Source organism: Phacochoerus africanus, chromosome 9 (assembly GCF_016906955.1).
Source record: "Phacochoerus africanus isolate WHEZ1 chromosome 9, ROS_Pafr_v1, whole genome shotgun sequence".
Lineage (NCBI taxonomy): Eukaryota > Metazoa > Chordata > Mammalia > Artiodactyla > Suidae > Phacochoerus > Phacochoerus africanus.
The window spans coordinates 19879539-19987260 of NC_062552.1; the positions used below are offsets into that span (position 1 = coordinate 19879539).

Here is a 107722-nt window from a genome sequence, read left to right on the forward strand (position 1 = left end):
GAAGTATAATCATTAGTCTACTAATTTGCTTATACATGGGTGTTTCCTGGTGGTCTAGTAGTTAGGACGTGGTGCTTTCATTGCTGCAGCCTGGGTTTAATCCCTGGTCTGGGAATTGAGATCCCACCTCAAGCCACTTCAAGCTGTGGCAACAACAACAACAACAAAATTGCTTGTATACAAGGGAAATCAATCAACAGATTGATTTCATGTCCTCTTAACACACTGGAAACAGGATTTAGTTAACAAAAAATAGAGAAGAAAAGCCACAGTTTGGGAATAGTATATTTTGTTTTCCTTTCCAAGCTATTTTATCACCTGGCAGTAAGCAAGGAAGCCAGGTGGAGTATCCAAGCTTGGGCAGCTGGGTCATCAAAGAAAATAATGCCAGTTACTTAGTGGTCCTTCAGAATCCTTGGGAGTTTAAACCGTGAGGTGTTCAAGGCAGGAGACATCCACTGTGTCTGTTTGTGCACTTCCCTCTGCACCTCCACCTCCATTAAACCAGGTCTCAGCACTTCCCTCCCTAGACTCTCTCAGATCCTTAATGGTTATGAAAATAAAGTTGCAAATAATAAACTTTTTCAAAGGCAAGTTGGAGCATGATAAACTGATCTTAAAAATTCTGAAGATGCACAAGTATAGTCGGGAAAATTTTTTTTTGGTTTATCATTTACTGAGAAGGGTGTTTTCAAATATCTTTGTTTTGAATTTGTGTATTTCTTATTCTTTGTTTTATACCTTTTAAGGCTCTTACTGTATGCATATAAAATTAGATTTTTATGGCTTCCTGGTTACTAAAACTTTTAACATTATGTGGTGTTCTTCCTTCTCTGACACTGATTCTATACCATCTTCTTATTAGTATTTTTAGAGTATATTTTCCGTTTTTTCTTTCAAGTTTTTCAGTATACTTTTCTTCTAAGTATATGTCTCATAGACAAAGAGTGTTTTTTAAATCCAGTCTGTCAATCTGTCTTTTAATGAGGGTATTTAGCCCATTTGCATGTAATACAATTATTGATATTATATACCATCTTGATTTTTGCTTTCTCTTGTCCTATTTATTTTATATATATTTTTTCTTTCACAGATGAATATTTTTAAATTATTTCATTTTCCCTTTATGAGCTTTGTGGTTACACATTCTTTTATGAACCATAAGTGGTTACCCTACAAATTACAAAACATTGTCTTATCAAGTGTGTTTTAGTTATCAATTTATGGGCTCTCAGCTTCAAATCCACTCTTTATTGCCAGATATGCAAAAAAAGAAATGTTTCTCCTTTGCTAGCTAGTATGAAATTAAACTTTGTCTGTAGAGGGCACTGGAGGGTTGCTGGAAAAGGAAATGATTTCCTACTGACTCTCCTTAGTTTCTCCAGAGCTGGGCTTCTGAAGTAGGAGATGAGCAGTGACACCCAGCAGCTAGTGGCTTCCCTGGCACCCTCCAAAGTGGCTTTCCAATAGGATTGTGCAGCCTGCAAGTCACCTCCCCCTGAATGGCTTCCCCAGCATCTGCTCGAGGGGCTCTGAGCCAGTTTCAAAGCTTTTTGGGAACACCTATCAATAGCATAAGGAAAAACAGCCCCAACGCCCAGATCACTGTACGGGTTTCCTTTCTCTCCTGATCTTGATGGCAGTGGAGGCGGTGGAAAGTGGTTACACTCTGGGCATGTTTGAAGGTGGAGGTGACCAGCTTTGCGGATGGAGTGGATGTTAAAGCAAGGTATAAGTGGAGTTCCCACTGTGGTGCAGTGGGTTAAGGATCCAGCATTGTCTCTGTGTCAGCGTGGGTTTGATCTCCAGCCAGCACAGTGGGTTAAGGATTGGTGTTTCCACAGCTATAACGCAGGTTACAGCTGCGGATTTGATCCCTGGCCTGGGAACCTCCACATGCCATGGGCACAGCTGAAAAAGAAAACAAACAAACAAAAAAAGCAATGTATAAAGGACAATTTCATAGTTTGAGGTTTAAGTCATGGAAGTGAGATCTGAGATATGAGAGACGGGTAGAGGGAAGGTGATGTGGGGTAGAGAAAGGAAGAGGGGGTGACAGAAAACAAATCCATATTTTAAAATAATCTTTTATTGGCTCATCGCATATATTTTAACGTACTATATTTAAACTTACTATAGATTGATTATGTAAATCACAAAACATAATTCCTGAATTCCAAGCATTTTTAATGTGTGAAGTGAATCAGAACAATCAACATCCTTGGTGATCATCTTAATGAGAAGTAGATAACCAACATTTCTACTACCAAGTGAGAAGTTAGGGATTTAAGGAGATAAATTCCATCCCTGGATGCTTGTATCTTTAGAATTAAAGTGACAGCATATGTAATCAAAATCAATTTTGATATTCAGATCAATGAGTGGGTGTGCATCTGCGTGTGTGTGTGTGTGTGTGTGTGCGCGCACACTGGAAACATCAATATATAAAATAGAAATGCAGTTAACAATCACATTTTCTAGGGATAAATCTGTGTGTGTGCCAATCATGGGAATTTCATCAAAAACTATGAAACATTAGCAGCAGCAGCAGCAGAAAAACTAGTAGCCTGTTTTAACCATTGCAACAGTGTTTTCCAATGTTCAGAAGATGGTTTCCTAATTTTTTTTTAAATTTTTTTAATAATTTTTTTTATATTCCCACTGTACAGCAAGGGGGTCAGGTTATCCTTACATGTATACATTACAATTACATTTTCCCCCCCACCCTTACTTCTGTTGCAACGTGAGTATCTAAACAAAATTCTCAAAGCTATTCAGCAGGATCTCCTTGTAAATCTATTCTAAGTTGTGTCTGATCAGCCCAAGCTCCAGATCCCTCCCACTCCCTCCCCCTCCCATCAGGCAGCCACAAGTCTCTTCTCCAAGTCCATGATTTTTTTCTCTTTTTTTTATTTTTTTTTTAATTTTCCCAATGTACAGCAAGGGGGTCAGGTTATCCTTACATGTATACATTACAATTACATTTTTCCCCCACCCTTTCTTCTGTTGCAACATGAGTATCTAGACAAAGTTCTCAAAGCTATTCAGCAGGATCTCCTTGTAAATCTATTCTAAGTTGTGTCTGATAAGCCCAAACTCCCGATCCCTCCCACTCCCTCCCCCTCCCATCAGGCAGCCACAAGTCTCTTCTCCAAGTCCATGATTTTCTTTTCTGAGGAGATGTTCATTTGTGCTGGATATTAGATTCCAATTATAAGTGATATCATATGGTATTTGTCTTTGTCTTTCTGGCTCATTTCCTCAGTATGAGAGTCTCTAGTTCCATCCATGTTGCTGCAAATGGCATTATGTCATTCTTTTTTATGGCTGAGTACTATTCCATTGTGTATATATACCACATCTCCCAAATCCAATCATCTGTCGATGGACATTTGGGTTGTTTCCATGTCTTGGCTATTGTGAATAGTGCTGCAATGAACATGCGGGTGCACGTGTCTCTTTTAAGTAGAGTTTTGTCCGGATAGATGCCCAAGAGTGGGATTGCTGGGTCATATGGAAGTTCTATGTATAGATTTCTAAGGTATCTCCAAACTGTTCTCCATAGTGGCTGTACCAGTTTACATTCCCACCAAGAGTGCAGGAGGGTTCCCTTTTCTCCACAGCCCCTCCAGCACTTGTTATTTGTGGATTTATTAATGATGGCCATTCTGACTGGTATGAGGTGGTATCTCATGGTAGTTTTGATTTGCATTTCTCTTATAACCAGCAATGTTGAGCATTTTCTCATGTGTTTGTTGGCCATCTGTATATCTTCTTTAGAGAAATGTCTATTCAGGTCTTTTGCCCAGTTTTCCATTGATTGATTGGCTTTTTTGCTGTTGGGTTGTATAAGTTGTTTATATATTCTAGACATTAAGCCTTTGTCAGTTGCATCATTTGAAACTATTTTCTCCCATTCTGTAAGTTGTCTTTTTGTTTTCTTTTGGGTTTCCTTTGCTGTGCAAAAGCTTTTCAGTTTGATGAGGTCCCATGGGTTTATTTTTGCTCTAATTTCGATTGCTTTGGGAGACTGACCTGAGAAAATATTCATGATGTTGATGTCAGAGAGTGTTTTGCCTATGTTTTCTTCTAGGAGTTGGATGGTGTCCTGTCGTATATTTAAGTCTTTCAGCCATTTAGAGTTTATTTTTGTGCATGGTGTGAGGGTGTGTTCTAGTTTCAGTGCTTTGCATGCAGCTGTCCAGGTTTCCCAGAAATGCTTGCTGAATAGACTTTCTTTTTCCCATTTGATGTTCTTGCCTCCCTTGTCAAAGATTAATTGACCATAGGTGTCAGGGTTTATTTCCGGGTTCTCTATTCTGTTCCATTGGTCTGTCTGTCTGTTTTGATACCAGTACCACACTGTGTTGATGACTGTGGCTTTGTAGTATTTCTTGAAGTCTGGGAGAGTTATGCCTCCTGCTTGGTTTTTGTTTCTCAGGATTGCTTTGGCGATTCTGGGTCTTTTGTGGTTCCAAATAAATGTTTGGATTGTTCTAGTTCTGTGAAAAATGTCATGGGTCATTTGACAGGGATTGCATTGAATCTGTAGATTGCTTTGGGTAGTATGTCCATTTTTACAATATTGATTTTCCCAATCCAGGAACATGGAATATCTTTCCATTTCTTTACATCTTCTTTGATTTCTTTGATTAAAGTTTTATAGTTCTCGGCATATAGGTCCTTTACCTCCTTGGTCAGGTGTATTCCGAGGTATTTGATTTTGTGAGGTGCAATTTTAAAAGGTATTGTATTTTTGTATTCCTTTTCCAATATTTCATTGCTGGTATACAGAAATGCAACTGACTTCTGAATGTTAATCTTATATCCTGCTACTTTGCTGAATTTATGAGTCAGTTCAAGGAGTTTTGAGGTTGAGTCCTTAGGGTTTTCTATGTATAGTATCATGTCATCTGCATACAGTGACAGTTTGATCTCTTCTCTTCCTATATGGATGCCTTTGATTTCTTTTGTTTGTCTAATTGCTGTGGCTAGGACTTCCAAAACTATGTTGAAGAGCAGTGGTGAGAGTGGGCATCCCTGTCTTGTTCCAGATTGGAGTGAGAAGGCTTTCAGTTTTTCCCCATTGAGGATTATATTTGCTGTGGGTTTCTCATAAATGGCTTTGATTATATTCAGGAATGTTCCCTCTATACCCACTTTGGCGAGGGTCTTGATCATGAATGGATGTTGGACTCTGTCAAATGCTTTTTCTGCGTCTATTGAGATGATCATATGATTTTTGACTTTTTTTTGTTAATGTGGTGTATGATGCTGATTGATTTGCGTATGTTGAACCATCCTTGTGAACCTGGGATGAACCCCACCTGGTCATGGTGTATAATTTTTTTGGTATGTTGTTGGATTCGGTTGGCTAAGATTTTGTTGAGAATTTTTGCATCTATATTCATCAGTGATATTGGGCAATAGTTTTCTTTTTTGGTGGTATCTCTGTCTGGTTTTGGAATTAGGGTGATGGTGGCATCATAGAATGTCTTTGGGAGTATTCCTTCTTCTTCAACCTTTTGAAAGAGTTTAAGGAGGATGGGCACCAATTCCTCTTTATATGTTTGATAAAATTCACCTGTGAAGCCATCTGGTCCTGGACTTTTATTTGTAGGGAGTGATTTTATGACATATTCAATTTCATTTCTAGTGATCGGTCTGTTCAGTTGGTCTGTTTCTACTTGATTCAGTTTTGGCAGGCTGTAAGATTCTAGAAAATTGTCCATTTCTTCCAGATTGTCAAACTTGTTGCCGTAGAGTTGTTCATAGTATTCTCTTATGGTTTTTTGTATTTCTGCTGTATCCGTTGTGATTTCTCCTTTTTCATTTATAATTTTGGTTATTTGGGTTCTTTCTCTCCTCTTTTTAGTGAGTCTGGCCAGGGGTTTGTCAATTTTGTTTACCTTTTCAAAGAACCAGCTCTTGGTTTTATTAATTTTCTCTATTGTTTTTTGAGTCTCTATTTTATTGATTTCTTCTTTGATCTTTATAATTTCCTTCCTTCTGCTGACTTTAGGCCTTTTTTGTTCTTCTTTTTCTAATTCATTTAGGTGGAGGGTTAAGTTGTCAATTTGGGATCTTTCTTCTTTTTTGAGAAAGGCCTGTATTGCTATAAATTTCCCTCTGAGCACTGCTTTCGCAGCATCCCATAGATTTTGAGCTGTTGTGTTTTCATTATCATTTGTTTCAAGGTAGTTTTTAATTTCCTTCTTGATTTCCTCATTGACCCATTGGTTTTTTAGTAGCATGTTGTTTAGTCTCCATACAGTAGGTTTTTTCTCTTTCCTTTTCCCATGGTTGGTTTCTAATTTCATGGCATTGTGGTCAGAGAAGATACTTGAGATAATTTCTATGCTCCTAAATTTATTGAGGTTAGCTTTGTGTCCCAATATGTGGTCGATTCTTGAGAATGTTCCATGAGCATTTGAGAAGAATGTGTATTCTGCTTTTTTTTGGATGTAGTGTCCTGAAGATATCAATGAAGTCTAACTTTTCTATTGTTTCCTTTAGGATCTCTGTTGCTTTATTGGTTTTCTGTCTAGAGGATCTGTCCATTGATGTGAGGGGGGTATTAAGGTCTCCTACTATGATTGTGTTCTCATCAATATCTCCCTTTATGTCTGTTAATATTTGTTGTATGTATCTGGGTGCTCCTGTATTTGGGGCATATATGTTGACGATAGTAACATCCTCTCCTTGGATGGATCCCTTAATCATTAAGTAGTGTCCTTCTTTGTCTTTCTTTAGGTCTTTTGTTTTAAAGTCTATTTTGTCTGATATGAGCGTTGCGACTCCTGCTTTTCTGTCATGTCTATTGGTGTGAAATATTTTTCCCCACCCTTTCACTTTCAATCTATATGTATCTTTTGTCCTAAGGTGAGTTTCTTGTAGGCAGCATATTGAAGGTTTTTGCCTTTTTATCCACTCAGCCACTCTGTGTCTTTTGATTGGGGCGTTCAGTCCATTGACATTTAAGGTGATAATTGATAGATGATTATTTATTGCCATTTGAACCTCGTGTTCCAGTTGATTCTATGGTTCTCCATTCTTCCTTTCTTTTTTTTTTTTTTTTTTTGGTTGGATGGTCTCCTGTTATTATCTGCTTGAGTGTATTTTTTTTTTCATTTTTTGCAAATGCAATATTTGGTTTTGGCTTGTGGTTGCCCTGTTTTTTAAGTATGCTAACCCCTTCCCATAATTGTGTGTTTTAGCCTGATGGTCCTGTAAGTTCAAACACTTCATTACTATATTAAAATTAAGAAGAGAAACGTACAAACAAACAAAAAGGGTTATTTACTTCCTAACATCCCTTGCCCACATTTTATGGTTTTGGTGACTCTTTTTTATTTTTTTCTTTTTAATTTTATTTTGTTTGAAGCATGTTCATGATTAAATCTGTGTGCTGGCTTATTTGAGTGACTGCTCTCTGATTGCGGTTTCCTCAGTCCTAGTTCTTCCTCTTCTTCTTTTTTTTTTCTTTTCTTTTTTCTTCCCTTTCCTTCCTTTCTTTTTGGTTTAGAGAAGCCCTTTCAATATTTCCTTTAACCTGGGTTTTGTGTTACTGTATTCTTTAAGTTTTTGTTTGTTGGAAAAAATTTTTATTTCCCCTTCTATTTTAAATGATATTCTTGCTGGATAGAGTATTCTAGGTTGCATATTTTTTCCTTTTAGCACTTTAAATATCTGTTGCCATTCCCTCCTGGCCTGTAGTGTTTCTGTAGAGAAATCAGCTGATATTCTTATGGGGGTTCCCTTGTAGGTAACATTCTGTTTTTCTCTTGCTGCCTTTAGGATCCTCTCTTTATCACTAACTTTTGCCATTTTTATTATGATGTGTCTTGGTGTGGGTCTGTTTGGGTTCAGTTTGTTTGGGGCCCTCTGTGCTTCTTGTATCTTGAATCCAGTATCCTTTAGATTTGGGAAGTTTCCAGCGATAATTTCTTCAAATATATTTTCCACCCCCTTATCTTTTTCTACTCCTTCTGGAATTCCTATTGTGCGTAGATTGGCCCCCTTTATATTATCCCATAGGTCTCTTATATTGCTTTCCAGTTTTTTGATTCGGTTTTCTGTCTGTTGACCGGATTGAGTGATTTCCATTATTCTATCTTCCATATCACTGATTCGTTCTTCTGCATTATTCATTCTGGTTTTTACTGCCCTTAGTTCCGTTTGCATCTCTGCAAATGAATGTTCTAGTTTTTCTTGGCTCCTCCTTATATTTTCTAGTTCCTTTCTGAGGGTATCTGCATTACTGTTCATATCTTCTCTTAATTCCTTCAGTATTTTCACTATTTCTCTTTTGAACTCCAGGTCTGTCAGACTGCTGAGATCTGTTTCATTGTTGACTGTTTTAGGTGAGTTCTGCTGTTGGTTTGACTGGGGGTGGTTTCTCTGCTTCTTCATCTTGCTTGTTGTTTTCTTTCTCCTGAGGGAGTTGTACTCTCTGTGATCGGGCAGTGTTTGCCTTGTCACTGCCGTGGAATATTTCCTGAGGGCTGGCGTTGTTGGTCAATCTTTTTTGAGGCAGTGTGGCTTTTCTGGAGCATTGATGGGGCTAACAGTGTTTCTTTGAAGCAAAGGAGGACTTCCTGAGGGCAGACAGGACTGGGAGGTCCACACCACGATGGTAGCAGATTTCACTTGGTCATGCAGAGCCTGCTCTGGTATTTTTAGGCTGTGGGGTTCTTGCAGGGGGTTGGCGGTGTTGGGCAGCTGTTCCTCAGGAGTGCAGCACTCCCTGGGGGCTGGAGCAGCTATCTGGGTCACTGAGAACCTAAGAGGCTCTTCCCTAGGGCAGCCCAACTCAGAAGGACGGCCTGAGAGTGTAGGCGGATCTTTTCACAGTCTGGCCAAGCTTATTGCAGCTTTTCTGAGCTGCAGGGGCTCTTCCAGGGGGCTGGTGGTGCTGAGCAGCTATTCCGTGGGAGTGGGGCACCCCCTGGGGGCTTGGGCGGGTAGCAGGGCTGTTGGAAACCCAAGAGGCTCCTCCCCAGGGCAGCCCAACTCAAAAAGACCATCTGAGATCTTTTCCCAACTCGGCCAGGCTTGTTGCAGCTTTTCTGGGCTGCAGGGGGTCCTGCCTGGAGCTGGCAGTCTATGCAGCTGATCCACTAGGGCACCCCCTGAGGGCTTGGGCGGGTAGCAGGGCCATTGGAAACCCAAGAGGCTCCTCCCCGGGGCAGCCTGACTCAGAAAAACCATCCGGGAATTAGGCAGATCTATTCACTGCCTGGCTAGGCTTGTTCTAGCTTTTCTGGGCTGTAGGCCTTTTCTTGGGGGCTGGTGGTGTTTGGTGCTACTCTGCGGAAGTGTAGCCCCTCCAAAGGGCAAGTAGGCCTGTGCAGGGACAGCCCCTGCGGTGGTAGGCTTCAGGCAATTGTTGAGGCCAGCCCTCCTGGATGGCAGGCAGCCCCAGGTTCGGCGAGAGCATAGGAGGTGGCGGGGGTGGGGGGAGGGGATGCACTGGGAAGCACAGCTTTCAGCTAGCTAGCGGGCCTGTAAGCTTGCTGTGGCGTGGGGGGTATTCTATGGGGACCCACCCCTTCTTCTCTCCCCTCCCCAGCACAGGCGCAGACCAGGCTCTTCTCCCAGGTTCCCTCTGATGCGGCTTTCCACTTCCATGCCCCTAGAGTATTGCTCCCTTCCTCTGCGACAGCTTTGTTTTCTAGTCTCCCAGGCAGTATCTGCCCCGTCAAATGGTTTCTAGACCTCCCAAGCAGTTTCCGCTCTGCCCCGCCCCCCCCAGCCCGGGAACTAACCTCTGGAGCTGAGGTCTTGGTGCCCAGCCCCGACCCAGGCGTCCCCCGGCCCTTTCTCGGGGACCAACCTCTGGAGCCAAGGTCTCGGTGCTCAGCCCCCACCCAGGTGTCTCAATTTTTAGTGACTGTGCCCGTAGTTCAGACGGTCCGTTCGGTTCTTGATCGGCTTTTCCGTACTCCAACTTACTGCTACACTCTTCTCTGCATCTGGAGATTCCTCCAGTTCGTTTGATCTTTCCCCCGTGTAGGTGACTTTCCAGGGTGCAGGATCCCTTTCTCCTCCTCAGTTCCCTTTCGGGAGCACCCGTCCCACTCGGATTCACCTTCTCTCACTCTCCTCTTTTCTCCCGTTCTGCCCCGTAATGTCATGAACTTCTTGCTGTTATTGGAGTTTAGGTTCTTCTGCCAGCAATTGGTTGCTGTTCTGTGCGAGTCATTTATTCTGTAGATGTTCTTTTTTTGTTGTGTTTGTGGGAGAGGGCGAGTGTGTCCCCCTACTCCTCCGCCATCTTGTCCTCCCTCCCTAATTTTTTCAAGATATGCATCTTTATTGATTATTCTATCGATTTTGAAAGATTTTTGTCTGCAGAACTCATTTTATTACTAGTTAGTGTTTATGTTTTTATGAAGCAAAGAGATCGCTATTTGTTAGAGTTTATAATCTGCAGTAAATAACAAATTTTGTCATTGAATCAAAATAATTTCAGTCCCAGTGAAATTTTCCATTTTAGGGTGGCCTCTACAGCCTTGTTTTGCTAAGTCTATGATTTCAACAAAGCTTTTTGAAAAATTGAAAACAGCTCATGAACCCTTCCTATTTGATTATATTCATGGGCTCTATTTGAGGAATCAACCTATTAAAGAACAAAATGTCTATTTTTTACATTCTCCTTTTAAAATTCCATCTTAATTTTTTTCTCTTCCCTATATTCCCCTTATGGCCCCTCATTTGTCTATTTTTTCTATGCTTGGATTAATATCTCCTCCTGTTACCCTCGTTTTCCATAGCAATCTTGTTCCTATTGCACACGTTGATTCTGTTATGGAAAATTGTGGATTTTTTACGAAATAAGTAAAATATTGATAATCTGGCTATGCGGTGATTCATAAACAGGATATGTGCACATTTCACAAGTGCAACATGTAATTATCCATTGCTGATGTCTATAAGGCATAATCTCTGGTATAAGCTTTGATGTAGCAGCAATAAATTCTTGAATTTTTCATGTTGTTGGGCGCCCCTGTGAATAAAAGATATGGCTAATGAACAACAGTATGAACCTCGTTTTAATACTTTTTCATTTCTGTTTTGCACTGGGGTGAGTTTTAATTTTTATTCTTCAGCTCAGATTATGTAGTCTGTGATGCTTTAAGGTAGGGGAGAATCTAAAACTGGAGTGTGAGCTGGAATTGATCCTCTGCTCAACCTTTTGTGGATTCTCCCAATGACTGATTGTAGGTCACATGGCTCTCCTGTTTATTTCATGAGCTTGTTGTGGTTAACATTTATTGTTTACTTATGACATACCACTCACTCTCCTGGAAGTGTTTTAAGAACACAACAGACCCTGGAATTCCTGTCGTGGCTCAGTGGTTAACGAACCCTACTGGCATCTGTGAGGACTCGGGTTCGATCCCTGGCCTTGCTCAGCTGGTTAAGGTTCCCGTGTTGCTGTGGCTCTGGTGTAGGCTGGCAGCTACAGCTCTGATTGGACTCCTAGCCTGGGAACCTCCATATGCCGCGGGTGCAGCCCTAAAAAAAAGACGGAAAAGAGAGAATACAACAGAACTTGTGGAGAAGGTGCTATTCTTACATAATATTCTTCCCTGTCATCTCAAAAAGTCAGATGGAGTTTTTCTCTCCTCAGTATTCCCAACACTAGGTTTGTACAACAAACAGAGTGCTTATTAAGTCTGACTTAGTATCTAGTTGTATATGAATTCCTTCAGTATTCCTTTTAGCCTATAATCATCACTTCAAAGGTCTAGCTTGGAGTTCTCTGTCGTGATGCAGTGGAAATGAATCTGACTAGGAACCATTAGGTTGTAGGTTGGATCCCTGGCCTCGCTCAGTGGGTTAAGGATTCGGCGTTGCCGTGAGCTGTGGTGTAGGTTGCAGATGTGGCTTGGATCTGGCATGGCTGTGGCTGTGGTAGGCCAGTGGCTACAGCTCCGATTTGACCCCTGGCCTGGGAACTACCATATGCCATGGGTGCGGCCCTAAAAAGACAAAAGCCAAAAAAAAAAAGGTCTAGCTCAAGGCCTTACACTAGACTAGAATGTGAAACAAAGAACTTTACAATTGAAAAGAATATTCTATTTAGATCCTTTTTTAATTTTTTTTTCCTTTGGTCTTTTTAGGGTGGCACCTGGGGCATATGGAGGTTCCCAGGCTAGGGGTTGAATCCGAGCTGTAGCTGCCGACCTTCACCACAGTCATAGCAACACCAGATCTGAGCCACATCTGTGACCTACACCACAGCTCATGGCTCAATCCTTAACCCATTGAGCAAACTCGTGTTGTCGCAAGACACGTTTCTACAATATTTTCTCAGCCTCTTTGCTTCTATTTTCTATGCTGAAAACTCCCATCTTGTCCTGCCTTACTTTACCCCATGTTCCTGCTTGAAAAACAGTTGCAGTGCTGGTAAATGACTTAAGCTTAAGAACAACGACCTAAAGGCGTAAGTTATTCATGTGGTCAGCTGAATGAGTGCAGGAGAAAATGTCCCGATGAAAAGGTAGAAAGGAGAGACCCTGGCCACGCTGACTCAGCAAAGTCCAGCCAACAGCCCCAACCACCCCTTTCCCACAATCTGCTTTTGTAAACTTGTTTCCGCATCTACTACCTTGCCTGCCCTCACTCCGGTCCGACCGGCCAAGCATGGACCTGGAAGAGGTAGCCCATAAAAGCCTTGTGAAACCCTTCTTCGGGGCTCAGACTCTGGAGAGCGCGCTCCTCTGAGCCTGCCAGCGCAATGAACCTGAGTTCTCCAACTCTCTGAGTGCTCGATTGGTTTCTCGCCGGGTAAAAGAGCTGATCCACTGCAGCCACAGAGCTGCTGGAGCTGGTACACTACAGCCACAGGGCCATCACCAGAGCTGAGACACTGTGGTGCAGGGCTGCTGGGCAGCTGCTGTAACATGAGGACATAATGCGTTGGTCTAGGCACTCGGGACCTGTGCAGATTGGCACGCCATTTGCATAGCATGATATGTCCTCTAAAGAATAAGAGGTAGATGAGCCTCATGGCCCCAAGGGGTTTATGAGGGGTCGTTAGCAGGATATGCATTAGCAAGGAGAACAGAGGTGCAAACCTAGGCATGCAGGGTTGCTGCAGATAGGCATGCTGCCTGCAGAAGCACAATGGTGATTCTCTAGATGCTATGCATGGATAGCTGATGCCAAGCTTCCTCAATGCAAATACTTGTTAAATGCCTAAAGGTCAGAATAAAAGCATAATCAGCTACCGGCTATGTGACTTTTAAAATAATTTTACAAAACCTATATCCTGCACCTACAACCCCCTCCTCACTTGACCTAATCCTCCAGAGCACAATAAAAGCAGTGTGGTTTCTTGAGGCAGTGCTCTTGGTCCCTGAGACCCTGAGTCCCCTGGTTCCCACCTTTAATTAAGATAAATATTTCTGTGTCTTGTTTTATGTTAACTTTTTCCTTAAGTTTCACAGCACCCATTCTTCAGCCCTAACCTGCTGAGCTGGTCTCAGCACCGAGTCCTCATGGATACTAGTTAGGTTTATTACTGCTGAGCCACAATTTCCTACTTAGACCCTTATCTTTATGTTAAAGACATGGAAACTTTGTTTAAGAAACAAATCACACTGACAGTGGGAGACAAATTAGTTTGTTCCTTCCTTCCTTGCATATATATTTCAAATAAACTAGTGTGTGCACTGGGTGCTGGGTACTATGGTTGTTCAGGCAAGGCTGTTTACCTTTAAGAAATTCAGAGTCAGCTGACCAGAGAGATAGCAGATTGTTATAATACAGGGTGATGGGTTAGCTGTTTGTGGAATAAATGAATACATAAATAAATGCATGAGTCAAGGAATTTACTATCTTTGTAATAATATTATGTGATCTTTCCATTAAGAAATGTGTGGAAGCAGGGTTTTGTAGTTCATGAATAAAATCATACCCCAAGAAGTAGGAAGGAATATCAAATCTGTTTGGTGCCAGACACGCTGATCCCCAACAGCCTGAAAAAGGGGTGGGGTGGCGGTCTGTTGAAATGGAGAGGTGATGTTCTCTATCTCACTCTGTATTTTTTCTCTTTTCAGTTTTTATCATTGCTTTTGTGTGTGTGTGTGTGTGTGTGTATTTTTTCCTCCCAACTTTATTGCGATGTCATCAACATCTAGCACTGTCTATGTTTAAGGTATGCAGCATCATGATTTGACTTACCTACATCGTGAAATGAGGATCGCATTAAGTTTAGCAAACATCCATCACCTCATACAGACACAAAATTAGAGAAGTAGAAAAAAATGTTTTGCTCGTGATGCGAACTCTCAGGACTTTCTTTCTCAACCACTTCGATATATAACATAGAGCAACGTTAATATTTATCATGTTGTACCGTATACCCTAAGCACTTATAATTGGAAGTTTGTACCTTTTGATCACCTTCATCCAGTTTCTCCTTCTCCTACCCCCATCCTCTAGGAACCACAAATCTGATTTCTTTTTCTGTGTGTTTGTTTCTTTGTTTGTTTTTGAAGTGTAAGTGACATACGACACTATGTTCCGGTTACACACCCTAGCGATTCAATATTTCTAGACATTTCAAAATGATCACCTTGATAAATCTAGTTATGAAAGAGCACCACACAAAGATATTACAGGAGTTCCCGTCATGGCTCAGTGGCTAACGAATCCGACTAGGAACCATGAGGCTACGGGTTCCATCCCTGGCCTTGCTCAGTGAGTTAAGGATCCGGCGTTGCCGTGAGCTGTGCTGTAGGTCGCAGACGTGGTTCGGATCCTGCGTTGCTGTGACTATGGCGAAGGCTGGAGGCTGCAGCTCCGATTAGACCCCTAGCCTGGGAACCTCCATATGCCACGGGAGCAGCCTTAGAAAAGGCAAAAAAGACAAAAAAAAAAAGAGATTATAAAGTTATGGCCTGTATTCCCCACATTGCACATTTCATACTGATGACTCATTTGTTTTGCAACTGAAAGTTTTTACCTCTTAATCTCCCTCGCCCAGGTCTTTCCTGCCTCCCCTTATCTTCCCCCTGACAACCACCTGCTTGTTTTCCATAACTGTTTCAATTTGTTTGCTCATTTGTTTTGAATTTAGATTCTACCTACAAGCAAAATCATACAGTATTTGGATTTGGTTGCTGTTTTCCTTCCAGTGTTCAGGATTCAGCTCTGAACCCCCACTGACCACCTAGGATAATTTTTGTCTTGTTTGTTAACTGGCTGTATGTTTGCCACAGCCAGACCAAAGAGTCTGTGGACTTTGGGCTGGATGCATTCACTATTCATTAAAGCGACTTCTTTTTTTTTTTTTGGTCTTTTTAGGTTCCCAGCCTAGGGGTGGAATTGGAGTTACAGCTGCCGGCCTACACCATAGCCACAGCAGCACCAGATCTGAGCCATGTCTGTGGCCTACACTGCAGCTCACGGCTTCACTGGATCCTTAGCCGAGTGAGTGAGGCCAGATATTGAACCTGTGTCCTGAATGGATACTAGTAGGGTTCGTTACCACTGAGCCATGATGGGAACTCCCTTATTGCCTTATTTTTATTTTTTTAAATTTTATTTATTTATTTATTTATTTAGTCTTTTTGCCATTTCTTGGGCCGCTCCCATGGCATATGGAGGTTCCCAGGCTAGGGGTCCAATCGGAGCTGTAGCCACCAGCCTACGCCAGAGCCACAGCAACGCGGGATCCGAGCTGCGTCTGCAACCTACACCACAGCTCACGGCAACGCCAGATCCTTTAACCCACTGAGCAAGGCCAGGGACCGAACCCGCAACCTCGTGGTTCTTAGCCGGATTCGTTAACCACTGCGCCACGACGGGAACTCCTGACTTATTTTTAAACATGGACATTCTTATAATGTTAGCTTCTTTCATTCCCACAAAAGTCAGGTTTTCTGATAGGCATAGTGCCTGCTTAATTCTGATGCCGAACACAGTGTCATGGGCTAGAGAATAAGTGTCTCCCAGACCTGCAGGATGCTTTACCTGGGACAGCTCAGGTCCTCTCTACCCAGAGCACATCAGGAAGGACTTCCAGTCAGGTGGTGTGAGGGGGAGTTTTATTTGAAAATGATTCCAAAACCTGTAAAAGAGATAAAGTAGAAAAACATGTTTTGGAAACTTCCATGCCTGCTGTATTTGCCAAAATCTGTTCAGTACCTGGTACTCAGCTTTCCCTGAAAGATAGCGTTTCTGTACTGTTTCAGATGTTCATTTAACTTAGCATTTTTGATACAGAATGTAGTCCTTAAACATGACAATTGTGTCTTCCTTCTATTTTTCTGTGACATGCCTTGCTTTAAGGAATTCTTGTATGTAAAAATATAGAATCTGTATTCTGTACACAAAAACATTAGGACCTAGTATTGGTGAGAGGGCAAGTAAATGGGTTATATGTTATTTCTGAGAAGGCGAGTTGGCTTCCTGAAGATCAGTCTGGCAGAGTATAGATTATTCTAAGAAATCATTATGAATTTATCCTAAGAAATTTATCCTAAGAAATCATTATGAAAGTGTGCAAGACACACCTATGTATTTCTTTGCCAAAACATCATTTCAAATAATGAAAAGTTAGAAACTTACAGGGTAGATCAAAGACTGTTCAGTAACCATGCAGGTGTACAGACGTATGTATAGTATTATCCCATTTTCATTTTTTCAAAAAGTGCATGTGGTATATGTGCTTGTAAACAGAAAAAGAAAGATGAACTAGACACCAAAGTACAAATTGCTCTCTGGATGGTGGGATCATTTGTGGTTTAACTGTTTTTTGAATTTAAAAGTTTTTTTTTTCCAAATTTTCTGCGGTAGATCTGTTATTTTTATGATCAGAAAAATATTTAGTAAACTAAATCTCATTTTAAAAGCAACAAAGATATATTGGGCTATGACTGCTTCCCAAGATTCATCACAGGATCCTTTCACATTTATGAACTTTGCTATCAAAACAGTATATAGAAAAATAGTCTTCAGAATCAATAGCCCAGAAGTTTCCAAGATGGAATTTTTTTTTTTTAAAAAAAGTTATCTTTGAATCTTTCTCACTCAAATTTGCTCCATTTCCTTTTTTCCAGAACAGAAGTCAGGTACAAACTCTGTTGAAAATGAACAAAATGTTTTCATTTTGTTTTACAAATGAAATGGTTTCCAAATGGAATGTTTTACAGACATTAAAATATTTGAGGTTGGAGTTCCCATCATGACTCAGTGGTTAATGAACATGACTAGGATCCACGAGGATGCGTGTTCGATCCCTGGCCTCGTTCAGTGGTTAAGGATCCGGTGTTGCCATGAGCTGTGCTTGTAGGTCACAGACATGGCTCGGATCTGGCGTTGCTATGGCTATGACGTAGGCTGGTGGCTACAGCTCTGATTAGACTCCTAGCTTGGGAACCTCCATATGCTGCAGGTGTGGCCCTAGAAAGACAAAAAGACCAAAAAAACCCCAAAAACTGAGGTTGATCTGTATGTCCCAACACTAGAAATACCAAAGATATTAATGAATAAAAAATGCAAATTACAGATGTACCAGGATTACATTAAAAAAAAAAAAAAAAACCCAGGAATGATAACCTCCCCTCCTCAACTATAAGGGATGTTTTATTGAGAAAAAATACATTTCTTGAAATGCTGATATGCTCAAAAATAGGCCTGGGGTGATACAACTATGCTGTTACCAAGTGTTACCCTGGAGAGTGGGTGGAGAAAGGCAGGAAACAGGGTTTTGTGGGAGGTGTGGGGTTATTTCCTTTTTATTTTATATAATTCTACATTCTTTAAATATTTTTAAAGCAATTTCAAGATATTCAAAAAGAAATCTATAAAGAAGAAATGTCAAGACAGGCCTATGCGTGCAAGCTCATGGCAGAAGCGGGGTAGGAGGCTTGCCTGCTTCAAACTAAATTCCTGACCTTTTCAGAGGGTCAGTGGTCGTGAAAGAATGCATTCTCCCTCTTGCTGATTATTTTGCAAATACAAAAATGGCAAATGTGGCTTGCCAGCATTTCAGCACAAATATTCCAACTAAAGCCCTAAGGACATATACAGTTTTGCTATGAGAAACTTACATGGTTTTTGAAGCTTAACCAGGGAGAAACTTGGAGGATCATCCCCTTAACCAACTAGTTCACCAAATTCATGCTCAGAGTTGGGCAACATGGGAGATGAATGTCTTCCAGGATCACAACTTTGCCATATCACCCCGTCCTCATTCTTGTCAAATTAACTCTTAGTAATTTTGCAGTGTCTTCAAATAAATTCTGAGGAGTGGAGCTGCTGGATCCAAACACACCCTCTCCCTTTCATAATGTCCTTCCCTTCCCTGTACTCTAAACTACTTGTATACAGGATTGAAGCACATGGGCATGAATGTCCAAACGGTGACTCTTTAAAAGTTATCTTCCTAACCAGATTTGCCTTCAAGGTTAACAAAGAAAAAAACGGTGGAATCTCCGTGGCCATCAACACTGCAGGGCACAGTCAGTCACCGACTCTGCTTATATAGCCCTGGCATCCTCTGCAGCAGCCCAGGGCACACCCGACAGGCATTTTCGGACTTACAGATGATGGTATATATCAGGATCCCGCTGAAGCCGGGTTTGGAATCCTATGTACAAGTCATCCCAGAGCAGACCATTCTTCACCACGTGTCTGATGACATCAACCCGGCTCCGAATCTGAAACAGACGAGGAATCACGAGTTAGGCGCAACCCAGCCAGTAGAGAGTGTCAGTATGGACGCCTCGTGTCCCGGAGAGGAGCAGCTGCCTGTAAGGGCAGGGATGGAGGAGTCAAGGAGAAAAGCCTACTGAAGCAGATCTCACAGGCCGAGGGGGAGGAGGGCCCCTGAGTGCAGCAGAAATCGAGGGATGGAAACAGGAAGTGGATCAGGAGCTGGGGGTGCAGAGTGGCTGAGAGTACAGACAGAGTTGGATGGCTGGGGATGAACCCCCAATATAGCTGTGTGACCTTGGCAACCATTCTGTGCCTCAAGTTCCTCATCTATACAGTGGAGGTAATAGAACATTCCTCCTGGGGCTGTTGTGAGGATTACCTGAGCCAGTGTATTTAAAATACTGAAAACAAGGCCTGCCACAGAGCAAGAGTACCTTAATTCGGTGGTCAAGGCCCTTACCTTTAAAGAATCCCAACTCCTGACTCAGGATCTGTTGAATAGTCAGAGGTGCACAGGGTTAGGAGACAAGCAGAGATGGTTTTGAGTTTCAGCCCAGCACTTACTAATCATGTGACCTTAACCTTGCTAAGCCTCGGTCTCCTCTGTGACTGTTGTGAGAAAAAAAAAAAGAGATAATTCATAAAAAAAAAAAAAAGAGCATGAAGTAGCATGAAGGGAAGTCACTCTAAGATTGGACTGGCTTCAACATTTTATTGGTACCCATGTTCACGTTTACCAGGAGCTTTTCAGTATCTGGCATCATATTTTTTTTTTTTTTTCCCTGAGAAGTATTGTGCTAATGCCAGTAGAGGAAACTTTATCATAAATGACAGGCTATTCAATGACATAGAATGATCAGGAGTTTGGCATTAGGGATTTACTTCTTTTTCGTTCACCATTCCTATAAAACAATTACATCCACTGTGATCTAAGATCGCAACACAGGTCAAAGGCTCTCTCGTTTGGCCAGTAGAGATTTAGAAACACTGCACAGTTTGTCAGGTCGAGGACTGCCCAGCTCGGGGGCAGTATCAAGATCTATTTCCTCACAGTGGAGGGAAGATGGCCTTTCTTGACCTTTCAATATAGAGGAGAGCACGTGGAAGAACTAGGGGATGTTTTGAGCAACATTTAGGGTGTACACTGGGAAGGGCTTGGAGACTCATTAGGTTTAGGGATGGAGAAGGAAAGATTGAAGATGAAGCCCCTGTTTCTAGCTTGGCTCACTGCTGGGGGTAGGAGAGAGGCACGGATGTTGCCAATAATCAAGATGGAAAAGGAGAAAGAACAGTTGTAAGAGGATTTTGAACACGCTGAAAGTGAGATGCCAAAGGACTTAGACATCCAGGGGATGATATCTCTGGGGGGATTAGCTCTACATCTAAAGCTGGACAGTGTCGGAGAGAGGTGGGCAAAGGCTGGACAGGACCTATGGATTTTTGGAGTCTTTAGCAGAGAAGTGGTGCCAGCAGATGAGTTCACCCAGCCACAGACTTAAGAAGAAGAGTGGGTTGAGCACGGAACCCCGGGAAAAGAAGAGATTTAGGTGGTGGCTGGAGAAAGAGATATCTTGGAAGGATGCAGAGGAAGAAGAGTCAGGAAGTAAAGGAGATGAAGACTTGTCTCTGGGCTGAGAAAGGACTTCTAGTTCAAAATGATGGACCGCTCTCGTGCATAACCCATGCATGTTTTCCAGACTCAACGGAAGTGTTGACAAAACAACTGTACTGGGCTGAACTGCCTCGGAGAAGAAGAAATGAAGTGAGTCACTGACGGCAGTAGATTTGGACTAACTAATGTGAATCTGGAAAGCTGGCAGGTAAGAGGTGTCTGAGGAACAGGGCAGAGGCTGTAGAATCCCAGAGAATCTGTGGGGAGACATTCAGATGCAGGAGGAGGAGAGGTAGGTATCCTGGACGACAGCAGGGACACACAGCACAAAACGATGACATGAAACCGTGGATCCCTTCCCTATGCCTCAGCACGGCTCTGGGCCAAATGCATTCAGACAGTGCACTGAAGAAATGGGATCAATTTTGTAGGAAAAGTGTTTGAATGAGACCAGGGAGTGTGCTTGTGATGCCCCAGAGCAAGGACCTCCCCGTCTCAGTATTTAGGGGTCCCTCAGCCCAATAGCTGAGCGCTCAACTACACAGCTTAAACTGATGACCCCTTGTCCAAATACAACCTAGATCTTAGTTCATTGCCTATAGTCCCTTTAAAAAAAAAATGAATTAGCTTTCCACATCTATAAATCTGGGTGTTACACATGAAAAATCCAGATTTCTGAGTTTTCTAGAAAATTCAGAAGTTCAGCTGGAGGTCAGTAAGGGCCACTCCCTTCCCACCTGGCATTTCCTGGCCACATGACACGGTCCCCACCCAGCTCCACCCAATTATGAGATCTTTCTGTGGTCAGTTTATGAGCACTTGAGGATATGACCCCTGCCTTCCAGTAAAGCCTGCTGGATAACCACTCCAAACATATACAGAAAGCCCTACCTCAGCTTGAAAAGGTCTTTGTTGTTGTTGTTGTAGATATAGATTAATCCCTTAATTCTTAAAAGTCACCTACCGTGGAAGAAAGATCAGCCTGGGATAAGCAACACTGCATGCAACTAGAAGCCAAAGGAGCAACGCCTTCGGGTGTCCGTGGAAAGTAACAGCCACCCAGCATCATGGGCTCAGCCAAGCTATCGTGCAAGACCAGGCAGGAAAGTACCTCCAGTTTAGCTCACGTGCAAATTTTCTTCCTCAGATTCTTAAGCAGAAGGTTCCACAAAGGAGGAAAGCAAAGAAAGTGAAGCCATGGTGGGGTCTGGAAGTGGGTCAAGGATGTCTCTGGGTGGCAGGTTGGCGGCAGACCCAGAGAGGAGCCCACCCAAATTGGAGCAGGAGGATGGAGAACTCCAGGAGCCATGCGTCTAGGGAAGATGGAGACTTGTGTACTAGAAAATGTATTTATGAGTTTGAAAGGCAATTCACGCCCCTCCTCAAAAAGGGAATATGAGAAGGCTCCAGGTAGCAAGAAAAGAGCTCTTCCAAGTACCGGCATAACCTCTTTAAACAAACCTCAACAACTAGAAATCTCACAAAATTCCTGGGCAATAAAAGCACTGAGAGTCAAAGTAAAGACGACCATGTATGTGACAGGCATGATGCTTTGCCCCAGGGTGTATCAAGTCTGCAAGAGAGCTGTGGCTTACTTTATCCTACAGATGTATTATCAAAAGCTGTGGAAAAAGTGATTTACTTTCAATGAAACATTTTACAGGAACTCGTGGTTTTAAAAATTCCAAAGGTTATGGTTAACAGATAATTTAGAAGTTTTATAAATTTAAATTTGAAAGTAAAACAGTGGCTAAATACACAGACTCTGGAGATAGACTGCGTGTGGTCAAACCCCTGCACCATGATTTACTTGCTATAAGACCTCGGGAAAGTTATTTAATCTCTTGGTTAAATATGGCATTTTCCTTATCTGTAAATGGGAAGTATAGTAATATCTGTTCATAAGGTGGCTGCTGTATTAAATGACTTAATATTTATGAAGCTGAGCTTGGCAAGAGCAAGTTATCATGTATTTGGTGAACAAACCAACACATTTATGATTCTTTTTTTTTTTTTTTTTTTTTTACAGCCGAATCTGTGGCATATTCTGGGCTGTGGAAGTTTCTGGGCTAGGAGATGAATCGGAGCTGCAGTTTGTGGCAACACCAGATCCTTAACCCATCCAGCGAGGCCAGGGATCAAACCCACATCCTCACAGAGACAATGTCAGGTCCTTAACCAATTGAGGCACAACAGGAACTCCTTATCAGATGCATTTTGCTCTAAATGAGTGTTTCACACAGGGTGTTCCTGTGAGTGAAAACCCAGGGATTTTTTTTAACTCAGAAAGCTGGCAGTGGATTATTGGTTTCACTGAACTTTTGGCATAGGCTTTTCTTCAACAGCAAGTGCTAACATAAAAATACAAGTCCAATGATTAAAATGTAGTTTAGGAACACATCTATTATAGGAAGCTACATTTAAACTTCTACAATTAAGTCGCCACACATTCATGTGACACATGTAATACGCTTAAAGGTGGACTATATATCCTCCTAATTTATTTAATGATTCATTTATATAGAATTAAAAATTACAATGTATGCTCACATATATCATGTCATTTGACTGTCATAAAAAAAACTGATAAGGTGGCAAGAAGCCCAATAGAAGGGAAAAAAACAACCAAGGCTTGGACAGGGACTCAAAGCCTCATTATTGGTTATCTGAATCAGTAGGGGTGAGGCACCCTTCTTGGTCTTGACCTTGTGTCCAAAGCCCTAGTTCTTAACATCATGCCTGTCTGCCACAGGTGAGGGATTTGCTCAAAATTGGAGCTCAACAAAATATGTGTTGGTTTATGTTGACTTAACTCCCTTTGCAGAGCCACACTGGGTTTGTTTGGGGAAGGAGACACCACTGGAGAGAAGGCAAGGAGGGCAGAAATCAGTGCTTGCAGGTCTGAGAACAGCATAGGCAGGCCAGCTGTTTGGAAGGAAGCAGGTCAAGCAGCCAGTCTTTGCAAATGACTCAAAAAGAAGCAAGTACGAAGTTAACAGTAATGTTTCAGTATCAGAGTATTGGTTGTAACAAATGTACCCCAGTAAAGTAAGATATTAACAATAATTTGGAGTTCCCATTGTGGCAAAGCGGAAACGAATCCAACTAGGAACCACGAGGATGCAGGTTCAATCCCTGGCCTTGCTCAGTGAGTTAAGAATCCAGCTGTGAGCTTTGGTGTAGGTCACAGACGTGGCCCAGATCCTGCATTGCTGTGAATGTGGCACAGACTGGCAGCTGTAGCTCCAATTCAACCCCTAGCCTGGGAACCTCCATATGCCACAGGTGTGGTCATAAAAAGCAAAAAAAAAAAAAAGAAGATATAAACACTACTGTCTGTACTATCCTTGCAACTTTTCTGTAACGCTAAAGTTGTTCCAAAATAAAAAAGTTTATTCAGGAAGGAAGGAAGAAAGGGGCACTTCCACTGGTATTCCTGCTTACTTCCTCATATGGATGTTCCCGGCTTGGTCTTTCTTTCGGAAAGGATAAATCCAGAAAGTCAACCAAATAATCATATCCTCCAGGCAAAGGGCTGAAGTCCTCATCGGTCTCAATCATCTGTTCAAATGACAACATGGTAAAGGGAAGAAGCATATCAATCTGGTGGTCAAGGTCCTTAGAAAATTCTAGAATGTGCAAGATCCAAGTGCCCTTAAATGATAGCAATGAAGCAGAATTAATACAAAAACTGTCTCTCCTCTTTGCTCTCTCCCACTGCCCCATCCCTCTTCCCATCCCTCTCCCTCCCTCCCTCTCTTCTTTCTTGAACTGAATTCAAATCCTAGCCTTCTACACTAGAAAACCACTTCATAACACTAACTTAAATAAAATTTATAGAGAAAATTATCATTATCTTAGTAATGAGATATCAAATTGGCTAAAAAAATAATAAAATGTGGACTGTTTCTCATCATCACATAGTAGCTAAACATAAAAGAGTATCATTAAAAATTCCAAATGTTTTCTCTTTTTCATACTAATTGCACAACTGAAAATATCATTTAGCCCAATGTTTCTCAGGTCTTTGGATTTCAAAGACAATCTCCTAAAAAATATTTGGAAGCTAATATAAGCATCCATATTTTATTTTGCTAAGTGAAGACTTAAAAAAATTCTTCCACCTACTATCCTTTTATTTTATGAAAGAAAAGATGTTTTCACACCTCAAAAATAGAAAGGACCTAATCTTGGAATAATTACAATTCATCCAAAGGAAAGAGAGTTGACATCTTGGTGACCATACTCAGATGTGTGCTTATCCTTATTTCGTTACTGACCAGCAAAAACTTTGTCACAGACTGTCACTGACCCCCAGGTTGAATTTTAGGATTCATTGATTTTGAGGATGATAAGTGTTGCCTGGTACCCAGTATTAATGTTCAGGGGTTGAAATTTAAACTTGGAAATAGTCTTTACCCTGAAGGTAACTGATCTTTGTTCCTAAGGGTATGAATACTGTGCATTTCCTGATGCTTTCCCTAAACTTTGCTCTCCAGGCACACATTCAGGCACTAAATATAAGTAGGATAAAATATAAGTATGGCAGGGATTCCCAGGCCATTTTAGGCCTCCTCTTTCTCTTGCACCCCGCTGCCTGTTGCTACTTATTTTGCTTTTGTGGACATCCTCAGTTTCAGTGACCAGCTTATAAGCTGAACCACTTAGCTGGTGAGCTCTGTGTGTTTATGTCAGGGCTAACTTAAGTTCTAGATCTAGGCTTACTTCCCAGTTGGTGCAATTTAGTCCTTACCACAGCTGCAGATAAGAATTACCTGCTTCCAGGCTGCTACAGGACACCAGCTCTGCAGTGGAGCCACCTGTCTGTCCCACAATTTATTTAATTTTTATTTTTTTATTTTTTTGCCTCTTAAGGCCACACCTGCAGCATATGGATGTTCCCAGGCTAGGGGTTGAATCGGAGCTTCAGCTGCCAGCCTACGCCACAGCCACAGCAATGCAGGATCTGGGCTGCATCTGCGACCTACATCACAGCTCACAGCAACGCTGGATTCTTAACCCACTGAGCAAGGCCAGGGATCGAACCTACATCCTCATGGGTCCTAGCTGGGTTTGTTAACTGCTGAGCCATGAAGGGAACTCCCCGTTTCACAGTTTAAATAGCTGTCACTGCCATAACCAACACAACACAATACAACACCCACAAAAACCCAAAACAAACAAGAACCAAGACACGGTGATGGAGGAAAAAGAATCCTCCAAAAGAGAAACAGAGCTGGATCTACATTTCATTCCCTACATTTTCAACATTCCCTACATTTTCAACAAAGGGTTGTTTCAGCACATAGTCCAATACGCCCTCCGTCTGACAGTCAGTAAGGCTCAATGAATGCTTATTGAGAAACCAACTGGAATACTAAGAGGTTTTCATATAGCTCTGTAATACAAGAAAACAAAGACAAATAATAACTTCACAGCATACCCTGACTACCAGGTTATAATCCTTAAATCCAGCCCAAGTGAAGTATTCTTTTATCCAAGATGAGTGACGAAATATTTCATCTCCTATAGCAGCATTCAAGATATTCAAATATGGGCCAAAATCCCAGGAATCCTTGTAAATCTTAGTCCCTTCTGGAGGCTCTACGATGCCCTTGCTTAAAGACACAAAGGGGAGAGAACAATGAAAAAAGAAAGCAACAAATAAGGAAGGCAGAAGTTTGCACTTTTACATCAACAGTCAACTGGACGAGCAGCTCTAAAGCTGCTCAGATGATGCCCAGGGGTCCCACAGATGTGCCTCAGGGAACACTGAGGAGTAGGGCCCCACCCCAGCCTAAACCAGGTCAGCTCCTGTTAATTGCTTAGTGTGATAGCTCTCCAAGTCAGAATACATTTAAAGACGCAAGTCTGGAGTTCCCGTTGTGGCTCAGAGAGTGAAGAACATGACCTAGTGTTCATAAGGAGGTGGGTTCCATCCCTGGCCTCACTCAGTGGGTTCAGAATCTGGTGTTACCACAGCTGCGGTGTAGGTCACAGATGCAGCTCAGATCCCACCTTGCTGTGGCTGTGGTGTAGACCAGGCAGCTGCAGCTCCCATTCAACCCCTAGCCTGGGAACTTCCATATGCCGCAGGTCTGGCCGCAAAAAAGAAAAAAAAAAAAAAAAGATAAAGATCCATGTCCGGGGAAAAAAAAAGTTGGAATACCACGGATGTGGACCCTTTGGGCTCAAATAACTAAATTATGAAAATGTTGAATATAAGTGGTCTTACTGATTTTGTGGACATCCGCTTAGTCCTGCCCTGCCCCCACCTCCATTAGACTATAAGTATGATGAAAGCAGCAACCATGACAGTACACAGAAGGGGTCCCATAAATATTTGTTGTACATAGGAATGACTCTAGCCTATCTTTGAGCTACACCTAGAATTTTGTGTCTCTCATATACAGCCCTCTTATTATACTAATAATACCACAGCTGATAGACAGATGGGCTGACAGGAGACCCAGTCAGCAGTATGGACAAGAGTGTGCTTTGACATCCCTAGAACTGTCCATCCGGTGTGAAGATGGATCACCGCATGCAAGGTGGAATCTTGAGTCCTGGCAATAGAATAGGACGTGATCTGGAGAAAGGAAATATGAGGAGGGAAATAGGCATCTGTGTAGTAAAGATTTGGCAGGTAATGGTAGGTCCCTACATTCCGCTTCTCCAAACAACACGTGTAGTCCACTGTTGGCCCAAAGCCGGAGATGCACTGGTTTTGGTGATAAATTATGTGTCAGATCCTAAAATGTCTAACTTCTAAATGAATCTCATATATGCTTCTCTAAATCCTTGCTCCATCTCAGCCAGCAGCCTCACTTATCTCCTCCTGGAAAAAAGCACAGTCTCCCAGCTGACCCCCCTGACTCTAGGAGTTCTTCCCCAGGACATGGTTTTTCTAAAACACAATGCAGTAATGTTCCTTCTTTGCTTTATCGCTTTCTCAAGCTCTCCTTACTCACAGGCAGGTTCCTTGCCCTCCAGGCAAGGTCTTATAAGGCCTTTCTGACCCTGGTCCAACATGGCATCCCTGTCTCATCCTTTTCCTTTACCTTCATTTACTGAAGGGGATGAATGGCTTCATAAGGGAAGGACCTCTTCACAGCTGTTTCCCCTGTACTTAGCATGATGCCCAAAGGAGCTCAATAAATCATTTCTGGAAGAATGGCATACATCTATGCACTTATTCAAAGTAACTGTACTCACTAAGAGCATTGTAAATCAACTATATTTCAATAAAAATTTTAAAAACTCAAAGTATCTGCACTCACCAAACCTATGACATTATTTTCACCCCCTTTCTCCAGCATATCCCTCTGACCGGAACCTCAATCTCTTAATCACTCTATTGGTAACCTCCTCCTGACCTCTAAGACATAGCTCAAATGCCTAAGATTGGAGGTTGAGCATTCCCTGTCCACATCTCCTGTTCTCTCTAGCCCTCTCCCCACCTCACAAGGCAGAGCTGAGCACTCAGTCTCCTGGAATCTCTTACACTTTGTCTTACTACTGAGAACCTAACATCAACTCTCATTACCCAGAATGCTTTGGTGTGACACAATGATGCATATGCAGATTCCAGGGCTCTGCCTCAGATCTACTGAATCAGAATCTCAGGGGGTGGAGCCCAGGGAGCTGCATTTACCCAGTTTCCTTGGGTTACTCTGACGCTCACTCTAGTTTGCGAATTTCTACCATAGGATGCGTCTGGCGAACTAGAGAGGGATAATGGAGAGAGTTCAGCAAATGCCAGGTGCCAGACTCTTGAATTCCCCACTAAAATGTGAAATAATTAAAATCTTCTCTCACCTTGAACTAGAGAATGAAAACTGCCTTTATCCTAGAGGCACTGGAGAGATCCTATGGAATTTTAAACAGGGAAGGGAATGGGAAGAGTTTTGCACTTAAAAATCATTTCTTTGGCAGCAGTGCAGAGTTGGAGCTTTCAAACTTCTTGCCTAGGATCCCAGGAAGACTATATTTTACATCAGGACTCTAGGGGTCCATATGCCAAGAGTATCTGTGAAACCAGAGTTTCCTGAAATAATACTTACCCTTGCTATATGTGCTCAGGCAACATACTCAGGGTTGTTCTATACCATTTTGTTCTACTTCTTTTTATTTTATTTTATTTTTGTCTTTTTTTTTTTTTTTTTTTTTTAGGGCCACACTTGCAGCATATGGAGGCTCCCAGGATAGGGGTCTAATTGGAGCTGATGCTGCAGGCCTACGCCAGAGCCACAGCAATGCCGGATCAGAGCCACGTCTGTGACCTACAAAACAGCTCACGGCAATGCCGGATCCTTAACCCACTGAACAAGGCCAGGGATTGAACCTGCAACCTCATGGTTCCTAGGCGGATTTATTTCTGCTGCGCCACAACGGGAACGCCTATTTCCTTTTTGTAAATGCTAGTTGTGATGCCATTGATTTCCTAACCCATCAATGGATCATGACCAGCAGATTGAAAAAGGCTGGCATGGAGGATGGATCAGAGGACAGTGGGGCTGGGAGCACAGAGGCAAGTCAGGGGCCACTGCCAGAATTCTGGTTAAAAAAAAATTGTGAGAGGCTGAATCAAGGCCACAACAGAAGAGGCTGGAGGTGAGTGATGGATTTGTAAGAGATTTGTGAAGGAGAATTGACCAGATTTGAGCTGTGGCAAGTTAGTAAAAGGGTATAATCAGCTGACTGTGTCCCAGACCCCAGCTTTGCAAATGTAAGGCCAGGAGAAGGGTGTGCTTTTGGTAACCGTGTGCCCTGATCTCCAACAGAGTCACAGTCCACTTCTAAATAAGGGTGAGGAATGATGGTTCCATCTGGCTCAAGACAAGTACTAATAAAAATACAGGTCTGGGACATCCACATTAATGTTTCTGAACTGTACTCCCAGGGCACCGTTAATTGTTCAAATGTACTGTCTGGGGATTGGCAAGGAGGTAATATTTACACTGATAGGAACACTAACTCTCATGCTTATTGCCTTCTACTTGCTGAAGACAACTTATTTTTGAGCTGTAATAATGGCCCTTCATAAAAAAAACTTTCTCACTCTTTATCCTGAAGTAAGGTTCTGAGACAAGGAAAACATTTGAGTAATTATCTTATTTATTTATTTTTTTCAAGGCCACACCCACGGCATATGGAAGTTCCCAGGCTAAGGGTCTAATCAGAGCTATAGCTGCTGGCCTATGCCACAGCCACAGCAATGTGGGATCTGAGCCATGTCTGCCACCTACACCACAGCTCATGGCAATGCCAGATCCTTAACCCACTGAGGGGGGCCAGGAATCGAACCCGCATCCTCATCGATACTAGTCGGGTTTGTTATTGCTGAGCCACTACGGGAACTCCTAATTATTTTATAGGATAAGAAAATTATTATATAGGACTGTGAAAAAACTCAGTCTACCCCCCACCCCAGAGTTGAAAGATACTTATTTAATAGTTTATTTTATACAGTAAGACTCCCACTTTAAAGGGTGGTGTGTAGATCTTAATGCATGACAAGCTCAGGATGCTAGTCAAGAAAAACTTAATATTCCTACAAACAAGGACCTGCCAAGAGTCCATAGATATGCCCTTTATTTTCTCATAAACATGAAAAAATTCAGGAATCATTTTTGTTCCCTGTAAATATTCAAGTCAAACCTGTCTGTTGGGTCCTTTAGCATCCTACCCAGATCAAGAGTGGCTCCAGGTCTTGGGGTCCAGGTTACCACCTCAGAATTCTTCTTGATAAGATTGTTGAGTTCATTTGGGTCATTTTTGATGTTTGTTTCCTTAATATACCTGACAAATAAGAGCATTCCCATGTAAGGCAGTTTATTTTCAGATGACATTCTTATTTGAACAATGACAGAATTATTTTTTATTTCTTTGCATTCCTACTTCCCAATCCTTCTTTTCTTACCCCAGGAAAAATAAAGACTGTACTTGAGCTAATGTCCCTGACTAGGGAAGAGCTGTTAGTCAAAGAAGGTTGACTCTATACTTCGTTTTTTAGTATAAGCATATAGTGATTGGAATTGAAGTTAGATGAACAAGACTATTATAAATAATTGGTAATAGCACACTCCTGTATTTAATTTTTTTAATTCATACTCTCTGTTTTCAGGCTGCTTGTTAAAATAAGCTCCAGACCCCTACTAATCATTCTTTCTCATTTCATGTTGTTTCACAGCTAAATCACTCATTCAGCATATATTAACTTATGCATAAACACGTTATACAAAATATCCAGCCATACTTGTCTGATGGGTGGGATTCCACGAAATACCCAGCAAAGGGGCAGTAAATTCTGGGTTGTAGGTCCTTCACCAGCCGAGCCTTGTAGTTCAGGAGTTTCTTCCTTTCTGTTTTAATGAATTGGGCTTTCCATTCCTCTGGAATGACAGGGTTTGGATTAGTCTTCTCTGTTCAGAAATCACAGAAAAACAAAAGTTCTAGTAGATTAGAAGTCTTGCAGGAGATAAAAATTGACAGTTGAGTGATGCAAAAGTAGAACAAAGCTCCTTGTCATTACTGGCTTTATTTTGCAAAGTTGGTTACTAGGAAAATATCCCAAACTAGTCAAAGACATTGAATCCTCTCTTTGTTTACGGCAATTCATTTGGATCCAGCTGAAAACACAGGGCAGCATGCATAGTTGTACCCTGGGTGCATGCATATTTTAAGGGCACTGTCTATTAACTCTCTACTAACATGGGCATGGCTTTGTTATTTTGGTGGAATATAAAAGTAAAGTATGTTCATTACACTCTGGAGATGCACAGTGGTCAAGAGCATGGATGTTGGAGTCAGTCAAGACTTAAGATCAAAATGCAGCTCCACCACTTCAATTCTTTAAGTCTGTTTTTCTCCTCTATTGAATGGAATCATGATGCCTACCTCACATGTTGTTCATTTGTTCGTTTGCTCATTCTTTCATTTGATCGATATTTATTGAGCACCTACTATGTGCCAGACGTAGTTCTAGGCACTGAGAATACAGTGGCGAGCAAGATAAAGCAGGTCCCTGCTCTCATGGAGCATTCATTCTAGTGAAAGAAGCAAATAATGAATAAGTAAATAAGTTCATTTCAAAGAGTGATGAGCTAGGAAGAAAATAAAACAGGGCCATAGAATAGAGAATGGCTGGGGTGAGGATGAGGACGGGTGGGATGGAAGGGCATATTAGAAGGGTAGTTAGTGAAGATGACATCTAGGAATCATAGACCATAGACACAGACACAGAAGAGAAGTTGCTGACCACGTGGTGGTCAGGGGCAATAGCACTCTAAGCAGTAGAAATAGCACATACAAAGACCCAGGGCATGGAAGTACATGGCGTACTGGGTCTGAGGAACAACAAACAGGCCAGTATGGACTTATGCTTGTCAAGCAATGGGGGTATGGGCAATAAAGGAAATTGAGAAATTAGGCAGGGCCCAGAGCCTGTGTGGTACCATGTCAGGTACTCCTTCTACTATTACCGTTATGAAAATTTGATAAACACAAACAAGGATACAGGAAAAAAAAGTTACCTATAAGCTAGGTGTAACCACTATGAACATGTTGGTATATTGCAGACCTTTTAAAATGTATGTGCATGTGCACATACTCACACACATACACATACTCACATAAGAACAGAATTATGCTACCACCCTTTAGTAGGTATATTTTGCCTCCCTAGTCACACTGTTAACCCCATAAGGACAGCACCTTCCCTCTATCTCTCACATGGTGATGCATTCTGGGAGGCAATGAAATCAGACTTACAGAAGAAAGGAAGGAACTGGACAGGCTTTCTTCCTATTGCAAGTAGGGCATTTCTGACACATTACTAAACAGAGATTGCTTACTAAAAACATTAATTTATTAAGCAGACATATATTGAACACTTACAATGATAGTACTGAGCAAAGGTATGAAAAAAAAATACCACTTAACCATCCTCCCCATCCCAGCCCCAGAACCACCCTTAGACACAGAGCAGAAGAGCTTCTGCCTTGGTCCCCACATTTTTTCTAGCTTTGAGATATGACTGACATCTAGTATTACATAAGTTTAAGGTGTACGATATGGTGATTTCATGACATGCATGTATGGCTAAATGATGACCACAATAAAGTTAGTTAACACCGCCATCACCTCACATAATTACCATTTCTGTTTGTGTGCACGCGTGTGTGTGTGTGTGTGCGTGTGTGTGTGTGTGGCTAGAACATGAAAGATCTACTCTCAGCAACTTCCAAGTATATAGTACAATATGCTATCTATAGTTGCCATGCTGTTCATTATACCCCTAGAATTTATTCATCTTATAACTGGAAGTTTGTACTCTTTGACCACTATTTTCCCTACCACCCCCCCAACCTCTCGTAATCCCACACTTTAGAGGGGCTTCCTTTGCCTCATCCCTCCCCCATATGAGCTTTCCACAAGGCCAAGGGTATGTGTCCCCCTCAGGCTGCCCACACTCTGTTCTGAACCACATACAAAGAGCACTTAAGCCTGGATTACCAATGTCAGGCTCTTTCTGATCAGCTCTATGTTCTATGTCAGGAATCCATTTGATCCAAATTATTCTTGATTTTTCCTGAGATTCTCCCTAGTCTCCTTAGTGCTTCATGCTCCATCAGCATATTCTCAGCTGGAAACTTTAGTCTATATTTGTGACTTGCAAGTATGATTTCCCAATAAGACTGCACACCTCTTGTGGGGAAGAAGCATGTCCTAATTATCTTTGTATTGGTTCACACAGCATTTAGCAAAGTGCCATGCCAACTCCTTGGCATCATTTTGATATAAAGAATTACCAGTAAATTTTCCACCACTGAAAGTCATTGGAAAGCCTGAAGCTCCTCCAGCAAAATCACTCATCATTAATGCAACCTTCATAGGCAGCCTTCCTCCATTGGGTCTGGTGCAATCCACTGTATTGAGAATTTTATGACCTGTGGGAAAACAAAATGGCATCAGACTCAAGGTGAAATCTTGAACACCATAGTTTGAATTCTCAGGCCAACAAAGTCTTCCATGTAAGTCTATATAATCTGCCTCATTCAATTATCGAAGAATTGCTCATGTCCAAGGAAAAGAGAGAGTAAGATTTGAAAATTTATACTCTTGAGTGACACATTTTGAACTTTCAAGGAAATAAATTCATTCTGTCTGATTCAGTGGGTTCTGAATGAGGACACTTAGCCTGATTCCACTCCAGGATCATAAACAGACTACTTTCCTTAGCAAACTATATTCAAAGGTTAAGCTCAAAGGATGCAGAGGAAAGTAATCAGATCAACACAACTCTCTCAACCTTTTGGAAATTCTATTCGATGATTATTGGGGTAAAGTGTATGATTCTATAACATAATATTCAAGATGAAATTAAAACATTTATTCAATAATGTCAGTTTTAAAGAAATTACAATAGGTGAAATATAGGATATTTTTATCTGTTGCCTTCAAAAAAACCTTTGCACCTGTCACGGCATAGAGTACATTACTAATTGATTCTCTGTAAGATTATATGAATGACAGTCCATTTTCCTAAGACAGGGATAGAATATACTGTACTCTATGGAAAATGAAGAGGGAAGAAACAGATGAACATAGGATGACATTTTCGATAACTATTATTATCCTTTCTACCAAGAGCAATTTTCATTGCTGATGAAGGTAAGAAAATACCTTTGTATTCCACAATAATGCAAGTGTCCATCTCAGGATGAACGCCATCCATCAAGATCATGAATCGAAGATTTTTGTCTACCTGGAATTCAACAATAAAACCAACAACGATTTACATCTATTTTGCTTTTAATTCCATGTTTGAAGAAATTGTCCTCTCTTCTGGAAAGAAATACCTTTTTTTCCGAACTGGATTTGTTATCCATCAGAGTCATACCATGGATATTTGGAGAGGAAGACCACCTCTTATTTTAGCTCAAATAGAGATTTACACAGGACCATGTACAGAAAAAGTAGGCCATTGTTTCTTTAGTCTTAAAATTTCTATCTCACCTCAAATTTACCCCAGAAAGGATAACCCAAACATGTGGAAAGAACACAGACCTGCTGCCATATTCCAAATGGCACTACATTGATATTAGTCAACTGGACGCCACTCTGATTCAGATTCCAAAATACAGGCCTTTCCGTGTTTCCAACATAAATGGGAACATCTGGTTTTCTCTCAGCAAGCTTCTTCAGTGTTGGGTAACTAGGGTCAGAAGGATGGACAGGTTGAAAGGTGAAAAAAATAGAATTATCTAGTATAAGAGAAAGTGTGATCCTTACACCAACACGTTGACTGAGAAGCAAGGAACTGAAAAACTAGACTCTCCCCAGAGTCCAAAAGAAGAGCTCTTTCCTCAAGGCTGACTATAACAGTGAGGAGGATTTCCTGGGAGAGTCCGCTTTATTGTTAGAACATCCCATATACCACGGCATGTATATCAAACCAGGTGTGCAAATTCCGTCTTCCACACTGATGCTGCTTTGTGCAAGGGTAGTTCTAACAGCAAGTACAGAGTGGAGAAGTTACGCCAAAGAGGTTTCTGGTTTCATCTTGATTTTCCTCTTTTTTCTCATTCCTCAGTGCGGCCCCCTCCCAGTGAGAGAAAGGTCTCGGCCATGTATCTAAGAGAACGGATGGGTGCCCACCCTGGGGCAGTTTTTCAAACTTCGAAGGTTGATAGCCACACATGGTATACAGAATGAACTCCTTGTCCTTAAAGAGAGTCAGTCACTAACTAAGCAAGACAATAAAGTTTAGCACAGAGGAAAATGACATTTACCTCTTGTAGCAATCCCAAGTCAGTACACAATGAACCATCCAAGCATTTTTGAGTACTTACATAAGTTGCCAACTTTCATTTATTAGCATTCATTACATAAAAGGATTATATACTACTGTGTGGGTGGCAAAACATGAACAACAAACAAATAAATGGCTGTGTAGGTATATTTCAATCATAGTGTTACACATTTTCACATGTTATTGTATTTGATTCTCAACAAAAGACCCTCTCATCTTTTAGTGTGCTTTTAATAAATGAGGAAACACACCCAGAAATATATGACTAACAAATAGTAATTTGGTATTCAAATTCAGGCTTTCTGATCCTAAATTTGGTGCTTCTTCTATTGAAAGGAAATTCTGGAGTTCCTGTTCTGGCTCAGTGGGTTAAGGACCCGACGTTGTCTCTATGAGGATGCGAGTTCCATCCCTGGCTTCACTCAGTGGATCTGGCGTTGCCCTGAGCTGCAGCATAGGTTGCAGATGCAGCTCGGATCTGCTGTTACTACGGCTGTAATGTAGGGTGGCAGCTGCAGCTTGGATTCAACCCCTAGCCTGGGAACTTTCATATGTTGCAGGTGCAACTGTAAAAAAAAAAAAAAAAAAAAAGGCAATTCCAACTCTGATGAATGTGCTATCAGGTTTAAGAATCATATTTGTACATAGACTATAATGTCTGGTGATATAGGATATTTACTCATAAGAAAAATATAAACAAAATCAGCATATCAGCACTTATTAACTATACTAATATTCAAGTTCCAAAACTATATTTAATATGTAGAATCCAGGGGGGGAAAATCATTAGGTTTTCTTCTCTAAAAACAAGGGATTCAAAAAAAAATCAAGGATTCTTTGAACATGTCTTTAATCTCTGGGTTAACATCTAAATCTTCCACTTTAAAGGGCTTTGGGAGTTAGGATAAATGATTCTAACATGGATGTATTTTAATTTGTGATTTTTAAATTATTGACAATTCTTGCTGGTGTCTATTAATAACACTATCTATTATAATACTCATATATTTACATAATAAAATCACATTTCTTTGACTAAAGACAGTTTTCTAAAGCATGCTGGCCCCCTCCCCCCTTGTTTTTGTGAACCAATAAGGCATTATTCAGTAAATAAAGGTCAGACAAGAGCAATGGAGATAAATGACTCTGGTGTTTATTAGTTGAGCGGGTAAGAGTCAAAAAACTCAGGGTCAATTCTGTCAAGGAAATAAACTCAAAGGAGTGAAAACTGCAAGGTTTGGTAACTTTTCAGCCATAAGCTATCTGCAATACACTACCCAACTAAAGCATTGTGATACTACAGTTGAGAACTGGCTTTTTAATGCCTGGCAACTTTGCCCACACAAGCCCCTGAAATCAAAATGAAATTGGTTTTCAGGACAGTGGTTGGGAAATGACCAGACTAAATGCCATAAAAAGTTCTTATCCTCACTAAAATGTTGTATACTCCCATAGAATATCTGTTGCTAGGACAATGGCAATGGCATCTTGTGACAGGTACTATAAAGCAACCGCCTCCTTAAATTGACACTGTTCTCTCTAAGCAAGCTGTACAAATTGACTACCACACAACATAGTTATTACACAATGCGTGAACTCAGGGCTCTCATAATCCTGAAATTACAAGTTTGGTTCCAGAACCTTCTGTGGGACAAAGATATCATGTAGTAGACAAGGAGATTTTTAATCGTAGCACAATACTCCAGTGGGTGGTATTCGGTTTTTAAGTGTGTTACAGGTAATTTGTTACTAAAGCTGTTAATTACTTAAGTTTTTAAACCCTTTCCTTAAAAAGCGAGAGAACACACCTGTGCCTTCGAGATCTCATGGACTTTCAATAGAAAAATCCAGGGGCCAGTCAACCAGCAAACAATGTATTTTCCCTAACCATGGACATTACTATCAAAGTATATCCTTCATGTGAACTTTGTCATGTAAAGTCACAGGAAAAAAAAAAAATAAAGTTGAAATTGCTTCATTTTAGAACACCATGGGCACCGCTGGATATTGGCAACCTGGCAGTAGCAATACAAATTTCTCAATAAGGATGAACACATAGGACCCTGTAATGAAGCCAGGGGGTTGGGAATAGGAGCCTCCCTCTTCTGGTAACAGTCCATTCACAAATATTTGTGGGTTTTGTCAATGAAAGTTCCTCTTTCCCCCTCCTATTTGATCGCCTGGATTCAGGAAGTTTCCGTTTCTATCCTTAGTATCATATGGCTCTGGTTTCACTGAAGGATGTGGTGGACTCAGGGTTCAAAAGTTGAGAGCTCAGTGTTGTCGAAATGCTACAGATCAGGAGTTGGCAAAACACAGCGACCTGCTGCTGAGTGCTAGGAAGGGCTTTTACCTTTTTTTAAAGGGTTGAAAGGGAAATCAAAAGGCAATCATGTTTGGTGACACAGGAAACTGTTTGTGATATTCATACGTCATTGCCTATAAAGCTGAAGGCAATCAGGCTCCTTCAGGACCGACTATGGCTGCTTTTGTGCTATAATAGCAGAGTTAAGTAGTTGCAATGCCAACCATATGTCTTGTAAAACTCCAAACAGTTTACACTCCGGCCCTTTGTAGAAAATGTGTGCTGATTCCCACCATAAATGTTAAACTAAAAAAGGAAGTCAACTTTGATGATCCTTAAACTCAGAGTTTTACCAACTAGCCTGAGGGTAGGACGTGAGAGGGTCCAGGGTTATTAACCCCATGCTCCTTTCCACAATAGCTCTTCTCACATCTCAATGGTATAAAACAGGAAGGCACTTTAAAAAGTAGGCTATGCATGTTGCTATGGCAGTGGCGTAGGCCCGGGGCTGTAGCTCTGATTCGACCCCTAGCCTGGGAACCTCCATATGCCACAGGTTCAGCCCTGAAAAGACAAAAAAAAAAAAAAAGTTTTTTTAAAAAAGAGGCTATGCAAATGCAAGCATTTATCTAAATTAGTTCTCTTTTTATCAGCCCAAGCGAATCTACCTCAGAATGAGCAGTGATTACAAAAGAAGCTGAAAACCAACAATGCCTTTATTGCAGCATTTTCTTCTGAGTTGAGGGCTCACCCTTCCTTACCTCAGGTGGTCTGAGTGCATGTGACTGATGTAAATTAAATCTGCGCGGCTCAGCCTCTCCAGCCAATCAGATGGAGGCTCGTGTAGTAACCACCATCCTCGCGCAAAAGCAGGACCGATTAACCAAGGGTCGAACACCATCCTCTTGTCTCCCAGCTTGAGGTCCATGCAGGCGTGAGTAAGGTACGTGATCTGTTGGAAGACAGTGAGATTCAGATGATTGGATCATTACCAGCCAGAACAAGGAACTGGGCTGGTTAGCAGACAAGCCACATGGGGGACCTTTGCTCCTAAGCATGTTCAATGACACAGGACTCAAGAAAGACACAGCAGGAGCGTTTCCATAGAACACGATTCCCAGCACAGGCATTACTTTATTAGAACAGAAATGCTCATGGTGGGTTTTAGGGGTCAAACCAGTCGATTTACCCAACTCAAATCAGCTCCGAGGTATTTAATTACGCTCTGCACCACAGAATATCTTTTGTTACCAGTCTTTTAAAACACAATTTACAAAGAAAGGGAGTTACAGATGTTATGGTAGACCTCTGGGGATTTAAATGGTAGGGTGGCTGTGAATAGGTATAAGAATGACTGGTTCCAGTGGGGGGACACAGTCATGCAGCCTGGCTCCACTGGCTTCTAAGGCTTTCTCACCTAAATTACTTGCGGACTCACTCAGGATGTCAAAGTCTTCTGAGAAGGGTGAAAAACAATGACTTAGAGATAGGCAGAGACTACAGGATTCTAAATCAACACCTTACTCCCTTCCCATAGTCTGGCACGTCCACAGGAAAAATGAAAACACCAAGGAGCAGAGATAAGGTCGCAGAAATCCAAATGGGAAAAGCCAGCAAAGAAGGTAGGGAGAGGTCAAGAAATGAAATGCAGGTGATTGTGCCTCTTCTGGGTAGGTTCCCATTTGTCTCCTCAAAAAAGTAAGAGCCCATTTTTACAAGCTTCCCGAATACTCCAGAAAAATTAATTTTTGGTTGTTTACCTCTCCCAAACTACCAAAATGTTTTCTCTGGAGGAAATTCTCTCTCTCTCTCTCTTTTTTTTTTTTTTAGGGCCATACCTGAGGCATATGGAGGTTCCCAGGCTAGGGGTCCATTCTGAGCTGTAGCCGCCAGCCTACGCCTCAGCCACAGCAATGCCAAATTCTTAACCCACTGAGTGAGGCCAGGGCTCGAACCCCTGTCCTCATGGATACTAGTTGGGTTCATTAACCACTGAGCAACAACAGGAACCCCGAAATTTTCTTTTAAAAATGGAAAAATGGGAGTTCCCGTCGTGGCGCAGTGGTTAACGAATCCGACTAGGAACCATGAGGTTGCGGGTTCGGTCCCTGGCCTTGCTCAGTGGGTTAAGGAGCCGGTGTTGCCGTGAGCTGTGGTGTAGGTTGCAGACGCGGCTCGGATCCCAAGTTGCTGTGGCTCTGGCGTAGGCCAGTGGCTACAGCTCTGATTCAACCCCTAGCCTGGGAACCTCCATATGCCGCGGGAGCGGCCCAAGAAATAGCAACAACAACAACAACCAAAAGACAAAAAAAAAAAAAGGAAAAATGCACAGAAAAGTTTGTAACGATCTTAGGGCAATATGCAGAAATACGTAGCTGGCCATTTTACCTGACAGTGATCTGGTAGCAAGGGCAATTTCTGAACTTCCTCCCATAGCTGTGTATGACTCTCCTTTGGGACCTCTGCTAAAAGATTTTTTTTTTTAAATCTGGATATATTTCCTTGTAATCCTTGTCAAGTTCCTGAGGTTCCTAAATAATGCGCTCAAGAATTTAAAATAGGGAGTTTCCTGGTGGTCTAGTGGCTAGGACTTGGTGCTTTCACCACTGCGGCTCAGGTTCAGTGCCTGGTCTGGGAGCTGAGATCCACATCATGCCACTGCTCATCATGGAAAAAGAAAAAAAAAAAAGACTTCAGAATAACTTTATTATATGTCCTAACTAGCCACTTCCAAGAATATTCAAGGTAATATAAGAAGTAAAAAAAAATATATATATATATATAAATTGATATGTTAGCTTTATTTTTGTTTTTAAGAATATTATAATTTAACATTTTCTTACCTGCACTTCCGCAAAAGCCAAATCTTCAGGAGATCTGGGGTCTGAATCCCACGGGTTAGGAGGATTTAGTTCTAGAAGCAAAACTCCATTTTCTTCATCCTTTTCTACAACTAGAAGCAAAGGTGGACAAATCTGGATAATCAACCAAAAAATGACTTTTCAAAAGCACCGCTAAGACAGAAATGCATGGCTGAAGCACATGGAGTAGACAAATCAAAGCAAAATCAAAATAAAAGGCAACGCTCATTTGGGTCAAGCAACATCTGCAGAGATGAGGGCTGAAGACCAATACTGTTCATCTCTCTATTCACATTCCACTTAAGGAACTCATGAGATCGCAGATGTGTCAGAGACACAGGCACACCACCACCAACTTCATTACAATCAAATGAATGATTGATAGAGATGAGTTCAAGGTGCTGTGGGAGTGTCTCGGAAGGAAAACCTTGTTTGGTTGTAAGAGTCAAAGCTGATTTCAAATAGGAGGTAATCCTCCAGCTGAACTTGAAAGACAAAGTATTTGGGGGCTGACAAAAGAGATGTGATGATGGGCTATCTCTTTTGGATAAAAGATAAAAGGACAACATAAAAGATAAAAGAACAGCATGTGCAAAAGCATGGAGGCATGGGAGAGCTGGATGTTCACAAATGACTGGAATTTTTATGACCAAGGAGAATGGTGTCTGAACCAGGTGGGAGAGACAGGTAGGTCAGAGTGGGTCATGAAGGACCCTAGATTCCCAGCTAAGGAGGCGTTTGGATTTCATCCTGTGGCAATGAGGGGGTCAATGAAGAATGTTAAGCAATTGTGGCAGGCATGCTGGTGGCTTGCGCAAAACCTATTCTCTCCTTCTCCCTTAGTGTTAGCATCCTAATTGTGTGATGGTACACCTATTTAAAGATTTCCCAGCCCCCTGGCAGTTATGAGTGGCTATGTAGACCTAGCACTATGTGCAGTTTACATAGTTCTGGTGGGTGAGCCGTAAGCAGACGTCTACTTCAGAAGTCTCATGGGACTTGAAGGGACACATTTATTTCCCCGACAAAGAGGGACAACTCCAGAGACCAGCACTGTCTGCCCTTCATATTTCCCCCGCTTGTGTGGAATTTGACTGCCATGCTTGGAGGAGCACAAGCCATCTTGAGATGCTGAAGAATAGAGCCAGATACTATAGAGGAGGATAGAACAGGAGGTGATAGGGAATTTGGCTCCTTGATAAACGCAGAACAAACCATAATGCCCAGGATTACCTGCTTGGGATCTAAGAAAAACAACCTCCTATATGATTGAGCCACTTTTGCCTGGTTTTTCTATTACACTGGCTGAAAGCAATACCTAAGTGCTATAGCAAGGGAGAATTAAAATCAGAACTTAATTTTAGAAAGACCCGCTGTGAGGCACATGGAGAGGATCAATTGGAGGGAGGCAAGACCATGTTTGAGAGTCCTCCCTGTTGTTCTGGAAGGCTATCAGCAAACCACTAATGGACATGTGCTTGGGAGACAGATGGCCTGTTTCTAGCCCTCACTCTCCCACTTAATAGCTTATTAGCTAGAGGACCTTGAGCAACTAATTTGACTTCTCCAGTGTTTTTATCTCTAACCCTGGCTATCTCCACACACAGTTAGTCCTATTAATGCCAGCAATTTTATTCATTACTAAATGAAAGCAGATGAGGTCCCAAGCCAAAGCAAACCCTCTGCAAATGGCATTGCCACCCTGCCCTCAAAGACGAGCATTTTCCTACTTTATTCAAAGGACATTAAAAAATGTTTTGTGGGAGTTCCCACTGTAGTGCAGTGGGTTAAGAATCCAACTGCAATGGCTCAGGTAGCTGTGGAAATGCAGGTTTGATCCCTAGCCGGGCACAGTGGGTTAAAGGATCCAGCATTGCCACAGCTGCAGTGTAGAGCACAGCTGCAGCTTGGAGCCTGGATTCAACCCCTGGCCCAGAAACTTTCATATGCTGTGGGCATGGCCCTTTAAAAAATGTTTTGCTTACATTTTCCAAATGAATATTAATTATACTCACTTTAAGACAACTTCTAGTGGAAGAAACTGAAGTAAAAATTACCCATAAAATGAAAAATGGCACAAATGAAACTTTCCCCAGAAAAGAAAATCATGGACATGGAGAACAGACTTATGGTTGCCAAGAGGGAGGGGGAGGGAGTGGGATGGACTGGGAGTTTGGGGTTAATAGATGCAAACTATTGCATTTAGGGAGTTCCCATCGTGGCTCAGTGGTTAATGAATCCAACTAGGAACCATGAGGTTGCCGGTTTGATCTCTGGCCTCGCTCAGTGGGTTAAGGATCCGGTGTTGCCGTGAGCTTTGGTGTAGGTTGCAGATGAGGCTCGGATTCCGAGTTGCTGTGGCTGTGGTGTAGGCTGGCAGCTGCAGCTTCAATTTGACCCCTAGCCTGGGAACCTATCTATGCCAAGGGTGAGGCCCCAGAAAAGACAAAAAAAAAAAAGACAAAAAAACCCCAAAACCCATATACAATAGATGCAAACTATTGCATTTGGAATGGAAAATCAATGAGACCCTGCTGAATAGCAGAGGGACTATATCTAGTCACTTGTGATGGATGCATATTATCTGCATCCTGGGCTGCAATTTCCTGATCTGTCAAATAGGATTACGATACATACCTTGCAGAGTTGTTGTAGGGATTAAGTGATATAATAAATCCTAAAGTGTCACTATGCCTAGCACAGAGAAGGCACGTAATAAATGATAGTATTATTATGGCAATTATTTCACCTTCAAGGAATAAATAATTAAAAAGGAGGTTCAAAACTGAACAAACAGGAGTTACTATCATGGCTCAGTGGTTAATGAAACTGACTGGTATCCATGAGGACTCAGGTTCGATCCCTGGCCCCGCTCAGTGGGTTAAGGATCCGGCATTGCCACAAACTGTCATGTAGGTTGGACCCCGCTTTGCTGCAGTTGTTGTGTAGGCTGGCAGCTGTAGCTCCAATTTGACCCCTAGCCTGGGAACCTCCATATGCTGTGGGGGCAGCCTTAAAAAGACAAGAGACAAAAAAAAAAAAACCCCACAAAGATTCAACAAACAAAATTATATACTAGCATATAACCAGTTCAAAAATACAAGGAATTGGGAATTCCCATTGTGGCTCAGCAGAAACGAATCTGACTAGTGTCCATGAGGAGGCAGATTCGATCTCTGGCCTTGCTCAGTGGGTTAAGAATCTGGCATTACCAAGAGCTGTGGTTAGGTCGCAGATGCAGCTTGGATCCCATGTTGCTGTGGCTGTGGTGTAGGCTGGCAGCTGTAGCTCCAATTGGACCCCTAGCCTGAGAACTTCCATATGCCACAGGTGCAGCCCTAAAAGCAAAGCAAAACAAACAAACAAAACCCCAAAAAAACCAACCAACCAACAACAACAACAAAAATCCCAAGGAATTACAGGAGACTTTCAGAAAACTACATCGATATCCATGCTTAAGGATTTTCCTTCTTTAGAAGTGTTCTTTTTCAAGAAAAGCAGGAAAAACGTGAGTCTGCAGTTCTTAACTATTATTTCAAAGCCAATACCATAAAAGTTTTTATGCCCCTTGCACAAAGATAAATTGCATTTATGCACTGAAGGAAATCATGACATCTGCCAACTGCCTGCATCTATAAAGCAGGAGAATGTGGTATCCTTACTTTGACCACATAAACTAATGACATCTAGGTTATTTGGATTACGACTTAATATTTAACCAGAAGAACAAACAAATGGAATTCATTAAAATTTTTAATAGGGAAGAATAATGAAGAGGAATTATAATAAAAACATATTAGAAAACTATAATAATTAAATTATAGATAATTGGCGTAAGGACAAAGAGAGGATCCAAATTAAATAACAGTTTAATATAGTCTAAGAGAAGGATCATAAATTAGTGGAAGAGGAAGGGCTGCCTGATCCACAGTGCTGTGCAATGGTTAGTTAAGTATTCTAGATGCTTAAAGACACAAAGAAAAGCAACTAAGTGCTTAAAAAGTATGAAAAAATGGCATATCACAGGGGGGACTGCTAAGTTTAATAGCAATGGAAATAATTCCAATGGAAAATCTGAGTAGATAGAAAAGTAAAATGAAAAATTTCTACCACCTAAGAAAATGGGCAAACACATTTGGTAAATATTAGCATTGTATTTGAAAAACAAGTATAATTTAAAACAATGATGCTATTTTGGCTCAAATGAGGAAAGTCTGAAAAACTAGAATGCCCTGAGCTGTTAAGGAATGAGGAGAAAAAGCAGGCTGATTAAGTAGTTAATGGGAACAAAAATTGGTTGGTTCTAAAAAAATGGATTATAACGCAATACGCATTAAAGAATGGGTAAATGAATAGTGGACTCATTCATTCATTTAGGACCTCAAGTTAAGAGGATTATGTTAACCATATTTCTTAGTTCATGACACATTATATTCAGTCCAGGCAAAGCTGCTTACTTACTTACTCCCTTTATCTTTGTTTTCTACTCTTCTTTACTCTCCTCCCCTGTAGGCAACCATTTGAAAGTTCTTGCAAAATATTTACTACATTGTATGTGTGCATCTTTAATTTTTATAAATGGTATTGGGTTTCCAGGCTGTTTCTTACTCTTTTTCATTCAAATCTATGATTCTAAGATGCATTCATGTTGCCATGTGGACATCTCAGCTCTAACTGGAGTTTCACATACCCTGGTGCCACATTTTATTGATTCATGCTCCCAGGGGTGGACCCATAGATTCTGCCACAACAGGATTTCTTTGGTACCTAAACAGGTGTGGGATTGATGGGCCACAGTGTATTCATAAACCTGCTCTGCCTAACCACTGTCAGATTACTTTCCCACATGACTGCACCAGCCATACTCCCACCACAGGCATGATGATTTCTATATCCTTTTATCCCTAACATTTGCTATCACCTTTGTTTCTAACTTTTTATCAGTCAAAAAGATGTAAAGTAAAGCACCTCATTGCTTCAGTCTGTAGTTTTCTAATAATTAATAGGTTTGAGCATATTTTCATGTGCTTATTGACTTTTGGAGATTTTTCTTTTGTAAAATGCTAGTTCATATCCTTTCTTAATTTTTATATTGGGTTTCCTATCTTTTTCTTGTCGATTTACATTACTTCCTCCTATAAGCTGGATAATATTCCCTCATTGGTTGTAAATATTGCAAAATAATCACTCAAACCATCATATGTTCTTTAACTTTGTCCATGGGGTCTTCCAGTTCATAGAAATCTGTAGTGTATTGATGATATCCTATTCACTAGGTTTGTGTATATGTGTGTTTCTTTTTTCTTTCTTTTTTCCCTTTGGGCTGTACTTTTGAAGTGTTGTTTGAAAAGTCATCTCAGTAATCTCTAGGTCACAAAAATAGTCTACATTTCTTCCATTGCTTTCATAGTCTTACCTTCCTCATTTGAGCTATCAGTCCATATGAAGCCCATCTTTATGTTAAAGTATGAGGTGATAAAAAAAATGGGCGACTTGCTCAGTGGGTTAACGATCCGGCGCTGCCGTGAGCTGTGGTGTAGGTTGCAGACGCGGCTCGGATCCCGCGTTGCTGTGGCTCTGGCGTAGGCCGGTGGCTACAGCTCCGATTCGACCCCTAGCCTGGGAACCTCCATATGCCGCGGGAGCGGCCCAAGAAATAGCAACAGCAACAACAACAACAACTACAACAACAAAAGACAGAAAGACAAAAACAAAAACAAACAAACAAAAAAAATGGGCGAAAGCATGAGTTAGTCATATCCTTTTGCCAGTAATTCATTTGTCTCACAGAAACAACTCCAAACACAAAGCAGCTCTTAAGCACAACGATCACAGTTTCGTTTTGATGGGAAAAAAAAAATTATGAACAGTCTAAATTTCAACAACAGAGAAATGGCTAAATAAATCATGTAAGTTAATATTTAATGTAAACATACTTTATAATTGTGTATATAGGGAATCTGACCTAACATGACTAATATAATAATTTTAATAAGACAAAAAACAGGATAAAAAAGTAATATATAAAATAATTACAATTGACTGGAACAACTAGATAGAAGATGAACAAGGAAATAGAAGACTCGAACAGCACTATAAACTAACTAGACCTAACAGACAAAAAAAGTACATTCTACCAGCAGCAGAATACACATTCTTCTCAAGTACATTTGGAATATTCTCCAGCATAAACTATGTTATATAAACATTGCAATAAATTTAAAAAGATCAGTCATACAAAGTTTGTTCTCTGACCACAATGAAATGAAATTAGATACTAATAAGAGAAGAAAGTTGGAAAATTCACAAATATGTGGAAATTAAACAACATACTTCTAAATACAAACAGTTTAGGAAAGAAATCACAACAGAAATTACAAAATGCTTTGATACAAATACAAATAAAAACATAACATGCTGAAACATATGGAATGCAGCTAAAACAATGCAGTGCATAGAAGGAAATTTATATCTGTACACACCTATAATAAAAAAAGAAGAAAGATCTCAAATAAAAAAACTAAACTTCCACCTTAAGAAATTAGAAAAAGAAGAGCAAACTAAACACAAAGCAAACAGAAGGAAGGAAATAAGAAAAAAAAATAGAGCTAAATGGAATTTAGACCAGGAAAACAAGAGAAAATCAATGAAGATAAATGTTTGTTTTTTGAGGGAGTTCTCGTCATGGTGCTTCGGAAATGAATCCGACTAGGAACCATGAGGTTGCAGGTGTGATCCCTGGCCAAGCTGTGGTGTAGGTCGAAGATGCAGCTTGGATCTGGCATTGCTATGGTTGTGGTATAGGCCAGCAGCTGTAGCTCCGATTAGACCTCTAGCCTGGGAACTTCCATATGCCTCAGGTGCAGCCTTAAAAAGCAAAAAAAAAAAAAAAAAAAAAAAAAAACCACAAAAACAAACAAAACAAAAAAGATAGTTATTTGAAAAGATTAATACAATTACAAACCTTTAGCTAAACTGACCAAGAAAAAAGAGAAAAGACCCAAATTACTACAGCCAGGAATTAAAAGGGGGATATTATTATCAATCTAAATAATCCAAATGAAATGGAGAAATTCCTAGGAAGAAACAAATGAACAAAACTGACTCAAGAAGAACTAGAACGTCTGAGGAGCAGACCCATAACAAATTAAAGAGATTTAATTAGTAATCAAAAAACTTTTCACAAAGATTAGCCATGGCCCAGATGGCTTCACTGGTGAATCTGACCAAATGTTTAAAGAAGAATCAATACCAATATACTTCACAAACTCTTCCAATAAATAGAAAAGGAGGGAACACTTCCCAATTCATTCTATGAGAGCAGTAATTATTACTCTGATCCCCAAACCAGACAAAGATATCACACAAAAAGAAAACTACAGACCAATATTCCTTATGAATATGGACACAGAAATCCTTAATTGAATATTAGCAAATATAATTTAGCACTATAAAAAAGAATTATGACCATGAGCAAGTGGGGTTTATGCTAGCTTGATTCAATATAGGAACATCCATGGAGACAGAAAGTAGATTAGTGGCTGCCAGGGGCTGAGGGAAGAAGGGAATGGGAGGACTGCTAATAGTTAGAAGGTTTCTTTGGGGGATGATGTGAGTGACCTGGAATTATATAGTGGTAGTAATAGCACAACATGTGAAAATACTAAAAACCATTGAGTCAAACACTCTAAAAGGGTAAATTTTATGGTACCTGAATTGTATTTCAATTAAAAGGAGAAGGAGGAAGAAGAGGAGGCAGGGGAGAAGGGGGGAAGGGGACCAAGGTGACAACTGGCAGATACCAAAACAGTGATGGAAATGTAGGTGAGAGTCTTCTTCCTTCTACTTTCCTAACATCTACCTTTTTTAATGATGACCACACAATGCTATTTATTTAACAATAAAACCAAATAATCTCAGCTCCCATGCGATTGAGCCATCCTTTTCTTTCTTGGGATGTGGTATGAAATCACTACAGTATTGGTAGCACTGTACTGAAAAGTGGGTTCTGTTAACAAAATTTTCTACTCTCGCAACATTACCTTACTGGAGCAGAGGCTGAAAACTGCAGTGGGTCTTGTTATTTCCAGTCCTCCACTGACCATACTGACAACTCTGGCCCTGCCCTTCACCTGCCATGGCAGTGAACATCAACGCTTTGCATCATTTCCTGGCCTCAGTCTATTTTCCAGTTTACCCAACTTTCTGCTGGGTGGGAAATCCCTCCTTCCTGCTCCGCAGGACCCAGTCACAAGGCATATGGCAGACTATTTGAGTCATACATATACAAGCAAATCATTACTCTGTTGTAACAAGTTCTGAGCATTTAACAGATGTTCTTTCAACAACCCAGTAAGATCGCTACTACCAATATTATCTCCCATTGAGGAAACTAAAGAACAGAGACTAACCCACCCAAAGTCATTTAATTGCGTGTTTGAGCATCAGGATATGAACCCACGCTAGTGAGCCCCATTCACTCTTAACCATTTTGCTAAAAGGTCTCACTATAGGTCTTATCCAAAAGACTTAGCTCCCTTAAGGAGCTATAAGTTTCTGGGTTACATACTCATAAAGTAGATGGTCAATTGTCCTCTCACCTACACAAACAGTTAAAGATAGTCAAACTTTTGCTTCTTATCTCTTTTTTTTTATTAGATGAATTAAATAGTATTTGTACAGCACACGTAACCAGTTCCTGCTAACAATGTGATCTGAAGATTTCCTAGGCTAGGTCAACAAGCAAAGAGTGGGGCTTCCTGGCAAAAGAAGGAAATGGTTCAGGCATCCCTTTGAGGGGCAGGGTGAGAATCAGTCAATATTTCCAAAAGTCATTTAATTGTGTTAGATCAAATCTACTTTTTTATTTATATAACAGTCATTCTAAAACAGTGTGTAAAAGCAGTTTTAAGAATCTTCCCGAGTAACTTTTTATACTGATAAAGACATTTTTAGTCACTTAGAACAGAGACAAATTTATTCCTATGATTAAGCCCTTCTTACTCATATTTCTATAGGCTTTCTTGAGTAGGAAGAAGGAAAAAGTAGAAGTGGAGCCAGCATGAGAATCACACAGAAGCTGTAGCCTCTGACTTGTGCCAGAAAGAGTCATGGAATTTGAAGGACTTTATTTCCCAACTGTAATTGTGAGTTTCATTATAACGTCTCATTATATCATCTCATTTACGCCGACTCTATCTTATCCATCTTTGTATTTCTTAATACCTAGTGCAATGTTTACACATGGTAAGGTCTCATCAAATACTTACTGAACAAATGAATGAATGAAGGGATTTTTTACAGAAAACTTGCCTAGAATTTTCAGTGATGGTTACTTTTAAAATACCTCAGTTTAAAATCAGAATGTATCCAAGGCTTCTAATGAGATTGGAAACAAGTTGACAAGAGGGACCCCAATGACAGTAACAGCAGAAAACATTGATCAGTATTGATGGTATTTACCCAGTTCGTCTTGACAGAAGCTTCCAGGAGGATTGATATACTTCATGCTGCTCACATCTAACTTCCAGTTGTGTTTTGTGCATTTAACAGACCTGGATGGAAAATTGTACTTAGGTTTATGAAACGGTGAAAATAAATATTAATCTATTTAAGGCTTAAATGCATTATTCTGTGATCAAAGTAAACGACTGTAGTTGGTTGAACACAAAACTCATGAAAGGAAAAAAATAGCTAATATTCAAATATCCAAGGAAATATAAACTCATCATCAGTAGGTGATTTTGAAAGTGAAGATATTTTTTCCTTGTATTTGATTTTTGTCAGTTTGATTTGTATGTGACTTTGCACATTTCTCCTTGGGTTTATCCTGTATGGGACTCTTCGTGTTTCCCTGACTTGAGTAAAGTGAAGATAAACACCATGGCACAAAATAACGTGTTAGAGATCAGCAGAGCCATCAGAATAAGGTCTGCTTTGGAGTTCCAACTGTGGCTCAGCAGGTTAGGAACCTGACCAGTATCCATGAGGATGTGTGTTCAATCCCTGGCATTGTTCAATGGGTTAAGGATCCAGCATTGCTGCAAGCTGCAGTGTAGGTCACAGATGCAGCTCAGATCTGGCATTGCTGTGGCTGTGGCACAGGCTGGCAGCTGCAGCTCTAATTTGACCGCTAGCCTAGGAACTTCTATATGCTATGGGTGCAGCCCTTAAAATTTGGTCTTTTTTAAAGAATAAAGTCATCTTTAAGGATGACTCTCATACAAAAGCTAAGCTGGGTAAGATCCAAGTGGGGCCAATATAAGGAAATAATGTAGTAATAAAGATTATCTGTGATTTAATAGTCACACTATAACCCTTGGCCCCTAGTATAGTGTACTAAACCTAAGATCAACTCAAATTTTCATTTTTCTGAGAAAAAAAGACTTCCTGATTGTTTAAAGATTTCTGATCATGGTTGTCAGATAAAATACAGGAAAAATATAAATTTCAGATAAATAAAAAATAATTTTAAAATGTCTTACACAATATTGAACATATACTGCAAATTTGTTTATCTGTAATTCAAATTTAACTACTCAGCTTTGCATTTTTATTTGTTAACTCTGGCAACACTGCTTCAGAATGAGAATCAGATTAATTGTAGCAACAAAGGAGGCTTAGTAATATTTTTTCCATTTCTTACCAGAGGGTGATAGGGATGTGATAGTTGGAGGTAGGGCCTAAAAGTTCCGTTTCCTCTCCGTATTTGGTAGTCTGTCTGGCTGTCTTTCTTTCTTTCTTTTTGCTTTTTAGAGCCGCACCTTTCTTTTGCTTTTTAGGATGGCATATGGGGGTTCCCAGGATAGGGGTTGAATCGGAGCTGCAGCTGCTGGCCTACACCACAGACACAGAAACACCAGATCCGAGCCGTGTCTGCAACCTACAGCTCACGGCAACACCATATCCTTAACCCACTTAGCGAGGCCAGGCATCAAACCTGTGTCCTCACGGATGCTAGTTAGATTCATTTCTGCTGTGTCCCAGTAGGAACTCCCATATTTTGGTAGTGTTTCCAGTGAAGTTTTTTTAAACAGTTCAAGATTTTTTTTTTTTTTTTACAGACAAATATGTCTTCAACCAGAAATATCAGATTGTTTAAACTAACAATGTCTATTTTCACTTATATATCAGTAAACTATGCTGATTTTTTCCAAGCTTCATTACAATCAAGAATTTTTAATGCTCTTTTCTAGTAACAAGGCAGAAAACATATTCAAACTTCGACTTATGGAGGATATTTTGTGACACTTCCTTTTTCATCAATGAGTAACTAACAACCATCATGGCTCAGAGGTTAACGAATCTGACTCGTATCCATGAGGACGAGAGTTTGATCCCTGGCCTCAATCAGTAGGTTAAGAATCCAGTGTTGCCGTGAGCTCTGGTGTAGGTCAAAGATTGGCTCGAATTGTGCATTGCTGTGGCTGTGGTGTAGGCCAGCAGCTACAGCTCACATTGGATCCCTAGCCTGGGAACCTCCATATGCCATGGGTGTGGCCCTAAAAAAAAAAAAATGAAATAAATAAATTAACAAAAATTGAAAACATTCCAAATGCAGCTATTCAGCAGGCTGGGTCGTTAAAGGAGAAATGTGGCAGTGTCACAACTGCTCATGGGCAGTAGGCAGAAAGGAGAGAGGGGACAGCTTCATGTGCCAAGAGGCTGTGAAATTAGATTGACAAAATGAGGACCATGGCTTATGAGAGTTCCTGATCTTGATTATGTACAAAGAAGAAAAATGGCTGAGGAAGGGAAGGTGGAACAGGTAGGTCACTGCCCTTGACTGTATCGTGGAAGAGAGAGATGTTTCAGGTGAATTGCTGCACAGAGAGCCCAAGTAGAAACAGCCAAATTTGGAGAGATGGATGGGGGAGTGTACCATGTAAACTGCTCTTGGGATGGAGTTTCAGCATATAAATGCTTGGGGAGCTGTATCTGGGAGCAAAACTGGGTGAATCTGGCTCCCCACCTGCAGCAGAGCTAAGATGGTGCCATCTCCATGTTAGCCTGCCAACAGAATAGGTTGAAACTGGGATGGTTCACCCCTAAGGCTTTGGGTGAAGGAGAGGAAGCCCAGTCTGTGGCAAAGCAATTACCATATTAAGATGAGCAAGCCAGATTCAAGAACAGCCTGAATTCCTGTAAAAAACCTCTGTTCCTAAGCTACGCAAGAAGATCATGGCAGAGTAATAATAACAGCAAACGTAAGTGACATTTATTGAGCCTGTATCATATGCCAGACATTATTTTAAGTGCTTTATGTGTATGAAATCACTCCATCCTCTCAGTAGCCGGACAGAGTAGGCTTTGTCTACTTTCATTTTCACTTTATGAAGAAGAGGAGCGAGACCCAGAAAGGCTAAGAAATGTGTCCGAGGTCACAGAGCCGCTAAGTGGTGGAGCCAGGCTTCTAAACCAAGCAGTTTGCAAGGAAAGACCATGCTTTTAATCATAAAGCTGCAACACTCCCTTAAACAACTGGCTAAGACAACACTGCAGGACATGGCCCACTAAGGAGAAAAAAGGACAGAGAAAAAGCAGAGTCCCCGGGCCACAAGTCGGAAGACCTCAAGGCCTACATGTGCCTGCAGAAGCTTCTTGGTGACAGAACAACCTATGGCTGAGGTCTCCCTAACTTGAAACCACCCAGAAGATGCAAGGGACTCAAAAGCAGTCTGTCAGCAAACAACCAAGAGATTCTTCCAGAGTAGGCTGCCTACCAAAAGTATGGCCCATGCAGTGCCTGAAACATATCTAACTAAAAATATATTCATTGTTTATCTGAAATGCAAATTTGACTGGGCACCCTCTATTTGCCTAATCTAGCAACCCTATCTGCAGAGCCAAGCAAGCCACAGGTATGACAGCACTTAACCTGGGAGCTGGGCCCTGAAGCTAAGTATGCAGTGATGCAAGTCTGTGGGCCAGTGTAAGAAGATTCCAGACTTGGGTGGTAATCTTCTATACAGTTAGAGCAGGGAGCTCTTGGACAGCTACCAGTTACCTCTGAATCCATTCGCACTAAACTGCCCACAGATGACCTGAGAAATAAGATTGACGACACGACACGGTGGAAGACAAGCCTCATATGGAAACGGCTGAAACACTACGAGAGTCAAGTTAGGCTGAAGCAAAGCTTGAAAGATGGGGTCAATCCCTCCTTCATTATCAGTGGTAAGCATCCACCCAGAACTCCCCCTGGCTCTGCAAGCTGTGCTAGCTCTTTGTCAATCACTGAAAAGAAAGCCCAACCATCCCATCCTAGAATTGCTCCTGAGATGGGGAGGCAAGCGATACGCAGGTTTAATCAAGGGGCTGGGGAAAAGAGGTACCAGCACTCGTTCTTCCAAGAAATGATCAGAAGAGCCGCTGTTGAGGGCAGGTGCAGCTAGAGCTCTGCCATTTTTCGGGTTTTCATCGAAACGAGACTGTCAGGGAAAGTCTCTCTGTTCTAGGGCAGTGTTTGGACAAGCACTCACCTCACACGCACACACTTCTGAGACAGCAGGAAAGAAAATCCAAAAGAGGCTTGAGTCTTTGAATATAAAAGCTGGTAAACACACACACACACACACACACACACACACGTGCCTTAGAAGTTTCACTGTTTATCAACTAGGAATACATTTTAAACAATAGTTCTTCAGAGAGGATGGGAAATTAAGTCAAGGTCATAAGTCAAAATCAGAGAGCTGCCGTAAAGGAGCTTAAGAAAAAGTTAGGCATGTGCTGGGGGAAATAGCATGTTGATTGGGTCATTTAAAATTTCTCAATGAGCACCTTTCCTGCCAAATCTAATTGGGAGAAAGGATCGCCAGGGAGAAAGCAAAGGATTCTCAGTACCTTCCATTTAGATCCTCAATGTCTTTAATGAAGAGGCCTCCTTGGTGCTTGCACATGTTCTTACATGCCTTCAGGCGGCTCTTATTCTTAAATAAGATGTAATCCTTGCCAGTGCTCTTATTTCGAACAAAATTGATTCCTTCCTTGAGATTGGCAGCTTCGGCAGGTGAGAGGCACAACAGGATCTCCGTCGTTTGTTCGATGCTATGAAAAGGCAAATGTTTTAGCAGATTAATACTGTTAGATTTTAAGAGAGAATCCCTGAGCATTGACAGCTCCACAGGTCTTTTTTATGAAAATACGTTTGAAAGCCCTCCCTCCAAGTCCCCAAGCTTGGTGGCTACCTGCTGGGGCAAATTTCTCCCCTCCTTTCAATGTCCATCCTACCCATCAGGGGTTTATCTCCGCCTTCCCAGACAGCTAAAGCCCCCTCTCACTTGCCTGCTCATAGTCTGTCGTTGCCTCTCTCCAGGTATTAGAAAGAAAGAATGGCAGTTTTTCCTTCAGCTTCTGTGGCTCATTTGCTTCCACAAGGCATTAGACTGTGTGCAGAAAGAGGATGTGAACCCAGCTCAGTATTTCCGTTGACACAGCTTCCTCCTCTACTACCTAGCTTTTAGATGCCGAACTCTATATTCAGTTTCAATAACCCACTCTACTTTCCCCCATCTCCCAGCTTTGGCAGCTGGACCTCCTTCTGCCTGAAACACAGCTTCTCTCCTTTCCCACTGAGAGTCACCACCCTTAGGTTCAAAGCTAGCGGCAATCATCCCCTCTTTGGTTAAGCCGTCCAAGCTACCCATCCCCTACCCCCAGGTCAAAGCCAACACACTTTTTTTTTTTTTTTTTACTTTCCAGAAGACATAGAAATTTATTGTGTCTTTTTCTTTTAGTAAACATCCATCACCTCACACAGGTACGAAATTAAAGATGGGATGAGAATTCTCAGGATTTACTCCTAACGAGTTTCTTCTTTCTTTCTTTCTTTCTTTTTTTTTTTTTTGTCTTTTTGCCTTTCCTAGGGCTGCTTCCTGCGGCATATGGAGGTTTCCCAGGCTAGAGGTCTAATCGGAGCTGTAGCTGCCAGCCTACACCACAGCCACAGCAATGTCAGATCCGAGCTGTGTCTGCAACCTACGCCACAGCTCACGGCAACGCTGGATCCTTAACCCACTGAGCGAGGCCAGGGATCAAACCCACATCCTCATGGTTCTTAGTCAGATTCGTTAACCACTGTGCCACGGTGGGAACTCCTCCTAACAAGTTTCATACAAAGTGCAGCAGTGTTAGTTATGTTTATCCTGTTGTACATCACATTCCTAATACTTGTTTATAGCTGGAAGTTTGTACCTTTGGATCACCTTCATCCAATTCCCTCTCCCTTCAACCCCTACCTGTGGTAACCACAAATCTGATCTCTTTTTCTATGAGTTTGTTTTTTAAAGTATAATGGATCTACAACATTATATGAGTTCCCAGCACACAACATAGTGATTTGGCATTTCTGTACATCTTTAAGTGATCACCACGGTAAGTCTAGTTACCATAAGTTGGACACTTAATGCATATGACTATTCTGTGTAGCATTATAACCTCGTACCACAACTGTCCTGTTTACTTGCACATAGATGCTTCTAAAAACACTCTATTTTTCTCTGCCCACCACTTTGCAGATTGCCTCTTGTGTTAGGAGCTGACTACTTAAAGGATGAACCAGCTTTTCAAGAGCTGTGACCAACTCCGTGGAGCCACCCAAAGAGCCAAAGCTGTCCTTCATCTTCCACCTCCCATTGCAAACAATAAAGGCCATGCATATGATAGTTAAAAAAAAAAGAAAGAAAAAAAAGGGAGTTCCTGTCGTGGCTCAGGGGAAATGAATCTGACTGGCATCCATGGGTACTCAGGTTCTACCCCTGGCCTTGCTCAGTGGGTTAAGGATCCGGCATTGCCGTGAGCTGTGGTGTAGGTCCCAGGCGCGCTCGGATCCTGTGTTGCTATGGCTGTGGAGTAGGCTGGCAGCTGTAGCTCCAATTTGACCCCTAGCCTGGGAACCTCCACATGCCATAGGTGCGGCCCTAAAGAGACAAAAAAAAAAAAGAAAGAAAGAAAGAAACGAACCAACTGCACTCAATCTGAGTAATTTATAAAAAGCTCCAGCAGCAAATAAAGCATTGGATCTTTCATATTTTCTGGTGTTGCATTTCTCAAACCCCAATCTTAAAACAAACTCTCTTTACTATGCAACTCTGAATCATAATGGAATATCATTTTTGCCAAGAAGGGTTTCAAAATATCTTTTGGCATATTCACAGTACAAAATCTGTGTACATGTTTAATTCTACATTCCACTCCAAACCAAAAGTGGTCAAAATTCTCTTTGAGGGTTAACTCAAAATTGATTTGCAGCTCCTGGACATTGGTGGCACTTTCATTTTCATTTTTGGAAGTACTGCAAATTTCTTACACAGGACATAAAAATAATGAGAAAAGCACACCATCATAGAAAATAACAGAGAAGCTACTTCCAATTTTCAACTGATAAGGCATAGTTCTCTAATTGAATATGATCTCTTTCTTCAAAGCAGATTTTCCTTGTCACTTCTGTCCCAAATTTCTGGTAATTCTGATTACAGTAGACTTGAAATGTTTCCCAATGTATGTTTTAAATATATTTGATAGGAATCTGTGTTCGGCCTCATGAAGTTCTTTTATCTTTGTTCTTATGAGTACAAATATCTGACACCAAGACAAAGCAAGCAGTGAGGCAATTTCTGGAATAACTGTAGAAAGTGTGAAAAGAAAATCTCTCTAAATATTTTGCTTTACTTGATTGAATGAGCCAATTAGCCAAAGTTCTGTGTTAGATTCTAAGGCGTCTGTGTAAAGCAAGTTGAACTAATTACCTCTTTGTTTATCAATTCTGAGAGAACTCATATTGGAAACTAAAGCAAAATTTTAAAATGTGCACTCCTATATACATGCTTTTGTATATTTTTTAATGGTTGGTTTTCTCCAAAAGTTGATTTTAAAGCTATTATTGATGAGTTTGTTTCCATTAAAATCAGGAAAATAAAATTATAGTAAATTCTGATTTGGGTAAAATAAAATATTTAAACTAAGATGATGTCAGTTTGAATATACCTACTTTTCAATGTTTCAGTATTTTTTCAAATACTCTAATGTTCTTTAAAAATAACCATTAAAAAAATACACAAAGACATTTATATAGGGACATACACTTTTCCCCTTTGCCTCAGACTTGGTCGCATGGCACAGAAGTGTAGCTCTTTGCATCTTAAAATTTGATATTTTGTTTGTCATGGAATTTTTGCTTTAGTTTTGATTTTCATAAATATTACGTTCAGGGAGTTCTCTTGTGGTGCAGTAGTTTAAGGATCTAGCTTTGCTACTGCAGCAGCTTGGGTTGCTGCTGTGCCACGTGTTCAGTCCCTGGCCAGAGAACTTCCACATGCCATGGATGTGGTCAAAAAATATTATGTTCAAATGATATTCATCTCAGGAGTTCCTGTCATGGCTCAGTGGTTAACAAAACCAACTAGGAACCATGAGGTTGCAAGTTTGATCCCTGGCCTCACTCAGTGGGTTAAGGATCTGGCGTTGCTGTGAGCTGGGGTGTAGGCCAGTGGCTACAGCTCCGATTAGACCCCTAGCCTGGGAACCTCCATATGCTGCGGGTATGGTCATAGAAAAAGACAAAAAAAAAAATCAAATGATATTCATCTTGATTATGTTCATCTCGTAAGGCCAAAAACCCTCCAGAAGGTTAAGTTCTGAGAAAAAGGGATAGAGAAAGAAAAGGCACCCCATTCAGAATTGTCAGTCCATAAATGCATTTTACCCATAAATTCTTAATTAGATTAGTTTTGCTTTAAATGGGAAGATGTTTGATATTCTCTTTATAGGGATGTAAACTCCATGAAGGCTGAGATACAAAGTGTCATATGGTAGGTGCCCAGTACATATCTGATGAATGACAGAATAAACATACAAGAATGAATATATACCCCATAGTTCAAAAAGGGAAAATTCACCTACTGTGCCCTGTGATATTCAATGCTATGTTTGAGAATTACTGTGTAGACAAATGATGTGAAAACACTTCCAAAGGTCAACGGTCAGTGAAGGGAAAAATCTAATTAATGGCACATATAAATTTTAAAAAGCTACTTAGGGAGTTCCCGTCGTGGCGCAGTGGTTAACGAATCCGACTAGGAACCATGAGGTTGCGGGTTCAGTCCCTGCCCTTGCTCAGTGGGTTAACGATCCGGCGTTGCCGTGAGCTGTGGTGTAGGTTGCAGACGCGGCTCGGATCCCGAGTTGCTGTGGCTCTGGCGTAGGCTGGCGGCTACAGCTCCGATTGGACCCCTAGCCTGGGAACCTCTATATGCCGCGGGAGTGGTCCAAGAAATAGCAACAACAATAACAACAAAAAAGACCAAAAAAAAAAAAAAAAAAAGCTACTTAGGAGTGTTGTTGTTTTTAGTCCCGTGCAAAAGCAGAGGGTATTTCCTCATTTATTCAAATCATCTTGCTTGCTCTTTATTATGATCTTGAAAATTCACTTGTTCATAGTGGTCCTATATATGCTCAGCTAATTCTTAGATATCTTATAGCTGTTGCTCCCATTGTAATTGGTATCACTGTAATTTTACTTTCAGATCAGCTAGTTAGTTTCTTTCTTTCTTTCCTTTTTTTTTTAGGGCCGCACCTGCAGGCTAGGGCTCGAATTTGTTCACAGCAGTGCCAGAGCCAAGCTGCACCTGCAACCTACAACACAGCTCACAGCAACACTGGATCATTAACCTATTGAGCAATGCCAGGATCGAACCCACATCCTCATGGATACTAGTTGGGTTTGTTTCCACTGAGCAACAATGGGAACTCCTCAGATCAGTTTTTTTCTGATAGAGAGAAATGTAACCATTTTTTTTAAAAATTGTTTTACTACACTTAACATAAAATTTATCATCTTAACAATTTTTAAGTGTAAACTTCAGTAGTGTTAAGTAGATTCACATTGTTAAGTACAATAAAATTCCAAAATTTTTATCTTGCAGAACCAAAATCCCATACTCATTTAACAACAACTCCCCATTTCCCTTGCCCACCTAGCCCCTGGTAACTGCCATTCTATTTTCAGTTTCTATGTTGACTGCTTTAACTACTTCATGTAAGTATAATCATAGAGTCTTGGTCTTCTTGTGATTGGCTTATTTCATTTAGCATAATGTCCTCAAGATGCATTTATGTTGTAACTAACATGTGACAGGATTTCCTTCCCTTTTAAGATAGAATAACATTCCATTGTGTGTATATTGTATTTGTTTAGATAAAATAATCAAAAAGATGCTCAAAGAACTTGAAAGAAGAATAGATAAACAGAACTAGAAGTTGGAAGTTTTCAACAAAGAGTTAGAAAATATAAAGAAGAATCAAACAGCTGAAGAACACAATGACTAAAATAAAAAATACATCAGATGGAATCAACAGTGGATTGGATGACACACAGGAAATATTCAGTGAACTGGAAGACAGAGTGGTGGAAATCACTCAAGCTGAACAGAAAAAAAGAAAAAAATTGTTTAAACGAGGACAATTTAAGAGACCTGGAACAACATCAAGCATCCTAACTTTCACCTTATATGTGTCCCAAAGGAGATGAGAGAAAGGGGAAGGAAATATATTTGAAGATATAATAGCTGAAAACTTTCCTAAGCTGGGAAAAGAAACAGGTATCCAGATTCAGGAAGCATGGAATATCCCAAACAAGATCAACCCAAAGAGTACCAAGACACATTGTAATTAAAGTAGCAAAAATTAAAGATAAAGAAAGAATATTAAATCAACAAGGGTAAAGCAACTAGTTATGTACAAGGGAAATTGCATGACTGTGGGTTGACTTTTTAAAAGAAACTCTGCAGGCCAGCCAGAAGAGAGTGGCACAATGTATTTAAAGTGATGGTTGAAAAAACTTACAACCAAGAAAACTCTACCCAGCAAGTCTGTTATTCATATTTAAAGGAGAAATTAAGACTTTTACAGACAAGCAAAAGCTATGAGTTCAGCACCACCAAACCAGCTTTATAAGAAATATTAAAGAGACTTTCTTAGGCAGAAATGGAAAACCCACAACTAGAATATGAAAATTATGAAAGTAAAAATGTCATTGGTAAAGGCATAATACAATGAAGGTAGTAGATAAACAACTTATAACAATAAAGTTATAAGGAAAGTTAAAATTCTAAAGTGGTAAAACCATCTATATCCACCATATGCAATTAAGGGATATGCATAACAAGATGTAAAATGTGGTATCAAAAACATTAAACAGACATGGATGGGTTAAAAAAAAAAAGCAGGGTTTTTAAAATGCATTCTAACTTAAGAGATAGGCAACTTAAAGTAATTGACCATATGTGGAATTCCTGGCATGGCTCAGTGGAAACGAATCTGACTAGAATCCATGAGGGTGCAAGTTCAATCTTTGGCCTTGCTCAGTGGGTTAAGGATCCAGCATTGTCATGAGCTGTGGTCTTGGTCAAAGATGTGGCTCACATCCTGCATTGCTGTGGCTGTGGCATAGGCCAGCAGCTACAGTTCTGATTCAATCCCTATCCTGGGACCCTCCATATGCTGAGGGTGCAGCCCTTAAAAAAAAAGAGAGAGAGAGACAAACACACACACAAAAGTAATTGACCATATATAAAGATTGCCATATATAAACCTCATGGTAACCACAAATAAAAAACCTGTAATGAATACATACACAAAAAAGGGAAATGAACCCAAACATAACACTAAAGATAGACATCAAATCACAAGGTAAGATGGCAAAAGAATAAAGAAATGAAGTAGAACAAAAGAACAAAAACAACCAGAAAATAATTACCAAAATGGCATAAACACATACCCATCAATAATTTGTTTAAATGTAAATGGACTAAATATTCCAATCAAAGGACATAAAGTGGGCAAATAGATACAAAACAAAGACCTATATATATGCTGCATACAAGAGATTCACATCAGATCTAAAGACATGCAGAGACTGAAAATGAGAGGGATGGAAAAAGGTATTCCAAGCAAATGGAAAGAAAAAAGAAAGCCAGAGTAACAATATCAGACAAAACAGACTTTAAGAGAAAAACTGTAACAAGAGACAAAGAAGGACATTACATAATGATAAAGGGATCACTTCAGTAAAAGCTAAAACAATTGAAAATATATATGCACCCAACATAGAAGCATCTGAATATTTTAGCCAAATATTAATATTGAAGTAGAAATTAATAGTAACACAATAATAATAGGAGACTTCAACACTCCACTTACATCAATGCACAGATCATCCAAACAGAACATCAGTTAGGAAACATTGGCCTTAAAGAACACATTAGATCAGATGGACTTCATAGATATACAGAGAATATTCCATCCCATAGCAGTAGAATACACATTCTTTTCAAGTGCACATGGAATGTATTCCAGGATATATCACATGCTAGGCCACAAAACAAGTCTTAGTAAATTTAAGAAGGCTGAAATGATATCAAGTATCTTTCCTGACCACAATGCCATGAGACTAGATATCAGCTACAAGAAAAAAATTGCAAAAAAAAAATAAAGAAAAGAAAAACCCAAACACTTGGAGGCTAAACAATATACTACTAAAAGACCAATGGGTCACTGGAAAAATCAAAGTAGAAATCAAGAAATACCTGGAGGCAAATGAAAACAAAAACAAAATGATCCAAAATCTATGGAGAACAGCAAGAGCTCTTCCAAGAGGGAATTATATATTGATAAAAGTCTACCTCAGGAAATAAGAAAAATCCAAAATAAATAACCTAACTTTACGCTAAAGGAGCTAGAAAAACAACAAATAAAACCCAAATTTAGTAGAAGGAACAAAGATCATAAAGATCAGGGTAGAAATCAATAAAATAGAGGCTCAAAAAATAGAAAAGATCAATGAAACTAAGATCTGGTTATTTGAAACAATGAATAAAATGGATAAAAATAGCCAGGCTCATCAAAAAAAGAGAGGGACTAAGTAAATAAAATCAGAAATGAAAGAGAAGTTACAAACAACACCACAGAAATACAGGCACTCCCATTGTGGCTTGGTGGTAACAAACTCAACTAGTATCTGTGAGGATGTGGGTTTGACCCCTGGCCTTGGTCAGTGGGTTAAGGATCTGGTGTTGCCATGCTGTGCTGTAGGTCTCAGATGCAGCTCAGATCTAGCATTGCTGTAGCTGTGATGTAGGCCAGCAGCTGCAGCTCTGATTCAACCCCTAGCCTGGAAACTTCCATATGCTGCAGGTGCAGCCCTAAAAAGAAGAAAAAAAAAAGCCCTAGAAATAACAAAGGATCGTAAAAGATTACCTTATGAACAATTATACGCCAATAAAATGGATAATCTAAAAGAAATGGAAAAATCCCTAGAGGTGCACAATCTCCAAAGACTGAATCAGGAAGAAATAGAAAATATGAACATACTAATTACTAATGATGAAATTGAATCAATTTAAAAAAAACTCCCAATAAACAAAAGTCCAGGACCAGATGGCTTCAGAGGTAAGTTCTACTAAACATTTAAATAAGAGTTAACTCCTATGTTTTCAATCTTTTCCCAAAAAATTACAGAAGAAGGAATACTTCTGAACTCATTCTACAAGACCAGCATCATCCCAATACCAAAACCAGACAAAGATATCATTAAAAAAAAAAAGAAAATTACAGGCCAATATCACTGATGAACATAGATGCAAAAATCTTCAACAAAATATTAGCAAACTGAATCCAATAACATATTAAAAGAATCACAAAACATGGTCAAGTGGGATTTATCCCAGGGTATGGTTTATTTTCCATAAATCAATCAATGTGATACACTATATTAGCAAATCAAAGAATAAAACCATATGATCATCTTAATGAAAAAGCTTGACAAAAATTCAACATCCATTTGTGATTTAAAAAAAAAACCTCTCAACAAAGTGGGGACAGAGGGAGCATACAACATAATAAAGGCTGTAAATAACAAGCCCACAGCTAACATCATACTCAATAACAAAAAGCTGAAATCATTTCCTCTAAAAATAAAGAACAAGACAAGGATGCCTATTCTTATTTTTATTCAACGCAGTATTGAAAGTCATAGCCACAGCAATCGAGCAAATAAAATAAATAAATGGCTTCCAAATTGGAAAGAAGAAAAACTGTTACTGTTTGCACATGACATGATACTAAAATCCTGAAAATGCCACCAAAAATCTGTTTGAACTCATCACTGAATTCAATAAAGCTTTGCAGTATATAAAATGAATATACAGAAATCTATTGTGTTTATACACACTAACAATGAAGTATCAGAAAGAGAAATTAAGGAATGATTCCATTTATAGTTATGTCAAAAAAAAAAAAAACCCTCTAAATGAAGTTCCCTGATGGCTCAATGGGATAAAGATACAGAATTGTCACTTCTATGGCACTGGTTACTGCTATGGAGCAGGTTTGATTCCTGGATCCCTGACCCCTGCTTGCCACTGGCACAGCAAAACAAAACAAAACAAAATAAAACCTAGAATAAATTAAACTGAGGATGTAAAAAAAACCTGTATTCAGAAAACTATAAGACATGTGAAAAAACCTGAAGGCAACACAAACAAAAGGAAAGATAAACTGTGCTCATGGATTAGAAGAATTAACATTGTTAAAATGACCATATGGCTCAAGGCAATCTGCAGATTTATTGCAATCATTATCCAAGATACCAATGGCATTTTTTCATAGAACTTTGGTAATACATACATAAAGCTCAATAATGCCACTTCTATAAATTTATCCTAAGGAACTAGAGTGCACGTGACAAAGATAATCATTGTAGAATTATTTATAACAAAATTATATTATAACCAAAAATGAGATACAACCTAAAGTTGCAACAATAGGAAATTGGTTCAATAAATTATGATATATTAACACAATTAAATATAAGGCATCATTTATAAATCATATTTAAGGCTATGAGAAATGCTCCTAATATAAAATGAGAAAAAAAAGGACACTAAAGTGTAAATACAGTAAATCTCTATTTAAAAAAAAAATTTAATTTATAATTTTTATATAAGGCTAAAGGAATACTCTAAAATGTTAGAAGTACCTCAACAAATGATGAGATTATTTTCTTTCTTTTGTTTACCTGTATCTTCAAATTATTTTTTCAAAGCATTTATTTCAAATTATATGGCCTTTTCAATTTTATTAAATTATACATTTAACATACAAAAAGAAGAAGAAATTAGGCAGGCCAAAAAATTTGAGGAGCGTCTTACAGAGGACTCTAAAAATTATTAATGTAAAATTCTTAAAGCACATCTAGCGTGACTCAGCAGGGGACTGCCAGCTAGAAAATCAATCAAAAACTTAATTAAATAAAACATGTAGTCAAGATTAAAAGCCTCAGCATACACCAGTCTCTAAAACCTGTTGCAAGTGGCATGCCAAAGTTAGGAAAGGCAAACCACAGACAGCTGCCCGCCTTTCCTAGAGGTGGTACTCAGGGCTCAGAGCTCTGATAGCCCCTGCCCCATGTCCATAAATAACAGCATTGACCATGGCCCACCCTGCAAAGAACCTAGCAGTGCTCCTTCTGAAGCATCTGAAAAAGCCAGACCCAGGCATGGTGAGCTCACCCACTGATCTAGAGTGACCTAGGCAACAGGCAAGACAGGCTCCCTGGCTTTTCAGGGTCTAGGTTAACAGCAAATTTTATTCAAAGGTGAGACATGAAACAATCTTAGAATACGTACAATCCCCTTGGGGGTGAAGAATAACTCTAAGACTGGCAGATTGACTATAATTCTCTCTCAGAATAAGTTTCTATTCAAGAAAGATCTGAAAGCTTAAAAAAAAAGTAAGTATAAATTCCCTTTTTTTATTACATGATCTACTAGTTGACTAGGAAATTTTCTAAACACTTAGGTAAACATGTCAACAGGGTGAAGGGAAGAGACATTTTAATTTTGAAGGGGTCTCAATAGCCTACCAGAATTCTTTGAGTGAGTAAAAACAATATGATCATGGCAAAATTAGTAAAGAGAATTTCTATAGACTTTAAATGCCTGCCTTCCACCAAACAAACAAACACCTGAATTCTACAGAACGTGGGTGAATATTATGGTGTGTATGTGTGTGTTTATACGATTGTTATTTATGGGGAATTATGAACAGTGGCATTTTTAACCTATTGGCCAGTTCAGGACTGAAGCTTAATGCTTTCATAAATTACCTAGAATGGTAGTCCCCAACCCACAGACGACCCAACTTCATATTCACATGTTCCCAACAAGGAGCCATTAAAAATACCAGTACCGAATGAGGGTCAATAAAAATTAATTTTAAAACCAATTAATTTTAATTGGTTCCCTAAAATGCCTTGGGAACCAATGATCTAGCAGAAGAACTTTAGGCTACAAGCTTCGTAGAGGAAGAGACTTATCTCTTTCATCACTACATCTTCCACCAGGTACTTTCACATTTCAATAATGTGAAAACTTCAAGATTGCAAATGGCCTTCAAGCTGTTCCAGAAACCAAAATGAGAAATCAATAGACAAAAAGCTCTGATGAGGCTATGTGAACAGGTGAAATTATGGCAAAGGAGAATGGCGAAGGCAATTAAGAAGGAACTTTTAACCTGGCCCCACCCATCAGGGCTCGTAAGTCCCAGGCCGAACAACAAACTGGGTGGGAACACGGCCCCACATATCAGCAAACAGACTGCCTAAAGTCCTCCTAGGCACACCACTGTGTGTCTAATCACCACCTTCCTCTACCCCTACCCCCACCCTAGACAAAGCCCTACCCATCAGAAGGACAAGACTCAACTCCACCTACCAGTGAGCAGGCAGACACAAGTTCCTCTCATCAAGAAGCCTGTAACAAGCCCCTGGATCAACTTTCCCCACAAAGGAGCAGGCACCAGAAGCATCCTCCATGAAAAAAAAAAAAGACTTTAGAATAATGATAGTAAAGAAGAAGGAATGCTTAGGGAAAAGTAATTCCAATTACACTTTTAGAATAATAGGTTTTAAGTTAAACTGTTCAATAAAGAGGCATCAGCTGCAACTATTCCCTTAAGACACCACATTGTGTGTTTCATTACAGAAAACACTGGGTGTTACCCAGAGAGGATACCGGAAACAAAATAAAATTTGTGATCCTGCTTTTATTTAAAACCACTCAGTGTCTCTCAGCTAGATAACGCTGTGCCGTTTTGATTCCCCACACCATGAGAAAGACATCCTGACAAATGAGACTGAAGTCATAAAGTGGATGCAAGGACTTTCTAGTTAGAGCCTAAAATTTAGAACTCTTTTATTCTGGAAAGACGAATATTTAGGGGAGAGAGGAGGCATAATTGTAGTATACTATAGGTTTATTCATCGATCTGAAAGATGTTAGAGAGGAAAGGCAGTATTTTGAATTTGAAATGATGTAGGCAAATTAAAGACAAATGTATCCATTAGTCAGAAGATACACTGAAGTTGTTATAGGTAAAATCTATAAATGTAGTAACATCTACACTTATTCAAATCTAGAATTTTTTTTTAAGGCTTCGAGAAAGTAAGAACAAGAAAAAAATCATTTGGGAGGTTCAGGAATCCTAGGAAAAAAACATAGGCTAACAAGAGGATCTAACTATTACAAATGTATGGAACAAACTAACTGAAGTGGATGAGGGGAAAAGTGCTGGCCAAGTATCTTTGGAAGTGAATGGAGTCTGTAAGATTAAAGGCAAAAAGGAACTGCCCATAGGAACTACCATACCCTAGGTGACAAAGTTATTTTGCATAGGAGTATGAGTTGGCAATTCTGATACTTCCGTACATGTATCCTGGAATCGCACAGTTAAATAAATATATGGCAACACTGAGAGTCAGCTTTCTCACAGTTGAGCGAGAATCCACAGATAAGCAAGGACAGGAAGCTAGAATGATCCATGTGGAAATAGAGTACTCAGAGATAAAAAGATAGCCTTGAGGGTAACTATGAAAAAAGAAAGGCTAAAAAAGCCTCCATCTCAAGAACATTAAAGAACAAAATCTAAAGAAAAAAGAAAGACTATCAGAATGAATATTAATAAAACAGAAATTCTGCACACATCACACGGGATTGACAAAGACAAAGGTGGTTCTTGGATAAGGACACCATCGAAAAAGTGAAAGGACAACAATGAGATATCATGTCACATCCATTAGAATGGCTGTGATTAAAAAAAAATACCGATAGTACTGTGTTGGTGAGGATGTAGAGAAACAGAAGGCAACGTACATTGCTGGTGAGAATTTTGAAAACAGCTTGGCAGATTCTCAACATGTTAAACATATAGTTTCTGTAGGATCCAGCAATTCTACTCCTAGGTCTCTGCTTCAAAGAGCTGGAGATATGTCCACACAAAAACTTGTACATTAACATTCTCTTGGCTATTATTCAAAATAGCCCATCAAATCAAGCAGTGGATAAATAAAATGTGTATATCCAAACAAAGGAATACAGGTGACCCTTGAACAACGTGGTGATTAGAGGACTGACCCATTGAGCAGTTAAAAATCTGCATGTGATCTTATAGCTTGCCCTCCATATCCACAGATCCACATCTACAGATTCAACCAACTATGGATCATGTAGCACTGTATTTACTATTTTTAAAAATCAGTCTATAAGTGGACCAGCACGGGTCAAACGTATGTTGTTCAAGGATCAACTGTACTATTTGGCAATAAAAAGTAACAAGTAGTGATACATGCTACAACATAGTGAACCTCACAAAACCATGCCAAGTGAAAGAAGCCAGACACAAAGACCACATATGCTATCATTCCATTTAGTGAAATGACCAGAAGAGGCAAATCTATAGAGATAGAAAGTGGATTAAGTTATCAAGGGTGGGAGTAGGGGTGTGACTGGGAAATGGGGAGGGACTGATGATTGGGTGTTCTTTTGGGGGAGGGTGATGGAAAGAATCTAAAATTAGATTGTGAAGCTCGCTGAATAACTGCAAATATACTAAAGATCCTTAACTAGTACAATTAAATAACGTCAGTTTTATGGTACGTAAATCATCTATTGACAAGGCTATTTTGAAAAAACAAGGGGCACATGAGAGAATTCTGAGGTGCTGGTGGGCAGTGTTACTATATTTCAGTTGGAGTAAACTTGGTGTTTGCTTTTTAAGTGTTAAACTTTATTTTATGAACTTGTCTGTATGTCCTCTATATTGCACAATAAAAAGAGTGGAGAAACTGGCATTTTAAATACGGCTTCTCAAAGCATGTGCACTCCTCATTTATTCTGAAGCATACAGTCATCCCTTGGTATTTGAGGGGGATTGGTTCCAGGACCCCGGCAGATACCAAAATCTGCCAATTCTCAAGTCCCTTATGTAAAATGGCATATATTGGCATATAACCAACACACATCCTCCCAGATACTTTTAGTCATCTCTAGATGACTTATAACACCTAATAAAATGTAAATACTATGTAAAGAGTTGCCAGGGTGGTAAAGGGCGGCAAATTCAAGTTTTGCTTTTTCTGAGAATTTCTAGAACATTTTTCTTTCAAATATGTTTGATCCTCCGTTGAATCCACGGATGTGGAGCTTGGGACTATGGAAGACTAAGGCTTGGCCTCTTGGGAGGGAGCAACCCACCCCTACCACCAGCTATAATCAACACAGAAGGTCCTATCAAGAATGATTTGGGAGTTCCCACTGTGGCTTAGCGGGTTAAGAACTTGACACAATGTCTGTGAGGATGTGGGTTTGATCCCTTGATCCGTGTGGTTTAAGGATCTGGCAGTATTGCAAGCTGTGCATAGGTTGCAGGTACACCTCAGATCTGGATCCGGTAGGTGTTGCCGTGGCTGTGATGTAGGCCAACAGCTGCAGCTCAGATTCTGTTCCTAGCCTGAGAATTTCCATATGCCACAGGCGTGGCCCTAAAAAGAACAAATAAACAAAACCAAAAACACACACACTCAAAACAAACACTTTTTGCTCTTTACATCCGCCAAATTGCCTCTGACAGCGGCTGCTAGTGGCAGGATGTTGGGAGTTTCCAGTTATACAATTAATAAGAAGTGCTTCCCGGACATTATGCATGAGTAACAACAATGATGGTAATGATTAAGCTGCACTTGAAGGACAGAGAACTAAACAGATAAAGACATGACACTGGGACATTTTTTGGCTGTAAATTTCCTATCTTTCCCATTAGCTTTTTACAACTTTTTATTTTGAAATAAATTTTAGAATAAAAATAAAAGAGACTCACAGGAATTTGTAATGAGTCCCCTGTACCCTTCAACTAGCTTCCCCTAATGGTGACATCTTATATCACTTTATTACAGTATTCCCGTATCAAAAGCAGGAAGTTGAGAGTGGTACAATACCATATACCAGAATACAAACTTTTTTCTGATATCACCAGTTTGTATGTGCAGCCACTTGTGTGTGTTTGTGTGTGTGTCTACATGCACATGTAGATAGTTCTATAAAATTTGATTCTGTATATAGATTTGCATAGCTACCACTTCAATCAAGACATTTAGCTTCCATTAAGACCAAGGAATCTCCTGGGTAGAACTCCCAAGGTCTGCCCTTGACTGTCTTAGCCCCACTGTTGCCCATCCTCTGGCAAACACTGATTTGTTCTCTACACTTATAATGTTGTCATTTCACAAATGATATATAAATGGAATCAAACAGCATTACATTAAAACTGTCCCCCCCCCAAAAAAAAGGAGTTCCCATCGTGGCTCAGTGGGTAGTTCCCATTGTGGCTCAGTGGTTAACGAATCCGACTAGGAACCATGAAGTTGCGGGTTCGATCCCTGGCCTTGCTCAGTGGGTTAAAGATCCGGTGTTGCCGTGAGCTGTGGTGTAGGTTGCAGATGCAGCTCGGACCCCGCGTTGCTGTGGCTCTGGTGTAGGCCGGCGGCTACAGCTCCGATTAGACCCCTAGCCTGGGAACCTCCATATACTGTGGGAGCAGCCCTAGAAATGGCAAAAAGACAGAAAAAACAAAACAAACAAAAACAAACAAACAAACAAAAAAAAACCTGTCCCAATCTCTTCCATGAAAGAAATTACAGCTCAGCCCCACATAGTTTCCAGTTTGCTTTCTCCTCTCCTTTACAGTCAGACATACTTTTTGTTTCTACGCAACTACTAGCTCACTAGTTTTCATCTTACATTTCTGGCCATTCTTTCTGTTCCCACTGCAGACTCATCCTTCCTCTACCTGGTCATTAAATGACGTAGTTCCTCAAGGCCCAGTTCTGCACACTCTTCATTTGACATCTTCCCTCTAAAGGGTCATCCATACCCATGGCTCCAGAACACAATGACTCTCATATGAACAGACCTGAGCCAGGAACCCTTATTTGTTTAGCCTTTCCTATAGATCCACTAGGATATCCTAAAGACCCCTGAAACTTGGCATGTCCCAAATCCAATTCAGCACATCTCACTCATCTCCAAACTTTCAAATATCCATCAAGACAGCCCCTGTTATCTTTGACACCTCGCATTCTCTCACTATCCCATATTCAATTCAAATCTGTCCATTTTAACCTGATCCAGGCTACCATCATCTCCCTTCTGGACAACTGCCATGGCCCCCTAACTGGTCACCCAGTGTTCACTCTGTTGATTCCACTAGGGCCAGAATAACATATTTAAAATGGAAATTTTGAAATAACCTCATCCTGCCAAGACTTTTCGCATTGCTTCAGGGGAAAGAAGAAAATTCCTAGTATGACTTAAGAGGTGACAATAGGGACCTCTAATTACTTCCTTCAGCTTGTTCTGAACTATGGTTAGTGCAAGTCCGTGTGCCTGATGCACAGTGAGGACAAACAAACCCAAACATTGGAGTCTGGCACTTACTGCAGGACCATACCAAGAGATAAATGGCTCATGTCCCAGGAATATCCTGAACTCCCCAAACCCAAACTGCAAAGCATTTTTAAAGGCGAAGGGGCGGGGCGTGGTTTGTTGGTGCAGAAATCCTTTGTTCTTGTAGTTGCCCACAGAGGTCAGGTGGTCCGAGAAGGCCCCAAAGGATCCTAATGACACCAGGCCTTCTTCCACTTCCTTAAAGTACAACCCTATGCCCAGAATATACTTCCTGATGCCTTCTGCACAGATTTAACTCTCCTTACCCTTTTGATCTCAGTTCAATCGTCAACTCCAGGGGGAATTCCTCTCCACTCCCCAGAGAAGGGCAAACCCTACTTTTACACACACTCAAAGCATCACATACCTTTCTATCACGTAACTTAGCAAGCTTTTGATTTCATGTTTCGTTATGAGATTAATACCTGTATCCCCTAGAAATAACTGACAGCCACAAAAAGGAAGGAACCACACCTGTGTAAGTTTGCCATCACACCCCTACAGCTTAGCACACATGAGGAGTCTAATGAATATTTGCTGAAAGAATAAACAAATACTGCAATTATTGGCCCACAATGATGCCTATAAAAACTTTTTTATGTACCTGGAATTTGCACATCCCTAGAATTTTAGAATAGGTTCATATTTTCTTGAGAACTAGCATGTACCCAAATATAACACTGACATTTTAAAAATTACATATCTTGGAGTTCCCGTCGTGGCTCAGTGGTTGACAAATCTGACTAGGAACCATGAGGTTGTGGGTTCAATCCCTGGCCTCGCTCAGTGGGTTAAGGATCTGGCATTGCCGTGAGCTATGGTATAGGTCGAAGATGCGGCTTGGATCTCACATTGCCGTAGCTCTGGCATAGGCTGGTGGCTACAGCTCTGATTAGACCCCTAGCCTGGGAACCGCCATATGCCACAGGTGCGGCCCTAGGAAAGACAAAAAGATAAAAAAATTAATTAATTAATTAATTAATTAAAACTAAAATTAAATATCTTACAGACAGTGCCCCCATTATGACTAGGTGGCAATCTGAAAGTATTTGTATGGCACTTGATACAGAAACAAGTTGTAAATGGCAAGTAAATTCTAATCCAGCCCACAAAATCTTACCCATACCCTGAAGGAGTCGGCCTCTTACTGGTAGGAGCTGTAAGACAGACTGTACTTTTGAGCCATGAATTTAGGGTATGTCTTAGTCCAGAGCACCCCTCAACTCTGAAACTCGAGGCCTCCAGGCTCTTTCAGCCCTTAATCTTCAGTCTCCCTTTTGGTCCTAAAGCTTTCTGAGGACCGAGCAAAGCAGTGGGCAATGTGTTGCCAGAAGGAAAGTTCCAAAGACAAGATCTGTTGGAGCCAGGGGAAAAATAAGAAAAATCTACAGAAAAGGAGATGTTGCCAGCGATAGGGTTGGGTGAAGCAAACAGGGCTTGGAAAGAGGGGGCTCTGGCAGATGGAATATCCAGGGCAAGAAGGATGTAGAAAAGGCAAGCTTGATACCCAGTAACTGGGCGAGTTGTGAATCAGATATTCCTGAGATGGTAAGTACTAGATCCACAGAAATTGTCTTAACAGCATGAACTCCGCCCTGTCCCCCACCAAGAGCTCCCAGCTCTTGTAACTTTTCACCAGAAGAAGTGAAGGCAGATTACCAAAAATATCACTCCTAAATTCAGTAGGAAAAAAAATTTAACTGTCTGTACCTTTGACCAGGCAGAAGGGGCAAAACCTTGGAGAAAGTCAAAACAGGGTGAGGCTGAAATCTTCTTTTAAAGATGTTTAGAAGTTCTAGAATGGCTTCAGCCTGGAAATTTCAATTTGCTTGGTAATAAATTTGATTTGATTTCCTCAGAACCAGAAAACCTTTCCAAAAGCAATTATGAGACCACAGCAGGCGAGTCAGACCTCTGGTAGCATCAGCTGATGTGAATTTCAGTTGTCTTCACATATCTGCCAATCTTACTGTTACGGTCCTGGTTCCACCCAGTACAGCCTTGCCACTTTAGATAAACTCCTAATTCCCTGCCAGCACCAGAAAATAAAGCGTGTGAATATGTGTGTGTGTGTGTGTGTGTGTGTGTGTGTTTTCCAGATCCATGAGTTGGGAGAAAGAGAAAAAAGCATTAAGGAGGAATTAATATATTTCCCCAAACTTTCTATATTCTTCTGAAAGTGAATCGGCAGAGTATTTCCCCTTGGGGTGTAGAGTTTAGTTCTGGCCTCACTTTACTCCTGATTCCTATGTTCCTCTGTGTTTCCATCTTCCCAGCCCCTAGCATCCCAACCTGTGTCAATTTGGGGTCCAATCCTGGCTCACCTGAGAAGTCTAGGATCCTCTTCTTGGTTTATTGCCACCTCCCTGACAAACATCCGGTCTTGTCAACAATGACCATATTGCAGCTCTAGCAAACAGGTTCTTCAAACAAATAAAGTGAAGGACTCTCTGACATTTTGTCCACCCATCTGGTTTTAAAAACTGCTATCAAGTCCTACCTCCTTCATGAAAATCACTTACACCATTTCCTACTGATTTTTTTCTTTCTCCTGAATTCCTAGAGAATTTTGCATCTCACCGTTTGCACTTTAGAAAAAAAGAAATACTACATTCTTGAAGTATTTTATTTGTGGTGGTCTTGTCTATTAGGTTGTAAGTTTCTGGAGTGCCAGGGATGTGGCTTAGGACTTATATTTACCACAGTACTTATAGCGATGTACAAGCAAATTCAATGGCAAATTCCCAGTAAAGTTAGTAAGAGGACAGTTTAAACCACATTTGTTCTAGGTGGAGAAATGTCTGCTAATAGGATAAAGGCAGAAAGGGCTTCCACATAAAGTGTGCTTCCAATTAGCACTTAGCCATGAAAGTATTCTTTTCCTTTCCAAATCAAGGTCTCTCAAATTCTTCCTTCTCTAGTTCTAGAAGACATCACATAGTATTTTTTTAAATTTATGTATAACTTAAATTAAGGTGCACTGATATTGTACCTAGGAGATAATTACATAGGTACATACCCATGTAATTACCTCCATACTAAGGTATAGAACATTCTAGCACTCCTACAAGCTCCTTCCCAGTCAATACCCACTCAAACACTAACCATTCTGCTAATCTCTATCACCATAAGTTAGTTATGTCTATTCTTGATGTTTATGTAAATGGAATTATATAGTCATCTATCTGACTTTTTCTCCCACCATTATGACTGTGGGATTTCTCCATATTGTTATACACAGCAGTGGTGTGTGTGGTCTTTTTTTTTTTTTTTTTTTAAGGTTGGGCTTATTTTTTATCTTTTCCATGTTTTACAAGTTTTATTGAAGTATAGTGGATTTAAATGTTGTGATAATTTCTGCATACCACAAAGTGATTCAGTTATACATATACACATATCCATTCTTTTATAGTCTTTTCCCAGATAGAGTATTACAGAATATTGAGTAGAATTCCTTGTGCAAGTGCCTAGTTGAGCATCCATTCCATGTATGATAGTGTACATATGCCCATCCCAAACCCCCAAACCATCTCTCCCCCACTGGTGTGTTCTTTTTCATTGCTGTATCGTATTCCACGCAGTAAATACACTGCATTTTCTTTATCCTCCTATTGTTAGATATTTGGATTGTTCCTTGTTTTGACTATCTGATTAAATATGCTATAAACATTCTTTTTTTAGGGCCACGCCTGTGGCATATGGAAGTTCCCAGGCTAGGGGTCTAATCAGACTTGTAGCTGCTGGACTACACCACAGCAACAGCAATGCTGGATCCAAGCGCAAGCCATGCCAGTGACCTATGCCACAGCTCATGGCAATGTGATTCGTTTATCAGCCCTGATGCTAGCATACGGACAACCTAAATGCATCCACAGGTATAATGCATCACAAAAACAAGCCCAAGTCAGGAAAACAAAGAAGGACAGACAGTAACTAATCTGTTATTTACTCTTGGTCAAGAGTGACTCAAGTAGCTGAGAAAGGAGTCATAGTTGGTTCATGTTAGAACAGCACCCTATAGAGTCCATGTTTTATTGCTGGAGGTTGTATGGTTGTACATTTATTACACATTTAATAAATTCTATGTAAGCCTCATTTAGGGAAAGGAAGCAGGAAACCACCAGAAAAAAAACTGAACCATGACATGCATAACTGCTGAGGGAAGCCACATCGACTGCCAAGAGGAAACTAGACCTCTGTTTAGAAATATGAGAAATCAAGGAGGATGAAGAAAAATTATCTACCAGAAAAAACACTAAGTTGAGCAATCAGAGAAAAGCTATCTCTCTCCAAGTTGGGTTTCATAAAAGAAATAAGAAAGAACTAACATTTTTTTCATTAGTGTCGCAAGCTATAAAAATTGTCATTTTAGGAGTTCCCTTGTGGTACAGGGCATTAAGGATACAGTATTGTCACTGCAGTGGGTCTGGTTGCTACTGTGGCACGGGTTCAATGCCTGGCCTGGGAACTTTCACATGCTGCAGGTGCAGCCAAAAAAATTGTGATTTTTTAATAGCAGGGACCTGAGTTTAGTCCATTGAATTTCTTTGAGAACTGGGGTTTGTGTGGTTTGGCCACAACTTTTTGACTTACTTAAATACTGACAGAGAAACAAAGGAAATTTGCAATAGGAGGAAGTTCTGGAAGGAGGACGCATAGCTGAAAAAGGGACATAAGAAGAGAGGCAGGGCTGTGTTGGGGGTCATTGGGAGGACATGGCCACCACCTGACCCTCAAGCTGGATCCAGGTAATGGGAAGCTCATCACCCCTCCCCATTCTTGGAATGTTTGCCCGCCATTCCCACAGTGGGAGCTGTTCCAAGGTCATAGCCTTGTGAGAATAAGGTGTTGAGACCATCTGGAGGGAATACATGACTGAGTGCAGTGAAGGCTTCCCCACATGAATTTCAAGATTCTGGTGGGGCAGGTTCAGAGATCTACCTGTCTTGCAGTTGCCCAAGACCAGCCTCAAGGGTACATTTCTTTGCTTATGAAACCTGCCACCTACCAATCTGAGTGGTCTGCCTCTTTCTTTGGTCTCTCTTTGCCCTCCTTGTAAGGGATCAGTTTGTAAACCAACAGCCACTCAACAGGACAGGAGAGAGGGTCTGCTTAGAAAAATGGCAGGTGAGAAATGCCTGGTGATGGGGTGGCTGAAGGACTTTAAATAATAGCATGTGCTCTCTGGAAAGCTGTGCCATCATCCCTTCCTTACACCTGCACAAGGTGCCCACACAAGGCGAATGGCATTTGGGACACACAAGGAATAAAAGTGTGTTCTGGGGAAATCTTTTTTTTTTTTTTTTTTTGGTCTTTTTGTCATTTCTTGGGCCGCTCCCGTGGCATATGGAGGTTCCCGGGCTAGGGGACGAATCGGAGCTGTAGCTGCCAGCCTACACCAGAGCCACAGCAATACAGGATCCGAGCCGCGTCTGTGACCTACACCACAGCTCACGGCAACACCAGAACCTTGACCCACTGAGCAAGGGCAGGGATCGAACCCGCAACCTCATGGTTCCTAGTCGGATTCGTTAACCACTGCGCCACGACAGGAACTCCTATGGGGAATTCTTGCTGTGGTGCAGTGGAGTCATGATCTGGCTTGTCTCTGCGGCACTGCCCGGTCAATCCCCTGACTAGGGCAGTGGGTTAAGGATCCGGTAGCTGTGGCATAGGTTGAAGCTGGGGCTTGGATTTGATCCCTGGCCCAGGAACTTCCACATGCTGCACCCTGGCCAAAAAAGAGGACCCCCCCCCCAAAAAAAAAGAAATGTGTTCGGGCCAGGGTGGGCTGTACAAAGGAGTGGGATCTGGAGATCATTGGTCAAAGGAAACTGGACCTAGAGGGAACCATAAACACAAAACCCCTCTGAATTAAAAATAAAGGAAAACCCCAGAGGAGACATTCTATTTCTTATCAGGTATGGAATTGGGATTAGACATTTTATTTAAACTTCCAAGGACAGGGTGACCTTCGGGAAGATGTTGCATAAATTAAAGAGGAGCTATGAAGAAGGTGCCACAAGAACAAAAAGTTAAATAAATAAAACCATGAGTGCCAAAACAAAACAGGATCAGTAGGGGTCTTAAGTAGCAGGACAATATGTCAAAAACCAAATCTAGAATCTGTGATCTAGGAAATCAATTTAAGGAATCGCAAAAAAACAAAAACAAAAACAGAAAAAGTGTGAAAGAGAATAGGAAATGAGAAAGAAAAATTATGAAAAACAAAATAACCAGAAGAAAAATATTTGATAACTGCTTTCTATATAACAGGAATTCCAGAAGGAGAAAAGAGAATAAATGAAGATGGGATGAATGAGGAAATATTGGGACTTTTTCTTAGCTACAGAAAAACTTGATTTCATATTTAAAGAATCTAATGATTGTGAGGCAGGAATACTGAAAAAAGGCATCGTATAGGTAATCGGAGCTGTAGCCACCGGCCTACGCCAGAGCCACAGCAACGCGGGATCCGAGCCGCGTCTGCAACCTACACCACAGCTCACGGCAACGCCGGACCGTTAACCCACTGAGCAAGGGCAGGGACCGAACCCTCAACCTCATGGTTCCTAGTCGGATTCGTTAACCACTGTGCCACGACGGGAACTCCCAGTGCTGCCTCTCTCCTTGAAATTTGTCTGCTCTCTAGAAATCTGAGCGTGAAATATGCTCTCTTCTGGGTCTCCATAGCTTTCTGCTTTTGTCTTGTTCTAGCGCTGTGGGTTTTGTTTTGTTCCTTCTCTTCTGCCTGACCTTAAATGCTCCTGTTTCCCAGGCTCCCTTGCCCCACTGATCTCATTACAGAGATGGTGTCTGTCTCACGCATTTGTTTCCAGAGAGCAGAATCTCCTCAAGTAAAAAGAGGAATTTGCTGGGAGGATCCAGGGGTGGCTCGAAGAAATCTTCCTCTCACGTTAGCAAGTGGAAAAACACTTCTCCCCGTGACGAGAAGGGAAAAAGGCTCTTCTGATTGACCAGACACTGGCATTTACAGGGTCAAGTTTATGATTGGGCAGGACTACTGAGGAGTAGGCACAGTGAAGTGGGGAGGCCTGGGGTTCTTTTTTAGGTTGGTTGGTCTCAGAAGCTCCTCTGCAAGCCCAGACATACCTGTGGAGGCAACTGGAACATGGAAGTCCCCCAACAAAAATCCAGGATGGGTGATTAAGGGCCCCAAGTAAGCCTTCAGCCTTGACCATGTTCTGCAATCTGGCTTTTATCAACGAAGTCTGCACTGGGATTGACAGGGCACTGTACTGAGTAATAAAACCATTCTTTCTGCCCATTGGCAAGTGGGTCCTGGTGTGTACGCCCCATTTGCTAGAACCTGGAGGTCTCTCTCCCTGAATAGCATTTAGTGAAACTTGAACTCATTCTAAGACTGTGAGCATTTCAGATCATGAGCCCCGTGATCTTTTTACTGCCCACATCTGGCGAGAAGAGCTTAGGCCAGAGGTACACCGTAAATGTTGAAGAAATATTGGTTCAAAAAAAAAAAAAAATCCTTAGCATAGTCCTTTCTCTGAACTCTTAAGCTAGTTTGCTTCTGTAACCAAATCCATAAATCCTTTTAATCCTGCTTCCACTTTCCCTTCCTACAAATACTACAAGCCCACTTGCATCTCCTTTCCTCATTCCTGGGAGAAACTCATGTCAAACATTAGTTAAGGATTTTGAAATTTCAGGGGAATGAACAAATATGGGATAACATTTGCTAATTATTATTAATGATGCCCTCTGCCAGTACAGAAGGAACACTCTAATGTAATTGCTTCACTGAATTAGTTTAACTTCCGTGTTTGTAGAAGATATAAGAGCAACTGAATGGAAAATATTCGTCTGGTTATTTGTTGTTCCGTTTATGACCTGAGCATATGGTGGCATCTGAGCTGATGAAAACGGGCTCAGAAGGCATGAGCATTGTTTCTTTTCCTGTGGAATAGTGTTGGGCTGTCCATCCTCCTTTCTGGACCAAAGAGAAAGCCAAGAGGGCAGGAGTTCATTTTTCAGTTACTCTTGACTTGTATGTTACCGGTTGCTCTTTATCTCCACTTGATTAATTTCAGCTGAGGCCTTCCCATCAGGTATAAACGCAAACTTCTAGCCAAACAACTGGCCAGACAACTCTGCCACTCCATAGTTCTTGGTCATTTCTTAAATTTATTCCAGAAGCTCACTCCCTAGTGATCCCCAATCCTCCAACTGTCAAGGCATTTAGTCTCCATCCACAAAAGAAAACTCCTGTGGTCTTCCCACCACAAATGACCCATGGTTCAGCTAAAAACTCACAGGACACTTTTGCTGTTAAGCCCTAAACTGATGCTGGAGATACAGAATCAAAGAAGGTACAGTTTCTGATCTTTAGGAGCTAATGGCCTCATGGAGGAGACAGACATCTGATAGGAAAAGGTTGGCAAAATGTGATAAGCGACCAATTCCTCCACTTTGGGTCTAGAATTCATCCTCTGATCCGTAGTTGTCTCAGGGGCCTTTGGCTTTGTCCCTTTCTCTCCTAATTCCTCCACTCCCCCTCTCTAACTACAATATCATTTTAGCGTTTAAATATAGGCAAGCTTCTCCTAGTTGGAAAATGATCATTCTTATCTCACTAGTATCTCCCAGCAATGATTCTTGCTCTTCTTCCACAACTAAACCAGTGAAGAGTAACAGTCACTCACTGTCTGTCTCTCTTCCTCCCTTCTTTTTACTTTCCACTCACCCCTCAAGTCACCCCAAATGAATTTTACCCTCTTCATTCCACTAGAAGTGTTCTCCCTAAGGCAGCAATATCTTACACATCATGAAATCCAAACAATGTTTTTCAGTCATCCCCTTACTGAACATCTTCGCCCCACTTGTCCTTTCTGAAACACTCTTTCCTTCTGGTCTTCACAGAACCATTCCAGACCCTATGTCCTCCCTCCTCCCCCAACTTTTACAGAACACCACACCCTATTGTTCCCAAGTGAATGGAGTGCCCTGGGCCAAGCCCATACATCATTCTCATCCACCCATAGCAGGAACATCCTAACTAAGCTTCCTGCCTCTCCTTTTGTCAACCTACCCCAACCACTTGTTATATGACAACCAAATGAGCTTTGTAAATCACAGGTTAAATTCTATCTCTTCCCAGCTTTAACCCTAATGATTTCTAACTTCCTGGAGGATAAAGTCCAAAAGCTTAGCATGACGTATAACATGCATCCTGGTTAGACCTGTGCCTTCCTCTCCAGCCTGATTGTCTATCACTCTCCTCAGCCCTCTCTCCACTCTGTCCAGTGTGACCTTCTGATGGTTTTTCTAGTGTTCCATGGACCTTATCATTTCAGCTTTCCCCTTTGCTTGAATGTTCTCCTTTCCTATCTTTGGTAAGTCCAACTTACTACTCAGATTTCAACTTAAATGCCACTTCATCTGGAATTTTCTGATACCCACAAACTGGGTTAAATCCTAAGATAAGATTCTATAGTGTGTAGACCTTTGCATATCTCCTTCCTAACTTCCAATACATCTATGATTATTTATTCAATGTCTTTACCCCTAGACATTAAGCTAAATGAAAGAAGGAGTCATGCCTGTCTTGTTCATTGCTGTATCCCCAACACCTAGTATGGTACATATTTTTGAATAAATGAATGGATACAGTGAATGCTAGAAAAAAAAATAATAAAAGAGGGACACCTGAAGCAGTCATCAGAGGGAAATGAGGGCTATACTACTATAATTCTAGCAGAAACTTAATCAAAACCAGAGAAAGAGTTGGATGTTTGTAAAGGATGAGGATATTTGTGGAAAACTGCTAATAAGAGTGAATGGGTCTTTAAAAAACCATTGTCATTCTGAATTTTTATAATATAAAATATGACAGGATCTTCAGTGCAGCAATATCCAATAATGCTTGTTGGTAGTCGGGTTCATATCCTGAGGGTATTCTGGTTACATTAGATAAACTCAGGGTGCATATTTTAGCCAATTAAATGTGTGGCGGAGGCACTGGACACTAGCTCACTCCATAAATCAAACAAGCCCAGACCTAGAATCAAGGCTTAATAAAACTTTGATCTAGAGAAAAAGAAATCCACAATATCTAAAAAAACCATAGATGCTTAGAGCAGTAATGATTATTACCCAGTTCAACCCAACCACACTGCTCTTACGCTCTTCTCCCTCCCATGTAGGATGAGGTTGATTCACTTTCCCAAGGCTCCATGTTCAGTTAGGTGCAAATTTGGTAAAAGAAACATAGTTTCTATGTCAATGAAATTGAATTCTTTCTGACTCTTGATTCCAAAAACTTTATGGAATTTATAAGCCTTCTCCAAGCCATGTCCTGAAGGGAATTTTCTAGAAACCTTTGCCTTCCTCTACTATGATCCTGATTCACCAAAGAGCATACCCTGCATAAAGAGAAGCTATAGGTGCTGCTAATCCAAGTAATACATTCCCCTCACCACCCACACTGCTGAAAGGCTCAGGCAGTGATAAGAGTAATTTATTTTTAGTTCAAAAGAAGTCAATACTGTGTGAGTACAAATATAATTTCCAGGGTTAGAAATTAAATGTAAAGGTTGTGAGAGAAAAAGATCACCCCTATACATATATTCTTCTAGAACTAAACTCAATGAAGAATATATGACACTGACTAATATTTAAAAATACCATTTGTGAGAAATGCGGCTATCTTTTTCAAATGGTCAGGTCCTGTGTTCAGTTCTAGTATCTAGAGGTCATCCCTTATAATGCAATAGAGGCATTTCTAAGCCACTCATCTGCCTGGTGACCATTCTAAGTTCTGAGGAAGCATGAAAACAAATACACTAACTTTATGTGTGGTCAGATTTAGGGTCAGCAATTTTGAAGGTCAAAATAAATATAAAATAAATCATTTTATTAGGATATTTACTTCTGGGCAGCTACAATAAATGATGGACACATGATTAAAGAGTTATTAGAACCTAGACTCCAGTTTAGAGAGAGAAATGTGTGCTTCCCTCTGTTTTTCCAGCAGTTCCAAACTTATATTATGTTCTTCTGGTGGGAAATATTTGACCAAGTATCTTCCAGTTTGGGAATTAAAAGAATGAGTTCCTAGGAATTAGGGAAAGTGGCAGATTCTCTTTCCAAAGATGGCTGCACCTGCCCACAGGCTGTTCTTACCATGTGACTGTCATTCCTGTCCCTGAGATCCGGCATCTGTGTTCCCTCTGCTTGTATCTGGGTAGGATTTTGTGACCACCCCCAAACAATGGAGTAGATGACAGAAGTGATGCTCTGTGGCTTCCGAAGGTGGGTCTACAATAATACAGCCTCCAGCAGGCCCTCTGTCTTTAGAGCCTGTCCTTGGAAGCCAATAACCACGTCATGAAGAAGCCTGGGGCCACCGGAAGGAACCCGGGTAGGTCCAGTCGGCAATGCCAGCTGAGGGCTCAGTGCCCATCAATCCTGGACACAAGAGGGAGTGACCTTTCCAGTGATTCCATCCCCAGCTGCTCTTCCAGCCAAGGCTCCAGACAGCACGTGGCAGAAACAAGCTGTCCCCGCCACTGTGTCCTGACTGAGAATACCTGACCCACAGGCCCTGTGTGCATAACAAATGACTACTGTCATTACTGGGGGAAAAAAACAACCACTCAAATGATATTTAAAGGTCCTATTAGTCTAAAATGAAAACATCACAGATCTTGTCAGCCTAGAGGGTCACAGACACATAGCACTAGCACCACACAGTACAGTTAGAGAAAATTTATTGAGGAGAAACAGAGCACATGGAACCCTCCAACTTACTTTTCCCCACAGCCTGGGCCAGGCAGAGATGGCTGTATGTGACACAGCCGACACCTAGCAGAGAAGGGTCAGCCGCTGACAGTCGCCTGCATTCACAGGAGAGAGGACCTGACCTCATACCAAAGATGTCACCATGTGACATATTTAGGTTGCTACAAACGTGTTGGCCCACGGGATACTCAATTCTCTAGGTCATAGGAAATGAATGACAGGATCTTTGGGCCAAAGAAGAAGAGTAGGGAGAATGCATATGGAAGGCCTACATCTACACCGAAGGTCAAAGACTGCATTTGGAAGGCCCTGGAACAATCTTGAAGGGCCTCTGTATACCCAGAAGGCTAACAGCAGCCAAGGCTGCCCCTTTGCAGACTAGCTCAGGCCAGCTCAGCCTGGCTGAAGGAGCTAGGTACTCAGATTTGTCTTCCATCAGATAAAAAGAGAACAAAGTGAAAATCTCCCCTACCTTTTCCTCTGCCCTTCTCCCATCAATTAAAAGAAGATGGAGTCATTTCTCATTCTTTAGTTTGATAGAATTTTAATGATGAATATTAATCAGTGTTGGTGAGTACACTGGGAAAGGTTTATGTTCATTGTACTTGTAGGAATATAAATTGGTAGCTTTAGGAGGAAATTTGACACTATCTGGCAAATTTTAAATGGGAGTATCCTTTGACTTAGCAATTCTACTTCTCTTCTAGTATAGGTGTTTTTTTCTTTTTAATAAAGAAGTACTTTAGCACTTGTACAAAAAGATGTTTGTTGCAAGAAAATAATAGACATGTCTCCAAGGAAGACATACAGATGCACCCCCCACAAGCCCACACATGAAAAGATGCTTGACATTGCCAATTATTAGAGAAATGTAAATCAAAACTGCTATGAGGTACCCCCTTACACCAGCCATAATGGCCAGCATCAAAAAGTCTACAAATAGGAGTTCTCGTCGTGGCACAGTGCAAACAAGTCCGACTAGGAACCATGAGGTTGTGGGTTTGATCCCTGGCCTCACTCAGTGGGCTAAGGACCTGGCATTGCTGTGAGCTGTGGTGTAGGTCACAGGCACAGCTCAGATCTGATGTGGCTGTGGCTGTGGCATAGGCCAGCAGCTATAGCTCTGATTGGACCCCTAGCATGGGAACCTCTATATGCCGCAGGTGTGGCCCTGAAAAAAGCAAAAAAAAAAAAAAAAGGTCTAGAAATAATAAATGCAGTAGAGGGTGTGGAGAAAAGAGGAGCCTCCTTCACTGTTGTTGGGACTGGTATAACCACTATGGAAAACAGTATGGAGGTTCCTTAAAAAAAAAAAAACTAAATGGGTACTATCACATGATCCAGCAAGCCCACTCCTGGATGTCTAATTCAAAAAGATTCATGCGCCCCGATGTTCACTGCAGCACTACTGACAATAGCCAAGACATAGAAGCAACCTAAATGTCCACTGGCAGAAGAATGGAAATAGAAAATTTGCTAAATAGACAAAACAGAATATTACTTAGCCATAAAAAAGAATGAAAATAATGCCATTTGCAACAACATGGATGGACCTAGAAATTATCATACTAAATGAAATTAGTCAGTGAAAGACAAACATAATATGATATGTCGAATATAAGAGAAGGATGCAAATGAACTTATTTGAGAACAGAAACAGACTCACGGACTTTGAAAACAAACTTATGGTTACCAAAGGGGAAAGATGGCGAGGGGAAGGAATGGACTGGAGGTTTGGGACTGGCATATGCACATTGAGGTATATGGAATAATTGGCCAGTGGGGACCTGCTGTATAGCACAGAGAAATCTATCCAGTATTCTGCGATAATCTGTGTAGGAAAAGAATCTGAAGAGAATGGATGTGTGTACATGTATAACTAAATCACTTGGTTGTACAGCAGAAATTATCACAATTGTAAATCAACTGTACTTTAATAAAACTTTTAAAAATGAGGGGATATATTGAAACTACTGATAGAGGAATGAACAAATAAATTATGGCACATCCTTCTGTGGATGCAGCAGTTAAGAATGCAGTAGATTTATAGGACACTACAACATATATTGGTCATAAAAATTTTTAGATTTGGAGTCTGTAAAAAATCCTACTTAGGGAGTTCTCTTTGTGGCTCGGCGGTCAACGAACCCGACTAGGATCCATGAGGATGTGGGTTTGATCCCTGGCCCCACTCAGTGCTGAAGGATCCATGCATTGAGCTATGGTATATGTTGCAGACATGGTTTGGATCCCAAGTTGCTGTGGCTACGGTTTAGCTCCGATTGGACCCCTAACCTAGGAACTTCCATATGCCTCAGGTGTGGCCCTAAAAACCAAAAAAAAAAAAAAAAATCCTACTTATACTTTGTTTTAAAATTAATATCCATATTATTAATGCTACAAAATTGCTACACAATTCCTGGAAATGATACACATTTGTTCATAGATATTTGAAGCCTAGAACAGACTGATTACATTTGAATTTCCAGAAAATTTTAGACTCTAGTACATTATAGTTACTCAAGAACTGTTTAACCCATGAATGAAAGAGTCCAGCAGGGCCAAGTTTCCTTCCAGATCCAGTTCTTGGATTCCACCTGGAGAATAATTATCCTTTCTGATAAAATGGTCATGAAAACACCTAACTCAGAGGACTATCCTGATGATAAAATATGCAAAATTGGGTCCTAAGTTATAATTTGTTGTACAGATTCCAGGAGCTATTTTGTGGTTGGTCTTCACTGGATAAAAATGACTTCTGTGCCAAGTTCTGTGTCACTCTGGGATGTTTCAGAGAGACTTACTTCAATGTTTATGTAATAAGAGGGGAGAGACATGAAGGATTAGGAAGAAGGACCAAACATTAAAAACAATGCCATAGGGAGTTCTCATTGTGGCACAGTGAAAATGAATCCAACTAGTAGCCATGAGGATGAGAGTTTGATCCCTGGCCTTGCTCAGTGGGTTAAGGATCCAGCGTTGCTGTGAGCTGTTGCGTAGGTCACAGACACAGCTTGGATCCCACATTGCTGTGGCTGTGGTGAAGGCCGGCAGCTATAGCTCCAGTTGGACCCCTAGCCTGGGAATTTTCATGTGCCACGGTATGGCCCTAAAAAACAAACAAAAAAACCAACCAACCAAAAAAAAAAAGCAAAAAACAAACAAACAAAAAAAACACTGACAATGCTATAGTTGAGGATAAAGAGGAGGCTGATGGCAAGTGCCAAGCCTGAATACTAGCTGTGTTTAAAAGAAAAAAAAAAAAGTAATGGTAACAGTCAATAAAGTCTTTGTTCTTATTAAAAGCTTTAAACATACACTGCATTTAATCCTCACAACCAGGAAACTCTGAAAGTTGGGAGGGCCCTCAGAGATGTTACATGTTGGTTCTTTTCACCTGACTGTCACTCCTTAATCATCTTAATGGGAAGCTAGATGGCAGGCTTTTCAAAATTACTGTAGCAGAAAGAGTTCCTAGGGATGCCATAACCAAGCATGACAAACTGGGTGGCTTAGCATAACAGAAATGTACCCTCTCACAGTTCTAGAGGCCAGAAGTCCTAAATCAAGGTGTCAGCAGGACTGGCTCCTTCTGGGGGCTATAAAGGAGCATTCTGTTCATGTCTTTCTGCTAGCCTTGGTGCTGGCAATGTTTGACATTCCTTGGCTCACAGATTCATCACTTCAGTCTCTACCTCCACCTTTTTTTTTTTTTTTTTTTTTTTTTTGCTTTTTAGGGCCATGCTGGAGGCATATGGAAGTTCCCAGGCTAGGGGTCAAACTAGAGCTCTGGAGGGCAGCCACAGACACAGCAATGCGGGATCTGAGCTGTGTCTGCAACCTACACCAGAGCTCATGGCAACGCCGGATCCTCAACCCACTGAGCGAGGCCAGGGATCAAACCCACATCGCACGGATCCTAGTCAGTTCGTTAACCACTGAGCCACTAAGGGAACTCATCCACCTCCATCTTTATATCACCTTCTTCTGTTTCTCCTCTTCTCATCTGGGTCTCTCTCTGTTTTATAAAGACACTTGCCATTGGATTTAGGGTTGGGTCTGCCCGGATTACCCAGGATGATCTCATTTTAAAATCCTTAACTTAAAATGTCCACGACAGATGATTGGATTAGGAAGATGTGGTGTATATATACACAAGGGGATACTACTCAGCCATAAAAAAGAACAAAATAATGCCATTTGCAGCAACATGGATGGAACTAGAGACTCTCATACTGAGTGAAGTGGGTCAGAAAGAGAAAGACAAATACCATATGATATCACTTGCATCTGGAATCTAATATATGGCACAAATGAACCTTTCCACAGAAAAGAAAATCATGGATTTGGAGAACAGACTTGTGGTTACCAAGGGGGGGAGGTGGATTGTGGATTGGGAGCTTGGGATTAATAGATGCAAACTATTGCCTTTGGAATGGATTAGCAATGAGATCCTGCTGTGTAGCACTGGGAACTAGGTCTAGTCACTTATGATGGAGCATGATAATGTGAGGAAAAAAATGTATACATGTATGTGTAACTGGGTCACCATGCTGTACAGTAGAAAAAAAAAATGTATTGGGGAAATGACAATTTAAAAAAATTTGGGGGAGTTCCCGTCGTGGCGCAGTGGTTAACGAATCCGACTAGGAACCAGGAGGTTGCGGGTTCGGTCCCTGCCCTTGCTCAGTGGGTTAACGATCCGGCGTTGCCATGAGCTGTGGTGTAGGTTGCAGACGTGGCTCGGATCCCATGTTGCTGTGGCTCTGGCGTAGGCCGGTGGCTGCAGCTCCGATTCAACCCCTAGCCTGGGAACCTCCATATGCCGAGGGAGCAGCCCAAGAAATAGCAGAAAGACAAAAAAAAAAAAAATTTGAAAAAAAAAATTAAAAAATAAAATCCTTAATTGTGTCTACAAAACCCCTTTTTCCCCAATAAAGTCACATTCAGAGTTTCTGGGTAGACATATCTTTGGAGGGTGTGGGGCAACCAATCAACTCATCCCAGCTTGTTTGTGTGATTTTATTTCTGGAAAAAGGCAACTGAAACAGAAATACAAGATAAAGGGAAGTAAAACCTAAAAATAAAAAATGTGAAGTTTCCTTGGCAGTTTCTGGTTGACAGATGTAAATGGTTTGTGGTATCCTCTTCAGAATGTTGTGGTATCCTCTTCTAAAACTGACCCAAGTTGGCAGTTCCCCTCGTGGCTCAGCAGAAACAAACCTGACTAGCATCCATGAGGACTCAGTTTTGATTCCTGGCCTTGCTCAGTGGGTTAAGGATCCGGCATTGCCATGAGCTGTGGCATAAGTCAGAGACGAGGCTTGGATCTGGCATTGCTGTGGCTGTGGTGTAGACCAGCAACTACAGCCCCAATTTCGCCCAGGAAACTCCATATGCCGCCAATGCATCCCTAAGAAAACAAAAATCAACAACAACAACAAAAAAAAAAACTGACCCAAACTAAAAATGTTACTAAAACTGTTACCACATACTAAAGCCTTTCACCCTCCCATCTTCTCTTTATAGAGTTCAGTTAAACAAATTTTCCCAATTATAGTGTACTGAGTTATAAAATTACTTGGAGGGGGGGAAGCATAAATAAGCAGCCTAACAGAGTTTCCTGTGCCATCCACTAAAATAGATTCTGTTTCCAGTAAGGTGGAGAGCTAAATACCTGAATGGATCCTCTTGTCCAACTAAAAACAGTCAACAATCTTAAAAGAGTCAATGAACTGTCATAGAAGGAGTATGGAATTCTCCGATCAAGGACTGAGCAAAGACAAAGAAATCTGTAGGGATATTGAGGGAGCATGGTAGCCAGGCACTTAACAAACAAAGGGGAGAAGGGGAAATGAAAGATGGAGCTTTGAAGTCATGCCCTCAAAGGGCTCCAAAGACACAGCCCAAAGCTTGCCCAACCTGAGGATTCTAACAGATCTTTGCCATAAAAGTTGGTATCCCAGTGAGTTAAATCACCAATTTTGAAGGGGGGAAAAAAATAGAACTTGGCCTTCATGAATGTTTTCAGCTTGAATTCCCACTACCTGGGAGAACTAGAGAAAGATTTAATTTTCAGTGACTCTAGACTAGTAGTTCCCATGAAGCTGAAAGAAGCAAATGATCCTTTCCAGAGGATTCTACCCCTAAACCAGCTAAAGATGATTTCTGCAGGTAAAATTCCAAAGCATGGAGCAGCTCATGGTACAGAAGAACTAAACAGCCAAAACAGCCAGAAGCAAAAACGGAAACATCAAAAGGTTCATAATATTACCATGAATGCAATTCTATGAACTGCGCCCTTAAATATGTCTGCTTACTTACTTATACATGTGTTACATAGGTATAAAAGAGATATCAGGCAAATTCTAACCAAGAGGACACTGGCATAGCCACACTGATAATAAAGAAAGTATTTTAAGCAATTAACATTGCCTCAGTTAGGCGTTTCATAAAGATAAAAGGTTCACTTCCTCAGAAAACCCCAATCATTTTAAATTTGCAGGCACCAATAACAGTCTCAAGAGATACTGATAAACTATAAGGAGAAAAAGGCAAGTTCAAAATAATAGTAGATTTGTATATACTTCCTCAGTAACTGATAGCATAAGCGGATAAAAAAAAAATCTTTTAGAAACAAGGCAGGAGGGCGCGCGCGCACTACGACGGGCTTGGGGGGCGCTGCCGGCGCTAGCGGCAGCAGCGGCGAAGGCTTCTCACCTGTGGGAACTAAGGAGGGATGTTCAGGAGGCGGGTGGCCTGATCCCTGATCGGTTTCGCCCCTGGAGAAGCAGGCACTGCAGGAGGACGGCTGCGCACCGAGGGCGGGAGGGAGAGGTACCAGAATCGGGGGAACAGAAAATAGGATCTGCCAGGGCTGCCTGGCTGGGAAGCGCGTGGACACAGGAGGCACCTCCTGGGCGCGGCTAGGACGTCGGGATTGGGAACTCGGAACTGTTCCTTCCCGTGGCTCTTGTCCCGCTACTTCGGAAAAGGCTCCTCCCCCCTGCGTCACTGTCTCCGGGACCTCTCGGAGCTCGCCCAACACCCTCTTGACAACGCGGAACATCCCCAGTGCTTCCCATGCCCTGCGCGCTGTGCTGGCGCTCGGCGCCGAGCCCCTCGCTCCCACTGCTCCCCCGTCTTCCTCTGCCCGGACTTCGTGTCAGCGCCCGCGCGGTGTTTCCTTTTCCCCCCAGGGGAAGCAGTAACTTAGCTTGGGGGCGTCACTGGTCTTCAGGCACGATTTTATTATAATGATGTTATCTGCGTAGCAAGGATGAAGAGGGTTTGAATGACAGAGTTAACAAACCATGACTAATGGAGATACACAGTCAGTGGCTGATGAGCACACGAAAAAGTCAGAGAAATATAAATTTAAATAGAAAATAATCAGGAGTTCCCCTAAGAGTTCCGTGGAAACAACCCAACTCCTATCCATGAGGACGAGGGTTCAATTCCTGGCCTTGCTCAGTGGGTTAAGCACCCGGCGCTGCGGGGAGCTCTGGCATAGGCTGCAGACATGGCTCAGACCCAGCGTTGCTGGATTTGACCCCTAGCCTGGGAATTTCCATATGCTTGTGGGTGCAGCATAAAAAGACAAAAAAAATTTTTTTTTATTAAGAAAGGAAACAAAAGCATCAAGAATGACTCATGTATTTCCACTTCTGGCCGAGAAGAAATAATAGGGGCCAGATTTACCCTCTTGTTAAAAAAAAAAAGAAAGAAAGAAAGAAAAGGGAAAAAAGGGAAAAGTATATATCCTTTGTGTCATATAAAATGCTTCTCTATATCTTATATAACATTACATGATATGTTATATATAATAATCACATACAATGTCTCTATATCATATATATCATGGTATATATATTATCTATAACATGTGATACATTGTATATTGTATGTCATATGCAAAACTTCTATAGCACATATACTATATATGTTATATATTATTCATAATACATTATATATGATTTTATTTGTTACCGGTATATATAACATACCACTCAACAAATACAGAATACACATTATTTTCCTGCACATATGTAACAATTACAATAGCTGATCATAGGCAAGCTGAATCTCAACTAGTTTCAAGGGAGTAATATCACAGAGATACAATATTGCATATATTATAATGCAACTAAGCTCAGAATCAAAATCAAAATGATAACAAAGTTAACTGTTGAAAATTAAGGAAGAGATACTTATGTAATATTTTGGTCATAAATAAATCATGATAAATGAAAAATTATTTAGAACTGGGTTCTAATGAAAATATACATAACAAACCTGGGGGATTCATTGAAGCCATACTTAGAAGTAAAGGCTAACATTAGAAAAGAAGAAAGTCTGAAATTTAGTGAGCTAAATATTTATTCCAAGAAGTTAGAAAAAGAACTGCAAAATAGAGGGGAAAAAAGGAAAGAAAATAATAAAGCAGAATTTAATAAAATAGAAAATTAACATGCATTGGAGATAATCCATTCAAAATAATCTATTCATAAGTTAGTTCTTTGAAAAGGTCAAAACAGATGGGTGCATTCAGGGTGGTATGGCTGTAGAGGAAAAGGTCAAGACAAGTTGGAAAATATCTAGTAATATTATTGGTTAAAAAAAAAAGACATGTTACTATTATCAGGAAGAAATAAGGAGATATACTGGAGATGCTGCAGACATTAAAAAGGTAACATAATATAAAAATCTTTGTACCAATAATATAAATATATAGATATAATAGATAAAATCTTAGAAAAATATTAATTCCATCAAAATGTAGTTATATAGTGTAGAAAGTAAAACACCACATAAATAGTAACACTAAAATATCAAAGTTAGAAAGACTCAGTTGTTAAGATATCAACTCTTCAAACTGATCTGTTGATGCAATAGATTTGGTGCATTTCCAGTCATTATCTCAGCAAGTTTTTTTTGTTTTTAGAAATTGAAAAGTTTATTCTGAGATATATATGGAAATGCAAACTAAATAGCCAAAGCAATCTTGAAAAAAGAAGAAGAAAGTTGAAGCACTTACACTATCTGACTTCAAAACTTATTAGAAAAGCTCCAGAATCAAGACTGTGGTACTAGAAAAGGATTGCAAAATTAGATTGATGGAACAGAATAGAAGTCATTTGTTATTTTTCGACAAGTAGTACTGGAATAGCTGAATGCTTTATATGGGGAAAAAAATTAACTTTTATCCCTACCTCATGCCATATACAAAAATTAATTTGAGATAAAACATAGACCTTGGAGTTCACGTCGTGGCTCAGTGGTTAACAAATCCGACTAAGAACCATGAGGTTGTGAGTTCAATCCCTGGCCTCGCTCAGTGGGTTAAGGATCCGGCGTTGCTGTGAGCTGTGGTGTAGGTCGCAGACTTGGCTCAGATCCCTTGTTGCTGTGGCTCTGGTGTAGGCCAATGGCTACAGCTTTGATTCAACCCTAGCCTGGGAACCTCCATATGCTGCAGGAGCGGCCCAAGAAATGGCAAAAAGACAAAAACAAAAACAAAAAACAAAAAAACACATAGACCTAAACTTAAACACTAAAGTATGGAGCTATTAAAAGAAATCACAAAAAAACTTCAGGTGTTGGAAACACACAAAGATTTTTTAGAAATGGTGCAGAAAGTGTAACCCTAAAAAGAAATTAGACAAATTAGACATCATCAAAAAGTTTTAAACTTGTGTTTAACAAAAGACATAGCTAAGAAAAATGAATAGGCAAGCTACAGACTTGGAGAAAATATTTGCAAAACACATATCCGATGAAAAACTAATGTCCATGATATACAACTCAAGAACAAAATGGTAAGGAACCAAATCAAAAAAAAAAAAAAAAAAGGCAAGCATAGATTTCAACTGGTATTTCATCAAAAAAGATAACAAAGTCCATTAATCACATGAAACAGTGCCCAGCATGACTAGTCATCAGAGAAATGTAAATTAAAACCAAAACTGAGTAGGAAACAAAAGCATCCAGAAAGACTCCTATATTTCCACTTCTGGCCAAGATGAAGTAATAAGAACCAGATTTACCCTCTTGTTTGAAACAGCACCCCCCCCTCGGCAAAGGGATGAAATATATGAAAGAACAATTCTCAAAACAAATCAGATAACAAAAAAATAGTGATCTCTAAGAAAGAATAAGCAGATGAGTAAGCTGAAAGATTGCCCCAGCTTACTGTTCAGAGAATTTTCAGGTCAAAAAGAAGAAAAGGGACACCTTTCTGGAAGTCCCCCTGTGTTGAGGAAACACCTGATAGATTGGTGAGTTTGGGGCAAATGGAGTGGGGCAGAATATGAAAAACAAGAGCACTGGATCAGAAGAGAACTTTGAGGTCTGCAGAGGGTCCCAGAATAGCTGAGTACTGTGTGTGGGGTGTGTGTGTGGGTGTGTGTGTGTGTTTCTGAAATGCCAGGCAACCACTGCAATGATTTCAGGAAACAATAACAGAGCCCTAGGTAGGGTGTCATTCTATGAATCTGACTGCTTTAAGCGTCATGCTTCATGAAGGCAGCACACAGGACAATCTCTGTGTCCCAAACCTTAGCACTTAGAAGGTCTCCCCAAATATCTGTGGGACTGAACTTCTAACTCTCAATACACTTCAACAGCGCAGAGTCAACTCTCTGCCAAGCACTTGGAGCCATTCGTGTCCCCTACCCCTCACAGAGTTACTTAGGAAAAGTTTCTTTTCTTTCTTTCTTTCTTTCTTTCTTTTTTTGATAGGCAAAAAATAGATTTATTAAGATAGGACGCTTGTAAGAGATGCAAGCGGGCAGACACAGAAGCTCTGCCAGGAAAAGTTTCTTTGAAGTGTGACCACCTCCCTGTACTCTTCAAAGGCTCACAGCCATTACTACCACCACCCCCATGCCCTCCTTGCCAGGTTCCTGGGTACTCCTTCTGGCCTGCTATCCACAAGCTCTGAGACTTTGCCTTCCTGCTACTTCCCATCCATTCTGTTCTCTGTGCCACTGTGTGATAAGCTAGGAATAAAGGGGTTCCTCCTCCCCCCCCACCCCCGGCACCCTCCATCTTCCTTTTCCAACACCCTCCCTCTCCTGATAGCAGGTATTTTGTCTAGTACTTGAAGATTCCCACAGATGCAACATCTTAACCCAGAAAAGGCTGCAGTGGTAGAAATTGCTAGTCCGCTGGCACAGAGGAAGAGTTTGGGACAAGCAAGTCCTGACCAGGCCCCTTCAATCCCATCACCTTTTCCCTCAATCCCTCAGGCCCACCCCTGAGAAGACTCTAAATCGAATACTCAGAACCTCTCAGAGAGTATTTCACGGAGAGGAAAATACTCTGTGTGTTTGGGGAAGGACGGGCCAGGAGATGAGAATCAAGAAAGGTCATTCAGCAAATCTAAGCAGTGGACACATGCTTCTGTTCTCTTTATACTAGTGGTCCTCACAATGTCCCCACTGTAGAAATATTTTTTTCTTGGACCTTTGTATTTCAAAAAAGTTTCCTAGGTTATTTTGCTTATCAGCCAGTTTGAGGCATCCCTTTTTTTTTTTTTTTTTTTTGTCTTTTTGCTATTTCTTGGGCCGCTCCTGCGGCATATGGAGGTTCCCAGGCTAGGGGTCCAATCGGAGCTGTAGCCACCGGCCTTCACCAGAGCCACAGCAACACGGGATCCAAGCCGAGTCTGCAACCTACACCACAGCTCACAGCAACGCCGGATCGTTAACCCACTGAGCAAGGGCAGGGACCGAACCCGCAACCTCATGGTTCCTAGTCGGATTCGTTAACCACTGCGCCACGATGGGAACTCCTGAGGCATCCCTCTTGAAACAGCCATTTGAGATGGTCCTTATCAACAAAAAAAGCAGCCTGCACTACCCTCTGCTGCTGACTTTCAGAAAACAGCTTTGTTCAATATCTAGGTGCTACACTTTGTTCACAGGTTATACTGCATCCAGGGCCTGTCTGAGTCAAGTGTAAGGTGGGTGATGTTGGCCATCGGTGTCCTCCTAATTTTCCCCCAAACGCCCAGGGGTCTCCTGATCTTCTCTGTTCCCCCAGGGCTTGTGTAATCAGGTGTCACCTGCACACCTGACAAAGTAATCCAAGTTCCAGATGTTCATCAACCCCCCTGCCCATCAATTATATTTGATAATATAACACGTACTGAGGACTTTTGATAAGCCAGGTGTGTTCTTACTAATTGACACACATTTTATCATGTAGTCCTAAAAAACAACTCTATGTAGTAGGTATGACTGTGTTTGCTTTATAGATAAGGGAAGTGACACACAGAGAGAGCATATTACATGGCCGTTGGTATAAGAGGGAGGTTATTTTTTAACATCTTAACATGACTTTCCACCTGCGGTGCCTCCATATTGTGATTAAGATCCCAAGGTTTGGGAATTTCCATTGTGGCGCAGCAGAAACGAATTCGACTAGGAACCATGTGGTTGCAGGTTCCATCCCTGGCCTCACTCAGTGGGTTAAGGATCTGGCATTGCCATGACCTGTGGTGTAAGTTGCAGATGGGGCTTCGGATCTGGCTGTGGCTGTGGTTTAGGCCAGCAGCTACAGCTCCAATTGGACCCCTAGCCTGGGAACCTCCACATGCCCCTGGTGCAGCCCTAAAAAGACAAAAGACAAAAAAAAAAAAAAATCCCAAGGTTTGGAATTAGGAGACTGGGGAGGGGAAGAAAGAGGAGGAGAAGGGAGAGGAGGGGAGAAAGTTCAAAGCTGCCTCTTGCACTTACACGCTAATGACCTTCCCTTCTTTAAGCCTCAGTTTCCACATGTGTAACAGCAAAATACTCTACACCGCCTACTCTGCACTGGCTATGGAGTTAGTGAGCTTGTGGATGTAAAGCTTCTAGTACTGCCTGTGCCACACCATAGGCTGTCAAAATGTGATCTTCAGTACCAGTCCCATAATTATCTACACACCCTGCTTTGTTTCTCTTCACAATCTGTATCAGTATTTGACATTATATTATACATTTATATATTATTACCTCTCTGGCTCACTAGATCCTAAGCTCCATCAGAAAAGGAATTTTGCCGTGATCACCTCCATTCACAGTGTTACCTGGCACACCACAGATATTTACGGAAAGATAGCTGTCACGGCCATAATTATCTCTCTCACACACCTCGCCGCACATATAGTAATTGCCCTTTAAATGCTTGTCATGTAGTTTGTGGCAAATGGAAGTGAAAGCATTTACCAACATACTGTATCGCCTTCCTCCATGGGCAAATTGAATGAATAAATGACCTCTTGACTGAGAGTAACATATTTGAAGACACAGATCACAAAAACAAAGAGAGGCCCTTATATAAATTTATCATAAGTTTCATTGTGTGCTTTCTCCCCTGGCTTCTATGAACAGAAGTTAAAGGTCATGGGCACTCAAGAAAGAATCAGCAACATTAGCACATTTTTTTTCTTAATTTTCCATCAGTGTCCCTGACCCCTGATGCCTGTTGGGTCTGGCCATTTGGCGAATGTAAATTAGCCTCCGAGTCGATGGCAAATCTAGCTCTAGTCCTTGGCTTGATTTCCCTCGGCTCTACACTCATTTTCCCAAATCAGTTTATGCCTCATCCATATGATCTATTTGATTATGTGTATGACTCACAATCACAAGACAAACCATATAATTACATGACTTTTTATAAATGCATCAGGATTTTGTATATCAGGAGTGTCTGTCATGGCTCAGCTGTAACCAACCCGACTAGGATCCATGAGGATTCGGGTTCATTCCCTGACCTCATTTAGTGGGTTATGGATAAAGCATTGCCGTGAGCTGTGATGTAGGTTGCAGACACAGCTTGGATCCCGGCATTGCTGTGGCTGTGGTATAGGCCGGCAGCCACAGATCTGATTTGACCCCTAGACTGGGAACCTCCATATGCCATGGGTGTGGCCCTAAAAAGCAAAAAAAAAAAAAAAAAAGAATTTTACATATCAAAATGTGATACTTTTTCAATTCAGCGATCCTTATTGTAAAAATCCGTTTGTTACTTTGAGGAATTGGGTATTTGTGGACATCCGAGCTAAGCTGTGTCTCATAAAGACACAGAGGGAAATTTTTTTCTTAAAACTTTATCTATTATAAAAGTATACACATATTTATTGTAAAAAGAAAAGATGATACAAGGGTTTAAGATAAACTCAAATCCGCCTTCCTGCAATCCTGGGAACCTACCCCTAGACACCCCTAGAAGCAGCCACTGATAACAGTTTGGTATTTATCTTTCTAAACATTATGAAGAAAAACAGACGTACCATGATTCACTCTCCTCTCTTGTCAGATTTGACACTAAACAGCCACTTAAAAATTGTAACCACTCTTGGCGTTCCCATTGTGGCTCACTGGGTTGAGAACCCGACTATTATACATGAGAATTCGGGTTTGATACTTGGCCTCACTCTGTGGATTAAGGAGCTGGTGTTGCCATGAGCCGTGGTGTAGGTTGCAATGGCGTAGGCCAGCAGATGCAGCTCCGATTGGACCCCTAGCCTGGTAATATCCATATGCCACAAGAGTGGCCCTAAAAAAAAAAAAAAAAAAAAACTCTTAAAAAAATTTTTTTTGCCACAGAGAATCTCAGATACACAAAAGCAGACAAAATAATATGACTTCTCATGTACCGTTACCCAGGCCAACAACCACCAACCTACAGTCAACTCATGGCCCCGTCTGTACTCCTATCCACTTCTCTCCATCCAGTATTATTTGAAAGCAAATCCCTTATGTCTTTCATGTCTTTACATGAATAAAAGGAATGATCCTTTTTTAAAAAAATTATATGTCAATATTACATCTAAAATATTCCTCAATATTACTAAATATCCAGTATTCAGATATCCAATTGTCTCATAACTGTCATAAATGGAGAATTTGCAGCATTTAAAAAATTCAGGAACAGGAATTCCCGTCGTGGCGCAGTGGTTAATGAATCCGACTAGGAACCATGAGGTTGCGGGTTTGATCCCTGGCCTTGCTCAGTGGGTTAAGGATCCAGCATTGCCGGGAGCTGTGGTGTAGGTCACAGACGAGGCTCGGATCCCGCGTTGCTGTGGCTCTGGTGTAGGCTGGCGGCTACAGCTCCAATTGGACCCCTAGCCTGGGAACCTCCATATGCCGCGGGAGCGGCCCAAGAAATGGCAAAAAGACCAAAAAATAAATAAATAAATAAAAATTAAAAAAAATAAAATAAAAAATTCAGGACCCATAAAAGTTCCCACTTTATGACTGGTTGACATATCTTTTGTCTTTTTTCATTAGCAGACTCTCTTCCATCTCTTTCCCTTACAGTTTATTCATAGAAGAAACCAAGTATTTTGACCCTCAAAGTCTGACACCATCTGGATCTTGCAGATTATATCCCTGTGGTATAATTTAACAGTCCCTCTGCCTTCATACTTATTTCCTTTAAGCTCTAGAGGCTTGATCAGATTCAAGTTCAGTTTGTTTTATGAGTGTAGCATCAGTAAGTCTTTGTTTCTTCTATCAGGTTGCCCATGAGGTCAGGTTTGTTCTCTCTTTTTTCTTTTTTCCATTGTTTTTTGCAGGAATTTAATATATTAATGTACATTATGAATCATCAAGAAAGAAAGGATACTGTGTTCCACATTCCCCAAACTTATGTAAGATTAAAATAATTTTTGGCAGAACATCTAATAGAGGCAGTATTTAGCCCAGCAAGCTTTAAGAAACATTGCCCTGTATTAATTGATTAAAGCTTTTCACCTCCAGAGAGGTTAGGCTCTGTCTTTTTGTCCTGTCCTCAACCATCAATGTTCAGTATTGATTCAGAATTTCATTCAGAACTTGCAAGATGAAGAAATTCTATCCTTCCTTTTTCATACATTAACTATAATCCTTCTGTAATATAACTTTCTCTTTCTCAAATAGTTACCCAATTGTACAGTTCGTAATGGAAAACAGGATACATGTGTGTTTCCTTCCTCCCATCCTCCAATTTCTTTTTAGTATCATTTTGAGCTCATTGAGTTTAACATATTTGATGAGCTTGAATCTACTCCAGGTATTTTAATCATGTTCGTGCTCAAATCACCCCATCTTGGCCAGTGGGAATCTTTTCCAATTGACCTCTGCGAGTCATTTTGAGATGATCCCATCAGTGTGTGATAGCTCCTTGCCTCTTAAATGAGAAGCTATTCCATCTGGTAGATTTCCTGTTCTAGATTTCAAATCAGCTCTTTCTCCTAAAAGCTTTGTCTGTTTTTTTAGTTAATGGTGTCTGGAAACCATAGCCTAGGTGCTAGAAGTCTGACCACTCTTAAAAGATATCAATTTGGTCACATTTTTTTGGGGATATTGTAAAGAATTCTCTGCAAACTGTAAACAGCCCTAAAAACACTTGACTGGGAGTTCCCGTCGTGGCGCAGTGGTTAACGAATCCGACTAGGAACCATGAGGTTGCGGGTTCGGTCCCTGCCCTTGCTCAGTGGGTTAACGATCCGGCTTTGCCGTGAGCTGCGGTGTAGGTTGCAGACGCGGCTCGGATCCCGATTCAGCCCCTAGCCTGGGAACCTCCATATGCCGGGAGCGGCCCAAGAAATAGCAACAACAACAAAAAGACAAAAAAAAAAAAAGCAACTACTTTAAGGCGTAGCCTCTATATTTAAAAGAACACTTCTGTGAAAAGATGCAAATCTTATTTCCTTTCAACCTAAAGTAACTGTCAAATAGAGACAAAGATGGGCGAGGCAGGGGTAGGGTGGGGATGAATGGCAGGTTGGTTGAGAGATAGGCGGCCTTTGGTTAGTGGGTGGGGGAAGCACATGCCTGTGATGTGCCTGTGAAGTTGCAGATAAGCCCAGAGCTGTTTGGAGCCTTTGAGTGGAAGGGGTCCGAGCTGAAGTACACGCCTTGGTAGGAAGCTGAATAAGGAGACAGGGGTAGATCTGGCTCTTCCTGGGGCAGGAAATGGATGGGTATGAAAAAAACTGGCCCTTCTTCCTTTCGTCTCCCTCTCCTTCTCCTTCTGACTTCCTGCTGAACTTTCCTCCTCCGAGCCCCATCTTTGCTCTGTCTCCTCCTCTATCTCTTCTAGTCCTCTTTCAGGTCAACAGCCTCTTTCTCCCAGAGCCCTTAATTGGCCATCATTTGGAATAGGGAAATGAGAATTTTTGCTTGCTAATGGGAAAAACCAACGCTGGCTACCTGCCGGCAAACAAGTTACTGTGAGGAAATAGATAGCACCGAAAATCAATATGCGAGCTAAGAGAACCACTTTGGAAGTTGGCAGGACCCAGGGTAGCTCTAGGAGCAACGAAGTAGGAGCTACAGGATCTGTGTGCTGGCAGGAACTGTCTGGTGCAGGGTGTCTGGAATAAATCATTGTCAGAATCTCAAAAGAGAGCTTGCTCTGCCAAGGTTCTGAGAGCAGGTGAGAGGTAGTTCACTGGATTTACTCCCCCACCAAGACTACACATGGTGGAGGAGAAGTGTTGAAACTGCCACTCCTGTTAGAAAGAGAGACTGAAGGCTGGTCAGCTCAAAAAAAAAAAAAAAAAAAAGATGATTTTCTTTTTTTTTACTCACAAATAATGACTTATTCTTCCTTTGAAAAATGAATACATAACTATGAAAACAGTGTTAATAAATATTATAAGGAGTTCCCATTGTGGCGCAGCGGAAACGAATCCGGCTACGAACTATCAGGTTGTGGGTTCAATCCCTGGCTTCTCTCAATGGGTTAAGGATCCAGTGTTCCCGTGAACTATGGTGTAGGTCCCAGACGCGCCTTAGATCTGGCGTTGCTGTGGCTCTGGTGTAGGCTGGTGGCTACAGCTCCGATTGGACCCCTAGCCTGGGAACCTCCATATGCTGTAGGTGAGGCCCTAAAAAACCAAAAAGACAAAAATAAATAAATAAATAAATATTGTAACCGCACCATTTATTGCTTATAATCCCAGTGCCAAGAATTATGTCATTTTCAGTCAGTGCTTCTATTTTTAAAGCAAAGTCGTAGTCAGACTTGATGATTTTATCTGCAAGTGAGGCTCAAGGAGGTTAAATGGGCACACAGTAAGTAACTGGCAGAGAAGAGATCAGAATCCAGGTCTACTGATTTCAAACAAGTCGCTCTTCGGTGCTGCTTCTCTGACATCTCCCCTATCAGGATTCATTTATGTCCTCTTTATTTTTATTTTTATTTTTTATTTTTTGCTATTTCTTGGGCCCCTCCCACGGCATATGGAGGTTCCCAGGCTAGGGATCTAATCGGAGCTGCAGCCACCAGCCTACACCAGAGCCACAGCAACGCAGGATCCGAGCCTTGTCTGTGACCTACACCACAGCTCCTGGCAATGCTGGATCCTTAACCCACTGATCAAGGCCAGGGATGGAACCCGAAACCTCATGGTTCCTAGTCAGATTCGTTAACCACTGAGCCATGACGGGAACTCCTCCTCTTTTTTCTTTATTATTTATTTATTTATTTATTTTGCTTTTTTCAGGGCTGCGCCTGTGGCATATGGAGGTTCCTAAGCTAGGGGTCCAATCGGAGCTACAGCTGCCGGCCACAGCCACAGCCACAGCAACTCAGGATCTGAGCCATATCTGCAAACTACACCACAGCTCATGGCAACGCCAGATCCTTAACCCACTGAGTGAGGCCAGGGATCGAACCCGCAACCTCATGGTTCCTAGTTGGATTCATTTCCCCCACGCCACGATGGGAATTCCAGTTTATTTCCTCAGTTTTGACATAACTTTATCATGTTTTGCAATATTAATTTGAGCATGTTTATTTCTTACGATTATTATTATTGCAATTCATTACAATCTGGTGACTTCTTTTTGAATTTTTAAAGGTATGCTTTCTGTTTTTTTATAAATTTTTATTAATTTTTATTAATTTTTACTTTTTTGGCCACACCCACAGCATACGGAAGTTCTTGGGCCAGGTAGCAAATCCAGGCTGGAGCTGTGACCTGTGCCACAGCTGCAGCAACACCCTCTCTTTAACCCATTGTGCCAGATCGGGGATGGAACCGGTCCTTCCTAAGAGACAAGCCACATCATTAACCCACTGCACTGCAGCAGGAACTCCTGCTTTCTGTTTATTAGAAAAAAAACAAAACGAAACATGGAAACAACCTAAATGTCCATTGACAAACGACTGAATTAGGAAGATGTGGTATATATATACAATGGAATACCACTCAGCCATAAAAAAGAACAACATAATACCATTTGCAGCAACATGGATGGAACTAGAGACTCTCATACTAAGTAAGTCAGAAAGGGAAAGACAAATACCATATGATATCACTTATATTTGGAATCTAATATATGGCACAAATGAAACTTTCCACAGAAAAGAAAATCATGGACTTGGAGAATAGACTCATGGTTGCTAAGGGGGAGATGTAAAGTATTGCCTTTGGAATGGATAAGCAATGAGATCCTGCTGTGTAGCACTGGGAACTATATCTAGTCACTTATGATGGAGCATGATAACAGAAAAAAGAATCTAGACATGTATGTGTAACTTGGTCACTTTGCTGTACAGTAGAAAATTGACAGAACACTGTAAACCAGCTATAATGAAAAAAATCATTATATAAAAAAATTTTTTAATTAAAAGCTTATGCCCTAGTTTAGTTTCCCTCCCTCTCAAGAATCAATGACCTTAAGAATTATAATCTCTTGGAGATCCCGTCATGGCTCAGTGGTAACAATCCCGACGAGTATGCCTGAGGATGAGGGTTCAATCCCTGACCTCACTCAGTGGGTTAAGGATCTGGCATTGCCGTGAGCTGTGGTCTAGGTGGCAGACAGCTTGGATCTGGTGTTTCTGTGACTGTGGCATAGGCCAGTAGCTACAGCTCCAATTTGATTCCTAGCCAGGGAACTTCCACATGCCCACGGTGTGACCCTAAAAAGACACACACAGACAGACACACACACACACACACACACACAGAGAATAAAAAGCTCCTCATCCCTGGGCTAAAGCCTGGAGGAAAAAAAAATCTATTATTAAGGCCAACCCTGATAAAATGCCCTCTTCCCACCCTTAAGTCCTTTCACAATGTCTCTCTGCCCCCATAGAAATAATTAGTCATCAAGGCTTGGTTGTTTTTTCAACTTATAGAAAATTTCACAATATACAAAAGTAGAAAGACTGGTATAATCAAGTCCCTTGACACAACTTAGACAATTCATCTCTACCCACACATGCACACACACGCACACAGACACACACACACACACTTAGAGGTAGTTCTCTCCTCCCCAGCTGGATGATTCTAAAGCCAACCCCAGACATCATCATTTCATCTTCTAGTATTTCAGTATGTATCTTTAAAATGTAAGGATTCTAATAAACATAATTATAACATCATTACCAAATCTAACATACTTATTTAAAATTCCTTAATATCCAATACCCAGTCAGGAGTCAAATTCTCCCAATTATCTCATATACATTTGGGGTCAAGCCAGGATCCAAACCTGGTCCATACATTACAGCCTTTTTTTTTTTTTTTTTTCTTTTTAGGGCCGCACCCGAGGCACATGGAGGTTCCCAGGCTAGGGGTCTAATCAGAGCTACAGCTGCCGGTCTATGCCACAGCCACAGCAACACCAGATCGAAGCTGTGTCTTCAACCTACACCACAGCTCATGGCAATGCCAGATCCTTAACCCACTGAGTGAGGCCAGGGATCCAACGCGCCACCTCATGGTTCCTAGTTAGATTCGTTTTTCTGCTGAGCCACGATGGGAACACCACAGGCAAATTTTCAAGGAGACGTCAATAGCTGTGTATCCTTTTACAAACTCAAATTTGTTGGAACACGACTTTTTCATTTCAGTTTTCTTTCAGAAATTAGATTCTGATTGGCTGGTAGTCTAAGCTTGTCTGACCCTGAAGCTGCCCTTGGCTGCAAGTTGATGTGACTCAAGCTCCCTCAGCGCACATCTTCAGGTTACGTAAGCCTATCTTACAATTTAATTAAGGGAAACTAAGCAGGCCTTTCTTTCTTTTTTTTCTTTTTTTTCTTTTTTATGCTTTTATGATTTCTCCTAATGGAGTAGAAAAAGCCAGCAATCATCTTCTAAAATGTAAGGTTTCTTTATGATAGCCTTGTTTTTTACATTTTCAGTTTAGAACTAACCCAAATGTCCATCAGGAGGGGTTTGTCTTAACAAATTATAGTATGCTCAAACAATGGGAAACCAAGCCACATTTTAAAATAATGAGGTTGCCCATTATTAAATTACATGGAAATGCCAAGTACCAAGATATATTGGTGAATGAATATGAAATAATATGAGCAATATGATCCATTTTTTGCCTAAAAATTATGTGTTTCCGTATAAAGAAATATGAAAGAATAAGCACCAAATCTTGGAGAGAAGATGTAAAATTATGGAGGAATTCTCTTTCTACTTTTTACATTTTTGTATCATTTAAATGTTTTTGAATAGTAAGTGCATATTAGCTTTATAATGTGAAAAAATATTTTCAGGTTGAAATATCATGCATAGATCTTAGGTAAATATGACTATATTCTATTGACATACATGAAATATTGTGAAATAATATGACTATTATGAAATATATTAAATATAATGTATATAAGATCATATATATACTTCCTTCTTCCTATAATCTTTCTTCAGTATCATGAATAATTTAGATTTTTCTCTACTATAGATTCAGTGTTTTCTTCAACTGGAAGAATATTTGAAGAGACAACTCAGTAGTCTTCCTTCAATAACAACAACTGTTACCCTTGAATTACCATCGTGTGCCAGACACAGATCTAAGTTTTATTTACTTATTTATTCTATGTCAAAGAGCACAGGCAATCGATTAAGACAGGCCTGAATTCTGCCTCTGTGTGCCATTGGGTGAATTATTTAACCTCCTCAGCTGTGAAATATGAACATTGGAGTGGTGAGAATTAAAATGAGATAATGCCAACAAAGCAGTTGGCACGAGGCCTAGGATACATCAGGGACTCAGCTTAATGGTAGCTCTTAGTATCAATAATGAGACCCAGCTTAGTGGTAGCTCTCAGTATTAATAACAAGTTTTGATTCATACAGAACACCTACCACTTTTTTTTTTTTTTTTTAGCTTTTTAGGACCACACCTGTGGCCTATGGAAGTTCCCAGGATAGGGGGGTAGGGGTCGAATCGGAGCTGTAGCTGCCGACCTACACCACAGCTCATGACAATGCCGGATCCTTAACCCACTGAGTGAGGGTAGAAATGGAACCTGCCACCTCAAGGTTCCTAGTTGGATTCGTTCCTGCTGTGCCACAACAGGAACTCCTTTTTTTTTTTTTTTCCGCTTTTGAACATTTAAATAATTTTTAACTATATCATTTCATTTGATTAGCATAGCTTTCTTCAGGAAGAAGCATGACGAGTTTATATCCATTTTTCAATTATAGAAAATAATGCACATGCGTTCCTGTTGTGGCTCAGCACGTTAAGAACCCGACATAGTGTCCCTGAGCATGTGGGTTTGATCCCTGACCTCGATCAGTGGATTAAGGATCTGGTGTTGCCATGAGCTGTGGCCTAGGTCAAAGGTGTAGCTTTGATCCTGCAAGCTGTGGCAGTGGCCAGCAGCTGGAGCTCTGATTTGACCTCTAGCCAGGAACGTCCATATGCCGCAGGTGTGGCCCTAATAGGAAAAATGCACAGAAAAGAAACCCACCTTGCTAGAATGAATGCAAGGATTAGTTTCACCTGAAAAGACTTAAAGGGAATTACAACAGCTAGAATAGTCTGGGAATAAACATCCCATTGTTCACACCAACAATACTAGAGGACTAGCAGAAAGTGAAGACTAAAGATCTTCAGATATTTAATCCTTAAATACCATTCAGTAGGAAGACAGTGGCTTGCTAGAGAAGGAGAATTTAGGTAGATTTTTGAAGCCAGACTTAACAAGTGGAAATGGTCTGTCGTAGGCCATTCAAAAGAAAGAGGTCAAACGAGGCAAAAGTCCCCTGCCAAAAATCCTGTTTGGTGAGCGTTATGAAGACAACCCATAATTGAATCTACAAGAGCAGTTGGAGCTGTTACAACAAAAACATTCATGTGTTTTCCAGGAAAGACAGGGGAGGCCAGTCAGTTTTACATGTAATCAACTTGCAATGAGAAATTTGGAATGCGATTCCGTGGTTCTTTCCATACCTCCTGGGAAAGTTTTCAGTGAGTGGCTGGCTTTTCATCAGCTAAAAATAATAAAAGGCAAACAATGAGAAATGTTTCACAAGAAAAGAATGAACTATATTGGGAAGAGATTATTTTTTTAAGTGTTTTACCACAGGGATGGAAAAATGGACCAGCACATGGTACGTGTCAGCCAGATGCTGAGCATGACACTGATGATCTTTTCCTTCTTTTCCTTTGTCTTCCTACTTTTCTTTACTCTTTCTTTCCTTGTCTCTCTCCCTCTTTATTTTTCCTTTTTTTTTTTTTTTTTTTTTTGTCTTTTGGCCATTTCTTGGGCCGCTCCCTCGGCATATGGAGGTTCCCAGGCTAGGGATCTAATCAGAGCTGTAGCTGCCAGCCTACGCCAGAGCCACAGCAACACGGGATCCGAGCCACGTCTGCAACCTACACCACAGCTCACGGCAACGCCGGATCCTTAACCCACTGAGCAAGGCCATGGATTGAACCCACAACCTCATGGTTCCTAGTTGGATTCGTTAACCACTGAGACTGAGCCACGATGGGAACTCCTCTCTCTTTCCCTCTTTCCCTCCCTTTCTCCCTTCCTTTCTTAACGAAGAAACTCAACACTCTCTAGTCCATTAGAAATCAAGTCAAGCCCAGCCATTTATCTGGGAATTTTTTAGTACCCACTATACATCTCTATTAAAATGCTACCATTCATCATTATTACCATTTTGTTTCATTCCATAGTGAAGTAATATATGGGAGTTCCTGCTGTGGTGCAGTGGGTTAAGAACCTGAATGGAGCAGCCCCAGTCACTGCAGAGGTTTAGGTTTAATCTCCAGCCCAGAGCATTGGTTTAAAGGACCCAGGGTTGCTGCAGCTGCAGTTTAGATCAGAGCTGTGGACTGGATTCCATCCCTGGCCCAAGAGTCAATGCTGTGTAATACCACAATGAAAATATTTCAGTGTAAATAATAAACAACCATGTTTTTAGAGAATATTTAATGCCATGAAGAAGCATTAAGTGAAAAAGCAGAATTTAAACTGTATGCAATATATGTGTACATGCATAGAAAAAGTTGGGAAAGGATACACACCACATGGTTAATTATGATTGTCTCTTGCAAGAAAGTGGGCAGGAGGGGCAGAAGCTTCTTCATTTTTTTACTTCACATGCTCTTTTATCAGTTGAGGGGCTTCTTTTTTGTTTTTCCAATGAGCATATACTGCTTTGGGTTTTTAAATCATATTGCTAGCAAATGGATGAAAGAAATTCTTTTTTTGTTTGTTTGTTTGTTTTTTGCCTTTTCTAGGGCCCCTCCCACGGCACATGGAGAGTCCCAGGCTAGGAGTCTAATCGGAGCTATAGCCGCTGGCCTACACCAGAGCCACAGCAACACCAGATCTGAGCCATGTCTGCGACCTACACCACAGCTCATGGCAACACCGGATACTTAACCCACTGAACAAGGCCAGGGATTGAACCCGCAACCTCATGGTTCCTAGTCGGATTCGTTAACCACTGTGGCATGACAGGAACTCCCGATGAAAGAAATTCGTAACATACTAGCAAGTTAAATCCAGCAGTATGTAAAAAAAGATAATAAATCATAACCAACTGGAGTTTATCCTAGGAATTCAAGGTTAGTTTAAAATTTGAAAATT

At 40.8% G+C, this 107722-nt stretch overlaps 1 protein-coding gene across 4 annotated transcripts; it reads right to left on the minus strand.

The window, feature by feature from the left end:
* Window positions 1-10343: 10343 nt before the first annotated feature.
* On the minus strand, window positions 10344-89875 carry LOC125135266 (cytidine monophosphate-N-acetylneuraminic acid hydroxylase). 4 transcript variants are annotated; one of them, XM_047795198.1, is made up of 16 exons: window positions 89600-89874; window positions 54555-54655; window positions 54114-54317; window positions 49731-49822; window positions 40251-40360; window positions 38169-38359; window positions 34358-34505; window positions 33974-34055; window positions 33100-33237; window positions 30546-30681; window positions 29948-30088; window positions 25731-25905; window positions 23732-23848; window positions 18562-18677; window positions 15988-16084; window positions 10344-11008 (listed from the first exon to the last, which is right to left on the minus strand). In XM_047795198.1, the coding sequence occupies exons 2-15, from the start codon at window positions 54560-54562 to the stop codon at window positions 16009-16011; spliced, it is 1734 nt and encodes a 577-aa protein (XP_047651154.1). In that variant the 5' UTR covers window positions 54563-54655; window positions 89600-89874; the 3' UTR covers window positions 10344-11008; window positions 15988-16008. The 4 variants fall into 4 exon arrangements, 3 of the variants coding, with proteins under 3 accessions (XP_047651154.1, XP_047651156.1, XP_047651157.1); XM_047795200.1 differs by lacking the exon at window positions 89600-89874 and adding an exon at window positions 66038-66058; XM_047795201.1 differs by lacking the exon at window positions 54555-54655.
* Between the last annotated feature and the right edge of the window lie 17847 nt (window positions 89876-107722).

Excerpts from the sequence above, each read along its gene's own strand:
- LOC125135266 (XM_047795198.1), bottom strand. Across the intron at positions 49,823-54,113 it reads ATTGAGGATCTAAATGGAAG|GTCTGTTAAATGCACAAAAC; the intron begins GTACTGAGAATC and ends TTTTCCATCCAG. Across the intron at positions 25,906-29,947 it reads CTAAAGGACCCAACAGACAG|CAAGGGCATCGTAGAGCCTC; the intron begins GTTTGACTTGAA and ends TGTGTCTTTAAG.